Source organism: Panthera onca, chromosome B4 (assembly GCF_046562875.1).
Source record: "Panthera onca isolate mPanOnc1 chromosome B4, mPanOnc1 haplotype 2, whole genome shotgun sequence".
Classification (NCBI taxonomy): Eukaryota; Metazoa; Chordata; class Mammalia; order Carnivora; family Felidae; genus Panthera; species Panthera onca.
The window spans coordinates 97,902,182-98,046,360 of NC_138345.1; the positions used below are offsets into that span (position 1 = coordinate 97,902,182).

A 144,179-nucleotide genomic window follows, 5' to 3' on the forward strand; every position below is an offset into this window, starting at 1 on the left:
ATGAGATTTGGGAGTACTTTAAATATTTAAACCATGTAAGGGGGGAGTAATGGCATAATTGCTCTCCATCAGCACTATGCACAAGTTAAAAATAAGATAAACTTCTTGTCCTAAAAAAAAAAAAAAAAACATGTGTTTAAAATTGGCATATGTACTCAAACAAAAGAACAATGCACAGCCCCTAGCAAGTGGGCAAAAAGATTCAGGGTTGAATCATAACCCAAAAGACAATTGATGAAGCAGGGCTATGTAATCAGAAAGACCAAAGTAGTAAGGCAATTTAAAAAGATCACTCCAGTTTAGTTATGGCAAAATTGGAAAAGAGAACACTGTAATTTGGCCAAAAGTATCCAGGATCCAGGGACTAAGGGATAGAAAATAATTGGAAAAACTAAACAAACAGAAAAAGGAAGCCAAAATTCATGTCTTGGGTCACTGAATTCTACCTAAGGCAATGAGAAAAGTCATTAGAGAACTCACATTTATTAAGGAATTAACACATGCCTCCCACCATTCATATGCCATCTTACAAAAACCTAAAATACTTTAAATTATAAAGTTAGTAATTTTTATTTCCATTTTACACGTGATGAAATTGAGGTTGAGGGGGTAATTAGCAGTCATAAGGTTACAAATTATGCCTCTAGCAGATAGCTCAGATCTTACTCTGCACTTTTAACAGCAAATGCTAGTGGAAATGAGATACCTTAATATTACTTAAATTTGTATGGGGATTTTATATCAATTTTATATTTTATATTCATTATCTCATTCTTCCTTTAATGTAAAGATATGAGCTAGGTAGATCTGATATTGTTTCATTCTCTCAAATGGGCAGAGTAAGCATCAGAGAACACCACTGGTCTCCCGAAGACATAGAGGGGAGGACGGGTATATACTTTGCTCTTAGACCTGTTAGAATACAAGTCAAGTGCTTTTGCTTTTGCACAGAGTACAGTCATTGTGATAACTTTATTAGGACCGACTCTGGTAGTGGGACTGGAACAGATGATAGTATAATTAGAATTATAGTGGTATGAGAATTACAAAATGGTGCTAAAGAGCATATTACTGTTTGTAAACCATATTATTGTTTGTAAACAAGTACTGCCTCTCCTGGCTGCAGGATTTTGGTCAAATCACATACTCTCTCCTCTTTTTCACTTCCCTCATATATAAAAGGTATTGATAATAGTACCCCATGACTTACTTCCTAAAGTTTCTGTAAAAATGCACTGAGATATAAGTGCTCAATAATGGTATGTAATATTAGTAACAATAGCAATAGTAGTAGTAGTAGAAATGGTTATTCATAAGGTAAGAAAACTTTAGGAACATATAAGGAAAGAAATAAATCTAAAACGAGGTGGAGAAAATAGCCATAATGTTCCACTTTAATCTGTTTTGAGATATTTTGCCTGAGTGAATTAACAAAGTAAAAGGCATTTCCACTCTTGCATTTCACAACAGTGGTATATATCAATGTTTTTATATATTAACAATACAAACTAAGAAGGAAATTGATATTTACACTGAGATTATAAATGCTTCAAAAATAAACACAAAATGAGTATATTAATTTGTATTTTGTTCGTCTTTAGGTTTCAGGTAATTTTCAGACCCAACTACAAATACTTACCTTTATATTACATACGTAATAGTTATCCTGTTGAGTCAAAGATGGGACTTCAGATGTCCTATACAGTAGGACAGTATATTATTTGTTACATTCAATTTCATAATTTCAGTAGTCTAAAAAGGAAATAACATGATGATATCAAGACTCCTTGATATTCATAATTACTGTTTTACTGTCTACCAAATGCAGAGTAGCCATATTATTGCCATAGTCTCCTCCCTCATCTTTCTTATGCCATGGTTTTTTGAGAAATTTGTGCTTCTTTGTTGGCAACTCATTTGTGAAGCAAATACCTAATGACTTGGAGAGTATGACTTGGAATATGGCCCTGAAAAACAGAAAAAGATAATCCTTACCCTAATGGACTTATGGTCTATTTAGAAAGACAACCATTGCACAAGTTATAACAAATAAGTAATTTAGAGTTATAATTTCCATTATGTACTATCAAAAACACAGAACGCAGTAGAGCATATAGCAGTTTTACCTAACCTATTTTGGTGATCGATAAAGAACTTTCATAGGAATTGGCTGTTAACCTGAGCAATGAAATCTGAAAGAATAGTGGACATTATCTAGGTGAATAGGTACAAATAGACAAGATGGATACTGTTCCAAAGAGAAGGAACAGGATACATAAAAATCCACAGTTGGTAAAAATGCGTAACGTTGAAGAATTCATAGAAGGATCCTATTACTAATTCTCCAAGAACAAGCTTGTGGGTAGGCAATAAGTACAGGGTACCCAATCATACATAAATTTTGAGCCAGATTAAGAAGTTTGGACTTTTTTTCTATAGAAAGCTATACATATTGAAAGATTTTTAGAGTGATGTGGTGACATAAATTACTATACCTTTACGAATATTAATTGGAGCTATATGGGATGCAAGAAGTGATGGAGGAATGTGAATCAGAATGCCATTATAGTAGACAAAAGAGAGAGATGGGAAGGCAGAAATAGAAATGGTTTGGAGAAGTAGAGTTAGTTGGGGATGAAAGGTGTGAAGAAAAAGAAGACAACATCAAATTCTGTCTTTCTTGTTGAAACTATTGAGTGTATCAAAACAATAAATACAAAGACAGCATACTGGAGGAATAGGCTCAATGTAAGAAAGAAAAAACTGAGCTAACCATGTTCTGCTCTTTTTCCAAAAATCCATCAGATAATTTCTTCTCTTTATGGCAAAGAGTGATTGATAGGTTAAAAGGAGATTAAGAGTACTATTTTTGAAGAACTTCATGCATCTGGGAGCTTGAGGGAAAGGAAAGTAGCCCCAGCTTGATAGACATTTTCCTTTTTGAGTTTAAATTGTGTGATAGATGATAGATGATAGATAGATAGATAGATAGATAGATAGATAGATAGATAGATAACACATACATACATACATACATACATACATACATACATACTTACATAGACAGACACATTTGAAGCTCAAAAAAGAGTATTAGAAATATCTATTTTCAGTTTCTGGCAAGCCATGGCAATACCTATGGAGACAAGAAGTTGAAAGTAGAGTTGAGGAAGAAGGCATGAGGAAATCCAATATTTAAAAATTGTAGAGATCATTGGAAGGAATTGAAAAAGGAGGGAAAATACTTAGAGAAATAGGATGAAATTTGAAGAGAAGATACTGTTTTAATGAGTTTCACTTGTGCAGAAAGTGGTCACTGATTTGAGTGATCTAGATGTCATTGGTACCATCTGCCAGGGTTGTTTCAGCCTTACTGTAAGTGTGCAAATGAGAGATGCTGAAATAGAAACAAATATTTTTTTTTAATTTTTTTAACTTTTTTTTTAATTTATTCCTGAGAGAGAACATGAACGAGGGAGGGGCAGAGTGAGAGAGAAACACAGAATCCAAAGCAGGCTCCAGGCTCTGAGCTGTCAGCACAGAGCCTGACATGGGGCTCGAACTCACAAGCTGTGAGATCATGACCTGAGCCAAAGTCAGACGCTCAACCAACTGAGCCACTCAGGTGCCACTATTTATTTTGAGAGAGAGAGAGAAAGACAGACAGAGAGAAAGAGAGAGAGAGAGAGAGAGAGAGAGAGAGAGAGAGAGAGAGAGAATGAGTGGGGGAGGGGAAGAGAGTTAGGAGGACAGAGGATCTGAAGCAGGCTCTGTGCTGACAGCAGAGATCCTGATGCGGGGCTCAAACTCATAAACTGTGAGATCATGACCTGAGCTAAAGTCAGAGGCTTAATCGATTGTGCCATCCAGGTGCCCCGGAATTTTGCTGTTTTGATTTAAAAGAACCTAACTGCTTCTGCTTGCTTCAGCTTGCCTAGTCTATGATGGGGTGAGGCATGGAGGGACTCTGAGGAATTCAGAGCATTCAAAAGCTTGGCTGCTGGTGATAGCCATTCAAGACAGGGAGCCAGCATTGACTTTGCTGGGATGGCCCCCAAGCTGCTTCCTCGTGGTTTCATGAGCCAGATCACAAATGAACATTCTTCTGAAGGCCGGGGGAGATTCCAAGTATTCTGAAGCCTCCAAAACTATGTCCCTGAATGGGAAAGTAGACTTTCTGATAAAGAAGCTCTCCCATCAGTGACCAAGGTCAACCTCGAGGATACCTGGGCAGCAGGGAATGGCTTCCCCAGGGTACTCAGCACTTCCATAGGAGTGGAATTTTTTTAATATGTATAAATGCCCATGGGTTTGGATAGTGCAGTTGAAAAGTTGAGGATTCTAGGTGTAAAAGGAAGAAGAATGAAATCACCTAAAGGACAATTTAAAAATGGGTTTTACAATGGAAAGGTGACAATTCTCCAATATTGTGATAAGGAGGAAAGAATAGAAAAGGCAGGGGTGGTATTTCTACTGGTTTGTAGATTTGTAGTAGGAATTTGAAATAGTTCATTACTGATAGTTCCTCTTTTCTCTCTGAAGAGAAAGTTTGAGTTGCTGAGGACAGCAAGTGATGAGAGAAATGGGAAGTTTCACAAGCTGAAAAAATGCCTTAAGTAATTTAATTGATTGTACAAGTGGTGAAAAGGGTCATTGATGCTGCTGATTTTAAATGATTAATTTCATCTTTCTGTCTGATATTCTGATGCTTATCCATTGAGGCTCAGCAATTTGAGTACAGGCATTCAGAAAGCCAACATTACATTCTTCCTGGGTTTGGATTTCACTAGAGAAAGCCATATAGATGGGAGGGGAAAAGTCCTGATGAGATAATATGGTAGAAAAGAAAATATAAAGAGAACTGTTGGCGTAGTAATAACTGAGAGGGAAAATCAAAATATTGGAGATGGTGTTGGGGGAAGAGTAATGTTTGTCATGATCCAGAGTTCTAAGAACTGTGGTGTGACTACAGCAATAGGAGAAGTTGATGAAATGGAAGACTAATCTATCTGAATAAAGTGTCCCAAAGAACTAGAAGACCAGCATGCTGGACAATGTCTATCATGTAGCATAAATGATGAACAAACTTGGGATATAAATGAAGTGTAATCACAGGTGGATTGAATAATAACAACCACCCATTATGGAAGAGTCATGCTCTATAGTTAATTTATAACATTGAGCTCCATTTTATCCCTATATTAGTGATCATCTGTCTAACTTAATTGAATCCTTTTCCATCTGACCAAAGTTGCTTACATACAGTTTCTACTTAGTTAGATTTATGAAACAGAAAACAAGATTCTTAGAAATTGAAAACTGAAAATCTTAGAAGAAATCTAGTCTACCAATTTATTTTATGAAAGAGACCAGGAATGTTTAAAGGCTTGTTTATATTCACAGAAATAGTAGCAGAATCAGGGTAAACCAGTTCTTTCATTGTGCTTGTCATGTTTCCATCCCAAATGACTTAACAAGTGAAAAACAAATTTAACAGTAACAACAGTACCCTGCCTCTAAATAAAGACATGTGATATTTATAAGAAGGCACACTTTTCCCTATAAGTAGCATCATTAGAAAATGTAGACATTGTGACACTTCATTGTCAAGCTCTTAGGAATAAGATCAATATATGTAACTATGGAAATAACCTCAGAGAGAAGTAGATCAGAAAGTGTGGAAAAAAGAATGTGCAAAAGGAGGTAATGACCTTAGGTATCTAACTGTAAAGCAGTCATGAAAAAATCAATACCAAAGGCCCATAGATACCTGCATTTGCTCTTGATATTTAGTACGTATGATTTATAGGAAACTAGGGAAGTAAGAAATGAGACAACAGGTATGGAAAAATCATAGCATGTCAACAGCTAATGGAGTTTCCTTATTTCTGTATATTTAAAAGTTGGGGAATATGATATGCAAATTTAACTTAAAACTTTGACTAATGTAACATTCTCTTAGATATTTTATCTTCAGATTTTATTTCGTTACCTACCTTTGCTTTCTTTATCTTTGGGAAACAAGCAAAGAACGGGTTATAGGAAAGTTTTTCTTTTAACACAGAATAAAAATGCTTGTAAAAGCGGCAATAAGAAGAAAAATGGAATTTTGCCTGTTTAAACAGTATCTTCAGATAATGACATGTAAATAATATCAAAATAAATTATTTATTCAAGTAATTTGAAATATTATTGAAATGATACAGTGACTGCAAGATTTAAAACAAAAACATCCAAAATGAAACTCACTTATTTAAAATGAACTCACCTGTAAGAGTGAGGTATTTATTTTAGGCAACATATATAAAAGTCCTAGATTTAATGTTGATGAGTTTCAGAGAGAAATGGTCCCAGATTTTGTATTAAAAAGAATGTCAGCCAAGTAAAATATTTTGTTATAAAGGACAAAAAATATGGGGATGGCACAATTCTAACTATAAAATATTTATTACTTAATGTGATGATATGCTAAAATTACAACAATTTCCAACATACTATTAAAATGCTTTAAATGATCTCATTGATTGAAAATACTACCTACTGAATAGTCACTATCTTTCACTGACCTTGGTGCTGAGGGAACAAAATGAAGTAAACATTTTCTGAGTAATGTTCTTTGAGTTTTCTCAGCTAATTTATTTTCTCAAATAAGATAACCACAAAACTAAAAGTAAACAGTATATTAGACAGTAATGACATCCAATCCCATGGATTAATTTATTTACATTTTAGGAATATAAATATAATTAACATAATCAAAGTTGTTAATGTCATACAGATTAGGGTCATATACACATTATTCAAGATTCATAAATATTAGTCAAAATATAACTATTCTAGTCATGACTGACAGAGAGTACATATGGCTAACACACACACACACACGCACACACACACACGAAGTTTTAACCTCAGATTCAAAAGGAGTACAAGGTACATAGGATAACACTTCAGAAAATGGGGAAAAAATAGCACTGGAGAATGCAAACGAAATAGCTTTACAACCATCTCATTATAGGGGCGACTTAAAAATATAGGATAAAGGAAATGGGAAAAACTAAATGACTTTGTTGCAATCTTTCTGCTTGCCAAGAGCAAGTAATGATGACTCCCACCAGGGAAAGCTAAATTGAGAGTTGAGAAATAGCTTCAAATAGACATAAAAATGGAAGATACTATGTTTTTTAAACAAGGAAAAGTGCTTCCACTAGGCCATTTTATATAAAACATTTTCTATTTGTCCATTATATGCAACTCAATCATTATTACATAAGAAAGGAAACTAAGTCTTATATCCATCATATTCTTGCTGAAATGGAAAAAATAATACAAAAATTTAATGCTGTGAAAGGAGTAATTTTCCAGTTATACTAGACCTGAAATGAATCAATAAAGGAAGAAACGGAGCAGCAGTATGTGAACACAGGAGGAAAAGTTATGAATAAACTCATTAACCCAGAAAAGTGGTAAGAAGAGGAAGGAATGGGAATTACAGAGTTAGGCTCAGAGAGGGATTTTTTTTTCATTTGTATGGCAATCTGATGCCCTCAAGCAATAAAAGAAATCTGTAAAAGAGGTAGCTGACCAGTCATAGTCATAGTGCAAAGAGGTCTATTTCATCTGTCAAGAATGCCCAAAGATCATGGTTCTGGACAAATATAAAGTAACATATTAAACAAATAACCAATTGTGACGTTTCAGTGGACCCATGATTTATTCAGACTCCCTATGAAGACAGTATTCAAACAAGGAAAAGATTGATTATACACTTGCTGAGATCAAAATGGAAGACCACTTCAGTGTGATAACAAATTGCAATTGCAAAGGTCTAAGAAGAGTGCCTATATCTGAAACTTTTATATTTCTAGTTTACTGAAAACAGAACAATGAATATATATTTCCTTATGAATATAAATTTCTTCCAATATAATTTTTAAATGGAGATTCCTAATTAATTGAGTTCTTGCCTTACTAATATTGAAGATCAAGAGAGAAGCTCTGGCCACCATGGACTGGATTTAACCTCCTTATTGTAAACAACCTGAAAAATGGACAAAATGTGTGAAACATCTTCTTTCAGTCACTGGAATATTGGTGGAGCAGGACCATGATCACTGAAAGAAAAGAAATAAATGAAGTGAACTTTATGATTGCCCAGAATTCTGTCTGAATGCACTGAAGAACAGAGAGTGTCTCAGCAGACCATGCTATGTTGTTTAATTGAAAAGCCAGAAGTTGGATTTCATGGATGCTGAGGCAGCCGTAAATTTCAGTGCTGAACTCCAGAAAAGAGAGAGATGTATAGGAAAAAAGTTCCAGAAATTCCCATGCCTCATTCCTTTGAGTCTTTATTACTCTATCAGTCATGGGTATCCAAAGAAGGGGAACCAATAGGAAATAGATGATGATAGATGGATGGATGGATGGATAGATAGATGATGATGATAGATAATGATGATAGATTAGATAGATAGATAGATAGATAGATAGATAGATAGATGATAGATAGATATTTTAAGGAATTAGCTCATGTGATTCTTGGGGTTGGCAAGTCTGAAAACCATAGTGTAAGCTGTGGGCTGGAAACTATGGCAGAAATTGATGCTATAGTCTTCAGGCAGAGTTTCTTCTTTTCCAGAAGACTTTAGTTTTTGCTGTTAAGGCCTCCAATTAAATGGATGAGGCCCACCCACATTACCAGTTACACTTTCTTTTACTTAAAGTCAACTGCTTGTAGATATTACCTACATCTACAAAATTCTTTCAGAGAAAAATTTAAATTGGTGCCTGCTTAGATAACAATAGCTTAACCTGTTGACATATCAAACTAGTCATCACAACTATTTACATGTACATGCATGGGGTGAAACTCCATAAGGTTGATCAACCAGAGAGCTGTGGAACTGAACCAGAGCCCACACAAGTAAGTACTCAAATTCTAATCAACATGAGAGTCCTTATTGACCACTAGATATATTCAGTTAGAGAAGACAGAAAGACCACACCTTAGTAGTAGGACTAAATTGTTTACATATTAAAGGGTACCCAAGAGCTACCAAATAAATATTAAAAGCAAGTCTCAAAAGTAGCAAGTGGAGTCACTAGTAATTTAATTGCTTACAAATTTAAAGCCCAAAATTCTTTAAAAAAAGAAAACAAAGTCCAGACTCAGAGTCACAATCTTCAGCATATAATTTAAAAGAATGCTAGCTATAACAAGAAGCAGAAAAATGTGACAAGGGAAAAACTGTCAATAAAAACAAACCTAGAAAGGAGAAGGATAATAGAACTGACACCCAAAGACATTAAAATATCTATTGCTACATACAAGTATTTGAAGAAAAACATGAACAAGCAGAGTAAAAATCAAAAGGTATAAAGAGACCTAAATGGACTTTCTAAACATGGAAATTACAATATTTCATGTGAAAATTCACTGAATGGACTTGGCAGAGATTAGATAACAAAGAATGGAAGCTCACTAGACATGAAGATGTAGAAATAGAAAATATCCACAATGAAGCACAGTGAAAAAAAGACTGGATAAAAATGAACAGGGCCCCCGTGACCACTACAACAGTATCAGTGGTCTAATGCATATGTTACTTGGTATATTAGAAGGAAAATAGAAGGGGCAGTCATAGTTTGAGTTTTCAACACTCCTCTTGATTTTTGATTGATCAAGTAAACAGAAAATTGATAAAGCTATACAAGACTTAAAGCATAATAAAAAGAAAATAGATCTGATTGATATTTACAGGACATGTCATCCACTAACAATTGAATTTGCTGTTTTCAAACAGTTAAAAAGAAAAACTCAAATCGTTCAAAATATGTTCTTTGTAGGAATAAATTTGAAAAAAAATGAACCTAAAAGATATGGGGAAGTCCCCAAATATCTAAAAATTAAGTGACGCATTCTGAATGAAATTCCAAAAAGTATTAATTAATCCAAATAAAAGAGGAACAAGTATATATGGGACAAAAATTAAATAAATAGGAAAGTGGTAGGTAGATTACATATCAATTATGTCAACTATATTAAATAAAAATAGATGATATAATACAGGACAAAAATAGACTTCATAAAAAACAAGAGCCAAACACATGCTGTCTACTAGAAAATATGCTTTAAATATAAGAACACAGGTGGATTAAAAGGAAAAGTTTGAAACGTGATGTACCTTGTAGACCACCAAAAGCAGAAAAGTAGATCTTACCCCTTCCCCCTCCCATTAATTGCCTCCATTTGCAGAAAGTAATGAGAATCTCATTGCAATAAAAAGAAACATTCAGAAGGTGGAAGTGGAGCTGAGTCACAACCAAAAACCAGCATACCCTTATATTGTATAATGAGTGACATAGCAAAGAAAAGTCTGAGTGTACAGAACAGGAAGTGGCAAAGGGCAGTAATTTCCTCATGTTATGAAACAAAGATAAGGAAAAAAAACCTTTAAATTTGGAATAACAAGAAATGAAGATTTAAGAATAAATGGAAATAAGCAGAAAAAAAAATTAAAATTTTGGTATCATAAAAAACAAAACTTTGAAAAGTATACAGGTGTGCAAACTACTGTAGGTGAACCAATTTTCCAATCTTTCAAAGCATAGAAACTGACATCAAAAATAGAAGTGAATACATTTTAATTAGAATTGTTGTAACAGGGGAGCCTGGGTGGCTCAGTCGGTTGAGCGTCAGACTTCGGCTCAGGTCATGATCTCATGGTTGGTGGGTTCGCGCCCCGCGTCAGGCTCTGTGCTGACAGCTCAGGGCCTGGAGCCTGCTTTGGATTCTGTGTCTCCCTCTCTCTCTGCCCCTCTCCTGCTCATACTCAGTCTCTTGCTCAAAAATAAATAAAGATTACAAAAATTTAAAAAAAGAAAAAAGAATTGTTGTAACATCCATAGGAACTAAAGAAGAAAAAAATCGAAGGAGATAACTTCTGAGGATTGAGAATTGACATGAAAGAGGGATGATAAGAAATATTGTTATCTAATAACTTTATTTTTTTGTACTTTTATCATGGGCATTATGCCCATGTTCATACGACTGTATGAAGCAGATTTCTAGCTTTTTAAATCTAATACATTCACTTATAAAACAAGTCTTTATTGAGTTACTCTGTGCTAGACACTATTCCAGTCACTAGAGATAAAAAAATTAGGGAACAAAACAGATAGGATCTTTCATGTGATTTAATTCTCAGAGAGTATGTGATGTTTAGGTAGGCATATGTCAACTAGTAGGCATGTTTTTTTTTTCTTTTTTTTTTTTTTCAGGAGTAATGGGAAGGTACTATTTTTATTCTACATTAAGGAAGCAAAATTGGCTAACATTCTAAAGAAAAGAGACATGGCTAACTATGGATTTCTCAGTGGAGCCTTCTGATAACAAAATCTCTAAGAATTGTACTTAAGGATTCCTGATAATGGATCAGGGGAACTAAGAAACCCTACGTGGTAAAGTCACTCACCATACAGAGGAAGTTAAAATGACCAAATCTTCAATTATCATTTCCTGGAAAAATAAAATGTGAGACTAAAAGGGACTTAACAAGCTACTGCATCAATATAGAGCTGTGGAAACTGAGACACTACAAAATTACATGAACGACTTAATTGGCTATTATGAGACTTCAATCAAAAATCCACTGCATATGCCTCACAGACTTACTCTGTTTCCATCCTGTCATGGGTATAAAGTACAGCCTCTATTTAAAGCATTGGAGTGTCACTTTTCATTATATTTATCGTAAATGTGCCCAACAAATGACTAAGCAGAAGGTAAAGTCAATAAATACAGTGACATAAATAACTTGGAGTCAGGATCTTAAGGATCTATTCTTGTCTTCTTTACCAACATGTTTGATGTTCATTGGCAAGTCACTTAACCTTCTTGTACTTCAGTAAAAGTGAGGACAAAAGCAAATCCACAGACATAATGTGAGATTCTATGACTAATGGTGCTAACTAATTCAGAATGAGTCAATATCTGTGTGCATCTACCAAAGATAATAGGCATTATTAAAGAGTCCCACAGAGGGCCATAAATACCCTTCTTATACTAACAGTTTGAAATGATTCCTATTAGATATAGAAATATATACGTTTTATCTTTCCTGTAAAGTATACCTAGAGACAGGCTAGCCTATTGCCAAGTCATTTTCAACAGAGTTTCTCAGAGGTAAAAGTTTCTCTTAGTAAACATACAGAGTCCCTGTGGGCTCCTCCATCCAAACAAAAATGCTTCTTCTTCTACCCTGATCAATGTTTTCAGCAACTGGATGGAGTTGCCAATTTCACGGTAATTGTATAGGACATTTGGAAGGAAAATTCATTTTATATCAGTGATTAAATTAATCCGTCAGTTATGAGTCCCTAGGTTGTGTCCAACCCTGTGCATAAAAATATTATTACCAACATCATCATGAATGCCCCTGGGGATCCAACCCTCAGATAGTGGGATTTGGGAATCAGTGGACAAAAGTAAATAGAAAATTATACATGGATTCTATATTCTGTGACACCTTTTTGGAGATCATGTCTGCAGTAATGCAGACATAATGCTTTTCCTTTTTCCCCACTCTGTTCTGTTTACTGACTTACTCCTGCTTACAAGAAACATCTAAATAAACTATACAGAGCCAAGTTTTTGTCTCATGCTCTGCTTTAAGGAGAAAGCAAATTAAAAGAACTATGCACATGCATTGATTATCAGCCCTCTCAACCTGCCTAAGGATTTTGCTCAGAATATTTCTGAATCTTCCCCTTTTATTTCATCAGAATTTTTCTCTTATGGATTTAAGTATATATAACTATGTACCAATATACATGCCATATATTTATATAAATATATTTATATATTTATATATTTGTATATATATTTTATTTATTTTATATATTTTATTTATATTATATTTGTATAAATATATGACATATATTTATATCATACAGACATGGTGATACATTTCTCCTGCAACTATGACATTTTCCCCTGCTCTCCTTTTCTACAAATCACCTAAAATGACTTTCCTTTGCTCTGTATTACTACCGTCTCATTTTGCTTCTAAATCCACTCTAAACAGATTTTCCTCTCCACTAATCTATTCAAATTTCATTCTATCACCATGAGATCTGTATTGCCAAACTCAATGGTCAATAATTTTTCAACATCTTAGAACACCAGCATTTCACAGAGCTTATCACACTCCTTTTTGAAATTTTTCCCTCTTGGCCTCCAGGACAACCCACTTCCTGCATTTTTTTTTTTCTTTGTAACTTTTTACATTTACTCCCATTCAGGCTCTTTTTTCCAGATCCTATTCTTATTGTGTACTTTTAAAGTTTGGAACACTCCAAAGTGCAGTTTTTGGAAGTTCTCATTTGTCAATTACCTTACTTTGTTAGTAATCTACTCCTGTCCACTGTCTTTGAATATTATTTATATGTTGATATCTTGCAATATTTTCCCAGTCCCAACCTTGCCCTGAACTACTGCCACTTGGTTTTTAAACAGGCAGTGATACTTGATAATTGAGCTCCAGCCACATTGAGCTCCTTGGATGTATTTGAGCATACCATGCAAGCTTCCACCTTAGGACACGTATATTTCTTCTCTCTGCCTGTAATGCTCCACTTCTTACTCTCTTCATATTCAGGGAAGGTTTGCTTACCTTATATCTCTTTACATTATCACATCATCCAAGAGGACTCTCCCTTATCACACTCAAATACAATACCCAACCATTTCACTTCTATACCCCCCATTCTCATGTTCATTAATAAGATAAATGTGCTGTGCATATTTCAAGTGTAGCTCTCCTCCCTGACTGAAACCTTTGTAGAGTAGGAGGAACACCAATTTTGGATTCCTGTAATCCATAATTTTTGCCCTAAAACTCACCTGAGATATTATCTTAGACAAGTTACTTGGTTCAATCTCAGTGTAAAATGAAGACAGCAATATCTAACATGTTCAGACAGTATTTGACCTGATGTTTTAGTCATGATAGAAAATTCACAAAAAAAGTAAAAAACCTAAACCATCTAGTTAGATTTTGAGGGTAAAGTTATAATTTAATAATACCATTATTCAACATCTTGTACCATACATAAAGTTAGAACCAAGTCATATATTTAGAATTACTTTAGTAAAGGGATGCCTGGGCATCTCAGTCAGTTAAGGATCCAACTCTTGATTTCAGCTCAGGTCATGCTCTCACAGTTTGTGGGTCAAGCCCTTTGTCAGGCTCTGCACTGACAGTGTGTACCCTGCTTGGGGTTCTCTTTCTTTCTCTCTCTCTCAAAATAAGCAAACTTTTAAAAAAGAATTATTTTAGTAAATATACAGCTTAACAATTTCATTACTTAGTATTTTGCCCTTAGCTGAAAATTGGATTCGCCTCTTCTAAAACTGGGGGGTAAAAAAAAAAAAATTCACTGTGTTTGTTTTGAATCGTTGTCCTATTTTTTTTTAATTGAGGTATAATTGACATACAACATTATATTAATTTCAGGCATAATATGTAATGATTCAAAACTTGTATATATTATGAAAGGATCACCACAGCATGCCTAGTTAATATCCATCATCATACATAGTTACAGAATTTTTTTCATATTGTAAGAACTTTTATGATTTACTCTCAACAACTTTCAAATATGCAATACAGTATTATTAACTATAACCGCCATGCTGTGCCTTGCATCCCTATTATTTATTTTATAACTTGAAGTTTGTACCTTTTGACTCCTGTCACCCATTTTGCCCCCCATGCGCACCCTCACTACACTGCTTCTGGCAACCACCAATCTGTTCTCTGTAACTGCGACCTTGGCTTTTTTTTTTTTTTTTTTAACTCTCTATATAAGTGAAATCATACAGTTTGTGTCTTTGTCTGGCTTATTTCATTTAACATAATGCCCTCAGGTCTATCCAGATTATAGCAAGTGACAAGATTTCATTCTGTTTTTATGGCAGAATAATTTTCCATTGTGTGTATACCACATTTTCCTTGTCCATTTATTCAGTGGACGCTTAGCTTGTTTCTATGTCTTGACTATTGTAAATACTGCTGCAAAGAATATGAGGTGCATATGTTTTTTAAAATTAGTATTTTTGACTTCTTTGTATAAATAACCAGAAGTGGAATTCCTGGATCATATGGTAGTTATTTTTAATTTTTTGAAAAACCTTCATATTGTTTTCCATAGTACCTGCACCAATTCATATTCCCACCAGCTGTGCACGAGGGTTCCCTTTTTTCTACATCCTCTCCAACACTTGCTATTTTTTGTCTTTTTGATAAAAGTCATTAAAACAGGTGGGAGGTGATATCTCATTGTGGTTTTGATTTACATTTCTCTGATAATTAGTGATATTGAGAAGCTTTTCTTGTACCTATTAGCCATCTGAATATCTTCTTTGGAAAGTATCTATTTAGATCTTCTGCCCATTTTTAAATCAGATTTGTGTAGGTTTTTTTTTGTTTGTTATGGGTTTTATGAATTCTTATATATTTTGGATATTAACCCCTTATCAGATCTACATTGTGTAAATATTTTCTCCCATTCCATAGGTTGCCTTTTCATTTTGTTTATGGTTTCCTTTTCCATATAGAAGCTTTTTAGTTTTATGTATCCCACTTTTTTATTTTTGCTTTTTTAAAAATGTTTATTTATTGAGAGAAAGAGAGAGAGAGAGAGAGAGAGCAGAGGATGGGCAGAGACAGAGGGAGAGAGAATCCCAAGTGGGGGACAGGGGCTCGATTTCATGAATGGTGAGATCATGACCTGAGCTGACATCAAGAGTCTGAAGCTCAATGGACTGAGCCACCCAGGTGCCCCTGTTACCTTTGCTTTTGATATCAAACCTAAAAAATCATTGCCAAGGCCAATGTCAAGGAGCTTACACCTATGCTTTCTTCTAGGAGTTTTATGGTCATCCATTGTGTTGTTTTATATTTGAGTCATTCACCTTCAATTCTTCTGGTTTTTCTCCTTTAACAATTCCTCATTCTTTATTCATTCACTCAGTTAGTAACTTTTATTAATGAGGTAACTGCCACATGAAAGAGATTCAGTATTTTGGTTTCATATATAAAAATACTTCTTTTCTCTCATAAGTCTGATATTTTTTATATCAGAAACCTACAAAATTCCCAACTTGTATGTTTTTTTACCAGCCTAGTGTAGGCTTCAGAGAAGACTAAAATGATTCACAATTATCTAAAAATTAAGTATACAATATTTCAAAAGCACTGGAATAGAATGGTGATTTTATATTCTTTTTTTTCTTTTAACCCTGGCACATATATTTTAAAAATTGACTGCATTGTATTCAAGGTTGGTGATCCTGCCTACAGCATTATACAGATGTAAAAACATAGATGGCTAGAAAGGAAAAATAAAATTAACAAAGCAAGTGAAAACACATCTTTTTTTTTTTTTTTTTTTTTTTTTATGTGGAGGAATGCTGTTGTGGAACACGTACAAAGCTCCCAACATAATCATATCTTGAAGCCCCCATATATTTAGTATAGATCATTTTTTAAAAGGAAACCAGGGATAATTGTTTTAAGATATTGAAAATTCTGTACCAGCACTTCTCTTTCCACATAAGCCAAAATGTTCCACTGCTTCATTGAAATCCCACTATTTATCTTCTTTCTCATTTCCATTTATCCTAGCATCTTCTAAACATGCCTCATTCAAAATCCCCTTTTCAAATCTGGGTTTAGCTGTGGCTATTTCAGCCTGTGGTCCTACCCCTGTATTAAAAAGGGTTTTTCCCAGTAGTTCTGTAGTACAAAAAGCATGCCCTCAGTCATGACAGCCTCAGAACAGAGTTCTTGTTTTTGTGAGATGATAAAGCATCCTAGATAAAGCCAGTAATAGAGGTCTAGCATGTTTAGCAAATTTCTAATAAAATTTCCATTAATCAATGTCCTATCTCTGAACTTAATTTTGTAGATAGATAATTTAAAATTTTAAAATAAACAATTAAGATAATTGAAGTTGGATCTTATTTACCCAAACAGCTAAAACTTATTTTCTTCAAGTCCGTATATCCTTCAGACTACACATCAGAACTGAAAGTCAGATCACAAATGATAGCTAAAGTCAAGCTACAAAAAAAAAAAAAAAAAAAAAAAAAAAAAACCATTATATAAGAACATCAGAGATACAGATATTATATTACCCTCTTTACTGATTGAATAAAGAAAACACAGCCAACTTAAATTTTAGCATATCAGATACCCAACAATATCTTTCCAATAAATATTTAATTGCCTTTAGCAAAATCACACTTTTTCGTAGAAAAAGATGATTAGATAAAAATAAATCTTTTAATTGTAACCATCTTGTTTAAATTTCCTTATACTATTTAAATGCAAATATTATTATTTTGAAAATTTCAATTTCAATAATTATTTTAGTTATGAAAAACATTTTCTTCATTCAAATTAGCATCACCAGTAAATAACTCCTTTTATTCTGGAATATATCTGATTAGACTTAATTTTTAGTTTTCAATTTTCTCTCCAGTTTAATGATTAAAGTTCCTAACTTAACTAGATCTTTATTTAAAATGTATCAAAACAAAAAATGATATAAATCCCAACCCATAATTTCTAAGAATACAACTGCATCTAATAGCTATTTTATTCTATCTTTAATACAATCCCCCAAACACAATAGTTTTGTACACTTAAGGTTAAATTTTGACCAAATCTGGGCAGAAAACATACTTACATTTTTTGAAAAAATATTTTCAAGTCAGTAAACATATTTTCTCCTATCTAAATGGTATCACAATTCCCAACACCCTCTCCCATCCAGAAATCTATCAGAAAACAGTCAGTTTGAAGCTAGCTAATTTTCTCTATTTCACCAGACCCCTGGGTATCCAGCTCAGTTTCTATCTTGTGACTAAAAGATTACTGGTCCCTTCTTCAGAAATCATGTGTGAGTTAGAAAGGAAAGTGAAAAGAAGCCCTATTTTAAATACAAAGTACAAAAATAAAGAAATTCATCCATTACGTTGATATTCTTTTGATACTAGAATTTGCTGTTCATGCAATCTTACAAGCTTTTTCCTTTATTGCTAATAAATGCTCTTTGAAAGACAGTCTCTTCTTCACTCCTGTAGCTAAAACTGTTGAAACCATGTAATTTCTAATTGCATGAAAAATGTTATTTTAGAGCTTAAAACAATTAATCCTTATACACACATTATATTACCATTTCACAAGTCTAGCACAGTTTGGAAACACATACTCAACATCGCACATACTAATATCCTTTATATTTGTCATAATTAATACTAATAGTTTTATTCAATTACTATTTACTGAATGCTTACTGCATGTCTTAGATTTAATGCCTTAACATATATAAAGTAGATATTGTTTTTCCTATAAAACAATTGAAATCATTTACTGAAGAATGCACATATGTCTAAGTAAATATGTCCCAAGACTATTTTTCTGAAATCAGTGTGATGATTTTAGAGTATTGTTCTTTTCTAGAGACAAAATTCCCCACCGCATAAATTTAATTCTTTCTTAGAAAGAGAAAAATAAACATGACAATCCCATGAATATCCTGGCAATAGCTTTCTTCTTATCTTTTGGGTTATTTGCTAACCTAGTCACCTTCATCCTTGTTTTCAGTGTACAAAATGTGACTTTTTTCAGTTGAATTGTTACTGAAAATCTTGATTGCTAAATATGATTCTTTCCATTATTTTATGCCTATGTTTCCATTTGATTAGAGAATGTTGTCAGTGGCCGTGTGCAATGTAAGCGCTTTCTGCTGGTGGCTAAATGACTCTTGCTGCTAAATCCAATCTGTAAAGACTAGAAGAGGTGCCTACTTCCCCAAATGCATACACACCAATACAGAGCCACAAGAATCGTGATTAATGAAGGACACTACCAAAGGAAACTAATGAAGCTTGCTAAGAGAGTAGATGTTGAATTTTCTCACATTATATGCCTTAAAGTTATACAATTTTATATGTCAATTATATCTTGATAAAGCTAGGACAGGGGAGAGAACAAAAAAGCACAGAAAGGGAAAATGTGCTTTCTCTGCTTGAGTTGGGCATCTGTTTTCTCCTGTCCTCAGGCATTGGCTTCCCTGGTTCTCAGGCCTTTCAGTTTTGGACAAGAATTATACCACTGGCTTTCCTGAGCCTCCAGGTTACAGAAGGCACATAGTGGTACTTCTTAGCCTTCATAATCATGTGAGCCAATCCCTCATAATCTCTTTCAATATATCTATTTATATACTTTATTAGTTTTATTTCTCCAGAGAACCCTAATACAGATTTTGGCACTGGAGTGGTACTAGAAGAATAGAATTTCAAGGGCAAGCTCAGATTCAAAAGAAGCTATTTCCCAATTTTTCATCTTCTTCCCTACCCCACAACAGTACACACACATACACAAACAAATCACTTGAACTTTTTAGTCATTCTGAATTCTGTTTTACGTTACATTTTACAGAGAATGTTGCCCTGAATTAAAATATAAACATTTAATTTGTGGTGGTACCATAATTTCTCTTTCAAGTAATAGATGACTTATTTACCATTACTTCACACCTTCAGCTATAAAGTCATCCCTCATCTAGGAGCTGTGTGCAAAGCTCCTTTGATGTTACATAGGCAAAAGACTTCCTTTTTATTAAAACCCAGATTGTCTTAACATCAGTACAGCTTGAAGAAAGGAAACAGTGTCAGTTTTACCGGCTACCACAAGTTCTATTTTCTGATTCAATTGATGAGATACAAATCAAATGTTATAGTTCCAGTGTGGAATAGATGGATACATATAATTTCAGATCATGAAACATAATCACTTGTACATAGAGGAGTAATATTGCATATAGTATTGCCACACACTTTCAGTGGCATACAACAATAAGTATTTAATTAGTTCACTGGTGGATGCAAGCTGATCTCGGTTGCATTCAACTGGGGACAGCTTTGCTTCAAGCAATGTATTTCTCTGAGCATGGCTTCTCTCCTCACTGAGATTTAGTGTCATGTCTCTTCTATCTAATTTTTCTAGGGTCAAGCTTGAGGAAATAGTCGCTATCAGGGAGAACTCCCCTTATGGTGGTGACAGGGATGCAGGGGAGCAAGTGCAAATACACATGGTCTCTTAAGGGAATTGACACTTGTCACTTCTGTTTCCTAATATTGGCCAATACAAAATGCATGTCTGGTCCTAAAGACAAGCAGGAGGAACATATACTCTGCCCCATTTCCTGAAAGGAATACAAAGTCCCATGACAAAGGATATGAGAAAGAAGAGTGAAAAGTTGGGATCAGTTATTCAAACATACAGAGAAGTGGTGTGTAATGAGAAATTCCTGTACATCACTGCAGGAATGGAACATCGGAATCATTAGATTTGACTGGATTTTAAAATTTAAATTTATACCAAAAGTTACAGTAGACCTAAAACCACATTATAGATGTTCAGTTCTACTTTATATAATAAACTTTTAAGAAGTTTATACACAATTTGTATATACACAATTAACATGTGTGCTGAAATTTCATAGGAATAGGCACATTTATTTTTTATCAGTGTAAAGGGAAGCTATCAAGTGTTCAGAAACCCTAATAGTTTGGCAAGTCAATAAGGGTAACATGCTTAAACACATGTCTAAATTTATGTTTACAAATTTCTGTGAAAATATATTCATGTAATCTCCCCCACATCACCCAAATATTTAAACTGTTTTAATGTGAAAAAAATGCTTTAGTTCACATTTGCTTGTAGAAAATGATGTCCAGAAGTATAGGTTTCTCCCATATGGTTCAAATACAGTCCTCTACTTGAAATTGTACCATGATAACACCTGAACATTTATCACATAGAATCCTAATATTATGGCCTCACATGTCATGCTGGTTGAGATTGAAGTTTTATGACCCATTGAAACTTTATTGAGACATTTTTAAAAAAATGTTTTTAAAGCAGCAAAGGAGAATATTCGTTTCTATAGTTGAAAGGAGTATTTTAAATAGACTGCACACTATGATGCAGGGAGTTCACTAGAAGTGTAAACATAAAGCTTTCAAAATACCCATTTATCATATTCACTGGGCCTTTCTTTCTAACACCAGGATCATGTGATTTATATTAATTTCTTGACTGCTATATTTGGATCTGAGATGAAAAGTTTTAGCTGAAGTACCTCTTATCACCAGCAAAAAAATAAATAAATAAATAAATAAATAAATAAATAAATAAATAGCATTCATTCTCTTGACAATTACAATAGTTCATAATCTCATGAGTTCATATTTATTTTTTTCAGATCTTAGAAAGAAAAAAGTAATTTCAAAGCTTTACAAAGTTGGTTGTCAGAATTGATACCCAAATCCCCAAACATCCAGAGAATTTGACAAGTGACTACATCCTGGGATTCTCTAAGTTGATACAAATCTGGTGGTTTGGGTATTATGGTATTTTTCAGATGATTTAAACATGGGAAAATGGAAAATCATGCGAGGTATGTTAACAATTTTTGTGTAAAATTTATCAAGGAATTTTTACTGTCTACCCAAGACTAAATTACACATACAAATTCCAGGAGAAAATTGTCCAGGATTACAAAGACCACCTCAATTCTTTTTTAACCTTCTTTTTTTTCTAAAGTTTCGTCAGGGGTATAGAGTGAGAAGTGACTCATTAATTCATTTATTTATCATATGCTGTCAACCACTAAGCTGGACACTGATGATTTAAGAAGAAAAAGATATAATTTTTGCCCTCCAAGCATAGTGTTGCATACAAGGAAGTAAAGAGGAAATTATTACATTCTGACATGATAGATACTTTGGTAGTGTTTGAAAATGGCATGTTGGGAGGGTATTGAACACAGAGGAAGTCTCCATAGGGTATATGCCCTCATGGGCATTTGTCCTTGAATAAGTATTTTCAGCATTAATATTTCTTTTTCTTTTTTTTCTTTCTTTCTTTCTTTCTTTCTTTCTTTCTTTCTTTCTTTCTTTCTTTTTCTTTTCTTTCGAGTGGGAGAGAGGACCAGAAAGAAAGAATCTTAATCAGGCTCCATACTCAGGTATAGAGCCTGACACAGGGCTCTATTCCATGACCCTGGGATCATGACCTGAGCCAAAATCCAGATTTGCACACTCAACCGATTGAGCCACCCAGGCACACCCACCATTAGTTTTTATAATGAAAAGAATTCTGACTCTCCCTTTACTACCCAGGTTCAGTAAAACTTTGATTTGTGAGCATAGTTCGTTCCGGAAACATGTTTGTAATCCAAAGCACTCGTCTATCAAAGCAAATTTCAAGAACCATTAGCTCAGTTGTGATCATATGACATTCAGTGCAATATTAGTAGTATTGCAAGACCTCGCTTGTTTATCAAGTTAAAATGTATTAGAAATGTTTGCTTTTCTTGAGGAACACTCACAGACCAAGTTACTTGCAATCCAAAGTTTTACTGTTCTTTTGCCTATAATAACACAATAAGAGAATCACAGAGCAGGCCCCTAGAAATTGAATAACTCCATATCCACCATTAAAATGAAATTTCCTTGGGGCACCTGGGTGACTCAGTAGGTTAAGCATCCAACTTTGACTCAGGTTGATCGCAGTTCGTGGGTTTGAGCCATGCGTCTGGCTCTGTGCTAACATCTCAGAGCCTAGAGCCTGCTTTGAATTCTGTGTCTCCTTCTCTCTCTGCCCCTCCATCGCTCACACTCTGTCTCTCCCTCAAAAATAAATAAAAGTTTAAAAAAAAAAATTAAAATGAACTCTTTTCAAAAACATCCCTCAGGTTGTGACTGGGTCCTGGTAAGAGACATTTCTCAGTGGGACACCAGTCACTACAAAACCTTAGCTGCTCATCATGAATCAGGTATTTATTGATTTTCCTAATCACAAGCTGAGCAGTGTGCAGCCACGTTCCATTATCAGTTTGAGGTAAAATTCAACTTGAGAAAATCTGAAGTCCAAAGGAGGTTGGACATGGCACATATTAGGATTGAGGGAAAGAATCACAGAAAAAGAAGCCATGTTTTGTAGGGAAAGGTATTATCAAATGCCTCAAAACAATAAACTTTACTTTTCCAAGGGTAACCTGGATATAGTCACTGTTGTGTACCCAAAGTGCCTATCCTGAAGGTTAATCCTGAGACTCATGTGCCATCATAACGTGGGAAGACTAGCTGTTACCTAATGGTTGGTTGATTAAAATAATCTCATTCTACTAAGGAGTGGGCAGTGATTTGAAAGAGTGATTGGAATTTGTCTTCCTGAACATAATGCTTCTGTCAGAATGAGAATTTCTTGAAGTTACCAAAAGCTTTATTTACCATCCTATTTTTTACACATATCTTGTCAAAAAAATGAACTTCATAGAAAAATAAACGAGGCAATATACTGACACCCATGGGATTTACTGCTCTTAACATGTACCCTTTAGCCTAGGAGCAATTTTAGAATGGCTTATTGAAAACTTACAGTACTAGATAGTAGATGATACCTTAGGACATTAGGATGTTGCCCTATAGTACATGATATATCTTTTTTTTTTTTTTTGGTAAGTTTAATTTATTTAGTTGAGAGAGAGAGAGAGGGAGAGAGAGAGGAAGAACATAAGCAGGGAGAAGCAGAGAGAGAGGGAGAGAAAGAATCCCAAGCAGGCAGTGGAGAGCCCAATGCAGGGCTAGAACACATTAAGTGTGAGATCGTGACCTGAGCAGAAACCGAGTCAGACACTTAACTGACCAAGCCATCCAGGCACCCCACATGATATAGCTTTTTAACAGTGATCAACATATAGTGTTCTTTCTCTGGTAACCAGGATATGCTGATCTACAAAACAAGAGACCTATTTGAAAATAATCTAGCTTCCTAGTCCCATGCTTCGGGGTTCTACTGATTTGGAGGTCTTTATTTCTTAGAAAAGAATGCTCCTAGTCCTTATTCCACTAAATAAGAATTTGCATTGTCATCTGATCATTTAAGACTGTTTTTAATGTTTATTTATTTTTGAGAAGTTGGGGAGGGAGTGGGGCAGAGAGAGAGAGAGAGAGAATTCCAAGCAAGCTTTGTGCTGTCAGCACAGAGACCAACATGGGGCTCAGACTCACAAACTGGGAAATCATAACCTGAGATCATGACCTGAGATCATGACCTGAGTCGAAGTTGGATGCTTAACCTACTGAGTCACTCAGGCACCCTCACTTAAGACTTCTTATTGCTACTCTACTAGCAGCATAAGGATTGTGGCAAATAATCCCAATTGGTAAGGGGAAATAGGTTTGATGCTTAACAACGGAGGCAAAGAGATGGTTCCCTGTATCCCTGGGTCCCAGCAAATCCTCTGGAATACTTCATAGTATTGTTTAGTCTAGTGGTAAATTTAATGAAACACTACAGAAAAGGAATGTGTACAAGATCAGGATCACCAAAGGGTTAGAATCTCCAGGAATGAAAGTTTGAATCATTTCACCAAGAAAAGAACAGCATCCAGATGAGATGCTGACTGAGAATAAAGGGAACATGGAAGGGGTATTGTAAGAAGGAAATGATAAATAAAACCCATGGCCTTCTTACTAATTCAAAACAGAGGATATTGTATACTTACCATTTTTTCTTGTTCTGTCTCTTTCCTGTGAGTGTGCACGTGCACAAGTGTGTGCTTAATATTAACTGTCCTCTTCCCTAACTTACCCCTTCTATTTTATGTAAAGAGTTGGTAGTTAATGGTAAAATGTAATTTATAGTTTATGGGATATCAAAGTGAGATGGCTGAACTCAAAAAGAAAGAGCATCACCCAGAGATTGAAACAGCAACTAATGATACTTTGGGACTCTCAATATTGGAAGACAGTAGGCAGATTTTCATTTGTATATAGGATTAAATACATTATGTAGGAAACAGGCACGATTTTGTAGTTTGTTTGTTTGTTTGTTTGGACTTTTAAGTATGAGTAGGAACCCTGTTAAAAATTACATTAAGATCCAGAAGACTAGGAGTTGATAGTGAGATCCTCATTCTAACATCGGCATTTCAGACAATGCCAATACAGGGAAAAAATACAATTAAAGCAATGTATGTATAGAAGCAAGATCTAGTTTTCTCTTAAATCTATTTTGACCCTTTTTTTAATTTTTCAGTTTCAGAAATACAATATAGTATTTTTTTCTATCCAGAGAGTTTAATATAAAACTTTGTTATAAACACTTATGTAATGATTTCTTAGACTATATGAAGTTAAGAAACATAACAAAACTAATATAATTTTTTATAAATAGGCGTAAGACTTGTTAAATTTGGATATGATTGTTAATTATAAATAATTATAAATGTGCATGTGCACATTTATGTATTAGAATAACATTTGAATCAGCTGTTAATAATCCCTCAGAAGAATATTGCACACTTTTAAATCACAGGTGAACTGTAGGCTGTAAAAATGAAAATAGAAAAAGCTCAATTTTCCCTGGTGCCAAGGGGGAAAAGAGACCCCCCACCCCACCAACACATACATACCTTTTTCTTTTTTTTTTTTTTTTTTGATTTCAAGTTTTTATTTAAAAATTTTTTTAACATTTTTTATTATTTATTTTTGAGACAGAGAGAGACAGAGCATGAACAGGAGAGGGGCAGAGAGAGAGGGAGACACAGAATCTGAAACAGGCTCCAGGCTCTGAGCTGTCAGCACAGAGCCCGACATGGGGCTCGAACTCACGGACTGTGAGATCATGACCTGAGCTGAAGTAGGATGCTTAACCAACTGAGCCACCCAGGCGCCCCTCAAGTTTTTATTTAAATTCAAGTTAATATACATGGTAAAATTGGTTTCAGGTATAGAATTAGGACACACCTTTTTCCTAATGCATTTACTATAGAAAACATGTAATTGTGAATCCTTTTCCTGCCCTTTTGATATGTATAGATATTTTTTTAAAGGCTAAATAAGCCTTTTACCAGTTTTGCAACCCAGGAATATTTCCTGAGGACCCTGGAAACCATCTCTTTGAAATGTAATCAAAGAAGGCAGCACTCCAATTCCCAATTTTCTGAGGGCATGGAGGCCTACCTTCAGCTGGCACCTGACTCCAAGTCTCCAGCTTACCTCTTTGATCATAAAGATATAAGATTTTTTAAATACAGGCCATGAGCCAACACAGGTGTCTGCCCTAATTAACACATGGATTTATGAGGAACTACAGATGACCAAGGGCAATATCAGGTCCCTTACTTGAAGACTAGTTTGTCTATTGATTGATTATTTTAAGAATATGTAAGTAATGGGATGTATTTGCTTGGCTAAATAAGAGGTGATATTTCTTTCTCTACTTGCTGTTTCTTTAGTGAATGCCTGTGCTGTGCAGTGCATTCTGCTATAATTCCTATTCAATAATAAGACTTTTTTTTCTCTTTTACCTTTGTGGAGAGGTTTTCTGGGTTGGGAATTTTTATTTTTAATTATATTTTTCCAACAGTACCTGAAAGAGGCAATGCGAGGCAAGGATGGCTGGCATCTGTATCTGGGACTTCTCCCCAAACTTGTGTTAAAATCCATGGAGTAAAGTAGGAATATAAGTAGGACTGCTTTTTTTTTCTGCAATAAAAGGGTGAATTGATGAGAATAAACACAAGTCAAAGGCTTGCTTTGCCTGCTTTTTTTCCTGAAAGCCTAAACCTCAAATCATAAATGTACTTCATTAATACAAAAAGCCAATCCTAAATACGTCAACAATAATAAAAGGAAGATATGCAAGTCTACAAGAGCAATGATTAGAAGGTAATGCCAGCAGATTTAAATTTCTTGCCTTGGGCCTGCCTTGGGTATCCAGAGTAGCAAGACCATTCAAAGAATGATTCCAAGAAGATTTTTCTAAAATTTGTTGAACTGAGAGAAGAATGTAGCTAGATTTTTCTGAGTCCTTTGAAATTCTTTTTTATCCACTCCTGGAATTACACTATTCGAAACCAACATTATAAATGGAGTTGGCAAGTGGAAGAATCAAGAGAAGAAGGAATAGGAAGTCTTGCTGGAATAACAAAGATAGAAAAAAAAAAAAGAATGATATAGTAGTTATCCAAGAAAAAGATATATGGAGGTAAGGCAGTATAGGAACCACAAATTGCATAGGAAAAGGAACATAAGACCAATCTAACTGCAGAAATTGGAAAGGAAGGCAGGGTATGCAAGTGCCAGGAAGCCCCAGACTTAAAGTATCTGTTAATTATACCAGTGAAAAGTCCCCCAAAAATGTTCAGTTTCAAATGAATAATTCATATTGTGGAACATATCTGTGAAAATTCTTTTCTGGAAGTACTTCTCCATATTGTGCCTGCTCACATGCCAAGGTTTCACCCCTGTTTTGTCCTTGCTTGTCCCATTGCTAGCATTGCATACATCACACTGCATTAAAAAATAATAATAGACTTTTTTTAGAGGAGTTTTTAATATACAGAAAAAATGAGCTGAAAACATAGAGTTCTCTATGCCCCCTCTCTTCTTGCATAGTTTCCCCTATCATTATTATATTGCTTTATTGTTCCATTTTTATTATATTTTCTTAATTGCTCATTTGCTCATTAGTAGAAGCATTGTAACTTATTCATTGGTAAACAAAGATACTCGATAAATGCCAATTTTAAAATCAAACAATATAAATTGTGTAGTAAAATCATGTGTAACTTCTCAATGTAGTTTTTGATATCAGGGACTCATAATAAATGAAATCCATAGACTTCTTTCATTTAAAAAATGCAAGTGTATATATATATATATATATATATATATATATATATATATATACACACATATACATACATACATACATACATACATATATAATCTCCTGATCTCCAACTTTGAATATAAGGTTTAAAATAACAGGTTCTCTCAACTTCAGCTATTGACAATCTTTGTTGTGAGGGGCTGTCTGGTGCATTGTAGGATTTTAAGTAGCATTCCAACCTCTATTTACTAAATGTCAGGAGCAATTCGTTCCCCTACAATGACAATAAAAATGTCTCCAGACATTGCTGAATGTCTCTTTTGTGGCAAAATTGCTGGGGGTCGTGAATTTCCTAAGATAATTTCGCCAGACCACAGCTAAGAAGGTCTGCATTAGTATTAATTTCAAAATAATGCTAATTGGGGTCCATTTTGATCAATTATAAATGAAAGAGATGACAAAAGGACAACTTGATTATGCATAAAAATGAATTTATCAGAGGGGCACCTGGATGGCTCAGTTCATTAAGCACCTGACTCTTGATCTCGGCTCAGGTCATGATCTCTCAGTTTGTGGGATCGAGCCCCACATCAGGCTCTGAGCTGGCAGCACAGAGCCTGCTAGAGATTCTCTCTCTCTCTCTCTCTCTCTCTCTCCCTCTCTCTCTCTCTCTCTCTCCGCCCCTCTCACCTCTCAAAATAAATAAATAAACTTTAAAAAAATAGATTTGTCAGATATAAGAAATGCTGTTTGATTAAATGTCTAACATGCATTTACTGCAGTTTTTCTAGCATATATAAAACAAGTAATTATTCAGCAAAGTTCTTAGCTGGCAACCTGATGTAAAAATTTGACATTTGTTGCTTCCAGCCTTTCATTTCATTTACAAATTGGAATTTCAAGTTTATATTTTTAAATTATTCCTTGAGAAAATGCAATGACACTTATTAAATCAGTAATGGAAACCACTATAATACTAGCAACATAACTCATAAAGCTGTGTTCTAGTTGCCCAGGTATAGATCCACATTACTGAATGCCTCTAGAGTACATAAATCTACAAAGCGACACTGAGCAGGTCCCACTATTTGCAGGACACTGGGAGCTAAAGAAGTCCTAAAAAGTGAAGAGAAGACATGGTCTGTGTTTTCAAAAAAAAAAAAAAAATGTCCTTCAATATGCTGAGGACCAGAGTTTAAAGTTTAGTTCTGGATTAATTTACTTTCTAAGCAAAAACTGTGAGGTTGGTTTTAGTATTGAAGAAACTTACCTCTGAAAAGTAAGAAACACGTACTGCCTTGTTTTTGGTGAATGATAAAGCCATGATAAATATGGTACAGAGCATGACAATTGTATGGAGTTCCTAATAAATTATTACCAAACAAAATACTGTCTCTGTGTTAAGTGTAAGATATATACATGTTATAGGTTACTTCTTAGCTAGTAACAGATTTGGATATTTCTGTGTATTTATATGTGTACATTTTCAATTTTATTAGTGATGAAATTTCTGAAAATTTCCTTCCCTTGTGTCCTTGAGGCCAAAGATTTGTTTGTTTGTTTGTTTACCTGTGTATACCTCAGTGTGTCCAGCACAATGCTCATCTGGTTGATCTCCGTAAGTAGAGTTTAAGTGAGGTAAATTGAATTGAATTGCTTGAAAGTGAAACCTCCTTTTAGCACTGCTTATTCCCCTAGACTCGTGGAGGTAGCTGGAGCTGAAATGCAACAGCCAGCTATTTTTCATTACTATATACAACACCACTGCTAGGTTAGCACAAAGGAATAAAACGTCTTGACACAAAGAGTTAACGTGATTGCCAAGCTTAAAGCTGTTAGATCCAAGATAGATCTAAGATATCTGGCTCAATGCCAGAGCCTTTGGCTTCATAGCCTGCTGCCTTTCTTTTATGGATAATTATGATTTTTGATTGGAGCGTACATCCACTTTTACGTACTGGTTTGGCAACTGACATGTCAGGTGTGTGGTGACTCTTCAAATGAACTGACTTGGAGTTCTCACCCCACAAATTACAGTCCCAGAGAATAGTTTAAAAACTTCTCTTGGCTTGCCACCTTGTGGTGGATTTTTCAAAGTAACAAAACTCAGTCTTGAAAGAAATCATTGGCTTCCAACCTTGTTAAGAACAATAATTTCCATATGAAAAAATAGGTAAATTTGCAATGAGGTCAGTAAAGATCTAAAAATATCATCTGTAATTTAAAATCAGCATTTATGATGAACATTTTTTTCATTATTTCCGCAAATATCCCCACATTAAACTTGGGAAAAAATAAAGAAAATATTACCACAATCCCCCCAAAACATATGTGATATCATGAAATTAATTCAAAACCTTTCTCTGTTTCATTGGTTACTTTATGAAAAGTTTAAAATTAGATTTAGCTCCTGAGCAAATCTTAATGTAATAAGAAATTGCATATGAATTAAGACAACTTACAATTTACCATCAATTTTTAAAGTATGCAGTTATAATGAACTATATGATACGTGGTTGGATTATGAGCTAATTTGATTACTATTCAAATAGAATTTATTAGTTGCTAAATAGCATGATTTATTAGAGTGTTTGAAATGTGAATGTTCATATTTTTTTTGTCTTGATGACCATGGATCATCAGCTCTCTGGAAGTATATCTAGTATGTTCTAAAACTAAGTTAATTACTTGTCTTAGAACGGCTTTGAGTTTCCTCAGAAGAAATGAGATCATTTGACTGGGATGTATAATTAAAAGACCAAGATAATTGCTACAATCCAAAAACAAAACAGGAACACAGGTTAACCACAATGCCATCGATCATACTGATGGAAGAAGGTTGACAAATGATTGCTAACACTTCAAATTCATAAACCAGGTGATCTATTTGAAGACAGTGTTAGATAGTATCGGGTACTAAGAACTCTGCTTTATATGCACTAACCATTTTCACAAACTACCAAGATTGCTAAGATGAGAGTTTTTGATTCCACAGAACAAATTCAGAAATCCTGCTTCAAATGTATTTTCCACTTGAAGATGGCTAAATTCAAACCAAGTCTGAACGGAGTACTACTCTGATGTAGTTAGTGGCGGGCTCATTTATCCTCATCATTCCCAATTTAAGGAAACGTAGCACAGTGGGAGATCCCACACCTGGACCAAAATCGGTTGCTTTCATTTTTTATTGGTCAGGGAAATAACTCTTATTGAGATTTAAACTCAGATGAAAATTGTAACTGTTTCATCTTTCGGTTAGAAAACTACTTAGATATGATGCAGACCTCTTATGCAAAACTTAATTTAAGGGCAAAATACCCTAAGGAAACGGCATCAAAAAGGGCAGCCTCAGGTAATCTTATTCCCAATCCAGTTCTATTTAAACAACTCCTCATTGCCTTCATACTTATAGACACTCACAGGTTTTAACGTTCATCATGAATTCCGGACATTCTGTTTTGTGCCACTATCATACAAGATAGATTTTTATTACTTTATTTTTTAAATCATTTACCATGGTGTGGTCTTTATTCTGAGTAAGTGGTGAAAAAAGAATGCGAGAAAACACCTTCATTTCAATTACTATTTTTTTTTTCTTAATGAACATATGTCTTTAGGTCTAATCCAGCTATCTCACAGTTTGTGCTTTGATGACTTTATGAAATCTTTTCCATTATGCCTTTGAAGTGGCCCCATTTTCTTAATAGAAGAAATATATTTAAATTGTCTGAGAGCTATGTTTGCACTCCTTGCTTTCTGCCCTCGGATATCTGAAACTAGAAACTCTATCAAAAATAGTCTTAATTTACTTGCTAACATTCACTCTCTCGGTAGGAATAATTCTGATTAGTAGGGAAAGTGCTTTCTCATTGTCTTCTTTCACTGGCAAATAATACATTGCTCTTGCATCTTTCTTTGCTGAGCCTAGAGCCTTTAGATTCATTATCCAATTAATCCTCCTAACATTGCTGTAAAGTAAGAATGGGGAGTAAATTCTGAATCTACACGTAGGGAGATTAAATGACTTATATAATGTCACCAAATGGGTAAAAAGCAGAGTTGAGAAAACTGCTTAAGGCTTGCCTTTATTGCAATATCAGGTCATTATTTCTCATATTACAAGAACCTCTTCAGAGATAGCTGGTACTAGTTGTTGAGAGGTAAACAGGTTTCTTCATATTTAATTGTAACAATGTTCTCGAAAATGGCCTTTTGAAATAAGTGGGGATGTAAATGCATTTATATTGGCAGAACATAGTGCGTGGTATTTTAATGATATATGGAATAAAATCACTTGTTTTTCTGTTATGTGAACTAGTTAACATGCATTAATAAATTACAAAATTAACATTCACTAAGAAGTGATTGTTGAACCGAGTGTATTTTTTCTTTCTCCCTTTATTTATCATTAATAAATTAGTTTAATCCATCTCCTTTATCACATGAGGATAGTGAAGCTTATTTTCATTTTTATTTGATTATTTTAAATATGTATTTTTGATTTTTTTTTTATATTCCTACAAAAGCAATTCAAGGAGCACCATTTATTTTTAAACAAAACTTAGTTGAATTTGTAAAAAGCCAAAAAAAATCACATATTAAATATCTTACATGTTTCTCCATTTCCCACCTTTCCTTGTTGCCTAAGAAAACTGTGAAAATCATTACCTGCATGGTACGTGTGACTGTAGGTTCGACTATAATCCAAAAGTTGAAATGTCAGAAATCCCAGAAGCACAGAGTTCCCAACAGGACTTCAAGCCCAAGTATGCAGGCCAGGGAAGACAGGAGATTCAGATAACTGCACACTTGATCTTTAGGCTCTTTAGAAGAACACAGATTTGGATTCATTTGAGATTTTCTTTTTGTAAGTCAGTAGATAATAGATCTGAAGGAACCTTTTAAAATCCCTTTGAATTTCTCCTTTGCATAAAACAACTTTAGGAAAAATGAAAGCTGAAGGTCCAAGGTCACCTGAAATATGATCTGTGGTTCCCTGCTCACTCTGGTGGGTTGATGCCACCTTATGGAGCAAGAGGTTCACTACAATGCATGTTGCAATAGCCACTAAGACCTAAGTTCCAGGAGAAGCGCTCACAACTTAAATTTAGTCAATAGAAAACCATTATACTGCATACCTAAAAGGAATGGGATTAAATACTAAATTCTATTATAATACTTTTTTAAGAGTTAAAGCTCTTGGTTTTATATTGCGTATTAATCAGTTATAAGATTCACTTTCCATTGGCAGTATAAGAGTTGTGTTTAAAGCATATGTGCAGTCCTATTTCAAACATTCAGAAAAGATTAACTCTTATATTGTGTCTTCTTGTGTCTCCTTTCATTTTACCCTCCTTTCTTTGTTTCAAGTTATATGTATGTAGACTGATAAGTTACTCAAAAGTGGCTAGATGTAAACTCACCTATCTAAATTTAAAAATATAGTAATTGTGCTAATATTAAGACTAAGCAGAAAGATTAAGCCAGGAGACAGTAACCTTGCAGAATGCTCGTTGTGAGCTTGTGTGAGGATCATGAACACAGGGTAGGAACTTCTACTAAATCATTTTAGGAAATAAATAAAGAAGAACAAGGAAAATATCTGTAGCTTTTAGTAAAAGAAAAAAATGCTTTCAAAAAGTATGAAGCAATCAAGATGTGCGGGTCCCAGTGTCTGAATAGAAAAGGGAAGCTTAATGCAGAGAGACGCTGGGACCCAACACAGGCTTCAGAACATTGGATATAGGGTCTAGATAAGAGGTTACCTACAAGTGACTTCAGTGTTAACTTTAACACGTAATAGAATATTAAAAAAAAACAGTTTCTTGGACATATTAATTAAGTTGTAGGTTATTGAGCGCTCTAAAACCTGGAATTCTTCATTGATCTAAACTCGATGCTCAATGATTCTGAGACCTCTCTGATCAATCAGAATCACTTGGGCCTCTTTTATATGATGCTTTTCTGACCAATCCTATTACTAACTCTGAGCAGTAACTCTATTGGTGGAATTTGCCTAGATCCCTAGTTCCAGTGATTTGGATATATGTGATAAAATGAATTGTTATCACTGACCTTTGTCAGCTGAAAGCATTTCATGGCATTTCTTGACCATATTCCTGTGAATGGCTTTCTTAGTCCTGCTCTACTTATTAAAAGCACTTGTTAAAAAATATTCAGAGGAAACACCTGTGAGTCTGTTGTACTCAAAGTTGAGGCTCTCAGGAATAATTTACTTGTAGATACACATTCACGTTAATATCATTCTTCTATCTTCATTCTCAGTAGCTTCAAAGGGAGTGCAGCATGAATTGCCAGCAATATCCTCAATAACAGGTGAGCCATGCAGAATAGTACTGAGTATCGGGTGCTTTTCCTTTCCCCACTCTTGTGAGGCTATAGATGAATTCACCATTTTCTGTCTACTGTCAACAGGGTTTGAGGTTCAGATGAATATGATCTTTCTCAGTTCTTCCTATCATAGAATTCTGGTTAGTCTTTTCCATATTATTTTTCTTGGTCTTGCCATCCAGATCCTCATCTTTAATCGCTACAATCTGAGAAGCTAACTTACCTTCTTCATTACCATATCTCTTGCTATCTGAACATCATATTTCATTTTAGTCTCCTTTCTTCTCCAAATGAACGTTCACTATGAGCATTACTCTGTCCTTTCAGAGTACCCATTCTAGCATTATTTTTCTATGTGTGGAGTTGCGGAGGGGGTCGGTGATAGCATTATTTTGGTTTCTTAGTCAATGTGCTCACCATTATCAACTCAGATGATGAAGGGATCTTCAGGAAAGGACTCTCAGGCTAAATTCTCATCACAAAGAGAATTGTGGCTGTAAGCTGTCAGCACAAAAATAATTTGAAAAGACATCAGTACAAAATTATCTAATCTTAACTATGTATGCCTTTGTTTGCAGGCAAAATCTTTGAAGCCAGTTGCTGCAGCAGACCTCAAAGTATCAATTATTCTTGCCACTGCTTATGTATACTCGGGCCAGTAGCGATGATGTCTACAATGTCTACCCATTGTCCAACTTAGAATGTATATTATTTTTCTTAGTGGCTCCTTAACAAGGCATTGAAAACCATCTCCTTTAGGAGAATTTAGCTTGGGTATAAAAGGTGAATACTAACAGATAGCAGTGGGCGATCTTGCTGGAATATAAAGGCTCTTGTTTCCTTCCCCTGTGCATGTCCCATAGGAGAGTGTGGATGCTGCTGGAGAGTTGCAGAGAAAATCAAGTGGGAGAGGAATGAGGAAAGGGTGCAAGGTTCTCACAAAAGGACTGATAGTTGAGATCAGAGGTTGGCAAATTTTCTCTTTAGCCAGACGGTAAATATTTTAGGTTCCCAGAGCCATATGGTCTCTGCGTAACTACTTAAGTCTGCTGTTGTCACATGGAAACACCCACAGACAATATGTAAACACTGTGTGTTCCAATAAACTTTACCAAATCAGGCAGCAAGCCAGATTTGGCCTACAAGCCATGGTTTGCCAACCCCTGCATTAGATAATAATTAATAGTGATGAAATTATATTATGGAAAAAGAACAAAAGTCATGGGTTCCAGAATCGTCTCTGACACTAGCTGTCCAGGGAAAACGTCTTTCCTAATTAGCAAAATTTTCATATCTGTAAAATGAGAGGGTTAAACTTACCTTTTCTAAAGTTACTCTATGCTCTATAATTATATGAGTTTATACTGTGCTCATTTATCTTTAAGAAAAAGTTGATTGTATTATTTTTATAAAGACTAAATAAAAATCATTCAGAAAATCATGCTAATCATTTAAATTTTTTGAAATGGTTAATTTTTCTGGTTGGAAGAAAGGAAGGAAGCTCTTATTTCAAATATATGGACTGTTCTTAGTGTTTATTCTGTGTAATTCTTTAGAATTGGTCATGGCTCCCTTAAGTAATCCCAGCAGACAGTAGGACCCATAAAGCCCTAGGGAATACAGGACAGATGTAGTTAAAACTTTTTTTTTCCCCCTGACTGAATCCTATCTAATTTAGGAAAGAACAGCCATTATCTGCTTGTACCAAACCAGTCCTTTTGTTTCAACCCTCACTACTGACTTATTATTTCTGGGTCCCATTCCATGCATTTATTGACTCAAAAAGACCTTTTTTTTCTGGACTTATGAGAATTATAGTAGCTGTGTTTCTATCATTCCCAATCTTCATATCTCTGTAGGTACTTCATGGCATGTTTGGGTCAACTTCTTTGTATAAATAAAAAACATAATTGTTCAAAAATCGTCCAGAAACAAATGTGACCCTGCTCTGTCTTGTCCACCAGATCCAGCCTTGAAACCTCATTTATATGTTAACCTGACCCACAGAATGATCTGACCTCTCTGGTGGGTCTCACCATTCCCTTAACCCAATCTACAGCTTGAGTTTCACAAAACCAGAGCTATGTGTTTATTAATCCTATACTCAAATTGTTGATAACCACAGTGTCATGAGACAAAGACCTACCTGTTCAATAAAATGTAATACATACTTGTTTATTGTTAATTTTGTCAGGCATTAATTCTTTCTAGCTTCAAACCATCTCCTGGGGGTACTGAGAACTCTCACCAGTACTTGTGTTACAAGAGTGCAGTTAGTTATACTTGGTGGCATTCAATCTAGATAGTCTTCACAGAGGAACTACATCATGATTGAAAGATAAGTGATGCATCACTCAACAATCAGAGAAAAAGAATGTTGGTTAAGATAGATGGAATAGATTAAGCCACAGTGAGAAGGGATTAATGAGAACTGGGGGAAAAACAGCAAGCTCAGCATGTAAGGTATTGAGAAATATGACCTGAGGTCAAGATGAAAATGCAGGTTGAAAATGAATTATAAAACTCTTGAATGTTGTATTAAGGAATTTGGATATTTTTATCCCCAAGGGAAAAAAACAAAACAAAACAAAACACTGAACACTTTTGAGAAGAGGAATAATATAATCAGATTTAGAAAGTCAGCTTGGATGACATGGTTGAAAATGTGTTAGATGAGGAAAAAATCTGGAAGCAAAAAGGCTGGTTAGGAAGGTAACAGACTATGTCCCACAAAGAGGTATTGAATTTAATCAGGGGTGGTGAAAATGACAGAAGGCAAAGCTGAGACTTCCAATGTAGGGAGTGTGTGGATAACACCTAATGTTTCTGTTGTTTCTATATGGTGTTACTGAATACACCCTGCTCACAGAGATGGCTCTTTTAAAAAATGTTTTCACTATTCATTTATTGTTCAAATTGATGGCTAATAAGAACTGCATTAGGGGGCGCCTGGGTGGCGCAGTCGGTTAAGCGTCCGACTTCAGCCAGGTCACGATCTCGCGGTCCGTGAGTTCGAGCCCCGCGTCAGGCTCTGGGCTGATGGCTCGGAGCCTGGAGCCTGTTTCCGATTCTGTGTCTCCCTCTCTCTCTGCCCCTCCCCCGTTCATGCTCTGTCTCTCTCTGCCCCAAAAATAAATAAAAAATGTTAAAAAAAAAAAAAAAAAAAAAAAAAAGAACTGCATTAGGTTTACCATACTGTTAGAGCTTAGCCTCTATTGTCACCTTCTTTAATCATTTTCTAGCTTCTTTAACCTGATCCATTTTATTCTCAAGTGTTTTACTTTATTTTGAGACATTCTATAGTCAATTATATTCCTTCCTACTTCATAGATCACATGCTCATGTGTCACAGATTCTCATGGTAGGGGATTTTAAACACGCTTTGGGAGTTACCAGCAGTTGCTTTTGATCTTTGAAAGAATAGCTTCTATGGAATAATGGCTGTCCAAACGGTAGTTTATCAATAAGGAAATATGAGAAGTTAAGGCCAGTAAGGTAAAATACTTAATAGTGACAATAAGGAGAACGATAAGGTGGTATCTTGTTAGAAAGAATCAAAGAAAATATTTTGCCCTTATTTAAGGGAGCTATGATGTTTATATTTTTTAGTTTTTTGTTTTATTGTTTTTGCTTTTTTTGTTTATTTGTATGAGAAGAGAAACCAATAGAGAAAGAGAATAAATATTAATATGTAAAGTAACACCAAGAGATTGTCTTTTTAAAATGTGTATCAATAAATATTAATCAATAATTATAAAGAAGCCTCAGTAAATAATGCATAATAAATTAAGAAGTATCAATAAAGAAATAAATGTTTAAATATGGCCCAATATAAATAATTATATTCTACTATAAGAAAATATTATGGTGTCTAATTTAGTGGTTAGCATTTAGCAGATGCTCAATATGGATATGATGAATGAATTACATCAATAAAGAAACGATTTCCTTTCCTTAAAACAACCCTTGAGAGCATCCAGTGATCATAGTTAACCTTTTAAGAACAACCATTGTACTTTTTTTTTAATGTTTATTCACTTTGAGAGAGATAGAGAGTGCAGCGAGAGAGGGGGAAGGTTAGGGAGAGAAGGAGAGAGAGTATCCCAAGCAGGCTGTCAGCTCAGAGCCTGACGGGAGGCTTGATCTCACAAACTGCGAGATCATAACCTGAGTCAAAACCGAGAGTTGGACACTTAACTGACTGATCCACTCACAAGCCCCAAGAACCACCATTGTACTTATATTCTTATTTCAATCAGTTGGGTATACTTGCTTTTTATCTTCTTACATTTTTTCCTAAAACATCAGGAGATGCAACTTAATAAGTTCTAAAATCTTGCACTTCTTTATTTTTTTATTATAATTCCAGTATAATTAACATACAGTGCTATATTAGTTTCATGCATGCAATATAGCAATTCAAAAATTCTATACATTACTCAGTGCTCATTAGGATAAGTGTACTCCTCTGCACCTATTTCACCCATCCTGCACCAACCTCCCTTCCGGTAACCAACGGTTTGTTCTCTATAGTTAAGAGTCTGTTTCTTAGTTTGTTTTTCTCTCTCTTTTTTCCCTTTGCTCATTTGTTTTCTTTCTTAAATTCCACATATGAGTGAAAACGTATGGTATTTATCTTTCAGACTGACTTGTTTTCCCTGGCATAATACTGTCTAGTTCCATCCAGGTTGTTGAAAATGGCAAGATTTCATTATTTTTTTGTGGCTGAATAATATTTTATTGTATACATACACACTACATCTTCTTTATCCATTTGTCTATTGATGGACACTTGGGTTGCTTCTATTGTTTGACTATTGTAAATAATGCTGTCGAAAAAATAGGGGTGCATACATCCCTTTGAATTGGTGTTTTCTATTTTGGGGGTACATACCCAGTTCAATTCCCAGATCATAGAGTAGTTCTTTTTTTTATTTTTAAAGAAACCTCCACACTGTTTTCCACAGTGTCTGTACCAGTATGCATTCCCATCACCAGTGCACCAACAGTGCACAGAGGTTCTTTTTTTTTCCATGTCCTCACCAGCACTTGCTCTAGTTTGTGGTTTTTTAAATGTTTATTTATTTATTCATTTTGAGAGAGAGAGAGAGAGAGAGAGAGAGAGAGAGAGGCAGAGAGAGAGAGAGAGAGAAGGTGTGCACCAGCAGGGGAGGGGCAGAGAGAGAGGGACAGACAGAATCACAAGCATGTTCTATGCTGTCAGCAGGAAAGCCTGATGCAGGGCTTGATCTCACAAATTGAACCTCCTTGTCCAATAGGGATACAGACATGTAAACAAGTACATTTTAATATCCTGAGGTACGTGGAAAAATAGAATAAACAGAAGTAGCACATAGGAGTTGCTGATGATCTCTGTGGCAGTTGGAATCCTCCAAGAAGCAGAGGCTAAGATGGGATCTGGTGTGCAAAAAGTTTATTTGGAAACCACTTATGAAAGATACAGATAAAGATAGGAGGAGCAGGTGGAGAGAGGCTTCAGAGCACAATGCAGGTCTACATTTGTAAAAGGAGTGAAGAAAGTACCAATTAAGTAGGAAGGGCTTTACTGCTGCATAGTTCTAAGGAAGCATTGGCCATGCTGATGAGGAATCCCAAAGCAAGTTTCCCATTTGAGAAATCTCTCACCTGGCAGGATGAGGCTAGCACTAATGTGCTGCCATGCTTCATCATGTTGCAACCCAGGGGAAATAATAGTCTCAGCATTTCTACAATGATGGATCAAAGAACAGGAACTGAGCTGTTGATCAACCATGGCCATAGTATCGGATTCTCTTTAAAAAGAAATCTGAGTGGCCATTGTAGAGATCTAATTTTCCTTTCCTTCAGGGTTCTCATTGGCTTCTCTTCTTTAAAGAAAGTGTAGAAGGTGAGGTCAGAGAGATGAGCAGACCTCTGTCATTGCAGTTGATCTTAGGAATGAAGCTAATACTCTTCCTTTCCTTTTTCCAAAAGCTATTCTAAACTCCCTTCACCCTCTGCTGTCACTCCAGCATGTCCTGATGGATTATTTGGTGGTGTGACACAATCCCTCATCTCTGAAGGGTCTTACACCTTGAAAATCACACATTTCTCAGTGCAAGTTGTTGAATGTGTTCATTTTCTGTTAATTAGGTGAGGCAGTACCTTGAGGCACCCGAGTGGATCCCCCGCTTCCACATGTATTTTTGCCTGGTTTCATTGTGTGAAAACAGGCCTACCTCCTCCTGCTGATAAGGGTCAACCAACCTTGCCAACGTGGTGATTCCATTTTCCCAGACACAAGGAGTCCAAAGTGGCCTAGCAACTGTTCTAACTTACAATTCAATGCTTCTCTTGCTGTGTCACCTGTGTGCCCTGTTTGAGAATTAGGACTTCTCTCCTTCAGAGCTATAAATTTTGAGGATGGGGAACATCAGGTTCCCTAATGATCTAGGGAGTGATAATTGTAGGACTACTCTTACTTCCATCCAGTTTTAGTTTGTTCAGGCTGTTATAACAAAGTAAAACAGAATGAGTAGCTTATAAACAGCAGAAATTTATTGCTCACAGTTTGAAGATTAAAAGTCTGAGATCATAGTGAAGCCATATTCCAGTATGTAGACTTCTCATTTTATCCTCACATGGTGGAAAGGACTAGGGATCTCTCTGAATCCCTGTTTTATAAGGCACTAATTTCATTCATCGGGCTCTACCCTCATGACCTAAGCACCTCTCAATGGCCCCATCTCCTCATAACATCACAGTGGAAGTTTAAGATTTCAACTTATGAATTATGGTAGACACAAACGTTCAGACCATAGCACATCCTTTGATTCCAAGACCCCCATTTTCTTTTTATAGGGCCACCAAATACATTCAAATATTTATGATTGAGTACATGTCCTACCTCCTGAAGTCTGGCACCCCATCACACTGCTTCCGTGATAATGTTTCAGCTGTGCCGTTCCAGTAATCTATGAGACTGACTGCTTCTGGATGGGATGGTTGTGATAAGATCAGCAGACCCCATTATCACAGGTTGCAGGTCACACTTTTATACTTATTACACGTAAAGTGAGTCCTCTGGTCAGGTATTAGGTAGTGGGATCCCATGTCTGTGAATAAGGCATTCTGTAATGTCCCAAACTGTGTTGCTGGCTAAGGCTCAGTAGGCAGAAAAGGCACACTTCTACCTTAATAACTATCTATTCCTATCAGAGCAAACCACTGGCATTCTAAGATGGAAGTGGTAAAATTGTAACAGAGGCGTTGGTTTCTCACCTCATGGAAAAGTACCCAGTTGGGGGTTCAGCATTAGCACCTGTTGCAAACAGATTGGACATTCAATCATTTATGCCTTGATTGACTTTGGTGAGTGGGAGTCCATTACATTGAGCCTATGTATGGCCTCTTTATCAGCCACATCATTCATGTGCTCATGATACAAGATCCAGAGTGGCCTAGTATAAATGTTGGCTAAAGTCAACTGGTGAGTCATTGTGTCTACTTAGTTGCTCAGTGCTTATTTCCCTGTACTCAGCATCAGCTATCACCCTAACAGTGAATTTGCCCCGATCCCTGCAGTCCTTGATGGGTGATTAAGTCTTATGTTCTAAGATAGTTCCCATAGTTCAACACATTCATTCTTTTCCAATTTTATGTTCTGATCAAGCACCCTAAAAATCCAATCCCAGGAATATTTCTCTGGCTCTTGATGGTACATGCTAAATAATTCTTGTATATACTTTGATGTCTAGTTTCTTTGTTTTCTCATCAGTCCCAGCAGGTCCCAGGCTGGTATATGCTAAAGTTTGATAGTAGCTATTGGCTTAGCAACCAGGAGAGATGCAGCACTTGAGGGAACTTCTTTTGCCTTAGGATGGTTTTTCCTTCCACTAGATTATTTATCAAGTTCATCAATGGTGAAATCTTCAACAACTGGGCTACCACCTTGTACTAAGAACTATTTGTGCCCTCATATTCCACTCAGTATAGGCCTCCTTGCCATTCCCCAAACCCCATCCTACTGCCTGTTTTCTTGGGCCACTCCTGGCCCTTCCTGTATTTATTTGGGTCCAATGAAAAATGAGTGCTAAGATATAAGAAACTTATGGAGGCAAACATTTGTGAAGAATAAAGAGATGGGAGCTGGAGTAGGCAGAGAGAGTCTTTAGACCATGATGTGCATCTGAAAAAAAATATGAAAATAGAGAGGGAAATAAGAACTGGGTAAGAATAGCCTTATACTGTCGTATACTTATAAAAAAGTAAAAACCTCAGCCAGAATCCTGAAGTAAAAGTTGCCCATTAGAGAGATCCTGCATTGAGTAAGGATGGCCAAAACTGGTACTATGCTTAGTTATTGGCTGGGAGCTACCTGGGGAAACATGGTTTCTGTGAAAATGCAGCAGTGATTCCAAAGGGGCAGCAGCTGACTATCCTTCCATCCAAGTTCACCATATCAGTTTCCCTCATATATCTGAGTGATGTAGTTCTATGGCTGCTGCCTATATGTATATTCAGAAAATACTTCTTATTCAGATAGATATAACAAATTTGAAACATGACTCAGAGCTTTCAAATTGTACAATAAAAGTCTATTCTGAGAAAAGTAAATAATATACAAGGACACCTCATAGGGACCATTCACTAAATGCCATGAATTTAGGATCAGAAAAACAAAATTATTATCTTCTATAATATTCGTTGTGACTAAATAACATAATTCTCTTATAAGGTTGCTGAGTAAGAAGGGGAATGTTTTAATAGCGACAATATCACAAGGGCACAAAAGCATATAGAAAAATTTAAAACAATCTAAAATCTAAGATATTACTACCAAATAAAAAGATGCTCATAAATGGATTTTCAGGCAAGCTATCTCAAAAATATAATTCTCAAATTATCACTTAAAAAATCCCTTGGGGCACCTGGGTGGCTCCGTTGGGTAAACCACTGGCTCTTGATTTCTGCTCAGGTCATGATATTGCAGTTTGTGGTTTCATGGGTTTGAGCCCTGCATCGGGTTCCGTGCAGCACAGAGCCTCTTTGGGATTCTCTCTCTCCCTCTCTCTGCCCCTCTCCTGCTTGTGCATGCTCTCGCTCTCTTTCAAAATAAGTAAATAAATTTGTAAAAGTATAAACAAATGAACAAACAAATAAATAAAAATCCCTATTCATGACCAGTATTACAAGCAGCCTATCAGAGGCACTTCCAGAGTAAAGGGTCCTTTTAATGTTTGGAATGCAATGGCACCTTTTATTCTCAAAAGAACAGAGGTTCTGGCATCAGCGACATGTATGGGATCTAGTTATTTGAAAGAATGATGTAAACAAAAACAGCAATGGGATTATTCAATTGTTTAGAAACATGCCATGTACAGACAGTAAAACACTATTGACATCGCCAGTAATCAGTTGAGGTCAGAAAGTTCCTTGAAAACGAAATACCAGAGAGAAGATTTCATAACATAATTTTCACAAATTCTTTATGTAGATAAAAGTGGTTAGTTCTACTGAAAAAAAATGCATTCAGATTTCTTTAAAGTGGAATTTTTTCTAGTGCTGCAAGTAACAACGTTATAAATTTCAACATCTACTAAAGTACATCTTTATTTTCAAGTGGAGAGCACATTATATACTATGATTTATGAAGTTAAAGATAAAAGAACTGTTCTTTTATGAAAAGGTTTCCAATTTCATAGGAAAATTACTACTATTATAATTTATTTGCTAGAAGTAAGATTGCTGTCACAAGTTATTTGAGCACATTTGCCTTAAAGATGTTGTTGTTATCCTCTGGCATTTATAGAATATAAGATGTTCCTGTAACTAACACTTTTAAGATGTTAGCAGCACCAGCTATTAATTACTTTGCCTATAATGCGTGCATATAATTCAACTTCTGAAGAATGATGGGCCAGGAGAGAATTAATATTTATTGAGAGCTAACTTTAAGTCGGGAGCTGTGCTAAGCTTTTTATGTACAACTTCTTATAAATCTTTAGAGCTGCATGAAATAAGCATTATCCCTATTTTAAAAATAGGGAATCCGTGGCCCAGAGAGCCTGAGTAAGTGGATCAGGCCACATGTCTACTAAATGGCCAAGCTGGGCTTAAGGCCTCATTCATCATTATGCCACATCCTATGATGCAATTTAGCACCAGAACGCAAATATATTGTTACCCCAAAATACTAATTATAAAATACTACATCATCCTTCATAGATCAAGTATTAATTGATAACCAAATGCTTAAATATATACTAGACGATTCTGGGAGTATAAATAGGAGTATAAATAAATAGGAGTATAAATAGTATACAGCAGTGTCCTTATCTTTATGAACATACTCATCTCGTATATATCAATTCACAGTAGGAAAATTTTCAGAGTTGCTACTAATAAAACCTTTGGGCATATCCAAATGTGCAAGACTCTGCACACTCTCCAAAAATGGGTTTTACTGATCCTGCCATATGTGGTTATAGCTAAGTTTATGCCTGTAGACATGCACACGTTCCTTGATAATTATATGGAAGCAAGCTGTGCCTCAGTTGTTATATCAGCAACGAAGGAAAAGTCACTAACAGAGAAACCATAATGAATTATTATAGAAAGCTAGATAATATTCTACATTGATGTATTCACATACCTGCCATGTACCTGTCAAAATAATGTTAAAATGCTTTCATGTGCATTATTATATTGAGTGATATAGTACAAATCCTAATATCTTCATTGCAGATTGAAGTAATTTACCATTTCAAGCTTAATCTCTTGTTAACCCTATTCTGCATGACTCCATAGGTCATATTTCTGTAAATAAATAATATAAATGGCACTTTTAATTGCCCAACTATTCAACAGCTCATTTTGTTAAAAAATATAAAGTACAAGAAAGACCAAAACATGAAAGACATGTGACTTAATTTATTTTTGATAAAAATCAATGGAAAAATATGTGTCTTAAGTATGGTATATTTATTTTATGCATGATGAAAATAATAGTTTCATAGATACAAAATTGTATACCAATGAAGACTCCATCATCCTTCATCAGAACATTCAGTACAGTTTGATTTTAGTATCCCTCTCTCTCTTTTCTTCTGGGATACTGTTTCCTATTTTTTTTTAATTTACATCCAAATTAGTTAGTATATAGTGAAACAATTTCAGGAGTAGATTCCTTAATGCCCCTTACCACTGGTTCCTTTTATTAGCACCTTCAATCTCTATAGTTTCTACTTCTGTGGGTCAACATCATAAAGATTAGTTTGGTCCCTTAACAAGGATTTTCTTTCAAATGAAGAACATAGGGGCACCTGGGTAGCTCAGTCAGTTGAGTGTCTGACTGCGACTCAAGTCATGGTCTCACAGTTAGTGAGTTCAAGCCCCGTGTCAGGCTCTGTGATGATGGCTCAGAAACTGGAGACTGCTTCAGATTCTGTGTCTCCCTCTATGCCCATCCTCCATTCACATTCTGTCTCTCAAAAATAAGTAAACATTAAAAATAAATAAATAAATAAACAAATAAATAAATAAAATTTAGAACATACTAAAAGAATAAACACCTGATAGCAGAATTTCTCACCTTGGAGGACACAGATGTGCATATTGGCATCTGTCTTTGTCCTTTAAATTATATAGTTTATCTCTTAATATGCCTTTATATAAGGAGTTAAATATTACTATCTCCAGCTGGTTATTTATGATCTTTGTAAGTTACATTGTGACAATTCTTAAAATCAGTACATTTCATCTGTCAAATTTATATTAGATTTTCTTACAGTTAACCAAGAATACCTTTTTCCTGTACATCTTATGCTCAAGTTACCAAATTTTTCCCATGAAGAAGTAAACAAAAGGCAAACAAACAACTTTTATATCCAGCTCATGCCTACCACACCCTCTTGCATAAGCTTTGATCCTTTGATTAACAAAACAGATTATTTATGAAGACAAGACAGTTTTGGGATCTCATTTACTGGACTTAACTATTGATCATTTTGTTCTTTTTAAACATCACATCTCCTCTTCTAAACTTTTCCTCCAAATATATTGTATTCTCCAATTGTATTGTGTCATATTTCTTTTCCTTTCATGGATCTTTCATCTCTATTTCTGTTTAACCAATGCCTTGCTGGAAACAATTTATACCAGTTCAGAAGAGTTGTTTTAAAACTTTCCAAAATTTTGCAAGCCAGATGTTAAACGTAGTCATTATTAAAGGTTAATTTATATATACTTATAATTAAATAAATTATATTTGTGTAGTAAAGAATTTACTTGTTCAAAAAGATATCTGGTCTTTGCTCTTGGCTTCTGGAAGGTAACTATGCCCTTGGAATGTCACGTCTGGTAGGAGTGTCTTTGTTTGCCTTGGGGCAATGTGATTTAAAGTGGGGGCTCTGAGTCACAGCAATATGATTTTACTTGTATGTTCTGAGTCATGCCAACAATGTGATGTACAGTGGGGGCTTTGGATCACCCAGGTTGACCTCCCGGGGCCTGAAAACTAAGATCACTCCCTTCTTCAGTCAGCCATTTCCACTAGATAGAACTCCTATAAAGACTTTGGATATCAAGGCTGAGTAGAGCTTTCCTGTTTGACACTCTCCTTATGTGCTGTCATACACCAATGCTGAGAGAAGAAGGCTGTCCTGACTCCATGAGAAGAGGACAACTGAAAGGTCCACATATGTTATTCTTCTAGAGGCTGCCTTAATGCACTTCTTCCCTTAGCTGACTTAATCTGCATCTGCTTCCTGTAACAAACATAACTGTGGGTAAAGCAGCTTTTAGTGAGTTCTCTCTGTCTTGAAAATAATTGAACCTCCCAAATTTACAATTAGCGTCAGAAATAAAGGTGGCCTTTTGTGAATTCTTCCCTCTAACTTCTCAGTTAGATGTTTCAGCATTAAAAACAAATGTAATAAGTACTCACAATTCATCACTTCCTAATAATTTTACTGCATTTTTCTCTGTGGGTTACTTACATGCACTTTATCTGTACGTTTAAAATGTGCTACTGCATATCTTCTCCAAGCTCTATACTAAGTGTAAGTATGTGGGGAACTTGAAATTGGCCACGATGGGAGTATTTAAACCACGGAAATAAGCAACCCCCGTAAATTAAGTCTTGATCATTTGCTTTGTTTATTTTCTAGACTTACAAAAGCATTGGATAAAATGTTAATACTAAATTTAAAAGTGTGTATGGAGAGGGGCGCCTGAGTGGCTCAGTTGGTTAAGCGTCAGACTTCGGCTCAGGTCATGATCTCTTGCAGTTTGTGAGTTCAAGCCCCGCGTTGGGCTCTGTGCTGACAGCTCAGAGCCTGGACCCTGGTTCAGGTTCTGTGTCTCCTTCTCTCTCTGCCCCTCCCCCACTTGTGCTCTGTCTCTATCAAAAATAAATAAAATATTTTTTAAAAAGTGTATATGGAGAGCCATCACATTGCGAATAGCACAAAAAATGAGAAAACATTTTTACTATATTCAAAAATTACTTTCTGATTCATCAAAGAATTTTCACGTTATGGACACAAGTGAAGTTGTAAGATATGTCTCCATTGTTCTACTGTCAACTTACCAATTCAGGAGACTATCAACCAGCATTCATGTAGGAACTGTAACCGTTCATCAGTTGCTATCATGGATTAGCCATGGATACAAAGAGTTCAGCCAAAATCAATAAGAGCTTCTGTGAAAATTGAGAGACTATAAATAATTTCCAGTAATGAGTTTTGTATATCATATTATTATTTGAGAACTTTGCCACACATCCTTATTAGTAAAATTTAGAGTAATCTTTATACTTATAGACAAGCTTTTTTTTAATTTATTAAAGAGAGTCTGCTAAACATTTCCCAGTACATTAATGAGTTTAACTATTGCAATTCTCTAGAGTTCCCATTTGTACCCATTTATTTTCTCTTTGTATTTACTTTCTATCGGTAGTCTAATGGCTTTTACTAAGATTATCCTGTTGACCATTCCAAAAATTGGAATATCCAACTCTGGTTTCTTCTCTGAACTTTGGCACTTATATGACTCTCCACATTATTGTTACACAAGAACCTCAGTCAAAAGCTCAAAATCTGATCTTACAATTGCTAACTTACTATTGCTAACAACAAAACTGTTTCCCGAAATTGGTCTTCTTCCTATGTTCTCTACCTCAGTTAGTGACAACATCATCAAAAACCAACCGTATAGTTTGCATAGTACATAAGACTTTGTTCTAAATGGCTCCAGCCTCATCATCAGTGAGTCCTGCTGTGCTTCATTTTTGTAATTTAAGTTTCACAACAAAAAGCTATTTTTTACTTCTTTTTTATTCCCCATCCACTAGGTTCTCCAGCAACACTAATAGCTTTACCAAATCAACATTTCTTGAATATGTGCCTTCCTCCAGCCTTCCTTACTCTATAGATGCTTGGTCTGTGCCTTTGCTTAATGAAAGAAATCTCTCATTTATAACCAGTTTCTACAAAGCTTCAGTGACCTACCTAGAGCAACTGAATAACATTTGATCCTATCACTTACCTTCTCATGAATTCTTCAATGTCTCTTCATTCCCCATACTCTCTGAGAAGATGTAGTTCCTTATAATATACAAGATCTTGCCTGATATGGGTTGAACTTTATCACTTAGTGCAGACTGATTCATATTTTATGCTCCAGCCGTGCTAAATTGTTTCTAGTTCCTCCATAAATAATTCTGTCAGTACTATATTTCATGCGGCTGCTTCTTCTTCCTTCCATCCTCTTCTAATTTAACCTTCAAATTTTTCATGAAAGATCCTCTTCCTCCAGAATTGTTTGGGAGATCCCCATACAGAGAACCTTTGTTTCCATGGACCCTTGTACCCACCATTGTAGTGAATACCTGTGTACTTACACATTAAATTGTCATTATACCATTATGTCATTATCATTGCCACTATTGAATTTATGCTAAATGTATCCCTGTCCATAACTTCAATTTTTGAAGGTAAGAGTCTGAGTCCCTAAAGCTTATCCTAATCACTGGTTCAAAATAAGTGTTTAGTACCCTTTGCTAACTAAAGTGTTGAAAACATACTATTTTCTACTTCTCTTAAAACTATTATTGCTTGTTTTATATTGTTGGTTTTTTAGTTAATATGCCCATTTATTTGGGGGCCTACCTTAACACATGGACTAATGCAGATTTTTTTTCCTTGTGTGTTTTACAACATAATCCCTCATTTCCACTTTCCTTTCTCTTGCTAGCTTTTGTTTAGAATACACGATGCCTGCCATTTTGTAGTGATGAGCTGAAAAAAACTGTTATTAAATGTTTGTGATTGTTTCCTTTTTTAAATATCACATTTTAAAAAATATCAAAAAAGTTATATATTTAAGAGATTAAGGCATATTAATATATCACATAAAATTGTCAGTACACTGAAAAACTGTAGAGTCCTTGAACAATAATTGATATCTCTTATATCAAAATAAAATATTCATGTGTCTTAATCAGGGACTTAACATATTCAGGTAAAACCTTATAAATCATAGGGGTGCCTGGATGGCTCAGTTGGTTAAGTTACCAACACTAGCTCAGTCATGATCTTGCCATTGGTGGGTTTGAGCCCCGCATCGGGCTCTGTGCTGACAGCTCGGATCCTAGAGCCTGCTTCGATTCTGTATCTCCCTCTCTCTGCCTCTCCCCCACTCATGTTCCATCTCTCTCTCTCTCAAAAATAAATAAAAAATTAAAAAAAATTTAAGCCTTACAAATCACACTAAAACTTAAGTCCAGTAAACTTGAATTATTCCAATTTTTTAAGTCATGGACAATCTTAGATACTCTGCTTAAGAAGATTTGGTCTTAAAACACACACACACACACACACACACACACACACACACACACACACACCTGTGATTTTTTTTTTTTTTAGTTGCAAATCACTCACATAATTTCCTCTGATACTTCTCTTCCACATTCCTAGAATAGTTACTGTTGAATACTCCAGATTGCTGGGGAGGGTGGGGGGGAAACCTCACTGAGGTACAGTTTCCAAAGATAATATTTGAAATAAAATTTCAATCTTAGATGCCTGGGACCTTGAACCTACTTCTTCATACTAAAGTTTGGTGGGCACATCAGACCACATGGTTAAGCCTTCACTACTCAATAAACTTGCATAGCCATGCAAGCATTTTCTACAAAAGTTTACAAGTAATCATAATAATAAAAACATCATGATTTTAACGGCTAAGAATTTGAAAGAGTGGGGTGCCTGGGTGGCTAAGTAGTTTTACTATCCAACTCTTAATTTCGGCGCAGGCCATAATCTCACGGGTTGTGAGATTGGCCCTGCATTGGGTTATATGCACTGACAGTGCAGAACCTGCTTAGGATTCTCTGTCTCCCTCTCTCTCTCTCTGCCCCTCCCCTACTCTTTCTCTCAAAATAAATAAATAAACTTTAAAAAAAAAGAATTTGAAAGAGAAAGAAAATGAGGCAAAAAACATTTAAGAAGAGATAGATAATACAAACATTACCCAGGTAATCAACACAACAAAAGTGAAAAACTTATTACTAAAATTCAAATATGAATTATCACTGACTTTTTTAAAAAAATTAGATGCTCTTGGTCTAAAGTGATTTTAAAGATCATCTAGGATTTAACATAATGAATAATTTTAATTACACTACTGACTCAAAAATTAATTATATGCCTTATAAAAGGCCAGAGGTGTTACCAGCCTAATTTTATTGTTCCAGTTATTTATTGCTGAGAAATAAACCAACCCAAAACCTTCGTGGCATTACATGACTAACTTTATCATCCTCTAGACTTTATAGGTCAGGAATTTAGACAGGGAACAGAAGGGATAGCTTGTTTCTGATCTATAATGAATGGCTGACTGAAAAACTGGGGACAGGAATTATCTGTAGTGGAATCCACCTACGTGTCTGCTGGCTGCTGCTGTCTATCGGCTGGGATCTCATGTGAGGCTGAAGACCAGAACAACTGCATGTGTCCTCTTCCTGTGGTCACGACTTAATCACAGCATAGTGACGGGTCTCCAAGAGCAGGCACCTCTGGCTGACCAGGCAGACCTCACATCACCTTCAATGACGTGTTCTTGGTCACTTGCACCGTAGGCACAGGTCCTCACAGACTCCAAGGGAGACAACATCAGCCCCACCTCTCGTGGACAGAGTCTCAACATCCTATTGGGCGAAGAACATATGAGAAAGGAGATTAAGTTGCAACCATCTTGGAGAATACACTCTGCCCAATTTACTAACAAGGAGAGGGGAAGCAAGCAAGTAGTTTTTGCAGTAGATGCATACAGATAAAATGAACATTAGCTGGATTGTATTTTGCTTAAGACTACTGTTTTTAATCTGAGTTGAAACCAAGGTGAATTTGAGAGATCATTCCAAAGCGAAACACTTGAGTCTATAATAAATGAGAGGCAGTACTGTATAGTGGTGAAGGGCATGGACTGACTTCAGATTGTTGAGTTCTAGTCCTGATGCTAGCACTCACTAGTTGTGTGACCTCAGCTAAATTATCTTCCCTATGCCTCAATTTCTTCTTCTGAGGGGTTATGATAATGGCTGATAACTAATGGGCATCCAATACTTAATTTTGTATAGAATAGTGCCTAAAATGTCATAAGCATTATAATCTAGCAAATTTAAAACCTTACAATAACACCTCTAAATCCAGTCAGCAAACTACCTGAAAAATGCTTGTGTTTATAATATGATGCATGCACTAACTATTTACTTTCTGTGTGCAAATCACTTTCCAGTAGTGCAAACTGGGTATCCTGATTTAGAAAAGGTGTAATCAGAAGCCAATTCTACAGAAATCTCTCCAAAGTAGATATACTGTAGCTAATGAGTTAGCTAAAAACACTTCCAGGGATAGAAATAGTTAAACAGAGCACAGTTATGTCTAGTCTGATTCTCTGATAAAGTTCATAAGTATGCATGTGGAAGTTAGAGGGAGATCATCTATTTATTCTCCTCTAAGGTAGTGACAAGAATTCCTCTACTGGTGAATTTGCAATTAAAATATTCTCTATCCCAGGCCCAAATATTCAGCTTTATCTGCTGTCTGCACTCTGTCCATTACATAAACCTTGCAGAAATAAATGACATTCCTTTGTGCCACCATTCCTACCACATAAATTGTCATTTTAAATGGCAAGAGATTAAGAAACCTCTGAATAGTGAGTTTTCTGATATTTCCAGAGTAAATAAATTGCAGTGAGAAAAATTAATTCCTTTATCAAAGGGATGTTATCAATAATCTTGACTAAATGGAGAGCAATGCCATCCATGAAACTACACACAAACATTACATAATATGTTTAGGATTCAAAATCCTACCAACTAATATTTGGCACAAACATTTATTGTCAGAGGAGAAAGGAAGGGATTCATCTCAGTGATATATAAAAATGAAATTAAGGCAGAGTCACAGAAGAGAGAAGTATATTTTTTGAAAAATGTTGATCTTTATGGTCCCAAACATGCAAAGGCAAGCAAAAGAAGAGTAGTTTTTAACAAAAATATATGTGTGCTCAAAATACTCATTTCTTTAAGAAATAAATATATATTAGGGATTTACAATGAGTTAGGTATTCACACAACACTGAATACAATGGCAAACTAAAACTTATATGGCCTCTACCTTCATGGAGCACACAGTTCAGTGAGAAAGGCATTTAATAATCAAATAATCACATAAGTCATTACAGAACTGCAGATCTGGTAAAAATTACAAAGTAAATTGAATAGGAGGATTTGCTCCAGTGAGGGATGTTAGGAAACTAGGTAAAATTAACTTGGGAAATGGGATATGGGAGGCTGGGTTCCTCCAGCAGAGTGTAGGGCAGGCTTCAAACCCCAGGAGTGGAAGGAGTTGGGGGTGATGAGGACCTGGGATTGCCAGGGGACAGTGAGTTACCAGAGTGGAGAGGTGTGGGCCACTTCTTGCTGACAGGCAAGAAGGTGCAAGACTGTGCTGGTAGTTGCTATTTATATAATTTCCTAATGTAACTAAATTTATTTCTTTGATGATGGTGAACTCTACAGTGCAGTATTCCCCTAGAAATTGAAGTTCATAGTAAGGATTATTTTTTCTTCTCCTTAAAATAGTTGAAATTCTTTAAAGTGTTTTAAGCAAAACAGATTACATGGCAAGGCTTGGATTTTGAAAATTCTCCCTGCCCTTTAAGTATCAAGTAACAAGAGTAGATGTAAGGAAACCAGCAATGAGATTGTTACAATACATGAAGAAGTAAATTAAATTAATTTTTAGACATCTGAGATAGAAAGACATACACCAAGAATTATATTATCTTTCCCTAAGACGTTTTCCTAATGGTACTGTTATTTACCTAGGTACCAAAGAAGGCCAAGGTTATAAACTGGGCTCTTGTTCTCAATTTGCAATATCCAGTGGCTTCTTAAAGATCTCTTAAATCACCTATGTTCATGCCTTCATCCATTAATTACCTGATGTGTTCTTTCTTCTAATTTTGCATCTTCATACAAGAATGAAACTTGGGGAGGCAAGCGGGTTTTGCAAGACAGTTGGCCAATTCCTCAAATGACTTCGTATGATCAGATCTTTGTATGACATAACTTCTCACTAATAGTTCCAGATTTAGGATGAAATAATCTACCCAAAATTGTGTTACTACATCCAAAATAGAAAAATTACTGATGCAGATATGGGAAGTCAATGATGTTCCACATTAAGAGTGAACAGACATGAGGCAGTTTGGAGCTTTGATAGGAAATAAGTTTATTAGTCAAGAAATTGAAACAGAACTCAGTCTGGCTTATTTACCAAGAGGAATTTTGATATACTAGAAAAAACATAACTAGATGGACCTCAGACATGGCTCTAGTGAGGTTGTAAAATTATGTTTTCAAGAAATGACGTCTCTCCATTTCTTTCCTCTGTTTTCTGTTGGCTTTAATATGAGAAGGCTGTCCCCTGCAAAGTATCAAAGATAGCCAAAAGCAAATAATGTCTTGCATTTTATGATTTATTATACTCAGAGAAAAAGAGTATGTTTCTTTCCTGATAGTGCCATGGAAAATTCATGAGGCTAATTGTTCTTGACTTGGAATAGATCACACATACATCCTTGAATCAGTTACCATGAATCGAATAGCCAGACCTGCTAGCCCAACCAGGAATACATGAATTGAGAACGAAGGAGTAGTGGATACTCAGAGAAAAGTATTGAGAGTTGTTTTTATTGGCAAAAGGGAATTTAGAAAGGCAAAGCTAGCTTGAGTCCACTACAAAAAACAAAAAACAAAAAAACAAAATAAATAAATAAATAAATTCATTGATGGCAGACCAGTAACAGCTTTGCTCCCCCAGTAGAAAGGTAGCTAGATCATTTTGTGTTAGATCATGGAAATGAAATGGACAGTTAACTAATGTCCTTCTCTCTACCTAAGTTTCTCTACCTAAGAAATCCTCTTCTAATGCAGAGCTGTATTATAAAACAAAGGTAGATAATATAGCTCCTATATTTAACATACTCCAGTGATGTGTAAGTACTCTTTAGACAGAGTCTCAACATGAGCTTAGCCCAAAGTGTTGTCTAGCAAAGTGCATTTCGGTTTCACATAAATGTTGTTGTTTTGTTTTGTTTTGTTTTGTTCTCCTCTACTTGGTTAAACAACCTAAAGATTCATTTCAGTAATAACTATTAATTTCCAACCCAATGTAGTTATGTCAAACTTGAGATTTATGGGGGCTTAACAGTAAAAATGTTAGGAAACCTATTAAACGTTACTAAGTCTAGTAGCTAAGGAGAGAATTTCTCATGATAATAGCTTTCTCTAAACTCTGATGCTCCTTTTCCTTGGGATATAGCTTTAGGTCTAATTCTAAGCCAAGAGTACACAAGAGAACCTTCTGATCTAGTATTCTAAGGCTTTCACAAACACTCAGACACTCTTCACTTCCTCACCAAAAAATAAAATAGACCCAAGGAAATATTTAATGTTATTAGGCTTCCCCCTGTCAGGAATGAGCAGTAATGATTCATGCCAATCATTGTACCTCCCTTCCCCCTTATTAGTAACTAATGAACTTTTTTTTATCATTACTATTAACAATTCCGTCTTTTAGGAAACTTTCCAAAACCTCATTTATATAAGAAGAATTATGAGTGACCTAAATTTAAACAGAGCTCCTAGTTAGTCTTCTGTAAAAGAGCATATGTTTATGCTTATTTTTAGGTTTTATTTTATGCATATTTTTAGGTTTTAACTGCCTTTTAATCTATCTCTTGTACTATACTGTATGTCTTTCAGATAAAAGGCCCATTATTTTATTCCAAGAACCTTACAAAATATGAATTTAACACATTTGTTGGATGAATGAATGGATGATAGATGACAGACTGATGATATGGTGGATGCTGTTAGTGCCTTTTTGCCTTCATTTACAAGATATGCCACAATGCTTCCATTTCACACTGTTGAAAGTGTGGCCCAGATAACAATTCATAGCTACCGCTTCTTTTTAGAATTTTTGAGTTTTGTTCCCATGTCCTTCAAATCTCAGACATTGGCCAATGATTGACTGATTTGGAATAATTACCTCAAGGTATGACTAACTCTTTGGTGCAGTTTGTGCTACAGAACATCCCTCATGGATCGAACTGAAGGAAGTTTCTTAAGAGAGCCAAACCCATGCCTAGATTTCTCCCTGCCTTAACCTGCTTCCCTTACTTTCCTTTTTCTGAGAGAAATTGCAGAAGAAATTATTTGTATAAGAATTCCTCATGTCTGATTCTACTTCTAGAGACCCTATCCTTAGATAGATGAATAGATGAATGAATGAATGAATGAATGAATGAATGAATGAATAGGGGGTGATTGAATGAAGCAGTACGTTTGGGAGTTTATGTGAGTGTAAAAATCTATTCAGGCCAGGACTACAGACAGGAATGTATCATGAATACTGAAAGTGCAACTGGAGCTGAAAGATATGTGACAAAGTTTGGGGAACAAAGAAATGAAACACAGACATAAAATCATCCTGAGGCTATCCTCGAAGCTTGGGGGGAATCACGTTTAATATAGCCTAGACCCAAATAATAGCCGTAATTCAAAAACACACAGCTAAGTAGATCAGAGCTGGACAACATTGCCACAATACATGAGGCAGTAGAATCCAGGTAGATGGCTTAGGTACTAGGCTCAGGAATCTTGGAAATAGCCCATCCAGATTTAAATACAGTTTAAATTATTTTTTTCTGAAAGCAAGAAGCAATCTCAGCATGCATGATGCAACACTGCACCTTTTATATATGTGAACCTCATACACCCTTTCAGTATCACAACATTGATCTGTAAATTCCCATATAACCAATGAAATGATTGTTCAACAGACTGTCTAGCGCAAAGAAAGGATTTGTGTTATGAAATGAAAGGTAGACCTAATAATATTTAGGAAATATAAATGTCAAGAGAGGATAGTCCTAAAAGGTTATTTCATATATCTGGGTACTCTTTCCCCTGTAAAGAAAGATAATTCTCATTGTCTTTTGGATAAATTTCAGTAAGCTTTGATACTGCAGAAGGATATGAGAGCTAAGAAATACTGAACCGCAGAAGAAAGCCCAAAGGTCCAATGGCAGAAATACAATTCTAGTGGGAAATGTCACTCAGCGTGCAGTAGGTCAGATTTTTCCAAAACAAACTGATGAGATGAAGATCTGAATGCAGGAATTTGGGGGGATGTGTTCTCAGGAATACTTCCTCTAGAACAGATAAGAAACAGAATTGAGCAGATGGAGAAATTGAACTGCTGATACAATTTAGACGTAAGTCTCATGCAATCCCATAGGTGCTCTGAAACAGTAAGTGCTCTCAATGGAAATGTAACAAATAGAGAAAAGAGGTGGGAACTGCATACCCCAGTGTGGACCTATCATTGTATGTGGGCCTCTCCTGGAGAAGATGTATGACCTTGGCTGAGGCTGTTCCCAACTGCAGAAAGGGATTCAGCTATAATCCTCTGGATGTCTACATTCTAGTAGAAGGAGGATCTGGGCAGCACCCAACAATTTCCACTACATCTGATTGTGTGTGTGTGTGTGTGTGTGTGTGTGTGTGTGTGTGTGTGTGTGTGAAGTGCCTCTGTATTCCAGTGTCCTACCCTTCCCTGTTAAAAAGACAGATATATCTTTTTCTATGTGCCTGCTTCTGCAACACACATACACACGACCAAAACTTTCTCAAGGGAATAAAATCCAAGCAGTCTTTGTACAATAATGGTGTTGTTATTCTCACAGTTTTATCCCATAGGGACATTTACAACCTCCCTTAGTAAAATTCTAACTATAACTGAAGCAGCAGAGGAACATGTTTTCCACCAGATTGGTGTAATCCTTTTTCATCAGAAGCTATTAAGATTTGCCTAACTCAGTCTTGCATTTTGAACCTTGTTTGACTTTCAGCTAGAAATATCACACAATTTCAGAAGCAATCTCCATAAAGAATCAAAATAACGTCTTGTGACAAGCTAGCAGGTTCATGCAAAATCCCAGTTTTATACAGGGTCAAGAATAAATAAACTAAATTCCTCTTATTAAGGTTTTTGTGCAGAATGAATATGTTAAAATTATATAAAAACTTTTCCTACTGACTAGAGATTGAAAACCCCCAGGAAATGAATAATTTGATTTGTAAAACTTTATCAAAATACCCTAAGTGTTCACAACCTAACACTAGCTATAACCGAATTTCATTATTTTTACCTGCAATATGTGTCCCTAAAATTTAAACAGCTTACCAAAACTAAGTAACACTTGTGCCATCCACACTGTATAATCTCACTAGAAAATTATTTTCATACACTATTTCCAGGTTTGCACATTCCCTCCTCACAGAAGTTCTGGTGCAAAAAACTGAATTTTCTCTGAAGGCCACATTCTCTAAAGACAAATTACAGGTTTGTGGCATTGATTGTAGTGATAGTTTCACAGATGTATATTTACCTCCAAAATCATTAAACTGTGTACATTCAATATGTATAGCTTTTTGCATGTCTATCATTCCTCAATAAAAAAAAAAGTAAAGAAAGTATTAAGCCCCATGTAAGCAGAGAGTGTCTGGTTTTTGTTTTGTTTTGTTTTGTTTTGTTTTTGCCACTGCATTCCTAGCCATCTCCCCAAAACCCTTACCAAGTAGGACATAGGACAGTTTTTATCTGAAGATGTGAGCCCACCTGCAGGATGAGGGTTTAAACACATTAAAATAAATAAAACTCTCTGAACAGCACATAAAGCGTGAGGAAAGATTATTGGAACATGTCGATAAATATATTGACTATAATAAATATTCTCAAAATAACAGGAGAAGATATTCATAAGCCAAAACAGAGGCAATAAGTCATTCAATATCCAAGTAAAATATGAGTTATAGACATTACAATGATTGAAAAGAAGAACAGAAGATGTGATGCAGTGTAAGAAAGATTAGTAAGCAGGATGATCATTGTGAACCACTCTCCAAGAAGGCAAAAGAAAAAGATAAAAAGGAATATGATATAAAAATAAAGCTTATGAGATATGTAGAATAGAAGCAGAAAGTAGAGGCCAATTTACAGATAATGTGAGTTACTGAAGAAGAGAAAGAAAATAATTACAGACCCACATACATGCTTACATACATACACGTAGGAGGAGATAATATTTGAGAAAATTACAGTAAATTTCAGATAATTAAAACAAGATTAAAGACCTCAGGTTGAAATGACTCATAGAGTGCAACTTATTTAGTATAAAGGAAAACTAACATACACTTACAAACTTAAAATGAGGGGTGCCTGAGTGGCTCAGTCAATTGAGCCTGTGGCTTGATTTTGGCTTAGGTCATGATCTTACAGTTCATGGGATTGATCTTACAGTTCGCAGGATCGAGCCCGTGTCGGGCTCTGTGCTGACAGCTTCGAGCCTGCTTGGGATTTTCTCTCTCCCTCTCTCTACCCCTCCTCCACTTTCTAAATAAATTAAACATTAAAAAAATAAAATCTTAAAATGAAATGAAAGCTTCCAGAAAAGCTCTTACAGAGTAGTAAGACTCAGACTGGCTAGAATTCTCAATAGCAATACCAGATGTAAAAAAAAAAAAAAAGAGTAATAATTTTAAAGTGATTGATGGAAAATAACTTTGAACCTAGAATTATATATACAGCTAAATTTAATTTAAGTGGTAGGTATATGAGAGCCTAGAACATTATCCACTCAAAGACCCACTTTAAGAACAACACTCTTGGAGGAAAAAGAAAATCCAGGAAAATGCTGCCAAAAAAAAAAAAGAAAAGTAAAAATTAAGTAACTTTATAGGGCATATTGCTATTTAAATAGTCAAGTAACTACACACACACACACACACACGCACTCACAGTATGTTCAGAAAAATACAGAAATAGATTCCTAGACGAAAGAAACAAGGTGAGAGATGGGGAAAATGGAAGAACTGTAAAATCATGCTAAATGGCTATGAGGTTCTTCTGGGGAACATAGGCAGGTGGCAGGATAAGACACAAGATGACAGATATGAAGTGCCTTTTATGTCATGCTACACAATATTGCTTTTCACCTGAAGCCGTGGAAAGATGTAAGTAGAAAAGTATTGGATGTTGTAGATATTTTAAAATGATCATTCTTAGGGCGCCTGGGTGGCTCAGTCACTTAAGCATCTGACTCTTGATTTCGTCTCAGGTCATGATCTCGCAGGTCATTGCTCTCTCTCTCTCAAAATAAGTAAATAAACTTCTAATGAAATAAAATAAAATAAAATAATAAATGATTCAGTAATCAGGATGGGTTTGAGTTTTAGCATAAAAGGCTATAGTGATATTAGAATTAAGCCAATTTATTATGTTATATGATATTGTATCATGTCATTTTTTACATTGTAATATTATTTTATATATTATAGTTACATATATAATGCATATAGTTATATATTATTTTATATAGTATATATTATAGCTTTGTTGGTAATTGACATGGCCGAAATTAGAGCAAGGACAGTAAAAATGAGTAGGTGAGAGACTGGGAGACCAGTTAATTTAATAAATTGATGTATACAAAAGACAAAGCTGGGTTAACATTAGAGAAGGTGTGGGGGTAAATACATCGAGTTCTTATTGTGTACTTTGTGCTTACAATACCTGTGGAACATTCAAATTGACTGTTCAGTAAACTATCAGTTAAGTAAGGCTTATCACAGTGGTGCAGATGTTAACTGTATGTTTGCAAACATTAAGACAGAGTGGATAATTTTACTGAGACTGGTCGGTATGGAATGTGAAGCAGGAGGAGAAGAGGGTTACAGGTGGAGGCGCAGGGAATGTGTGCCTTCAGGATGGAGGCAGAGGTGAGCAGCTGGAGGATGGAACCTTGGGTATCACAACATCTATCCCCACTGAAAAGCAAACTTCGTGAGCTAGGAACTTTATCAGTTTTACTCTCTAGAATCTGGAACAATGCCTGGTACAATAGTTTCTCAATAAATCCATATGTTTGTCTAAGGACAAAATGAATGAAGTCAGAGCCCAAAAAGAAATTTTCAGAAATGCAGATTTTATTATAATAGATAAGTGAAAGATGCATTTTTTCCTCTTTCCATTTCAACCCTCTGTAATACACACCTTTATAATGCAGATACATAAGAAATGCATCTTTAATTTTCTCCTTTTCCTTTGATATTAGACAAGTCATTCTGAAAACAAAGGGACTATATTAGGGATATTGAATGTTGAGAAGTGGATTACTGATGGGGACATTCTTAGTTGGAAAGCAAAAAGGGAAACTAAAGCCTTCTACCTCACACCAGAGCTCATCAAATACAATTTTGGTTAAAAACCTTCTTTTGCACTAAACTAAGTTATTTGGTTAGTTTTATAATTCTCCCTCCCTGTGCAAATAAGAATATGGCATTTTCCTAAAGGGATGTAAACCACAGTTAAAACAAATCCTCTCTTATGGATTGACCTGGGGCGAATAATACAAAATCCTCTCTTATGGAATGACCTGGGGCGAATAATACGAAAATGACATTCTAAAGAATGTACTATAAATCTTTAGCCTATAAAGAAGCAGAAAATGTAAATAAGATTAGATATGCCAAGCAAACTAATAATTAGTCCCTTTTGAATTATTTTAGAACATTTCTTAATCTGCTAATGATAGTAGGAATTGTATACATATATGGTTTTTAAAAATAATAAAACCAATGATATCAGGGCATCAATTTTACTCAGTGGGATGAGAATCTTGTATTTTTTTTTTACTAAGATTTCAACTACATGTAAGCGATAACTGGCTCCCAGGTAAAGAAAATATGAATATTTAATATAGCATAGAAGTGGGCAATGTTTTTGTTCTTGTAAGTATATTAAACCAGTATTTCAAGACTACTATATTGTCTGTATAACTAATACAACATTTAATATTATTTAATGACCTAGCAATGTACTCATCTTAAATACAGAGCTGTTTTAAAAGGTTAATCTTTACCAATATTTTAGAAATTGTTACATGGATTATAACTGGGAGAGAAAGGCACAGCTTGTGTGTATATATATGTGTGTGTGTATATATATGTGTGTGTGTGTATATATGTGTGTGTATAAATATATATATGTATATGTGTGTGTGTGTGTATATATATGTATATATATATATATGCATTGAGGTTCTCAGCATTGCTTCAAGACACAACCAGAATGGTATAAATCTACAAAAGAGGTGGTAGGATAAGTTCAAATGAAGCTAACTACATATGTTAGTAAAACAGGAGCATTCAATCTAAATATTTATGGACAGAACTGATTTCTTCTCCTTTTGTGTACTCTCATATACGCATTTCTAGAATAGCTCATCAGTGTGTTAGACTGGGAGAAGAATCATATACTGAAAATATGATTGCAATACTTTACTGTCCTTCAGAGGACCTGTGAGAAAGCATGGAGCAAAGTATAATAATTATGCATTTAAAATGATTAAATACTAATCTGCAAACTTCACAAGTGATGAAATGGTGAAATAAATTGCTGGTACTTTAATCCAGACACATTTAGATTAACAGGATGTCTATAAGACAGTTTGATAAATGCCTTGTTCTTATGCAGTACAGTGCTGCCCAGAATTCAGGAGCCTTTGCCTCTGGCCCCCTGTTTATTAATTGGCTGGCATCTGCACACGTATTAGAACCATGCTTTGAAGTTAACAGAATCTTCTCATTCAGACACACAGGAAAATGTGGTTGGATAATTCAGAGTTTTAAAATTCTGTAAGAGTGGTATAGTGAAAGCAACGGTTATGCTGTAGATGTTAATGATAATTTTAAAATGAAAAATAATTTCCCTCTAACTGAAAGATGTGTCCTCTGCATCAGAGGCCGCTATCATATAAATACGATGGTTGAAACATTAAGTCACCTTTTCATTAAGTTGTATTTATTTTTTCTAAGTAAAAATATTGTATAAAATTTAGGTATTTCATATATTTTTAATTTTTTTAACGTTTATTTATTTTTGAGACAGAGAGAGACAGAGCATGAACGGGAGAGGGTCAGAAAGAGAGAGGGAGACACAGAATCTGAAACAGGCTCCAGGCTCTGAGCTGTCAGCACAGAGCCTGACGCGGGGCTTGAACTCACGAACCAGGAGATCATGACCTGAGCCAAAGTCGGACGCTTAATGGACTGAGCCACCCAGGCGCCCCTAGGTATTTCATATTTTAAGCAACATTCTGCTCTACACATCTTATCACTTAACATAGGATGAAAGATTTATATGTAATATAATAATATTTTCTTAACATTTCCTTTTTCAAGGTGACAAAAACTCTGCATTTCCATAAATTATTCTAAGACGCATAAACACCTTTAGTTTTTGTGCATTGTGGACAAATAATTAATAAATAATCTTAAATTATCAGAGGTTACCTGTGACAAAGTAAGGAAGACAATCTCCTTGGTTCAGAGGCCTAGTATATAGCCCTATTCCACAACCGCTTCATAGCAGTCAGTAAATAGACGTTAAATCTTGTTCTATTTCATTTTCCATATCCATAAAAACAGAGATCCCTGTACATTGCATGTAATGATTAACCCCAGTACTTTATTTATTGTGTTTATTAGTTTCCACCAAAGTGGAACAAAATATTGTTTTTAAACAAAGAGCTCTATATTTATTGTCTAGCTGAAAAGCATAATAATTCTCTCTTCAAAGAAAAAGAGAAAATTTCTCCTGAAATGACACAAGGAGATTGTGAGGAATAAGAAGCTACCTTAAGTGCTCTTTTTTCCCTAAGTGGAACAGGACCTGCTTCTCATCCCCACTTCTCACATCCCCGCAAGGAGAGATATGAGTGTTCTCTTCTCCGTGTTCCAGAAGAACCTTATCCTAAGGAATAAGATACAACTTATAAGTAAAATATCCCTTGCCTAACTTCTGTAAAACAATCTGCCTGAGGTTTTTAGAAATCCTCTCAAAATTACCTAAGTGGCATATCAGAACTAGTGGCAAAAAGATTCAAGCATTGTCTGTCACCTGAATGGATTAACGATGAAGGGGTCATACTGGTAGTCTTGGATCTTTTATATTAATGGTTGTCATTGAAGCTCATTAAAATTGTTATTTTTTTAATTATCCATAATTGATCATTTATCAATAATTATGATTTGGGAAACTTAATTTCTCTAAAATAATATAAGAAAATGAGATAATTACTCCAGAAAAGAAGACAGGTAGTCAATTTTCCAAATGTTGATACTAAAAGAATGATTTTCATTTGCATTAATTCTTTTTGCCAGTATTTTATCCTTAACCTCTCTTCTACACGTCAGCTACTGTGGGACAAATTGGGCTGAGCAGAAGCAATTATCAGACATATGACCTCTGCATATCAAGGTATTTTATGAATGTACTTGTTCCTTGGGAAAGGAAATACAGTCTGAACAAGGCCAAAAGTAAGGCTTTTGGGCATTTTCAGAATTGTGTATCTTCTGCGCTTACTACCTACAAAGGCTGTGGGTTTTGCTTTATTTTACTACTCTGCCCTCTCTTGTTTCTATTCCCACCCTTATCTCTCTGACTTTGTCTGATATCTGCAGTCCTCATTCTCTCAGGCTCCAGTCATGCATCCTTATTATTCAGCCTATAAGGATAAGCTAGGGTAGCTCGCCTCAGGCCTTTGAACTTTGAATGATATGTCCAGAAAGCTCTTTGCCTCTTACCATATTTCAGCAGCTAATTAACTCATTTTCAAGTCAGCTCAAATGTCACTTTCTCAAAGAAGCTACTCTGACAATACTATATAAACCATAACTTTCCAACCTACTGCTCCTGAGCCTCTTTATCCTACTCTACGTTTCCCTCCATAGCCCTCAGCACATCCTAGCTTACAGGAAATTTACTTTTGATTGTATTTATTGTTTATTATTTGTTGGATAAGGCTAGATTAGCTATTTAATATATCTACCTAATGTGTTCCAAGTTTCCAGGAAAGGGCCTGGCACATAATGAAAGCTCAAAAATACTTATTGAGTGAATTAATTAAATTGTAGACAGTTACCTAAACTATGTAGTTAAACTCAAAACTACGATATGAGTACATCTTAAAATAAGTCACAAAATGCCAAAATATTTAGAAAGTTTCAGTCAAATGTGATTGCAATTACCACTTGTTCCACTTGCTCATTTTGCAAACGAAGCATCCGACCTTGTGAGGTTAACTGATTACTGAGAATTACCAAGCATCTGACTTTTAGTCTGGGTATTCAGAAAGCCTCCAGTTTTCTGAAATACATGACCTAAATCACAGTCATGTGTATTCAATTGTCTGAAATAGAACAACCTAGCTTATCATAGCAGAATTTAACACATCTCTATCTAAATTGTTCTTACATACCTTATTTCTTTAGCCTTGAGTCCTGGAGTCCCTTTAAGTTTTGTTTTGTTGCTTTTTTTTTAACCTCATATTTTACATCCAGTAAAATCCAAGGCTGTTCTCCCTTAGATCCATGGCCACTGAGAGGTCTATTTATCATATGTGTGTACCCCAAATTCACCTCTTGGCTGAGTAGCAAAATTATATCCATTGAAGGTGTTTATATTAATTAAGGTTCTTTCAAGCATAAACAATAGAAACTGACATTTACCTAGTTGAAGTAAAACTAACAGGGTGTTACAATGGACTCTGAACAGAGTTTTGGCAGGATATACAAAGGACAGGAATAGCACAGCAGGTGCCACATAGAACTATAGCCTGAGGTGCTAGATGTGCAACTGGTTCTTCTGCCTTTAGCTTTATCCTCTATACTAGACTGTATAAAAGGAGGTGGAAGAAACTCTAGAGAGAATTCCTTTGGAGTGAGTTGCCAGAGTGATGTGCAGCTTTCACATTGTAGACGAATGAGAGGGGCTTAAAGGGGACCATTCAGAGATCTACATACAAGTTACCTCCAGGCTGAGGAACACAACGTCCTGTAACTGACTTACACCTGAGAGTCTGAGGCCAGCACTGTGCATGAAGCTGATTTGGGTTGGATGCAGGGGAAAGAGAATTCTATTGAGAGGTGCTGCATTTCCACTGAAGGAAGGCAAAGGTGCATGCTTCCGAGAAACCCAATCAGCAGCTGAGGAAGGGTGCCAAACTGGGATTAGTTCAAAAGGGTTTGTTCTAGAGAAACAGGCCAAGAGGGAGAAAGTTTAGGAAACAATGTAGTTTAGCTACTAAAGCTAGAAAGAGCCTTATACTTTTTGCTCTGCTATGGAATTAAATGTTACATAATAGATTTCACTCTTCATAATTTTAAATTCATTTACAAGTAGAATAATGATATACTTTAAAAGATTTTTAAGAAATTTTTGTTTCATATTAAAGCATAATATTACAGCTCTTTTGTGCATAATATAGACATTTAGATTATGAAGACTTTATAATATAATAACAAATTATTATAATTTTAAAAGCTCAAAAAACCCACAAGCAGAATAATGGGAAAAATGAGATGTTTTTGATAACATATCATTAAATAGAAGAAAATAAGACTCATAAAAATATCCTGTTTTCAGACCAATTTGTGGATATTTGTTATGTGATCATCATTCCTTTACATTTCACAATGTTGTGTTTGATAAGTTGCAGATATGTTCCTAGGACTTGATAGCACATGGATTTTTGCATTTCATCCCAAAAGATAACTTATATCAGATACAATAAAAAAGAAATAAATTGTGCACATTTGCTATCTTCTAATATTTCCATTAAATAATGGAGAAAGCCCAATTGTCCATTTCCCAAATGAAGAATTTGCATTTGTATATCACCAAATGAAAAGCATTTAGGTTATAAACCATGGAGTCAAATCGTGTCATCTCTTTGAAATCAGAGATAAGTTTGTGTCCACAGAACTTCACTATGAAATAAAAGTATTTGTTTCCCTGCCTGACCTTGGAGGAATTTGAAACAAAATGAAAGGAATCTCACAGGTTGAGAACTGAGAAACACCTATATTATCTTCAGTAGAAAATAAAAGGGTTTTTTAAAAAATAAACATCTTTAATTGATTGCTCACTGTTGGTTCTGAATATTAATCTCACCACATAGTTAACAGTTCTGCTTATTAATTAGAGAAAAATAAATATATGGTTCACATGTGTGGTATTTGTTACACTTTCTAACACAAACATATTTTTTATTCTAGGATTTATTCAGTGACATTTATTGGCAATACTGCTCTCATAAATACAACCTATCAGCCTATTTCTCATCTGTCTTCTCTCATATCTCAATGACTTCTATTTTTTTATTTTTCTCTTCTACTTTTATTCTTTTATGGCTAACTTATTTTTTAATTACTAATTTGGAAACTTCATTAACAAAGAGTTACAATAATACAGTGAACTCCCATGTATTCTTCACTTAGATTCACCCATTATTATTACTCTGACTTCTTTGTTCTTTATCCCTGATAAAACTAAATACAGGGGCGCCTGGGTGGCTCAGTCGGTTGAACGTCTGACTTCGGCCCAGGTCATGATCTCATAGTTTGTGAGTTCGAGCCCCACGTCGGGCTCTGTTGACAGCTCAGAGCCCGGAGCCTGCTTCAGATTCTGTGTCTCCCTCTCTCTCTGCTCCATCCCCACTCATGCTCTGTCTCTCTCTGTCTTAAAAATAAATAAAACATTTAAAAAAAAACTAAATACAAATATAGCAGTAAGTATTAGTGTGGAGGTTTTTTTAAGGAACCATTTGAAAAAACTGTTGCAAACTTCAGGGGTCTTCATTCCTAAATATTGGAGAATCTGTCTCACAGGAATAAAGATATCCTCCTTAAATTTATAGGCAACAACTGGGCTCCTACATAATGAATGCCAATATTGGACAAACATTTATGCCTAGATCCAAGCTATGGGGAAAGGTCTTTAACACTACGTTTACACAAAAGTAAACTTCTCAAAAGCATACATTCTGCCTCAGGTTCAGAGGAAAAAGACAAAGCAGAATCCAGCTGGGCAAGACCAATTTCTCTTTCCTAATTTTCCAGTTGTGTTAAGTCATGATTTAACCCCTTGGTAAAAAAAAAAAAAAAAAAAAATGCATGAAGGTGGAGAGCTTCCAAAAAGGTTACATAGGACACTCATGGAGCTACATGGATAAAAACACCAATAATATGAAAGAAGATTGTGTCTTAAAATGGATCATATATTAGCAGTGTTCTGCGTGTTTAACATACTGTGCTGAGTGGACTAGATATGTGAACACATCTTTCACTAAAAAAGAAATGCTACTCAGCTTTACTGTCATTTGTAAGAAAAGAAATGTAAATCAAAACTACACTGAGATACTACTTTTCACGTATTAGTTTGGCAAATATTAAAGATTTTGACAATATACTTTGTTGACACACCAGTGGAAACATAGTCATCATACATCACTAGTGGGAGTGCAAATTTTGGAAGAGAGTGTGGTACTATCTAGCAAAATTACATAGCATCTATCTTTTGGCCCAGTAGTGTCATTTCTAGAATTATATCCCAAAGGCACACTGGCAAAAACATCACCAACAACAAAAAAATACAAAAGCAACAAAGAAACCCCAGAAAGATATATTTACAATTTATAAGTCTGTTAATTACAGCATTATGTGTAATAGCAATAGACAAAAGTACAAGTGTCCATCACTGTGGTTAAATAAACTAAGTTATATTCAAAAATTCCTACAATGGAGTACTCTGCAGCTGAAACAGCAATGACACATGTGTCTCCATGTTGTTATGAAGTGATCTCCAAGATGCACTGTTAAGTAAAGAGGCAAGGAGGTGAAAAACTTATGCCCTATACTATGCTATAATTTATCAAAACAAATAATAACATAAAAGCAAAATAAACACCTATAGGTAAAAAGAGAAGAAATGGAAGAGGAATGAGAATAACTATGAGATTACTCTGAGTATACCTTGCTTTTATTTATTTTTTTTTAATTTTTTTTAATGTTTTTTCTTTGTTTTTGAGAGACAGAGAGAGAGAGAGAGACAGGAGAGGGGCAGAGAGACACAGGGAGATACAGAACTGGAAGCAGCCTCCAGGCTCCGTGCTGTCAGCACAAAGCCCTATGCAGGGCTCGAACTCATGAACTGTGAGATCATGACCTGAGCCAAAGTCAGGAGCTCAGATGACTGAGCCACCCAGGCGCCCCAACAGTATACCTTGCTTTTAGATGAAACTCTGTAAAGGAATACTTTTTATTTTATTATTTTATTTTATTTTATTTTATTTTATTTTATTTTATTTTATTTTATTTTATTTTATTTCCTTTTATTAATTTTACTTTAGAGAGACAGAGAGTATGTGTGTAAGCAGTGGAGGAGCAGAGAGAGAGGGAGAGAGAGATCTTAAGCAGGCTCCAGGCTCAGCGCAGAACCTGACACAGGGCTCTATCCCACGACCCTGGGATCATGACCTGAGCTGAAATTAAGAGTGAGACGTTTAATCGACTGAGCCACCTGGGTGCCCCTGTAAAGGAACATTTAAAATACGGAGAACAAACTGAGGGTTGCTGGAGGGGTATTGGGTGGGGGTATGGGCTAAATGGGTGATGGGCATTAAGGAAGGCACTTCTTGGGAAGAGCACTGGATGTTGTATGTAAGTGATGCTTCACTAAATTCTACTCCTCAAACTATTATTACACTATATGTTAACTAACTTGGATTTAAAGATAAATAGATGATGGATGATAGATATACAGATAGATAGATACATGATAGATGGATAGATGATAGATAGATAGATAGATAGATAGATAGATAGATAGATAGATAATAGAACAAAGTAATTTGCTGTAAATCACTCTGGGATATACACTAAGGACACAAGGAACTGGAAAAAAATTTTATCTGCTTATAGCAATCTTCTGTTAGCAATGCGGTTGTTAATGCCATTTCAAGAATTTGGTGAATATTGCGGAACAATGTAAATGACTAATTGTGTTGAGAAGTGTGATTTTCTGTGCAGAAGTGTGGAGGAACGGATGTAATATTAATAAGGTTAAGAAAATATCATTTAGGACTAAAGTTGAGTTGGCAATATTAGGAATTAGTAATATAAAACTCATGATATATTTATACCACCTAATATATACTGTATAGACAATAAACAGCAATGAACCCAGCAGTGGACACCAGTAGGGCTGAGACAAATACTGTTTTCCACAAAACATTCAAGTCCTCGGGAGTGTTTCAGTCTTGAATGGAAAACATACAACATGAGCTTCAGACATCTTTTCACACCAGAAAGCATGTAAGACAAATTGGTTGAACTAAGAGAAACTCGATAACCACTCTTCTGCCTAGTCTTTAGGATGCTAATACAATCAATTCTGAATTAACATCATTACTAAGCCTGCTGGGGTGGACTATATACAGTCAATGGGAAGGATTGGGAAAGATTCCTGCAAAGTTTGAAATCCATCCATGTTCTCAGGCAGCTTGATTTGATGGAATATGTTAACAATTAGATGGTGTTTTTAGGACAAAATCACTTCATCACTTCCCCATCACCTTTTGAAGAGAGATTTGGCAATAATGGAAATAGATTGCACGTATCTAGCATTTACTATATGCCAAAGAGTTTGAGGTGTTTTTCATATATGTACTAATTTAACACTCACACTGACCTTAGGATGTAAGTACTATTATTAGAGTCATCTACAGATGAATAAACCAAGGTGCAAACAGACTAAGTAGATTACTCTAGGTCATATAACTAAGTGGTGCATCCAGGCTCTAAATCCAAACAGTGTGAATTTAGAACCCACACATTTTTTAAGTTTTTTACTTTATTTCCAGTTAGTTAATATACACTTTTATAGGAGGTTCAGGTGTACAATATAGTAATTCAACAGTTCCATATCATCACACTGTGCCCATCACAAGTGCACTTTTCAATTTCTATCACCTATTTCACCCATCCCCTCTCTCTCCTTGCCTCAGGTAACCATCAGAATGTTCTCTATAAAAGTCTTGTTTCCTGTTTTTGACTCTAGCTCATTCATCTATTTTCCTTTGCTTGTTTGCTTTGTTTCTTATATTCCACATATGGATGAAATCATATGGTATTCGTCTTTCTTTGTCTGACTTACTTTGCTTAGCATCGTACTCTGTAGCTCCATCCACATCATTGAAAATGACGAGGTTTAACTCTTTTTTATGATGAATAATATTCCATTGTATTCGCATACCACATCATCTTTACTCATTCATCAATTAGTGGACACTTGGGCTGCTTCCATATCTTGGCTATTGTAAATAATGCTGCTATAAACATAGAGGTTCATATATCCCTTTGAAGTAGTGCTTTTGTATTCTTTTTATTTTTGGTTTCAAGTTTTTATTCAAATTCCAGTTAGTTAACATCCAGTGTAATATTAGTTTTAGGTGTAGAATTTAGTGATTCATCACTTACATACAACCCAGTACCCATCACAAGTGACCTCTGTAATACCCATCACCCATCTAGCCCATCTCCCACCCATCTCCCTCCATCAACCCTGTTTGCTCTCTATTATTAAGAGTCTCTTATCCCTATCTCTTCTTTATCCCTCTTTTTTCTTTTCCCCACTTTCCATATGTTCATCTGTTTTATTTCTTAAATTCCACATATAAGTGAAATCACATGGTGTTTGTCTTTCTTTGACTTATTTTGCTTAGCATATTGTCTCTAGCTCCATCCATTTCATTGCAAATGGCAAGATTTCATTTTTTTTCATTTTTTCATTCTTTTTTATGGCAGAGTAATATTCCATTATCTATCATATATAATATATATTCCATATATTTTATGTATATTATATATTCCGTATATTCATATATATTATATATTATATGTTATATGTTATATATGTATATATCCATTCATCAGTCGATGGACATTTGGGCCTTTTCCATAATTTGACTATTGTTGATAATGCTGCTATAAACATTGGAGTGCATGTATCCCTTTGAAATAGTATTTTTGTATTCTCTGAGTAAACAGTAATATGACCACTAGATGGTAAGGCAGTTCTATTTTTTACTTTTTGAGTAACCTCCACACTGTTTTCCACAGTGGCTGTGCCAGTTTGCATTCCCACTAAAAGTGCATGAGGGTTCCTTTTTCTCCAAATCTTCCCCAACACTTGTTGTTTCATGATTTTTGTTTGTTTTTTTTTTAGCCATTCTGACAGATGTGAGGTGATATTTCATTGTAGTTTTGATTTGCATTTCCCTGATGGTAAGTGTTGATGAACATCTTTTCATGTGTCTATTGGCCATCTGGATATCTTCTATGGAGAAATTTCTGTTTATGTCTTCTGCCCATTTTTTAATTGTGTTGGTTTTTTGTTTTGTTTTGTTTTGTTTTGTTTTGTTTTGTTTTGTTTTGTTTTGGTGTTGAGTTTTGGAAGTTCTTTATATATTTTGGACATTAGCCCTTTATTGGATATGTCATTTGAAAATATCTTCTCCCATTCAGTAGGATGCCTTTTAATTCTTTTTTGTTTGTTCCTTATGCTGTGCAGAAGCTTTTTATTTTGATAGAGTTCCAATAGTTTATTTTTGCTTTTATTTCCCTTGTCTCATGGAGACATATCTAGAAGGAAGTTGTTATGGCTGATGTCAAAGACATTACTGCCTGTGTTCTCCTCTAGGATTTTTATGGTTTCAAGTCTCCCATTTAGGCCTTTAATCCATTTTGAATTTATTTTTGTGTATGGTATGAGAAAGGGGTCCAACTTCATTTTTTTTTTTGCATGTTGTTGTGCAATTTTTCCAACACCATATGTCAAAGAGGCTGTCTTTTTCCCATTGGATATTCTTTACTACTTTGTTGAAGGTTAACTTACCATATAATTGTGGGTTCACTTCTGAACTTGCTATTCTGTTATAGTGATATATGTGTCTGTTGTTGTGCCAGTACCATACAGTTTTGATTACTACAGCTTTGCAAAATAACTTGAAGTCCAGAATTATAATGCCCCCAGTTTTGCTTTTCTTTTTCAAGATTGTTTGACTATTCAGGACCTTTTGTGGCCCAAATTTTAGGATTGTTTGTAGAACCCACACTCTTAGTCACCATGTTATATTGTCAGTCAGCATAGCTCAGTAATGCTTTATGAGGAACCATTGACATTATCACTGTTATATGAAATATCCATCACTGGGGAAACAATGTTCTGATCTATAAAAATGTTTTACCTAGGTTAAATGCTGCTACATTGACCCCTAACTGTGGGCCATTTACATGATCTCTCATCTTAAGTTTTATTACTTCATAAGGATGTTATAAACAGAAATAGATATAATAACTCCTCCCTTGGACACCTAGGTGGCTAAGCTGGATGAGCATCCAACCCTTGATTTTGGCTCAGGTCATGATCTCATGGTCATGGGATCAGGCCCTGTGTCGGGCTCCACACTGAGCATGGAGGCTGCTTGAGATTTTCTCTCTCTCTCTCTCTCTCTCAAAAATATAAATAAATAAATAAATAAATAAATAAATAAATAAATAAATAAACAAACAAACAAACAAATAAATAAATAAATAAATAAATAAATAGATAAAATAATTCCTCCCTTAAAATCTCAAATGTATTGAAACCAAAATGCAGGGGTCCCTGGGTGGCTCAGTTAGTTAATCATCCAGCTTTGGCTCAGGTCATGATCTCATGGTCCGTGAGTTTGAGCCCCATGTCAGGCTCTGTGCTGACAGTTCAGAACCTGGAACCTGCTTCAGATTCTGTGTCTCCCTCGCTCTCTGCCCCTCCCCTACTCGCACTGCATCTCTCTCTCAAAAAATAAACAAACATCCAAAAATATATATACAGTAGCATTACTTTATCACTTTTACTTCTCTCTTATCATCATTTTGATATTCAGTCATCTATTTATTCAGATTTTACTTTTTAGCGTACAGTGATATTGATAATGATGGTAATAAGGGTAATGAAATTATAAAAGGGAAAAGAGAAAGAGGAGAAGACAAAGGGAAAGAAAAGATAATAGCCATGCTTGTTATCTGTTACTCCTCCAAGAAACAAAATGTTTTGTTATAAGGCACCAAATAGAAGCTATAAGTGAGGAATCCAAATGTCAAATGTGAAATAATCATGTTTCTGTGGACCCTAGATAATTAGGCATGAAATTTACTTATTTTAATGGGAATAAGAACTTGTATATTGTTGCCTTTCTCCAGAGAGTCTGGAGACTCTGTTTATTGTTCCCAGTCCTGCACTGTGACTGAGGGAGTATACTTTGTCTGAAAAATCTCTCTGTGATGTTATAATGGTATCTAACAAGATAGCATTAGAGATTTTTTTCCAAAGTCTACTTCTGTGGCAGAAATATTTCTTAAGAATTGTCTTAGATGAGTTGTCAAATAATTTCTGTCTCAAACAGTTTTCTGCAGCTTAAGTTGGCCACCTTTTATAAATCTAATAAATGAATATTTATGGAATGATCTCTGCTTACTTTTGGAAATAAAGTTTGAGTGGATGAGTAAATCAGGTGAAAGATTTTCTAGCCCTTATATGTCCTTTGAGAGTAATTGGTTCAACTGTTTTCTAAAATGCATGTTTCATTTACATCCATTTTGATAATTACCTTTTTACTTCCCATGATATAGAAAACCAGTTTAATAGATACGGTCTAGTACTTATGTGACAGAATCCTAATTGTTCCCAGGAGTATACTGAAGCTTCAGGTTCTCTGAGTAACATTAATGCCACTTATCTTTGGAGTGCAGTATTCTTTATAAGAACAAGCATCTTCCAGAAGTTTCATTAATGGATTATGTATAGTAATAGTTTTACCTTTAAAATGGTAAGTGGGAATGAAAACTTTCAGCATATTTGGAAACCTCTCTGTTTCTAATGCACCTCAGTGATAAGATTATTATTTTCAATTGCCTAATATAAGACTCCATTAGAGTGTAAATGTATATTCTGTGATGCTGTGAACCTCTTCTTCAAATAATTGTTTCTGAAGTTTATCAGAGATATTTCCTATAACATATAGGCAACATCTGACATAGCAAATAGGAATTTGCTTGTTACCTGTAGCAGTTCATACAAAATGTGGCTTAGCTGTCCAGTCTACTCTGGGAACTGAGTTCTAGAGATTAGTTATTGATTACGGATTATCACATTCAGATGCCTATGCATAAATTTTTGCATGAAGATTTTCTTCAGCTAAGTACTTTATAATGAAAGGATTAATTGAGAACCATTGAACCATATCATAGAATAAAGGCATAATTTGAATGAAGAGTTCACTTAGCATAATTATATACAAACATATTAGAAATAATCTCCACTGTGGTTCTTATATTAACTTTCAAACCCTTTGCATTGCATAACTGAGGAAACAATCAGATGTCGCTGAGAAAAATGTTCCATTCATGTCTTTTTCTCCAGTGTCTTGATTTTGTGTTGTCTGCTGTAAGAATGTATTACAAATTGCATTGCATTTTTGGATTCTGCCTGTAATTGGTCAATGTTTAAAGCTTAGTGACAGTCTGAATTATTGCTATAGGTTTTACTTTCTCTCTTTCTATCACACAGATATAAAATAGATTATTTTCTCCTAAACCACCGCATACTCTATACTTACTTCCTATTTTGCTTTCTTTCTCTCTCTCTTTCTGTGACACTATGAAGAATTATGTAAACATCTGGCTTTCTTTGCAGCTCTTAAGTTGAATCTGACCTCCAAAATGTATGATGTGAATTCAAGGACTCAGTAATATTCCCTATAAGCAACATCAGCTAACTCCCTTATTACCAACTGCATCCACTCTCCACATTCTGGGACTTTGCAGTTTATTGTGTTAACACCTATCCTTTGTTGACATGAGAAGGGCACTGCCAAATTGATGTGATATGTCTCTGTCTTTAGAGGGGAAGGTGACAAAGGGAAGAATCCTTACTGATCTATAACAGACTAGTTCCTGTTCATTTACTTGAGGATAAATAAAAACTGCGGCTCGTTGAAGAAACCCACACTGTCCAATGGGGAAGATTTTGAAGTCACAGATTAGCTCCATAAATGAAGAAACTTATGGACCATCTGGTTTGCAATTTAAGGAGTTGCAAAGTATTGTCAACAGCAAGTGGCTTTAACTTGTAACCTAACAGGACAAGTGGATAAAGGCAAATCCCCTTTTAGGCTTATGTGCCTGCATTTGGGCAGCAAATTTGCACCATGTCAGAACGATGTATTCAGAAGAAAAATTCCAATCAATAGGAGTTAAAAATGCAAAAAAAGCTCAAAAAATGCAAATGGATATATAATAATGGATAGAACCATAAATACAAGTATCTCTGACATGAAAAATCATATATACAAATATTTTTTAATTGGAGTATTTCTCAAAAACTACTGAAATCTTGAATAGTGAGATGCTTAACATAAACACCTTGTAATCAGTACTTTCAAAGAAAGTAAATAACTTTTAAATAATAATACTGGTGTTTACTAATAAACTAATAAAATAAAATAAAATAAAATTAGTCTCAGGGTAGCTGAAAAGAATAAATCCTGCTGTTTTTAATAGGCAATACATGCAAATGAAATTAAAAGAAAACATTTTCATTTTAAAAATAATAAAACCTACTTTTTCTATTAGTAATCCTCTTATTGAAATTATTTATTTAGTAAGTATCTGAGTACCAACTATTTGCAATACTTGTAAGTGAATTTTTATTTTTATTTTTATTTATTTTTAATTTTTTTAACACTTATTTATTTTTGAGACAGAGAGAGACAGGGCATGAACAGGGGAGGGGCAGAGAGAGAGGGAGACACAGAATCTGAAACAGGCTCCAGGCTCTGAGCTGTCAGCACAGAGCCCGACGTGGGGCTCGAACTCACGGACCGTGAGATCATGACCTGAGCCGAAGTCGGACGCTTAACCGGCCGAGCCATCCAGGTGCCCCTGTAAGTGAATTTTTAGAATAATATGACATTTCCTCATTGAAATCCATTGCAATTTAAATACTTATTTAGTAACAAAAATATGTTCAATTTTATATGAAATTTTAAAATTGTTATTACAGCATTCTCAACTACCTAGCAACACATGAAAAATACTACTTCTCACCTGTTATATGGGAAATCCACTTCACCATTAGGTTAAGATTTTACCACAAGGTAAAACCAACTTAGTCTAATTCTTGATAGAATTGTTAGGAAAGAATACCAGTATGACACTGGGATTAGAATGAATATACTACTTTAGCACAATTGACCTATAATGGCCTATCCCTGAACAATTGGAGAGTGAATAGGAATAACAGCAAATACTATGACATAGAAAAAATACATGTACATATGTGACTTGCATCACAGCCCACCATCTTGTGTAGGTTGTTGGGATAAATACCATATGCGTTCTACAACTGAGATAGAAACGCAGAGTGATTACAAGCATATGCTGTTTAACCGGACTGCCTGATCAGAATCCAGATTCTACTACTTATTGCTACATGACCTGGAAAAAAATTACTAAACATTTCTATCCCCGGATTTCCTTATGCTTTAAATGGACATGATAGCATTGCTACATTGTTGGCTTTTTTCTAGGATCAACTATGTTAATATATTTAATGCATTTGGATCCTGGCACAAAGTTAATATCCAAGAAGGATCCATGCTAGAAAGGACTTGTATCAGTCAGTGTTCATTTTAAGAATATGCAGACTGGTTTCGATATTCGGGACACAAAAGAACTTACTACAAGAATTTAGACATTTACAAACTTGTTGCAAAGCCTGGGAATGTCACAAAGTCAGGTCATATCGTAGAAATTGTATTTGAGAGGTCAAGAGAGTGCTTCTGCCAGGAAGATTTCAGAAATGTTCAAGCACCCACCATGAAAATCACAGCTTACCAGCAGCGTTGCAGTTGGTGACTAAAAATCAAACGTAGAGTCTAGTTAGCCTTTACAGAACTCCCTTTCAGCTAAAGCCTGCCATTAGCATTAAGCATTATCTATTGCAATAAGTGTTATTTATTGCTATTGCTAGAGAGAGAAAGCCCTCTGTCACATTTTTGCCTTCTAAATCTTGTATGGGTGCAGGGCACTGGCAGAAGGTAAACTGCATGCAAAACAGTAAAGGCAAATGAGTATAAGAAAAGTAGTTACTTGTCTTCTAGCCCTTGTGACAGTGGGAAAGGCTTATAAGCAATAGATGAGAAGGATGCAGATTGTCAGATAAAAAATCTAGCCCAGGCCCTTATACTGCACTTTGTCAACTAATTTGAGAACTCTCCTGGAAAAAGAAAGCTCCAGTGTGAAAGAAACTCTACTTTTGTGAAATTTAAGGCCAAAATGGAGAAAAGAAAAATGACTTAATGGTGCTTTATGAACACACCATGTGCTTTATCTATCTTCATCTAAATCTTCCTTTCTAAAATGTAAAAATATTTGGATTTCTTCAGAGTAGATCTTTTATAGAGAGTCACTTCTGCTTCAAAATTCATACACTGAGATATTTGGACCTTCTGATTAAAAAAAATGACAACCAAAACATACAGAAGGTGCCTTTGATTCATGAAATCCCATTACACATCTTCAAAAGTAAAGTAGCTAGATCAAAGTGAAATGAATGGAAATGTTGAGAACTGCCTTACCCATTATCTTTTTAAAATAGCCATGAAATGAGTTCAAAATAAAAGATCGTACCGTAAAAGTATCGTTAAAACAAACAAACAAGAAGCCAACACTATGTAGATACTATTAGGAGGTTATTTGAAATACTCCTTTCTGAAAAGTCAAAGTCAGGACCTATTACAGGAGAATGAGTGGACCATTTAGTCCAGATCTCACATTTGCAAAGGACCTCAAATTTATGCCTGATGGTGTCTAATTGACAGAGTCAATGTAGCGTGTGTGTGTGTTTGTGTGTGTGTGTGTGTGTGTGTGTGTGTGTGTGTGTGTGTGAAAGAGAGAAATATGTACATTTCATCGTAGAAAATACAGTAAAACCTTGGGTTGTGAGTAACTTGTTCTGCGAGTGTTCTGCAAGATGAGCAAACATTTCTAATACATTTTAACTTGATAAACAAGCGATGTCTTGCAGTACGAGTAGTATGTGACACCGAATGTCACATGATCACAACTGAGCCAATGGTTCCTCTCTCTCCCTCTCTCTCTCTCTCTCTCTCTCTCTCTCTTGCTCGCTCTTGCTTGCTGCAGGATTGTGGGTAATCATCTCCCATGCTTGGGTGCTCTGTCTCAGGCCTTGGTGTTTGGCAAAAATCAGTGATTCTTGATTCTTCAGAACGTTGGAAGGTGCCCACAACTGGCACTAGTGTATTTTTTGTCACTTCAAAGCACCTTTGAAGCAAAGAAAAGTCCTTTGCTTTTCCATACAAGAGTAAGCTTAGGGATGCTTTGCTTCAGTCTAAGTCAGGCTGTCTGCAGATATAGACACTTTCTTCTGCTGCCTTATTGCCAGTTATAGTAAATATGGCATATGACAAGAGTTTATTAATACTGTACTGTGTCAACATCTGTACGAAAGTATACAATGGCCCCCATGCAGAAAAAGATTCCATTGAACTAACAGATAGCAGTGATTCCATTAACGACAGTGAAAGTCATCCTACACACTAACCCTCCGCTCTCTTGTCTCCTTCAAACCAGCCACAAATGTTTTCAAAGGTAAGCGCAGGTTAATTTGTTTATTTTTCTTTATATTTTGTATTGTATTACAGTATTGCAGTCATTTTTATGTGAATATTTTGGGGTTGTAGAACAAATTGTTCTAGTTTCCATTATTTCTCATGGGGAAATTTGCTTTGATATATAGGTGCTTTGGATTCCAAACATGTTTCCAGAACAATTTATGCTCACAAACCAACGTTTTACTTTATTTAATACATACCTCCATTTTTTTGTAATCCTAAGGTACAACATCCCAACATTTTCAAATGTTTATTTGATATTTGATCCTTCTCTTCCGTAAAATCCCCATTCATTCATTTTGCCCATTTTTATCAGATTTTCTTTTTATTTAAACTTTATATTAATTTAATTATATACATATTATAAATATTATATTTTTAGTTACATATCAACGTGTCATTAAACAAATATTTGTATATAGTATATGAAAGTGTTTTTAATTTATTCTTTTTAAGTTACATATGTGGCAAATAATTTCTCTGATATTCTCTGGCTTTTATTTTCACTTTCTTTTTGGTATCCTTTGATTAATAAAAATTCTTAATTTGGGGGTAGTAGAATTTATAAATATCTCCTTTATGATTAAGAAAGTCTATGTCATGTCTAAAATAACACATTTATTGACGCGCCTGGGTGGCTCAATCGGTTAAGCGGCTGTCTTCGGCTCAGGTCATGATCTCACGGCCGTGAGTTCAAGCCCCGCATCGGGCTCTGTGCTGACAGCTCAGAGCCTGGAGTCTGTTTCAGATTCTGTGTCTCCCTGTCTCTCTGACCCTCCCCCATTCATGCTCTGTCTCTCTCTGTCTCAAAAATAAATAAATGTTAAAAAAAAATTTAACAAAATAAAATAACACATTTATTAATACATTTCGGTGGATTAGTCACTTTTGCACAGTATCAATAGCCCAAACTCTCAGTGATCTTCAACAATAAACATTTATTTCTTCCACACATTATAAGTCAGCATCTGTGAGGAGATGATGCTTCCCTTTTCTATTTGTCTTCTCACTCCGGATACCTAAGGAAATAGAAGCCCTGATATGACACAGGTCGGTTTTGTGGCAGAGGGAATGCAGCAAGAAAGCTGGTGGAAATATGTTATGGTTTTTAAGGCTGGGATGTGGTGGTATGTGTATGCCCCATGCCATTGGTCAAAGCAATTTTCATAAACAAACACAGTGTCAGCGGGTTGGGGATGTACATTCATTGCACATAAGGTTTGCCAGCTCACAGATCAATAGGTAGGGATATGTAATCCTCTTACAGAAAGCAAGAATGCATATTTGGAAAGAATAACACACTATGTTAATTTATTTTTATCATATTTAAAATCAAAATTTACATATATAAACACACCCAAATATTTTTATAGGAAATGACTGGCACAAAATACACAAAGCTATTAACGTTTTTTTATGGGAAATTATTGATAGTTTTTCTACTTTTAATGTCCTATATATTACAGTTTCTTATAATGCATATATATTTTTATAAACTGAAAAATATAAATGCTATTTAAGCAGTGTCACTATTTAATAGATTTCAAGATATTTTTTATTAGAAATAATGCATTAAATTTTACATTTCATTGATCATCAAGAATTACTTTCACTGAAGGTAAATATTGACTCACCCTTTGGATCAATAAATCATGATCCATTCCTCAAGAGAAGTCAATATCTACTTTATTGTTTCTCTAGACTCCAAATGAAAACTTTGATGAATGTCTTTAAATCTTCTCTCAAGTTTCTGATGGAAGGTTCTTTAGCAACAACCATAGCTACTTAAAAGTTGTACAATTAATCATGAGATGATCCTCATATCTTGAAAAGAAGTGAACCAATAAGCACTAAAGAGATGAACTGCTGTTTTCTTCTTCAGTCACATATTAACATATAAAAAATTAGCTAATACAACAGAAAGAAATAACGCTTCTAAAAGTTTTTGTTACATGAGTCTTCAATATTCTAATGATTTCCTGAAATCTAATGGCCAGAACTTATTCCAACATTATATTTATTTTTATCTTATTTGATTAATGTAGCTACCAAGAGTTTGTCTGTGATGATAAAGCATGGGATAAAAGTAAACATTTTTAATCTATTTACCTCTTTTGATTTCAGACATGTTCAAGTGGATAAAGGGCACACACGCACATGCACACACAGGCACACACACAGAAAATTTACAGTGGGTAGAATCACTTTTTCTAGGAACAGTGTTATAATATCCACAGATCTTACTGACTAAAATATTTTTAAAACAGAAATTCAAGTCTATGATGATTATTTTGATATTTATGCTTTCAGTATTGGCCATTATATTTGTTAAAGTATAGTTTAAGGTTGCTTGTGAGAGAAATTACTAAAAAGCATCTTAATTTAATTTCTCTTTAAAGATATTGACTACCACATTATTAGTCACTGTTGAACATGTGTTTCATAAATAATTCCATGAAACACAATAATGCTTCTATTTTGTAGTATTTTAAAATTCTATTGCTTGTTTTAAAGTTGTTCATTTGCACAAGTTTTAAAATTCTTTATTTAGATCATTTTTACCCTATTTCTTCCTTTTGTTTAAGAAGAGAAAAATTAGTTCTGTTGCAGTGACCTATGGTTGACTTTGTAACCAGTAGATCAGGAAGGCCATTGAATATAAGAATTAGAATATGGATTCACATGAGAATACGTTACTGACAGTTCAGAGAGTCAGTCATGTTGAGAATGTCTAATATGTCAGTATAACCCTATAACACAAAACATATGCCAGGTTAGACCTTGACTTTAGACTTTACTCTTTGTGGTGCTTCTCTGCATGACATGCCTATACTTTTCTGAGGTCACTCCTACTGATGTTTTTTGGATTTAGCTTAAACATAGCTCTTCTAGAATCCCTTGGCTGACAAATTCCCTTCCTCAATATATGTCAGCTGCCTTCTTTCTTAGGTCTTTCTTTCTTTCTTTCTTTCTTCCTTCTTTTCTTTTTTTAGGGGGAGAGAGAGAGAAAACCTTAAGCAGGCTTCACGCTCAGCACAGAGGACTCAATCCTACAATCCTGGGATCATGATCTGAGTTGATATCAAGAATCAGATGCTCAACCGACTGAGCCACTCAGGTGCCCCTCTTTTTTCTTTTTTTAAGATTTTATTTTTAAATAATCTCTACACCCAACAAGGGGCTTGAATTTACAATCCTGAGATCAAGAGTTGTTTGCTTTCCTGCTGAGCCATCCAGGTGCCCCTCTTCCTAGGTGTTTCTATGAATTCACTTAACCCCTGCCACTTTTATTTAACATTTTCCACACATTATAACTGACACTTGACTAATTGTTAACTTTTCTACTAGTCTATAAAAATGAGAGGTTCCTGAAGAATATAACTATAATAATATTTGTCTTTCCATCTAAAATATTTAATACTTTACCATTAACACAGTTAGCTATCAGCAAATGATTATTGAATGTTTACTGAATAAGTTAAGTTACATTTCAAGGTTAAGAGGCAGTATTGCTTAGGGGTTATGTACACAGACAATCCAGGCTGCTGGTTTGATCCCAACTATGCTACTACTTAGTCTTATAATCTTGAGTTAGTTGTTTAATCTTTGTTTTAGTTTCCTCATGTATACAATAAAATTTCTATTATGAGGAAGTTGTAAAGATTACATGATTTAACATGTGTAAAGCATTTAAATCACTGCATGGGACATAATAAGCTTTACATTCTAATGTATATGAATCCATTAACTGTAGTTATGCTAAATTTTTTACAATCCAAAAGGATAAGGTAAACTTGCAAATATTCCAATTCAATCCAAATATGGGACACAAAACAACCATGTTGGCATGTAGATTCAACATTTTTACTCTTTTTCCAGATGGTTTCCTGCCTGGCTCACACTTACCAAGTTATGGTAATTACTCAATTGAAAATATACAATTCATTAATCAGTTTATTTGGAAAATACATATAGAATGCCTAATTGCTCCAGTCACCATTATATACCTTGAGAATAGAAAGATAAATAAAACAGATAAATTTCATGCTTTAATAAAATTTACATTCTAGTAGAAAGAGATAGTCAATAGAAATAAAATACATAAATGCTTAAGAAATGCCAGATAGCGGTAAGTGCTATGTAGAGAATTAAAGTATAATGAGATAGAGTTCATCTAGTGGCTGCTGTAGTTTGAGATGTAAGGGATGGAATCTGATACTTACATTGACATTTATCAGAGATCTGAATGCCAAGAAGGAGCCAGTCTTGAGAAAGGTAAATAGAAGTATATTTTACACAGACAGAATAATGTTCACAAATACCTAGAGACGGGAACAATCTTGCCATAATCAAAAAATAATAATTACAGTAATTTTAGGACAAAATATGTGAAGGAGAAAGTGATTCCAGTAGAGCTTTGAACATATACCAGGAACCAGTACATGTATGGACTTTAAGTCTACAAAGATTTTAAAAATCATTCTAAGTGATACAAACAATAATTTTTAAGTAATCAGCATGTGCTGATTTAACTTTCAGACCATTATTGAGGTCATTCTGTGGACAATGGAAGGAGAAGACAAGAAAGAAAGTAGGAAAATTAATAAACTATTACCATGATCTTGCCAAGAAAGCATGATGCCTTGGATTAGGATAATAATAGTGGGAATGGTAAGAAGTTCAAGGACATATACTGAAAGTGGGTCTACATGACTTACTCATAGAATAAATAAGACAGTAAAAACCTGTAATATTTTAATAAGTTAGACTCATGATTTTTTATTTAAGCTATAGGGTGGACTATGTTATTCCTACTGAAATGGAGGGCTGAGGCAGAAGAAGGTTTGAGAACTAAAGGTAAGAATTCCCTTCTGGTAACACAAAATTTGAGATACATAGTTCACATTCAAGTGAAAATGATATAGATTAGGTAGACTATGAGTCTGGAGTTCTCATAACCTCGGGCTTAATTTGTGAATCAGATTCAGGCTTAATATTCCAATTTGGGAGTCGTCAGTGTATTAATTCAGAGCCTATGCTGTAGCTCCTTTATTCAGTTATAAATGATGTAATTAACATCTAATATGCTTCAAACCTTCATTCTAATCTCATATAAAATACTGACTTGTTGGTATCTATCAGAGTTAATGTAATGCCAAACATTGCTCTTCTTTTATAATTCAGTACTTTATATCAAAGCAGGCATACTTCAATTTCAGATATTTTTTCACTATGACATTTTATCAATAGTCATCTGGCAACTAGGCTTTTCCAGATATAAGAAGGAAATAGATAATTCTAAAGTTACCTGTGACAGATACTGTATTGAATTGATTAATGAGCTCATCCTGCTTTTCAGTTCACCATGAGCTTCAATTCATCATCATGAATTGCCATTAAGATTACTAAAAATTTTACAGAAGAATGTTTATATGCAAGCTCAATGATCAACTCTAGTCTTGCAGGTGTATAATTTGGAGTATGATGTCACTCTACTGAGAAAATACCTAATTTAGCTTTAACATATTCTCAAAATTAGATAGTAAGATAGTTAACTCTCATTTTCTCATTAGAGTTCCAAATAAACATGCACTTTCTCCAAATCCAGAAATAAGAAAATGGCCTATATCAATATAATTTTAAGTTGCTGATTTGCAATAAAAATAAGACTGGCATTTTAGCTAATTACATTTTACTCCATATATTATTCATTTAGCAATTATTGCCATGATCTTCAGATTCTTGAGGAAGAAATATGTTTGGAAAGAATTGGAAAGGAGGAGGTATTTTGAAATTGGAAATTTTAAAAAATGGAGGAGGGGGCTGGGGCTTTGCAGTGGCTTAAAATAAGTAGAGATGACTTTAAATGATGATTTATTTCTGAGGAAGATTTCTGGAAGAACAGTTGCATGCTGCATGAGGGTGCAGAGGAAAGCCAGAAAACTGAATAAGTTATAGTTAAAGAGAAAAAAAAAAAAAAGGAGAAAACAAAAGGAGGCTGAAGACCTTTCCTCAGTCCTCTCTGTGTTTTGCGCTATGAATAATTTTTATATACAAAATCATTGGGCTTTGAAATGTGTTTGGAAGAATTACATAAAGTGCATTATGTCATCTCATCTATTAAGCTCACCTCCACTCCCCACTTGAGTAGCAAGTGTGGGATTTGTCTATGTCAGGAGGGGCAAAATGAACGATGTTTTTGAGGCATGTAGTTTGACTGCATCCCTACATTTGACTTAAAAAATAAGGATGCTATTTATGAATTAAATGCAGTGTAAAAGTGAATATTTTCATTGTGTCAGCCTTAACATTGTCACTTTTCAGCAACTTGGGATTTCTGCGATATGTGCCCTGCCAGACTCTTTATGAAAATTCCATAATTTCAAACAAGAACAGCATACTCACACTACGCTGTATACTGGGCAGTCATATTTAGGTTTAAAAAGATCTCTATTTTTACGCTCCTGATTCTGTTCCTGATGGTGCAGTTTAAAACGCTACAATCTTAGAGAGAAATACTTCCTTTTTTAATATGTGTCTTCCTTTAGAGAAATACCCTTTTTTATTATGGCATCACCCTGCACATGGGAAACTAAATCTGTTTGCTTCGTGAGAACAAAGGTGGGGATGGCAAGGGGTATAAAAATTAACCGCTAGTTTCTAAGCAGTAGCACTAATACCCCAGTGAAGCTCACACTGTTTAATCTTTTGGCAACTGAATAGACAGTTGCCAGCAACTGATCCTCATGTTTCCTGACATCCCATTTCTGTCTCTGTTCCTATCACCTACCACTGCGAATTTATAATTGCTAACAAAGAATTGCACTACATTTGCCAGATTTAAATGGATTTCATGGCACACTGATGCAATTATGTACCCTTTCTTCAAAGACTGAGAGTGTCAGCTCCACAAGGCACCACATGGCAACAGATGGCAGTGTTTGACTGACTGGTCTACTGACTCAGTGAGGAGTGTCATTCTGCTCTCAGACACTTCTGCTTCGACCAGGGAACTTAACTTACAATGGGAAAGAGAGAAAGGACTTTTCATTCTGCCCATTTAGTCACCTACTAAAGCTGCCACCAGTCACACAATCCTTTTGGGTCTAGTGCAGATTGACGACATACATCACTGATTGTGGCACGTCACACTAAATGCTCCTTCTTACCTCACTTCCTTAATTTATAACTTGAGTTGCTAGGACTTCAAGGTCCTCTTTATAGGCACCAAGTTCTGGTTGTTCAGTCCTCGAGGTTAAGGAGTCCTGCAGGTCTTGTCTGAAAAGAACCAGTAAAGCAGAGAGTTCAAGCAATTATCTACTGTCCACAGGATGTAAAATACAAGGTACTACATTAACTGAAACATTTTAAGAGCTAAATGTGTACAGAGAAGCCTATAACATGCCTTGTTCAATTATATGTACGTGAAAACTCAGAAGCAGGGCCAGAGACCAGTGCTTGGGAAAACTCGCCAAAGCTAGTTTCCTGATTGCTCTTCTCTTAGGCAGTGTCATTTCCTTGTTCATTATTTCAGGGTTCAGCAGAGCCACAAATTAAAGTGTTATTACTTGCATACATTACTCTCAAGTTGACTTTGATGTTAAGCTGGGACTCCTCATGTTGGTATCATTGACTGAAAAAAGGTCAAATTACTTCCGTGGTCAAATCCATCCCCGCAGAAGTAACACAAAATAGAAGTACCACTCACCGTGTGCTAGGCACAGGCATCCTTGCTGCAGCAGTGGTCCTGATTGTAGATCACCAACTTGCTTGGAAATATGTACAGAGAAATCCCCCTATTTCACTTTATTTTCAACCTTGGAAATGTAGCTCTGTAGAATAAGTTTAGTAAATAGCTTATTTGTATTAGTAGGAAATAAGCTGTGTCTTACAGACAAGTATAGGTTTAAAAAGACCTATTAACATATCTGTGCAAATAAGGAACACCCCAAACTTAAATTGTTTTTACTTTTCTTCTGCTCTAAATAAAAATATCCTCGTCTTCTCAGCTATTAACCATTACCAGAGGTTGCAGTGATGCATGAAAGTAGCTTTAATTCATGAAATTTAACATACATCTGAGATCACAGAAGTTCTCCATAAGAAAACAAAGCAAAAGAGAAAAAGAATAGTTTTTTTTTTCTTGATCTGTCTTCTAGAGACTGCTATGCCACATGATAGATAGTATTCAGTCATTTGGTGAATTGAACTCCTGCAACAAAAACTGAGAATTCATAATACTAATACTATTTCTTTTTTTTTTTTTCAGTTTATTTTGAGAGAGAGGGAGAGCAGAAGAAGAGTAGAGAGAGAGGGAGAGAGAATCCCAAGCTGACTCCACACTGTAAGCACAAAGCCCCATGTGGGACTCGAATCCACAAACCCTGAGATCATGACCTAAGCTGAAACCAAGATTCAGATGCTTAACTGACTGAGCCACCCAGGTGCCCCAGTACCAATACTATTTCTTTTTTCTTTTTTTTTTTTAATGTTTTATTTATTTTTGAGATTGTGCAAGTGGGGGAGGGGGGGAACAGAGGATCTGAAGTGGTCTCTGCGCTGATAGCAGAGAGCCCGATGTGGGTCTTGAACCCACAAACTACAAGATCATGACCTGAGCCGAAGTCGGACACTCAACTGACTGAACCACCCAGGTGCAATACTATTTCTTAATGGAATACTATTATATTTCTTTTTTAATTTTTTTTTTTTTTAACGTTTATTTATTTTTGAGACAGAGAGAGACAGAGCATGAACAGGGGAGGGGCAGAGAGAGAGGGAGACACAGAATCAGAAGCAGGCTCCAGGCTCTGAGCCATCAGCCCAGAGCCCGACGCGGGGCTCAAACTCACAGGCCGCAAGAATGTGACCCGGGCTTTAGTCGGATGCTTAACCGACTGAGCCACCCAGGCGCCCCTACTATTATATTTCTTAATGGAACTTACTTAACATTTAAAATCCAACGGGGTAGTAATAACCAAGGAAATGACCATGTAGCCACTGCTTCAAAGATTCTTTGTGCGGTGTTAGCTCTCTTTTCTTTGTTTCCTGATGAGATATTAAGCAGCTTGCACAATATTTTTCATTGTTTCCCACCTCTCCTTTTTTCCATCTTGATCATGCCTGTGTAAAGGAAAAGTCCTTTTCAGCACTTTCTCTACCAAAAGATCAAATCCAGAGTAAATAAAACTTTATTTTCACATCTAATTTAATTCAAAGCTTCTCTGATCCATTTTTAACCCCAACTCAGGTCTGTCCCATGCCTATAGATTTCATATTTAAGAGCCTTGAAACTGTCAAGTAATCCATGTGCCAGTAATTAACTAAAAACCATCAAATTAAGTTAATATCAAAGGAAAGTTTTTCAATATGCACTGAGTTTTATTAAATCCAGTATATGTCACTTTTATTCTATAGTCAGTTTTGGCAAATGTATATAACTTACGTATTATAGAGTATTTTGAACTTTGAACTTTTATTTTTGTATAATCAAAATACTCAGACATTCAAAAGGATACAATAGGATGCCTACATCTCCCTCCCACCATCTATTTAATTCAAATCCAAAGTTACTTTTACAAAAGTAAAAACTATAAACAATTCTTTCACATCTTTTCAGAAAAAAAAAGTATGTTACTATAATATATACATGCATTTCTTATAAATTGTGTTTTTACAAATATAATAATATAAACATTGCTCTACACCTTATTTTTCTCTTAAATTTTTCCATACCAACGTATTCAGATCTCCTTAGTTCTGTTTAAGAGCTGCATAATTATTTCATTAATCATAATTATTTATTAAATAGGTTTTCTGTTTATTCTCACCTTTTTTGGTTATATTTATTTTTAGCAGCTTTAGATACATAGAAAAATGAGCAGAAAGCACACAGAGTTCCCATATATCTCATTCCCTCCCTCCAGTTTTCTCTACTGATGCTATCTTGCATTATTGTGGTATATTTGTTACAATTCATGGGCCAAGACTGGTACATTGTCATTAACAAAAGTCCATAATTTATACTAGTGTTCACTGTTAGTGTATTGTACATTTATGGGTTTTAACAAATGTATAATGACATGTCTTAACCATTGAGTATCTTACACAATAGTTTAATTGCACTAAGAATCTCCCATTATCTCTTAGTTATTCCTGCCTCTCTCACCTTGAACCCCTGACCCACTACTGGTCATTTTACTGTTTCCATAGTTTTCCCTTTTCCAGAATCTCATGTAGCTAGAATCATATAATTTATAGCCTTTTAAGATTAACTTATCTCACTTGGAAATATGCATTTAAGGTTCTCCCATGTCTTTTCATGGCTTGATAGCTCATTTCTTTTCATCATAGAATAATATTCTATTGTCTGGATGTACCTCCATTTGTTTATCCACTCACTTACTGAAGGGTATCTTGGTTGCTTCCAAGTTTTAGCAATTATGAAGAAAGCTGCTATGAATATTTGTGTTCAGTTTCTTGTGTGATATAAATATTCAGCTCATTTGGGTAAATCCAAGGGAGTGTGATTGCTGGATCCTTTTGTAAGACTATGTTTAGTTGTGAATGAAACATCCAACCTTTCAAAGTGGCTGAACCATTTTGCATTCCCACCAGCAATAAGAGTTCTAGTTATTACATATCATTGCCAATATTTAGTGTTGTCAGTATTGTGAATTTTGGTCTTTCTAACAGATGTGCATTGGTGTCTCATTGTTATTTTAATTTATACCTGACAACATATGATGTTGAACATTTTTCATATGCTTGTTTGCCATCTGTATATCTTCTTTGGCAAAATATCTTGTCCACATATAGCCTATTTTTAATTAGGTTATATTTTTTTGTTGTGTTTTAAGAGTTCTTTGTGTATTTTGGATTATAGCCCTTTATCAGATAACCACTTCCCAAAGATTTCCTCCAAATCTGTGGCTCGTCTTTTTCATTCTCTTAACAGTGTCTTTAACAGTGCAGAAGATTTTTTTTATTTTTAACAATGTCCAATTGTTATGGAGTGAATATACCCCCTCTCAAATTCCTAAGCTGAAGTCCTAATCCTCAGTACCTCAAAATGTAACCATATTAGGAGACAGGGTCTTGGCAGAGGTAGTTACATTAAAATGACCTTATTATAGTGGAGCCTAATCCAATATGTCTAGGGTCCTTGTAGGAAAAGACAATTTATACACACGTGTGGAAAGAGAAGACGCTGTGAAGATCCTGGTAGAATAAAGCTATCTACAAACCAAGGACAGAAGTCTGGAATAAATCCTCCCTTCACAGCCTTTAGAAGGGACTAAATCTATCAACACCTTGATTTCAGACTTCTAGCCTCCAGACTCTGAGTAAATAGATTTCTATTGTTTAAGTTACTCAGTCTGTGATACCTTTTTACAGCAGCCCTAGAAAACTAATACACCAATTTATCCTTTTTTTTTTCTTTCATGGATCATATATTTGGTGTTCTAAGAAGTTTTTGCCAAACCCAAGGTCAGCTAGAATGTCCCTTGGTTTATTTTTTTCCTATCAAAATAATGGTATAATCTCTTTCCTTTTGTTTTGTTCTGTGTGTTTTGTTTTCAGTTGGGGATATATACTTTTACAAGAATATCATTAGAATAAATTATTAGCATTTCCCTGATGAGTGACGTTGAGCATTTTTTCAGGTGTCTGTAGGCTGTCTGGATGTCTTCTGTGGAGAAATGTCTGTTCATGTCTTCTGCCCATTTTGAATTGGATTATTTGGTTTTTGGGTATTGAGTTGTATTAGTTCTTTATATATTTTTGATACTAACCTTTTATTGGATATGTCATTTGCAAATATCTTCTTTCATTCGGTAGGTTGCCTTTAGTTTTGTTCGTTGTTTCCTTCACTGTGCAGAAGCTTTTTATTTTGATGTAGTCCCAATAGTTGAGTTTTGCTTTTATTTCCCTTGCTTCAGGAGATATGTCTACAAAAATGTTGTTATGGGCAATGTGAGAGAGATTACTGTCTGTGCTCTCTTCAGGATTTTTATGGTTTCAGATCTCACATTTAGGTCTTTCATCCACTTTGAATTTATTTTTGTGTGTGGTGAAAGAAAATGGTCCAGTTTCACTCTTCTACATGTTGCAGTCCAGTTTCACAACACCATTTGTTGAAGGGACTGTCTTTTTCCCATTATATATTTATTCCTTCTTTGTCAAATATTAGTTGACCATATAATTGTGGGTTTATTTCTAGGTTTTCTATTCTATTCCACTGATCTATGTGTATATTTTTATTTAAGTACCATATTGTTTTAATTATTACCGCTCTGTAATATAAGTTGAAATTTAGAATTGTGATAGCTCCAGTTTTGTTTATGTGTTTAATATTCAGTCATAAAAAAGAATGAAATCTTGCCATTTGCAACAACATGGATAGAGCTAAAGAGTATAATACTGAGTGAACTAAGTCAGTCAGAAGAAGACAAATACCGATTATCAGAGGGGAGGTAGATGGGACGATGGGGGAGATAGGGGATGGGGATTAAAAAGCACATTTATCATGAAGAAAAAGAAAGTAAAGGGGCGCCTGGGTGGCGCAGTCGGTTAAGCGTCCGACTTCAGCCAGGTCACGATCTCGCGGTCCGTGAGTTCGAGCCCCGCGTCAGGCTCTGGGCTGATGGCTCGGAGCCTGGAGCCTGTTTCCGATTCTGTGTCTCCCTCTCTCTCTGCCCCTCCCCCGTTCATGCTCTGTCTCTCTCTGTCCCAAAAATAAATAAAAAACGTTGAAAAAAAAAAAAAAAAGAAAAAGAAAGTAAAATAAAATAAAATGAAAAAGAATTACCTATAAAAAAGAAAAAAAGAATAAATTCTTAGCAATGAAATTACCATTTCAAAGGATATGTAGTTTTTGCCAAATATTTGCCAAATATTCTGTCAAAAGATTGTAATAATTTAGCATCCTAACAATAGTTGAGGTGCTGTTTTTATCTTACTTAAGTTAGAGTATTTTCAAATGTAATAGTCGTTGTCAATCTCACAGATAAAAGTGTGTCTTGTTGGGGTTCTTTTTTTATTCCTTATGTATGAATGAATTTAAGAATTTAAAAAATACTTATGGGTAATTAAAATTTCTTTTTATGAAGTGTCTGCTTAACTCTTCTATTTTTATTACACTTTCAGAATTGTTTTATTATATTCTTCCCTGATTTACACTTCACTAAAACTTGAAAGAAAAATCTAATTATGACTAACTATAATTATCCTCTCAAAATATCCTATGTGCTTTTAAAATAATGTGTATTCTCTATATTTGAATAAAATGTTCCATATATGTAAATTAGATCAAGAATAATATTTCCATGGTTCTAATATTATTTAGTTTTACTTATAAATTTCACATTTTTGGAAAGAAATTTACTAACATTTCCTCCATGGTAGTAGACGTAGAAGTGTTTCTTTTGAAGTCCCTTTCGGGAGAGCAGCTAAAAGTTGGCGTTGTTTGCTAGAAGATGTCTTTATTTAATCCTTAGTTTCATCAGGTTTATACTTCTAGGTCGACAGTTATTTTCTTTCAGAAATTTGAAGACTTTATTCTCCACAGCAAATGCTTTGTCATGGCCTTTGAGTTTGAGGTGACACCAGACACACCGGTTTTATGAGTTCTGAGCACAGACCCATGTATAGGTGCTTTTGAACTTACACAGTACCAATTTTTTTTTTTTACCTGTGTGACAAAGACTGTGAAGGTTTTTTTGTTGTTTTATTTACTTATTTATTTTGTATTTGTTTTTAATCCTTCTTTTACATATATATTGTTTTCATTTTTTAAAGTTTGTTTATTTTTGAGAGACAGAGAGAGTGAGTGGGGGAGGGGCAGGGAGAGAGGGAGAGAGAGAATCCCAAGCGGGCTCTGCCCTGTCAGCTTGGAGTCGATGCAGGGTTCGAATTCATAAACTGTGAGATCATGACCAGAGCAGAAACCAAGAATCCTATGCTTCACCGACTGGGCCACCCAGGCCCCCCTTATATATATATATTTTTTAAATGTTTATTTTATTTTTGAGAGAGAGAGAGAAAACACAAAAGCAGGGGAAGGGCATAGACAGAGGAAGACAGAGATTCCAAGCAGCTTCCACACTGTCAGTGCAGAGCCTGACGTGGGGCTCCATCTCATGAACACGTGAGATCATGACCTGAGCCTAGATGCTAAACTGACTATGCCACCCCGGGGCCCCATAGGTTTTTAACACTTCATCTAATTGTGTTGCAGCTGCACGCACACTGGTCTGTTTTCTGTCTCTATAAACCTGCGTTTTCTGGACACGTCATGTAAAGTGATCACACAATATGTAGTCTTTTGCATGTGACTACTTTCATTTGCCAGACTGTTCTTGGGATTCTTTCAGGCTGTCACATGAATCATTATTTTGTTCCTTTTTGTTGCTGAATAATATTCTATTGTATGGACATATATCTTTTTGGTATCCATTCCCCAGTTGACGGACATTTGGATTATTTACTTTTGTTATAACAGTGTCATGTTTCTATGGACATTTAAATTTGTGTCAGTATATACTTTTGTTTCTTTTGAGTAGAGTTCTAGGAATTAAATTGCTGGGTTGAATGAAGTTTACATTTAACATTTCAAATTAAAGTAAAAATATATTTTGCAAAATAATGGCATAATTTCACATTTCCACCAACAATGTAGGAGAATTTCAGTTTTTCATATTGTCAGTGACACTTGGGAGAAACATGCCCAGTGTGCCAACCTATGTGTAATGTTAATCTTAGGAAGAGAGGAGAGGGGGGAAAGGACTATAAAATTTATTATAAAAACAATGGCTGAAAACTCCCAAATTCAGTGAAACAGTAATCTGCAAATCCAAGAAGCTTAGACTTCCCTAATCATCATAAAAGCAAAGAGGTTATAATCAAACTATTGAAAACCAGACATAGAAAAATGTAAAAACAGCAAAAAAAAATTATTCATCATATACATGGGAAAAGTGATAAGCAGGTAGCTTCTTGTCAGAAACAATGGAGATCAGAAAGCAGCCGAATGAAATATGCAAAATGCTGAAAACAAAATACTGTGAACCAAAATTCGTACGTGTAACAAAACCATTCTTTAAAAATAAAGAATGTTTACAGGACACCTGGGTGGCTCATTTGGTTAAACATCCGACTTTGGACATCGGCTTAGGTCATGATCTCATGGTTCCTGATTTCAAGTCCTGCGTCAGGCTCTGTGCTGACAGGTCAGAGCCAGGAGCCTGCTTAGCATTCTGTGTCTCTTGCTCTCTCTTCCCTTCTCCCACTCGCACTCTGCCTGTCTCTGTCTCTCAAAATTGAATAAACGTTTAAAAATTTTTTTAAATAAGAATGTTTGATTTAAATCATCATGGCTTATACAGAGAAAGACAGATACCATATGGTTTCACTCTTATGTGGATCCTGAGAAAGGTAACAGAAACCCATGGGGGAGGGGAAGGAAAAAAAAAAAAAAAAAAAAAAGAGGCTAGAGTGGGAGAGAGCCAAAGCATAAGAGACTGTTAAAAACTGAGAACAAACTGAGGGTTGATGAGGGGTGGGAGGGAGGGCAGGGTGGGTGATGGGTATTGAGGAGGGCACCTTTTGGGATGAGCACTGGGTGTTGTATGGAAACCAATTTGACAGTAAATTTCATATATTAAAAAATAAAAAAAATTAAAAAAAATCATCATGGCTTAAAAGTATTTGCACATAAATATTTAATCTAACCATGTATTTCACTGATTCTAAGATGCTCATTTATTTAATGTTCTTATATCTCAGAAATCAATAAATATGTTGTAATCAATGGCATCTTAATATCAATGGTAGTCAGTGAGCAGTTGTTTCATAGTAGTTCATCATTTGACAAAAAGTAAAATCATTTTCTACTCATAGTGGAGTGATTGGATAACCACTGTCCCTTAGGATTTATTATGGGCAATTTGAAGAGAGATAGTCATAATAATGATAATGCAGACAATATGTTTACATTAAAACATCTTAAAAAACATTTAAGATAAAAATATGGGTTAAATATTAATGAGCTTAAGAAAAATACAGTAAATATAATAAAATTTCCATAAAAACAATCAACTGCTAATAGAAATAGAAATAAATGAGAAAGTGTCCATTGAAAAGAAAAGCTCAAGAAATGAAATTCTCAGTTATAAATTTAGTAAGACTTGTATAGATAGGGCTTATATGGGTGAAAACTGTAAAATTTCTCTGAAAGATATAAAAATTGATTTTTAATAGAGAGACATGGCTTTTTCCTGCAGAAGAAAACTCAATCTTGTAAAGATGTAAGTTCCTCCAAAACTAAACAATAAAATGAACCAACATATCTACCGTACCAATGGCACTGTTTTCCTTGGAAGAATGTATTTTCAAATTCTGTGGGAAAAATAAATGAGAAAAGATACAAAAATCCTCAAAAATAAGGGCAACACTACTGTAATTAAATTAAATGGAAATATGCAGCAAGAATAAATAAGCAAGTTCTTTCAAAGTTCTTTGTGGTATTATCCTGCCTGAATAAAAAGCAAATGTCAGGGCACCTGACACTTAGTAGCTCACTTAGTTGAATGTCTGACTCTCGATTTCGGCTAAGGTCATGATCGCGGGGTCCTGGTATTGAGCCCTGCCTTAGGCTCCATGCTGAGATTCTCTCCTTCTGTCCCTTGGCCCCTCTCCCTCACTCATGTTCTCTCTCTCTCTCTCTCTCTTGATCTCTCTCAAAAAATTTAAAAAGTGTCAAATATGCACAAGGAAAATAAATTATGAATATTGATTAACCCAAATGATACAAGTCTTATGTTTTGTATATTTTGTTATGTTTGTGTGTATTAAGAGAAACTTTTAAAATATGAAACATTCCCACTTACAACAGCCTTGCAGAATACACAACTCAGAAAAAGAGCCTTGCTGTTTGACATTACTTTAAGCTCAAATAATGCACTTGTTTCAAGGCTATAGTCTCAAGTCTGCAGTTAAGATACATAAAGAGATGGTTTAACTCTCTGACCTGTACCATGAAGTCCCATGCTGGAGACAGTTCAACTGGGTCTCTGCTGTTAAACTCCTAAAGGAAGAATCCTTGTATGAAGTAATTCCATAACCAGGACTAAAGTGTGAGTGTCTTCTCTTGAAGCTATTATAACCTTCTTGCAGTATGTTAGACTTTAATTATATAATTAAGTAAACACTGTATGATATATTTTAATTGTTCTTCATAGCCAGAGAACCACTTCTTCTGCTACTGGTAAAAAATTACTTTGACCATCCATCATGCATATTAAATGAACAAAATAGCTCTGAAATTAACAGAAGTTTTTCTGGACATCTTGTATACAATGGAGGCATATTTAAAATCTTTGGGATTATGATTAATTGATAACTGATGTTAAGACAATGGATTGGCCACTTTGAAAATAAAGCTGGATTCCCAGTTCCCTGCTGTTCCAATAAATTTCATATTCATAAAAATGACAGTAATAATATGAGAACACCACAAGAAAATCTTGAACATGTTTATATCAACAGATAGTAAAAACTCCAAAATGAAACCAGAAACAATATAACTGAGAGCCAATATATTTGAGAATCTAAACTGAAAGACTTTGATTAGCACAGAAAATAAAAGAAATAAAACTAAAATTCCAAAAACAAAGGAGTAATATAGTTGCGACATACATATAAGTATCAAAGAAAATATTAAAATCCTTATATGCAGAGTTTTCAGAAATGAATTAGGAATTTAATTTAGAAATGACAAAAATGGGGAAAGGATAAGATAGGAAACTTCAAAATCAATTGGTTAACAAATATCAAAAGATTTATTCTGGCTAATATTCAAAAAAAAGCAAGTAAAATTTATAGAAAATTAAATTAGCAATATAATCTTAATAGTATGTATTTTGACAGCTTACCTCAAAATATAAGCTGCACATACTTTTTAAATTTGTGACCTAGCCCTAGGAGCATATTCTTAAGCAGAGTAATCATATTAGTATAAAAAGATATATGTCATACAGTACAGTTTCTTAAAAAGTTAGAAAGACACTAATGCGCACAAAGAACTGATTAAAGAAATTATGATGTAAAGATACAATGGATACTATGAAACCATTTAAAATAGTGCCTATGCAGAAATTTAAAATCCTACTGGAAAAGAAAATTTAAAAACTGTTTTCTTAAAGGAATTAATGAAAAATTGGCTTTCCGTTTGTTATCTGATAACACTGCAATAAAAAAAAGGACTAAGAAGTAAAGTTCCCTCAGGACATGTTTGCCTTTTAATTTCCAACAAGAGCAATGATAACTTGACAGAAAATCTAGCATCAAAGATATTTAAACCACACACGCTCACGTATGCATACACATCCCCCCCCCCACCCCACATAGTTCATATATGCATGAATTTCTCCAAAGATTCTGACTTACTAGTTACTCACTAGCTCAGGTCTTCTGTGTGTAGCCTGTATATCAGCTTGGTTTTCCCTGTCCTGGGACTTCTAAAAACAACTTGACTTGCAGAAGATCCTCCCCCACTCCACCCAGGCTTTAGAGACAGTCTGTATTTCTTCTCTCTGTAAAGTCCTGCAGGCTCATTTCTTCCAGTAATTTTCTATAGCTCCTGCATCCCACATGATCCTCCTACTTTCCCCCCTAATGTCAGACAGGATGTAAAATACAGCCTCTCTGTTCTGTTTAAATTACAACAAGCATTTTGTGAATGTAGTAACTTTACTCAAGTCTTAAAGTTTTATGCAAAGGGGCCAGTTTCTTCAGCGTTTGTACCCTAATGTATCTCTGACTCCCCACTCTTCTCTATAGAGTTAAAAACTTCCTCTCATGCAGAGTGGTTTTTCTTCCTTCCTTGACATCTGAGAGAAAATTGTTATCCATTCCCCAAATAGACTCACCTACTACCAAAAACATGCTCTTCCTGAAATGAGTTTCTCCGTAAGAGCAATCACTGTGCCAGATGCAGTGTTTTCCAACTTTTTATTCCCGGCAATAGGTGACTCCAGCTCAGGAAGTCATAATACCATGGTTTGCTTATACTAGAGATGGCAGATATTGTGGACCTGCTATTCTGAAATTAGAAACACTCCCTGTCCCTTTGCCTTCCTCATGTAGGTGGAAAAGTAAATACTACCTTCCTGAAACGTTCATGCAGTTAGAGATGACCATATGGCCAGTTTTCACTCTGAGGTGAAAATATAAGTAGGCAGGCGGAGCTTCAACCTGGAAAAGCTACTTAATGGGATGGAAACACATTAGCCATTAGCTCTTTCACTCTTATTCCTGCTTGAAAAGCAAATGCGATAGCTTGAAGTATAGCATCAACCCTGATTCTGCAAAGATGAAAGCCTCACACAAATAATGGCAGGCCAGGACAACAGAATGATCTAAGTTCCAGGTGTCATTGCTGAACTACCCATACATTCCCAGGACTAACTTCATTCTCAGCTCTAACTGAGCTGACTTCTTAATGAAGGAAACAAACAGATACTTGCAGTGTAAGTCTCTCTAGGCCTTGCAGGTACAGGTTTCCATAAATATATGATGCTCATGGTATGAGGTTTAAGATTTATAAAGCAATTCCTAGTTTCTTTTACTTCATAGTTAAACTGGATGCTCCATTTATGGATGTTTATTTTATTCAATTAATTTTCTCTTCATATCCCTAACACTCGCAGTCTTATTTCCACCAGTTTGCCTTAGTTACCTGTTTTATTACCAATTGTTACCATGTAAAAGTATTAATAAGCATATTAGTAATGTAAAGTCATATGTTATAATTACATAATGATCAATTTCATTTTCATTTCAGAATGTAATGAACTGCACTGACCTGTAGAATCTCATAAAACTGTTCCCAATAGTTAGCATACTGTGTGTTATTTATTCCTTGAAGTAGAATTGTAATAAAAGAAAAAATAAATCAAAGCCTAGTTTGCTATAAGATTCTGATAACATTTATACATGTAACTTCTCAAAAATCCCAGAAATATGAATTATAACAAGGAGGGGCCAAAATCACAATGGAAAATCAGGCCTCCTTTCACCTCTAGTTTAAAAAAAAAGTAATCAACAAAACACAAAACACATAAATGCACACAACAACCTATGATGAATTAGGTCAGATGTGCAATGTGTCAACATCAGGAATTTTATCTCCTTTCCGTGTGTTATAATGGTTCATTTCTTAAAACTGACATTAGAAAATCATCTTTAGAAAAAGAAGTCAACACAAAACTCATTTTTCTGAAATATATTTATCAGAAAAAAAAGCCAATATACCCTCAGAATTAATCACCCCAGTACACACTGAAATTGGGGAGCTGAAGTGCATCATTGTGTCATGAAGTGCTTTGCTTTAGTGTAACTAGCACAAACGTTACTACAGAATAAAGCCTTAACTTTCTAAATCTTTAATACTTTAGGAACTTTTGCTTGTTTTTTTTTTTCTGAAATACATTTTAGTTGTTGCTACATTAGCTGAATCCTTAGGTTTCTTCCTTCTTATACTAAAGTTCCCCCAAGTATATATGTGGTGAGATATAGAGATGGAAGTTTGCATGACAGATAGTAAATTAGTTTTACTTTTCCAATCTCATTTTTTTTCTGTTTAAAGCAGATAATACACATAAAAGTATATTCCTGCAGTGTATTGCAGGACTCTAAGAAGAATTAACATGACTCTTGGATGGTATATTGTGTACATAAAATGAGAACAAGAAACAGTGGTCTCTGCCAATGGAATATGGAGCCTAGAGAAGCGGTTGGTTTATTGGATAGTATTTTGATTTATACTCTTGTGTATTTTTCTTTCTCAGTAATGCCTTTAGTTGTGTGTTCCTTTTGCATTTAAATGAGATTTTGAAGTGATGCTCCCTTATCCAATGAAAGGGAATAACCAAAAACATAACAAAAATAGTGTTAATCTCTTGGTCTTAAGGTCCAAAATAGTCTTGAAAACACACTCACCTTTCCAGACTGTTGTTTATTAAGGGGTGGATATTTTTTCTTCCCTGGGATCAGGTACTGTTTGGGATTCCAAGTTTGGCTTAGCAAGCAAAAGCAAATATTCAACAAATCATAGCATAAAGTATATATTATAACCCAGAGCTTCCCAAAACTGTAGCAACAGCACAATTATATTTCAAAAATGGGTCATAAATATGCCTGGGAATGTTTTTGGCTGTACACGCTTTAGAGTGATAAATGAATAGTTCTACAAATTTACTTTTAAACCCATTAAAAAATTCCCAGCATGAAAATAATTTTAAAAGTTTTTTTTTTTAATGTGGCAATTCACTTTCCAACCACCAAAAAGTAACTGGTATCTCACTTACCTTCCACCTGTAAATAATCACTAAATTGGACAAACTATGAAACTAGTGCATTCTTTTAATGCACTGACCAATAAGCAAAGCAGTACTGTGATTCATTTTTTTTCTAAACTGGGTACTTGCAATGCACACGTAGCTTTAACTTGACCAGTGGTAAAACGTGTGATAGAATATACCCTTTATATGATGTGCTGAGGTCTTCCTCTGCAAAACTCATAAATATTGGTTACCCATAAAAAAATCAAACAAATCCCAACTGAGAGACCTTCTACAAAATAACTGATCAGTACTCCTCAGGGTCACTGAAAACAGGAGCCTGAAAAACTGTTACAGGGTAGAAGCATCTAAGGTGATATGGTGATTAAATGCAAAGTAGTATCTTAGATAAGATCTTGTATCAGAAAAAAGGATATTAAGGGAAAACTAATGAATCTGAAAAAAGCATAGACAGTAGCTGATAGTAATAGATCAATGTTGGTTCATTAGTTACGACAAATGCCATATACTAATGTAAGATGTTAATAATAGAGGAAACTGGGTTATGGGATATAGGGGAACTCTCAACACTATCACTGCAACTTTTCTGTAAGTCTAAAACTATCCAAAAAATGAAAATTAAAAAAAATAAATAAAAATGAATATGCAGAAAGTGCAGTGACTGGCCATGCTACAGACAAAATAAGTTGCACCATGGCTGAAATTAATGAGAACAGAGAATGGACCAAAATGCAATTGTACCTTCCTTAAGTTACCTCCCCAACCCTGTCCTGGAATTAGGTGGCCTTTGGAGGAAAGAGAAAGAGAAATGGGAGAGAATCATATTAATTGTAAAAGTCACTATTTTAAACCAGAAGCATCTAATTTACTTTGATTGGCAAGATTGTGATTTTTACTACTAAAGCAATGGGGAATTCACGTTTAATTCACTTATGGGTGATAAAATAAGGCTTATCTTGGGTTTTGTGGACAGCCATAAATTTGAAAATGTATCCTTTCTGCCCAGATATCAAAGGAAAAATTAATGAAGAGTGCAAAAATGGAAAGTGGAAAAAGTACTACACACACACACACACACACACACACACACACAGTGGAATACTACTTGGTGATGAAAAACAATGAAATCTTGCCACTTGCAACAATATGGGTGGAACTGGAGGGTATTATGCTAAGTGAAATCAGTCAAAGAAAGACGTATCATATGGTTTCATACATATTTGGAACTTGAGAAACTTAAACAGATGAACATAGGGGAAAGGAAGGAAAAATAAGATAAAAACAGAGAGGGAAGCAAATCATAAGAGACTCTTAAATACAGAGAACAAACTGAGGGTTGATGAGCTTAGCGGGTGGGTTAAATGGGTGATGGGCATTAAGGAGGGTATGTGGGATGAGCCCTGGGTGTTATATGTAAGTGATGAATCACTGGGTTCTACTCCTGAAGCCACGGCTACACTATATGTTAACTAACTTGATAATTTAAATAAATAAATAAATAAATAAATAAATAAATAAATAAATTTTAAAAGTAAGTCTGGCTTGTTCAAAGAACTCCAACCAGAACAGTGTCACTTGAAGAGAGAAAGCAGGGGAGAGTAAAGTGATAACTTTAGAGAAATGATGGGGCTAGATACTGCAGGGTCCTGAAGGGCAAACAAAGTAAGAATTTTAGCTTTTACTCCTAGACAGAAAGCCACTGGGAAGATTCCTCCAGAGGAGTGATATGATTTAACATTTTGACATGATAATTTATCCTAGAAATGATTTGGAATCATTAAGGAAATATATGAAGAAAACAAAGAAACAACTATGGAGAGTTTCTCGAGTACATAGAATATAAGCAGTGGATATATTTAACTACGTGCATCCGGAGATGTATAATATGTCATTTCCAGTCATCATTTCTAGGAAATAGATCTTTCATCCTTCTCTAACTATGTTAGCTATCACCTTTCACTAAGTAAGCATTTACATTTCATCATTGCAAATAATGCTACTAATAATTAGATTCTTCTTTAGAGGGTGTTTAGTTACACCAACACATATGAGGATTATACTAAAGGAAATTGGTGAAAAATATTAAGTATATATTAGGGGTTGAGGTCATACCCACATGAAATCATCACTATAAATACATAAAAATCCTCTGATACAATAGGGAGACAGAAGTACATAGTAGATGGATCTTTGGGCAGATAAGGAATATATGACTACCCATTCTGAACTACAAGTCTGACATTGGGTTCTAGTTCCTATTTACTTTATAAAGTCCATTCCCAATTGAAGTGATAAAATCTTCAGGCAAGGCAATTCAAGGCAGAGCATCTCTACAGGCTGTTGCACAATGAAGTCCCATGGAAAGCTCTCATTCTCATTCTCTCTCTTTTAATGGCCAGAAACCCAGAGCTTGCACTATTAAACATGTGAGACTGGCTGGTATAACAATAAGCAGGTCAATGAAGAATGAGCTATTCCCAATAAGTATTCATGTGATCTCTCTCTTCTCATACATTTCTACATGTCAAGAAAATTAGAGGAAAGAGGGAGAAGAAATATAACCCAGACTTACATGAGCAACAAGCCATTGGCTTTATTTTATTTTATTTTATTTTTTGCTTCCTTCCTATCCCAGGGTTAAATTGTATACTATGGAGAATATTGAAGGAATCATTGAAATTCAAATTCAAGACATAATTTTAAGTGAAAGGGTTTATTAAAAATACAATGAAATGATGGAATGTATTCTAATAAAAACATTTATGTAGCACATTAAAGTTTTGTTTTATATTCTGTATTTAATATTTACCACAATATTATGAACAAGGTATAGCTGTATCAAATTTTAGATGAAGTTATTACCACTCTGTGAAGAGATTTGTCTAAAATTGTCCCCTTACATAAGAAGGCTCCAACTGTCATTTATTCCCTGAAATTAAATGTATTTCCATTAGTCTGTGTTGCCTTTCCAGCTTTATTTATTTGTTTATTTATTTATTTATTCATTTATTAAATGTTTATTTCTTTTTGACAGAGAGAGAGAGAGAGAGCGGGCGTGGGGTGCGGAGGGGCAGGGAGAGGGAGACAGGGGATTCGAAGCAGGCTCTGTGCTGAGGGCAGAGAGCCTGATGCAGGACTCAAACTCACAAACAGTGTGATCATGACCTGAGCTGAAGTTGAACACTTAACCAACTGAGCCACTCAGGCACCTCCCCAGCTATATTTAGAGATGATAAATTTAAGTTAATAAGTTTAGCTTAACGTTTTCAGTTGTCACCATAATAACAAGCCCCAACCTCAACATTTTACTAGGCTGTCTCCCTGAAGTTCCTAAGACAGTCAGAAAGGTTGATTTCCTTGATACTTTCTCCACAGAGAACAACACTTTTTTTAAATTTATTTATTTAAATTCAGTTAGTTAACACACTGTATAATATTGGTTTTAAGAGTGAACCCAGTGATTCATCACTTATATATGAGCATCCAGTGCTCATCCCAACAAGGCTTTTCGATTTATGTTGTTCCTTGCTTCAATCTTTTAAAACTGAACATTGGTAACTTGATATGAGAATCAATGATCAGGAGATAGAGAACTAGACGAATCTTCTCTTGAAAGTTTATACCCATAAACTTAGAAAGGTTTCAGAGAGTTGACATGTATATTTCCCTGTGGATCAATTTTTAACTGGCAGAGAAAATTATTTTCTTTTAAATATTGAGTCAAGTCATGACAGGCTAAGGCAATAATGCCTAAGATCAGAGTCCCATTTTCACAAATTATTTCATTTTAAAAAAATTCTCAAAGAGAGCAGTTGTTTTTTTAATTGTTTGTTTGGGCTTAAACTGCAAAATTTATTTCTCACAGCTCGGAGGCTGAGAAGTCCAAGATCAGGGCGCTGGCAGATCTAATGTCTAACGAGGGATCCCTCCCTGGTTTGCAAGTAAGAGAGCTGGGAGAGGAGGCAAGCTTTCTTTTTTTACAAGGGCACTAATTCCATTGAGGAGGGCTCCACCTTCATGACCCAATTACCAAAGGCCCACCTCCTAATACCATCATATGAAAGGTTAGGAATTTAACATATGAATTTTTTGTGAGAGGACACATTCAACCCATAACACATACTTAATTCGAGGTCATACAGCTGCATATATTGAAACTGGGAGGAAAAAATACTTCTTGGATGTTTCTTTTTTTTTAAATTTTTTTAAGTTTATTTATTTATTTTGAGAGAGAGAAAGAGAAAGAGCGGGGGATAAGCATACAGAGAGGGAGAGAGGGAATCCCAGAAAGTTCTGCACTCTCGGCACAGAGCTCAACTCGGGGCTCCAACTCACAAACCATGAGATCATGACCTGAGCCGAAACCAAGAGTCGGATGCCTACCTAAGTGAGCCACCCAGGTGTCCCCCTTCTTGGATGTTTACTATTTTTTAAAAGACTTTTATATTTCCCTCAGGACACTAATAGCAATCCAAAGGTATTTCTACAATAATCAAATACTTTTTTTTGAAGGAAAAAAATATATATAGGAAGGAAAAAATATATATGTATGTATTTTATATGTTCAGAATTCTTTCAGATGCCTTGTAGTAATCCTTAAGGACTTATTAACTTTTCTTGGCTAAATAAGTTATCTATCTATAAGTATTAAATACAAATATTCTTATTTGTACAAAAAAATCTTATACAAATATAATTATTCTTATGTCTTTATTGCTTATATGATTAGGAATATAAAAATAACATGTTAAATTTGAGATATTTTGAAAGTATGGAAAATAATAAAAAATGTTATCACATAACATATCACATAACATATAGAGATAGCTATCTTTAAAAAACCCATATTAATATGTTCCTCTTATCCTTCTTTAAAAAAATTTTTTTTAACATTTATTTATTTTTGAGAGACAGAGCGAGACAGAACATGAGCATGGGAGGGCAGAGAGAGAGGGAGACACAGAATCGGAAGCAGGCTCCAGGCTCTGAGCTGTCAGCACAGAGCCCTACACAGGGCTTGAACTCAGAAATCACTAGATCATGGCCTAGGCTGAATTCAGACACTTAACTGAGTCACCCAGGCGCCTGGTCGTCCCACCCTTTTTTAACGCAGTTTTTACATGATTGACATAACACAGCACAGAGAAAGATGAGGCCCAATTGACTGAGTACTCTACTGCCTAAAAGGCAAGACAACTTGCTAAGTGCTTCACATACATTGTATCAACATCCTATGAGCCAGGTATTTTATGCTCAATTTACATATGGAAAAACAGAGGATTTGTGAGTTTAAAAAAACTGAGAGCAGTTTTCAAAACAGAAGTAAAACACTAAAATTTGGAGCGGGAGTTGAAGGGTGATAAAATACTTAAAGGTTAATAAAATACCTGTTAACATTTTCAGTAAGTAAGCAACCAATGGACTATACAGTCTGACATGTACTTATTTGATAAAGTACTTTATGCCTAAAAAATAAAATTTCTCCTTTTCTCATAAACATAAAGTTGAATGGTTATCTTTTTTGGACTTTGGCCTGATTTGAAAAGAAAAAAAAAAAAGACATGTATTTTAACACTCCTTTAACCCAAGTATTTACTATTCAGTGTTCCCCATATATATTCAACTTTTTCAGATATGTTACTTGTACTACAACTTTGAAACAGAAGTTAATTTCTCATCTCTCAAACAATTATATCTACATTATTCAAAATGAATAAAATAAGGCAAATAGATATCTTTGATATACCTATGGTCACAGAGCAATATAGAGGCAATAATATCAATGACACCTATACATACTTCACACATCCTGCCTGCCTGATTCATGTTAGAGTACAAAAATAAGAGAAGGAAGTTGAAAAATTAATTCCAGATAGTTTTAATTATTCATTTATTCATGCATTTAGCACTTATATTTTAACTATAAGGTATGTTCCAGGTATTTTCATTAGGTACTGAAGATACGGCAGTTACTAAGACAAAATGTCTGACTTATTGGTACTTATATTCTAATGAGAGTGATAAGATACAAATATATAAACAAGCAAATAGTATAGTTGCAGATAGAAATTGGATGTATAAAGAAATCAAGTAAGATGGGGTTCCTGGGTGGCTCAGTCGATTGAGCGTCCCACTTCGGCTCAGGTCATGATCTCACAGGTTGTGAGTTTGAGCCCCACATCAGGTTCTGTGCTGACAGCTCAGAGCCTGGATCTGCTTTGGATTCTGTGTCTCCCTCTCTCTCTTTCCCTCCCCTGCTCTCTCTCTCTCTCTCTCTCTCGCTCTCTCTCTCTCTCTCTCTCAAAAGAAAATAAACGTTAAAAAATATTTAAAAAAATAAATTAAGATGAAGTGAGAGCCAAGTGAGGATACAGAGTATGATGAGGAGGTTATTTTCAGTAAGTTCATTGGAGAAGTCCTCTCTGATGAGATAGTTGAGAAGAAACCTATATATTGAGAGAAAAGGGAACCGTGTAAAGATGTGGGTGAAAAGTATTTCACACTGAGTGAATAAACAATCTGAGATAAGGATGAGCTTGTCAAGGAAGAGCAAAAAGGCCAGTATGGATGGAGCATAGTGGGTAAAGACAGAGAAGATAGGGTTGGAAAGGGAGCCAATGATCAGATTCTATAGGACATTGTAGGCATAAATAAAGAGTTGAAATTTGTCACTTACTATTAAGGAAAAATATTTGAATTTTAAGAGTGAGTATGTGTGTGTGTGCGCGCGAACCTGCATGTGTGTGTGTGTGTGTGTGCCTACATTAGATCAAATGAACTGTAAAGAGGAAAGAGTGTTAGCAGAGACACTCGTTAGGGGACTGTTGCCACAAATGAGGTGGAACATGATGGTGACATGGTCATGATGGTGACATATTCATGATGGTAGTAATAGTTAAGGAAGTGAAGAGTGATATGATTTGGGATGTATTTTTTTTAAACCCACAGAATCCCAAAAGATGGATACAGATGTAATTAATAAAGAGAAATCAAGATTAAGTCCTAAATTTTTATTTTGGCTATCTGGTTGAACAGTGGTAAACGAGCTAGGGTAAGAAAAATGGAAAGGCAGTTCTCTGAGAAAAGTGGGGGGGAGATCAAAATTGTTGCTTTAGACATTTAGAGATGTTTGAGGTACCTAATAGACAACCAAATGGGGATGTAATGCAAGCAGGCAGACATTCAACTCCAGAACTCAGTATAGTTGAGTGGAACTCAAGATCTAATTTGGGAATTGTTTTACCAAAAGAGAAATCAGAGTCTTACTCAAAGTCTTTTAAACACATACATGAGAGTTGAATATATGCTTAAATATATAAGTTTGAGGTAATTAGAGAGGAAAAATACAACTCCTGCTTGGAACTCTCTTGAGTTTAAAAAAAAAAATTAAAAGGTTTAATAAATTCCAGAACAGTGTCAGAATAAGTGTGCATGTGTTTATGTGTTCACTAAATATGGGGGAGCTGTTTCATCCAACTATCTTTGGGACACATTTTATTTCTTCTGATAGTAATTGATATTTTTCTATTTATAATATATTGACATTATTTTATTTTACTGTTGTGCTTCCTTATACCTCAGTGCTTCAAGTAGCACTGAATTTTACCACAAATTTTAAAAGATGTTTTATAGACACATTACTATTTTATAGACATAAGTTTGTTTATCCACTGAGGGTCAATACAAAAAATCTAGATCCTTTGATACATGCCCATATATTTTTAATGAAATAATGTGAATATAAATTCAACAAACTTGTTTGTGTAGGAAAAGCTAGTAGCTTTTCTCCCAAACATTCCACCTTTTTTTCCATTAGATTGAAAACGTGTTAGAAAGATTGCTAAAGATTAAGGAAGAGAATTTAAGTAAGACAGATTTTTCACCTGTGGATGTGATAGGGAATGACTCCATTCAATCCCAATAAGACACATTCCTCTCAATAGGACAGAATCAAACTCCATGGGAAAAAAATTATGGTTCTGATGCCCATATTAAGAAAACATTATACTGGGTGTTTTCCGCAATTTGAACAAAACATTTGTCAAATATTTTTCTCAGAAAAATTCACAACTGAACATGTATATAAAGATACTACTTTGTGTATACTCCAGTAATTTAAGATATGTGCTGTTCTATCATTTAAACCAACGTATATAGGGGTTTATCTCATATGAAGACTACTGTTTATTGGGTAATTGTTAGCAGACAATCAATCTTTATTTAGAAAGCTGTTTTTATTCACATCACATCTTAAAGGCTGTGGAATAAAAGGCATAAAAATACCAATGACAGATAAAACAGAGAAAATTGCTCTGAACAAACTCTTCTAGAATTGTGTGGTGCATATAAATTATGAAAACACTAAAACTTGATCAAAAAGGAAGGTCTTTAACTTTCATTTAAATGCATGAACAGATGTGGCAGACCTAATGTCAATGGATAAATGGCCCTAAAATGTGGAATATAAGAACGAGATCTCTGAATGTTTTTAAACTCATGCCAGGCATGGTTGGATTTCTCCAGCAATAAATGAGTCAAAGACCTAGGGTGTATGTAGGGCAGTTTTTTGTCAAGGTTTGTAGGGCTTTGGCCACCAAAGGCCTTTGCTAGGTCTATGAAAAGAAGGATTGTCACTTGAAAACTAATTTGATTCTTCTCAGTCACCTGTGCATATGAAGACAAGTTGAGCTTCAGTTCAAAAATGAATACCATGTAAGTCTATTTGGAATTATGCCTCTAATTCATTCTTATAAGTTCTATTCCTATAGATAAAACACTATAAAAATGTGTAAGTCTATTAACTCAACAGTTCCTTTGGTTTGATCCAAGTGTGTGTTTATGTTTGTGTGTGTGTACATACTGTATTTCTGGTAAAATTTTAAGGTTTGGCCAATCTAATAATGTGTTGTAGGTACACAAGAAGCTTGAATTCTATGGAAACATATGGTGGCCAGTCTCCAAAGTTTGAAATACTGTATTTTAAAAGACAATTTGAAGCTTTATAAACTTTAAGAGCAGATGATAGTTATATTTTGTAGGACAACATATTAATTGTGTCTTTTAAGTCATTGATTATACAATCTTGAAGGTGGATAACAACTGGAAATCATACAGTCTTATAGCTTACAAAGTACTTTTATTTAAATAACCTCAGTTCACTTTATCTGTCATTCTTTGAGGTTTTTATTGCAGCCCAAACAAAGCCTATGGATTTTACTCCTATGTATTTACCATAATTGTTTCCTTTCCTTCATCTTTAATTCTGTTGTATTAGTTTATGAATTTTTGATCTTTCACCTGGGCTACAATAATCTGTGAGTAACCTTGCTGCCCATAGTTTTGCAACATTCCATTTCATCCTCCACACTGATGCCAGAAAGACTTTCTAATATCAAATCTCTGGAAAAGCCCTTCAGTGATCACATAACTTTTTTTCCCAACCTCCCCTCCATCCCATCCCCAGCTTCAAACCACTGCTTCCCCCACTAGCTATATGGAATAACTTAACAGATAATGAATATAATATATTATTTCATGCCTTCATATTATTTTTTTAATGTTTATTCATTTTGGGGAGACACAGAGTGTGAGTGGGGGAGGGGCAGAGAGACGAGGAGACACAGAATCTGAAGCAGGCTCCAGGTTCCAAGCTGTCAGCAGAGACCGATGCTGGGCTTGAACTCAGGAACAGTGAGATCATGACCTGAGCCTAAGTCAGACGTGTAACCAACTGAGCCACCCAGGCACCCCTCATGCCTTCATATTCTTAATTATGCTTTTCTCTCCACCTAAATGTTCCTAACTCCACCTATATCTACTAACAAACAACATTCCTCTTCCAAGCCTTATTAAAGAGTCAAATTCCCACAAAAATTTCCCTTCCCTGCAAATAAAACTAACCACTGTATTTCGGGTATACCTTACTGAATTCTGTGCACATTTTTAGCATAGCTCTCATATTTATGTTTATCTCTCTACCTCCACTAAGTAGCTCCTTGAAAGAGCAAGTGGACTCCTTTATCATTGTACCTCAAGTTCCAAACACAAAAGAAAAAATCTTCAATATTTATTGAATATAAGTGATTGAAAATCAAGAGTGTTTGAGTTCAGGGTGCCTGGGTGGTTCAGTTGGTTAAGCATCCGACTTCGGCTAGGTCATGAGCTCATGGTTCATGAGTTCGAGCCCCGAGCAGGGCTCTGTGCTGACAGCTCAGAGCCTGGAGCCTGCTTCGGATTCTGTGTCTCCCTCTCTCTCTGCCCCTCCCCCACTCGTGCTCTGTCTCTCTCTCTCAAAAAATGAATAAACATTAAAGAAAAGAGTTCAAAGACTAGTATGTCTCTTACATCACTATACAAATATGTTTACTGAATAGTTAATGTCCAACATCAATTTACATTTTATTTTTCTGTCACAATTCCTTATGAGGAAAGCACTATTTTAATGTCCATTCTACAGACCATATAACTAACTCTGAGGTGTTAAGAGAACCACCTACGGTCACACAAATAGTAAGCGGCCCAGGGTGTAACTTCAGACACGCTGGATTTAATCGCCATGTGTGCTTTCATAACAAAAGTGAATATGGGAAAAGTTATAAATGAATGATACCGGAGCATAGATGTAAGGAATTTGCTATTTTGAATACTTAATTCAAGGAATTACCGGTGTCAATTCGGAAACCGACATTTCCCCCACCTGTCTCCCATTTCTCATCTTCTTCCATGTTGTCATCCCCCCCTCCACCACCCAACCTACATTATACAATGATATTTGTATAGGATTATAATGGACTCTGTGCAGGAAAAAGTAGGTTTAAAAAAATGAGTTAATTTTTGTCAATTTGCAAACTGCCTAATTTAACTGAATTAACAGCCTGAAACTATTCACCTGACTTATCTCCCCTGCACCACCAAGCGTAAAAAGGTACAGTGCCAAAAGATGGACTATCTCAAGGGTAGGAAGAGAAGTTTATTTTTTCTTAGTTCATCTTGATATTGAGGGGTTTTTTTTTTTCATTTTTAATCCTGTGTTGTAACTTGTTTATGTATGTAGGATTTATGGGAGCAAGTATTTGGGGCTAAAAAAAAAAAAAAAAAAGCTGACTTGTTATTTTCTTTGAACTCCCAAGGAAACATTAACAAAAACCAGAGGTAAGCATATGAAAATATATCTGCAAAAACACCCTCCTGGGTTAAAAATAAAGGGAACGGGCAGGCAAACAAAAGAAACACTATGAAACAAATTAGCTTCAGGAGCCTGAGGCCTGATCTAGAGAAAAATGACAACAGTACCTATGTTTGACCAGAAGAGAATTTCACTGCACAGAACTATGTCAAGGGCAGATGCCACTCGCATGTTTTAAGAGAAAGCTTTTTATAAAGCCAACAAATTCATTTATATATGAATGCTTGCGATTTTGTGTAGGATTCAGACAGGCTACTTCCCAGAGAACAACAGTTGACATAAAATACACTAAATCTACTTTGTCAAAGTTTATTCCTTCGATTTATTTCCTCTTTGTTTCTTGTCATTAATATCTAACCCTCAATATATCAGGAAAATTGTCACCATTATTTGCCATCTGGGTCCAGTGGGCCTGTTAAAAAATAGTTTTGCCATTTAATAAATAACTCACTGAAATAAGACTAAAGAGAGAGTGGAAAACAACTATGTTAGAAATCTTTAAATAAATGTAACCATTAAAAGACTTTTTGCAACAAGTAAATTTTGGTACAAAAACTTCATAAAAGATGAAAAATATGTCACACCTCCTTTTAGCAAAATAATTTCTTCTGAAAAACTTTGCCCAATAAAGGTCTTCCTAGCTAATTACTAGCTAAATGCAATTACCGTATGCCCCTTTTTTCTTGGAAATATATTGTTCACTTACAGATTCTAGAAAATTCATCTAGATACTGTCATCTGCAGACTCATTGTCTCATTGTCTGAGATTCCACTTACATGAGCCATTTCATATCCATGATCCATTTCACCATCATTAGACTACTGCTGTCTATCCCTTTGAATTTATCTTCTAATTCATCCAATAATTGTAAAACATCTTCCTCTGTCAATTTTCTTCTCTACACCATTAAGGACAGAAAATGAAGATTCCTGAATTCTCAATTGTGTTCAGTAAGAGCTAAAAGCAGATCATAGAGGTGTTATCTCCAGCCTTCTTTTACACCTTCTTGAAAGATGATGCAGTATTTTGGGACACAGAATAGTAAAAGAGAGAGACAATAATTAGTTTGCTGATATTCTATCCTTGTAACAGAAGGATAGCAGAAAACAAACTTTCTTGAAGGGCTATATTAAATAGTTTAGGCTTAGGAGTTATGTGGTCTTCACTGCAACTTCTCAATTCTGCCATTGAAGAAAAAGCAGCCATGGACAATACAGAAATTAAATGTAGCTGTGTCCCCGAACAACTTTATTCACAAAAAGAAGTAATAATCTTGATTTTGCCCATGTTTACCTCTATGTGACCAGACGATTTCATCATTCTTCTGTTTTCTTATTGTTTTTGCCTTTTAAAAATAATTGATAATTATTGATGAAACAGTTATTCTAATAATGAAATAGAAAAATGTTTCAAGAATATAGAAAAAAATAAGATCACCAAGGTCCTATTAATGTAGCTTAGATTTAGAGATATGTCCAGTGAATCCATAAGATAGAATTAACTTTATTCTATTTTAAATAATTAAATTTTCACTTCATTCTTTGAGTTCTCAGAAAAATACCGGTTATGAAGCAACAATTTTACTAATAGTAGGTAATACTCAAAGACAAACTTTAATTCTAAACCTTGGTGCAGTAGATCGTGATGATATATTAAGTATTAAGGGTCTTTTATGAGGGTGCCTGGGGGGCTCAGTCAGTTAAGCAACTGACTCTTGATTTTGGCTCAGTTCATGATCTCATGGTTGTGAGATCGAGCCCCGCATGAGGAGCTCTCTCGCTTTCTCTTTCTCTCTCTCTCTCTCTCTCTCTCTCTCTCTCTCAAAAAACTATACATGTCATTGCATTAAATGACAACGATGGGACTTATCTATGTTTGTATTTTTCTGTAAGATACAACATCTAGTCAAGTAAGAACCACACAGGTCAGAAAGTGAGAAAAATGTTTGAGGGCTATGTTAAGGATGTATTCACAACTGACTAAAATTTAACAGCAATGGGGGCTGGCTACAAAAAGAAAATGAGTGGCAAAAGTAGATGTTGATGTTCATAAGGAGTGAAATTTGGTAAAGTTAGAGTAAGATAATGTAAGAATGATATTTTAGGAAATATTTAAAAAGCGAGGCTAGAAAGCAGCTAATAACCTCTGAGAATGGGGACAAATCAAGGATCAAAAATTCCTTTGAGAATTGAAAATCGAAGAGCAGTTTCAGATGAATGAAAGAAAAGAAGAGGTAATACAACATGAGGTTAAGTCCAGAAAGGTTATTAGGATACTTTAATAAAAAAAAAATCGTAATTAATCTGTGAAAGATTCTGAGATACCCTCATGTTAGTGCCTAAATTTGCTCTTACTTTTACGTTTACCAAGATTTTCACAAGAAAATTAATCTCTCACTTGGTGGCAAGTGCCAGATGCCTGTCTATGGAACACAAGAAGTAAAAGCATCCCACCCACCAGGTTAACAGCTTGACTTAAGAAAATATGAGACAGCTCTTGATGGGAGAAGACAAACAAAAACAAACCTAATGGACATTAGTCAAATTAGGGGGAAAAAGTATATTCAATTAATTACACGAAAACTTCTTTGTAACTTGAATGCAAAGAACTATGGCAAAAGAAAGAAAATAAGAAAGATAGAAAGAAAATTTTGCACTGAGAAATTTAAAACCAATTTCGTAAAACCTCTAATACTTCTTAGACAGTAAGACCTTTTATATGAAGATTTTATTCTTAAAACCCTCAAAATACATTTCTAAATTTAGTTTATGATCTCTCTGTGTAGTGCATGGTTTGATAATCCAAAAAATGTTCCTTTTGAAGCAAAAGCTTCAAACAATCGAAATTAAAAAATTAAAAAAATTAAACAGTACCTTGTGTAAATGTGTAGAGCTTCACTTTATTAGTGATAAATAATATCCATATTTTAGCAGCTATGGATAAGCAGAGTGCTTAAGCAATTGTATATGTCATTGGCCATTGGTAAATGCTACCTTGGCAGTAAGATTTTGATGTAATACATATTAATGCTAACTCTAAAGTGTCTTTACAAAATACATTTATTGTGTAACAAAGAGAAAATTAGGATTCACAAGCCCTGACGTCCTAATTCTGCCACCAATTAGTTGGACAATTTATTTAACATCTCTGGCCTTTATTTCTTTACAGACATGAAGATATAAGTTGAGTTTCTTCCTTTTTCTATTGGGCTGATTAAGGAAAAAAATGCCACGGATTTTTCTTGGTGAGTTCTATGTTCAGCTGTTTCTGTTTACTCTGCTGTGCACTAGCAACCAAAAGGCATGTTTTACTAATCAAGACAGGTTGAAGGCATGTTTTACTAATCAGGACAGGTCCAATCAGGACAGGTCAAGGTTACATGTCATGTTACAATCTTGGGGGTTATATTTCTAAAAAGTATTGTGCTTGGCAAAACCGGAATTAGCAAGATCAAGCTCTCCTAAAGTATATGGACTAGTAGTGGAGGAAAAGGCATCAATAGTACTGTCATTAAATATATTTAGAAACTAATGTAATAGAAGTTCCAGAAGGCATCTGTGTCCAAAAGAAACCTGAGTTGTCAGCATTGTAAACTCACTCTGGTAGATGAGCTTTCTTCAGAATCATCTTCATTTTTTTTCTTTTGAGAGAGAGAGAGAAAGAGAGCAGGGGAGGGGCAGAGAGAGAGGGAGACAGAATCTAAAGCAGGATCCATGCTCTGAGCTGTCAGCACAGAGCCTGATGCAGGGCTTGAACCCACGGACTGAGAGATCATGACCTGAGCGGATGTCAGAAGCTTAATTGACGGAGCCACCCAGGTGCCCTTCATCTTCATTTTTTTTTAATGTTTTATTTATTTATTGAGAAAGAGAGGGAGAGAAGGAGAAGGATCAGGGGAGGAGCAGAGAGAGAATCCCAAGCACGATGCTGGGCTCCATCTCAGGAACCCTAAGATCATGACCTGAGCTGAAACCAAGTGTCTGACCCTTAACCGACTGAGCCACCCAGGTGCCCAGAATCATCTTCATTTTAAAGCAACATTGCTACAGCACCCTGATCTGCTAAGATAATTTTTTTTTACCATAATTAAGGCTTTCATTAGACAAACCATGTCTTTAAAAGTATTTTTATTAGATTAAAATTGAATGTCTTTGAACTTGTGTACATCATTGTTTTGTTGTTTTTTTTTTTTTTTCAAAATTTTCTGCTATGTAATTGTTCCAGATTAAAAGAGACTACAAAGACATGACAAGTAAATGCAACATCTAGTCCTGGCTTGGCTTCCAGGAAAAAAATAAAAACTCTAGAAAGGACATTATTAGGATATTTGGCAATATTTGAATATGGATTGTATTTTAAACAATAGTATTAGTCAATTCTTAAACTAGTCAAAATCCTAAATTTGATCATTGTAATGTGATTGATAAGAGAATGTCGACAACCTTATGGCATAGGCACACTGAAATATTTAGAGGTAATAGGGCATGATATCTGTAACCCACTATCCAATAGATTAGGAAAAAACAATAATTCAGATTAGTTTGTGATAAGGAAATTCCAGAGGGGGAGGGAGAGATGAAGAGAGGAAGAAAGAGTGTAGAAGTGGCAAAATGTTAAGTAAATTTGGGTGAAGAGGAGATATATATAAGCTATTTCTAATATTCTTACTATTCTGTAAGTTTGAAATTTATTTAAAACAGGGGTTTTTAAAAGTCTCTGTTAATTGTTGCCACATCCACATTGCCTAATCAGAAATTATTTTCTGTGTTCAGGTTTATATTTTTCTGGGCCCTTCTTTGCGTCCAATTGTAAGGTATACACATATCCTTCTCTGCACTACCATGCACACTCTCTCACACAGGGAGGATCCAGCAACAATTATTATATTGTCTTACGAAACAGATTATAACCTACAAGCAATGCCATAAATACTTTTAAAATGTTTTTTAAAACATATTTCTGTACATACAAATGTATGAAAATCATTCCAGAGAGCCTCTAGAGCACTTCTGTAGATCAAACTGGTCTCAACAATTGATATATAGAAAGATCAACTGTTTAAAAAAGACTATATTATGCTAAGTGCTAAAAATTTTATTCATATACTACACTACTTACTAACTATAGTTAGCAGGATTACAGTGTCTTTCTCTTTAGAAGATCATAAGCCAGAGTTTGTTATAAACGCCAAAATTCACTAAGTCACCTTGATTTCACAGTTGAGTAGGGCAGATTAAAATCGTAAATTTATTTTAGACATTGCAATTTTAGCATGACACCCTTATCTAATATCAAGTTGTGGTGTCTCAGAATCTCATGCAAGGCATGATAATCAGTTTTTAAATGCAAATCCTGAAAAATGGATTTCGGCAGAGGATGAATTTGAAACTTCAAGCTGGCCATGCCTGGGAGGACGTGTGAGTGCTTACTGTTGACTTATGGCACACATACATTTCTTTTGGCAAACTATTGACAAGAAGGCATAATACTACATAGCTTATTTCTGACATAAATCATGGTCCAATGAAACTAAGAAGAAGACCGTATGGCCAAATGTTCCCTCCCTCTCTAATTTGCTATTCACTTATTTTTAAATACCTGGGTAAGTAAAGAAAAAAAATAAGTTTTAATGAATATTTTATAAGTAAAAGTGAATTTCATAGGAGTCAAAATCGTTACACAAATTAAATTTTTCAACTAAAATAAACATCTACAAATAACACCTTCGGATATTAGGCAAGATAATTACAACACTCAGCTAGTGTTCAGTAGATGAATAATTTTCCAAACCCTGAAGGTGCTTCAAGATGCCCTAGGTAGTAGAGCAGGTTAGTTTGTAATAAGAAAACCCTTAGTCATCCAGTTGAGGACCTAACACTTGAGTTTTGTAGGCCAATATATATACATATTGACCCATAACTTGAAAAACCTATTTTCTTAGATTACTCAATTCACAGAAATTTAGTTTTAGAAAAACATTCAGAAAACATGAGCCCACCTATCTTTTTTTTTTTTTTTTTTTTTACAAATGTGAATTCACCTTCTTGCCCAAAGTCACTTGATAGATTAGTAGCAGAAATAATAAATTAGTAGCAACCCCTGTCTTTTGGCTACCAAAACTATCCATGATGCACTCTACTATCTCACTTTTCTATTTCATGTGAACACATACACAGAAAAATGTGTGACTATTAAAAAATAGTTGTTTTATGGATTTTCAACCTTTCATAAAAACCATTAGATAACAATTTAAAGCATGTTCCTCTTTGAAAGAGTTGATTTTCTCAGTGCATGTATTACAACTGAATGGGGAGAAAATAAAGACAATTAAACTTTCACAGTAAATTCCTTATACTTACCTTAATTTGTGTACTAAATATTTTAAACCTATATGATGTACATATTGTTTGAAGATCACTTACTTATGAAGAATTAATCCCCATCACTTGCTTTATATTGAAAAAATGGCTTGGATAATGGAGAATATCTATTTTATTTCATTTAATTTTTATACCAAAGGCTTAAATATCTTCAACCCTATTGACTGCAATAGAACTAAGGAGTTCCTTCTAACTTCTTTTTGTGGCATATCATTGATTTAACATAAAGACTTCAGTACATTTCAGTGAGAAGTAAGGCAATCTAGTTAAATGAAACAAATAGAAGAGAGGAAATAAGGTGATGATGAACATCAATGCAAATTTTCGATGTCACAAAAGTGTTGCTGTTCTAAAAGTAAATTTGATAAAATACGGACAGAAAATTTAAACCTAGCCATTGTCCTGATTATCTGAATTTCAGTTAATATGATGGTCTGCTTGTGATATATTTTGAAGTATATTTTATTGATGACCCTCTTCATTAAATAAACTGAGGACTTCAGTTCCAGCTCTCACAATATAAGGAGGACTTAAGGAGCAGAGAAACAATCTTTTATTCTCTCCCATCAAAATCAAATATGCAAAGGTTCTCATGATAATTTGGCCAGAACAAATTACATGGGAGACAATCACCATGAAGAACAATTGTCCACTATCAAGCCCTTTTAATTCCTTGCTACTCAAAGTGGTCCATGAACCAGCAGCATCAAAGTATGTTAGAAATGCAGAAACCCAGGCCCTACGTGAGACATACTGAACTATAATCTGCATTTTTAAAAGATCTCTGAATGGTTTGTATGAACATGAAAGTTTAAGAAGTATTGCTTTAAAACAGACTTGCAGAAGGCATGAGAGAAAAGGAGTCAGTTTTACATGACTCCTTTATTTTAGGAGTCAGTTTTACATGACTCCTTTTACATGACTCCTTATTTAACATCTGTATTTTCTTAACTAGACATATCACAAAAAAATAATAATATAGTATTATATACTTTTGTTAGATACTTTGTGAAAATTTTTATATTCACTCTCATGTTTAAATCTCACAACAAACCTATGTGATGAGAACTGTCACCAACATTTTGGAATGAGAAAACAGATTTACATAAATAGATAGGACAAGTTCACACAGATAGTAACTGGTAGGAAGCAATCTGACTCAAGAGCTTGTGCACTTAATCATTACATTTTATGGATTAACATATGGCTACATGCAGATTCTGACCTATCAAAATATGGTACCAATTTTTGAGTGGAGAACATATAAATTGCATGATAGCTGTAGTAGAAGAATAAATTCTATTTAAAAAATTTTATCATGCATGAATCTTAAATGGCCTAAGCTTTCAAAATCTTTTATATCTGCCAATTTGTGATTTTTAAGATGATAAAATACACAATCAAAAAATTTGGATGGGTACAAGCACTGATAAATTACTCCTAAACCAAATAAGGTTAATTGGTACTTAACCTTCATATGAAGTGAGATAAAAAGAATGATTTATAAAACTATTTGAGAGTGTTCTAATAATCATATACATTATGAAAGATACATGTCTATATTTTCCTTTATTCTGGAAAAGAAATTAAAGAATCAGAAAGGTACATATTTTAAAGTTTTTCTTTCTTTAGTTACAGCTATTTTTGGATATATTATAAAGATTCAAGAGGCTGCTCTATTTAGTGGTGGTGGCAGGGACCAAAAAACTAGCAAAAAGTGAAGTACATACTACAGTATTTTTATTATGGTATATTCTAGTCCATAGTTAATATGATTAAAATAGCTCACATTTACTGAATGCTTGCTTACATGTAAGGCACTGTCACAAGAGGATTTTTTTTTTTTTTACGCTATCATTTAACCTTAACCATGAAATAGAGACTAGCTTTATTCAGATAAATACAGAACGGCTAAATGTTGGATCTAGGATTTAAACTCCGGTAGATTGGATCTAATTCTCACATTCATGCTGCATAATTTTAGGGAAAGCTTCCTTTATTTCCCAGTATGCTTAACATATTTCAGGTTTCCTCCCTCTTTAATAGAGACTGGACGTGTAAATTTCTCTTTGCATTATTTTAGAGATGTATATGATAATCTACTTATAATCACTCTGCTTTAATGGACTTATAAGTGAGATAAACGCTTTAGGTTCATGGGATCAATATATATGAATTATGTCTTTAGTACCTAGTTCTTATTTTTAAGACTGAAAGGCAAATTATATTGTAATTTGTTTCCTTGCACCATCTAGTGGATTTAAATGAAAAATGCGGTAGTTAACTAGAAATAATTAAAAGTCAATTATATAAGTGAAATTTTCAAACGTATTCGGAGAACTGTTCCTAAAATCATATTTTGGATCCTACCAAAAGGCGCACGTCATTATTTGCCATTTTCATGAGGGAATCAATTAGGCATGTGTGGTGAATTCATTAGGGAATGTTTAAATCTACAAATAATATAACAGAAAACAGAAGCATCCTTGCAATCCATTTACATTAGAAATAAGGAAAGTCCGACAGGTTTAGCTCTCCGAACCAAACGAAATCGTAAACTGCGAGGCTTCCCAGGGACCTGCGCGCGGAGGGAGAAGTCTACCGCGAGTCTGCGCGGGACCAGTGCGCAGGCGTTCTGAGGGGCGGAAGTTAGGAGGCGGGGCTAAGCCCGGACCTGGGAGCGGAAGAGGCCGGGGTTGCTGGCTGAAGCGCCGAGACCGTTTGGCGGTGAGTCCGGGGCCAGCCTGAGCTCAAAGTCCCAGACCCCAGGAGACGCCAGAAGAAACCGAAGGACTTGAGGTTCGGGAGCAGTCGCCGCTGGCCGCTGCTCTGCCTCCGCCCCCGCGGACGCCTCCGCCCCCGCCGCCTGAGGACGCGGCCCTGACAGGCCTCTAGGCCTAGGCGCGGCCCGAGGAGCCCGACGTGTTGCTGCCGGTGCTGCTGTGAGTAATACGAGCGCCCTCTCCACAGTCGTTTACAGATTAAAATGGAGGAAATTTCGTTGGCTAACCTGGATACTAACAAGCTAGAGGCCATCGCTCAGGAGATATACGTAGACCTAATAGAGGATTCTTGTTTGGGCTTCTGCTTTGAGGTGCATCGGGCAGTCAAGTGTGGCTACTTCTACCTGGAGTTCGCAGAAACTGGTAGCGTGAAGGATTTTGGCATTCAGCCTGTGGAAGATAAAGGAGCGTGCCGCCTTCCGCTTTGCTCCCTTCCCGGAGAATCTGGGAATGGGCCTGATCAGCAGCTGCAACGCTCACCCCCAGAATTCCAGTAGCTGCAACATGAGAGAGTCAGAGGGTGACCAGGACAATAACATAGACCGGTCCTGTGGTTTGGAGAAGTTAGGTATCTAAGTAGAAAAAGAAAAAAAATAAAATAAATAAGACAAAAGTCCCAATTCCCATTGAAGATCCTAGCCTTTAAAAACCCAAAGTGGAGAATTTAGGAATTCGGATCCTTTTATAAGTATATTACCTGGAATCAGCTTTGAAACCCTGGGCAGGAGGAGCTGTGCATCCTGTGCACCGTACCGTGCAGGTCGAGCTCTACACCAGGAAGTGCACAAGTGTACTGTGTCCAGCGCACAGGTGAGCAGCTGTGTACCCAGCATATAAATCCTTTGGTTCCTCAGCCTTGCCGTCTGCCTGATGTCAAGGGCTTTCTCGGTAACTGACAGTTTGGACATAGCTGATGGTCAGGCCTTAATCACTGGGCCTCAGTGGGACTGCTCCTGTGATCTCTGAGCCTCTGATTTGGACTTCTCCAAGACAAGTGAAAGTCAGGTATGAGATCTGGATGTTAACAGTTCCAATTTGGGGAAACCAAGAAAAAGAATTACAACTGAATCTGGTAGGGGAAGCTCTGTGATCTTGGCTCCAACAAGAAGAAAAGGTCAAAGCTACCAGTTTCCCAAAGGTCCAGCATTTACAGTGACTTGAACAGACTTGGGGACAAGGGCTAACCTTTTGCTGAACAGAGCCCTTTGTCTTGCACCCCACCCGGTGGCATAGGCTTGGTAAATGGACAACTTGGTTATCCGGGCAGGCTGAGGATTTAGTTACGATTCCTTGAAGAGGTAGCAGGGGCCTCTGCAACTATGCACGATCTCTTAAACTGCAAGATTCATACCTGGATATATGATGCTGTGAACAACAGTTTGGTGGGGCAGTCATTTTCCTACTCTGAGTTACTATAGTGTTACCTAGCCAGTCCGTGTGTCTGACTTGGTCATTATGCCAGGTCACTACCTGCCTCTCATGCCAGAGGCAGGCCTGAATTACTGAAAAGTATAATGGCCATGCAGGAGACTGTGATTTGAAAGCTGAGCCCAGAGGGGACCTCTTCCAGCTACCTTCAGTGTTAATGGGTTAGTACTAGGAGCCAAGGAGCAAGACTGGGTTGTCTCTCATCTGACTGCAGTATCCTATTGAATGCCCCTGTTCCTTGGGTTGGTCAGTCAAAGCTCTGTTACGGTGACCATCTAGACTGTCCCCACCTCTGTCCCTCATGAGGGGCAGCCCCTTCCATTCAGTCCCATTTGGACATTCTTGACAACAAGAGCTGTCCTTTTGTTGTCAGAAGTCAGGGAATGGGATAGGCAAGGATGGGAAATGTGAGCCACATATCAAAACTACCCTCCACTTTACTCCCTGATCGAGGGTTTATGAAGTGTAGAGGGGTGAGAGCCCCAAAGTGAGCGGGAACGGTGCTGCTTTATTTGAAATGTTTTCTTACCTCATTCTGTGCCCCAGTAAGGGGCCCAGCCTCATCTGTCTGGCTTGGCCCCATGTTCCTACTGTCCCCTGCTCCACTGCCTATCTGGTGCAGCTCACGACTCCAGGTGCTGCCTGCCACCCTGCTTTCACACTGACCAGTTTCAATTCATCTCTCTTGATGCTCCTGCTTCTGAAGCCTGCCCAGTTTCCCTTTCCTTGGCTTGTTTTAAGTTTTCCTTTTCTTCTTCTTCTTCTTCTTCTTCTTCTTCTTCTTCTTCTCCTTCTTCTCCTTTTTTCTTCCAGGAGATCCAGAGAAGAATTTTTCTGAGGGGTTCCTCTGTTCAGATTAAAATGGGGAGAGAACATAATTTTTTGTATATGAAAGGCAGTGTCATGCCTAAGCATTTTCCTATAGGACTGCCTTGCTAGATGCCTTCCTGCTGTGTCTTACTTCATAAGGAGTTACATCTTCCCACCTCCACTTGGATACTGCCTCTTAGGACCTAAGCAGAAGACCAGTAAAGACTGACTGACACACATGAGGATGGAGTGGGTCCTGATCTGTTTTCTCTAAACCTTGCTGTGCATGTATCCTTATCCCAGAAGGAACTGTTTGGACTGTATGGACTGATTTGTGTTACATATAGACATTAAGGGAACCATAGTAATAGGGCTGGCTTCAAGACTGTCTATTATTGCATTCTCCCCCTGGAATTGTTCTGGTCAGGGTTAAGGTGTAGTTACAGATTGGTCTTCAAGAATTGTAATAACTTTTTAGAAAGTTAAACTTCAGCAAGAGCTAAGATAATTTTGGGTTATCTGCCCTTGATTTTATAGACATCTCCTTCTAAGGGGATACATAGGGAAAGGAGGATCTAAGTAAAACTCTGGCCTATTCCCAAATAACGTCTGAGAAACAGGCTGAAGGTAGGGTCATCGTCCACTCTTCCTTCAGGGAGGGAGCTCTGATTGTGATATTACTGTTTGCTTTCTGGTCTTTCTCTTGGTTAGAGGAGGAAGAAGTGGAAAGTAATTTTGAAAAATCATTGGTTCATATTACCTCCCTCTTGGTTATTGTTTTTGTTTTTTGCCCTCCCGTTATTAGGGCAGTAGCCCTAGGCCTCTCCTGGTTGGGTATGAAGTGGGCTAGGTCCAACAGGTGCCCTGAGGGGACAAGCTAACTCCTTTCTTTTCTGTGGAGTGAATGCTCCCTACCATATAGTTGACCGTGGTTAGGAACTCTCCCTTTCCCTACCTATCTTCCCTCTAACAGCAGAATTCCTATCCCTCCTTCCTTCCTCAATTAAGTATATTGATCACCCTGTAATTCTATTATGTATCTGAGTGTGTGTGTGTGTATGGGGGGAAGGGGTTCTTTACAAATTTTTGTGGTTTGTGGCTTTTTCTTCCATACATTAGTTCCCACCACCGCATGTCCAGGGGCCATTGCCTGGCATTATCGCATGCTGGGATCATTGGGGAAGTGTAGTGAAGCTCACCACTGTCCTTTGTTTTGGAGATTATTATTTTTGCATAAGTAGTCCATCCTATACAGATTGCTAACTGTGTATTCCCCTTGCCCCTATGGCTGCTGGTGTAAATAAACTGCATCTCCCCATTGGTAAACAGTACTAATAAAATTTTAAAAAATGACTTTATTTAGACTGTATGTTCATCTTTTAAGATTATACAAGTAAAATAAATGTTGAATTGCTGTTGAACCTTTATCATTTTCTCCTGAATGGGAGTTTTATCAAAGTAGAGGAACTTTGTCCAACTTTATTTCTCCATCTAGTCCTACACATTTAGCCTTCTGCAACATCCAGTGTAAGAAACGAAGTAGGTGGTAAAATAAATACAATCCAAGCCTGTCACTAAATGAGTCCAATATGAAAGTCAGTTCTCTTTGAGTGGAACTCAAGATACCATAATATATACATTTTATCACCTTTTCAAGCTCATACCCTTGCTCTCAAAAGACACATGATTCATAGCAGAAAATGAGTTGGCCTTTCTAAAGGTAATTTTTTTCCCAATACTTTTCATTATTTTTTTTACCCCAACTCTTTAGGTCTTTCAGTTTGTTTTTAAAGTAATTCTGAGAATTTTTATTCCTTTCAGTTCCTAATCCAGAGGTGGAGCACTTCTCTTAGAAATTATACATATTGCTTAGTGCTGTTCAAACTTGTTGGCTAAATGTTCTAGTTCATTAAAAAAAAAAAGTCCCAAATTGGAAGTAATATTTAGACGAGTAAAAATTATGATAGAAATGGGGCCAGCAGAAAAATAATCTCAGCACAATACCTCAGGGATGTTATGGACCTGTACCATGGTATTGAGTCACCTAACATTTAAATGTAGCTGCAACAAATACTTGTGGATTTTATTTTGTATGTTTAGATTTAAATTAAATGTATTTGGTGCTAACCTAATTTTCTGAAATGAGGATTTGCAAGATCTCAATGCTTACTGGATCCATTTGATTTCAGGACTTTTAAATTCTTCCTTTTCATGTTTTCTAACTAATGATCTTCATATTTAAAAAGAAAAAAAAAAGCATACCTTTTAACTCCCTGGATACTGCATTTTAACTACAGCATGTACCTTGAGGTCAGGAACCTAATTAATGGTTACTTGATGTTGACAAAGATAAAGACCCTGAAAATAAAGTATGCTCTGTAGTTAAGTATTCAGGAAGAGCTTTATTTGCACACAGTAATAATTAGTAATAATTTAGTATTGGTCATAATAACTCATTAGGACCCATCTGAGTTACTTTGAAGTGTTATATATATATTTTTAATGTTTATCTTTGAGAGAGAAAGAGCGTGAGCAGAGGAGGATCAGAGAGAGGGAGACACAGAATCTGAAGCAGGCTCCAGGCTCTGAGCTGTCAACCCAGAGCCCAACGAGGGGCTTGAATTCATGGACCATGAGATCATGACCTGAGCTGAAGTTGGATGCTTAACTGACTGAGCCACCCAGGTGCCCCTTATGTGTTATAATTTTTTAAAAAGGGGGTACCTGGGCGGCTCATTCAGTTGAGCATCTGACTTTGGCTCAGGTCATGACCTTGTGGTTCATGAGTTCAAGCCCCGCGCTGGGCTCATTGCTGTCCACACAGACTCCACTTTGGATCCTCTGTCCCCCTCTCTCTCTGCCCCTCCTCTGCTTGTGCATTCTCTCTCTCTCTCAAAAAAGAAAAACATTTTAAAAAGTATAAAATTAGTATATTAATGTGCTAAAATAAAAGCCCAGCACTTATACTTTATTAAACACCTTTTCATGTTAGTCCTCAAAATAGTTACCTTGGTTAGTGCTGGTTCTCAGATCAGTTAGAGTAACATCAGACTTTAGAAGTTTCACTCTGCTGTGGAGGATGCAAGCTGTTTAATTCTCATTCATGTTCCAAATAATGCCCATGATGCTTAGGAGGATAACGTTTGTTACAAGTGATGCACTTGTTAAAAAATATTGCAGATAAACCTATAAATCCTTGTGTGGCTTTTCTCTTTCCATATTTTTCAAAATGTTTTTCAAAAATTTTCAATCATATATTACTTGAGTCTTGCTGGAAAAATGTGTGCTGAAAAGGAAATAGTACATTCATTTTAGAGATGAGAAAATATGTTTAAAACAGTGATTTACTCATATTTCAAAAAAAATACAGAAGCAATAGAAGCAAAAGTAGAATTCTGGTGCTAGGCTAGTGCTCTTTGTTGAAACAATGAATTTTTAAACTAATAAATGAATGGAGTAAAGGGCAAAATGACAGTTAAAGTAGAATTAAAAAATTGAGATGCTAGTGAAAACTTAAAGGCAATGAATCTGAAAACATTGAAAAAATGGAAAATCTATTAAAAATATAACTCCAAGGAACTTTTATCTTTTTAACAAATGAATACATCTAGAAGTTAAGAAAACTAATCTCATCTCTACCCAGATACATAAACACTAGCTACTTAGAATTTTATAGACAATACGACAAAAAAACATGATTATAAGCTAAGTGTATTGTGAAGATAGATGAAAAAAAATGAAGATGTTAGCAAACCAACTCCTTTAAAATATCAAAAATAAACATTATCAACAAGTAAGGTTAATACCAGGAAAGAAAGATTTTTACTCAGAAAATCATTGAAGAAAAACCATGTGAAAATTTTGGTAGATACAGAAAAATAGTTTCAAAATTAAATACCAATTATTAATTTAAAAATGCTTATTAGTCACTTAGAAACAAAGGCTAAAAAAGTTTCATACAATGATAAAGTATGTATTAAAAATCTACAGTTGCTTTGCTTAACCGTGAATACTTGGAAGTATTCTCTTTAAAAGCAGGAATGGAAAAAAAAATTCTCATTCTCAAATGATATCAACATGGGTAATTTTATAGAATCTATTAACATACCATTGGAAATAATGGTAGAATACTGTAGAGTTGCTGGATATAAAATCAATATCCAAAATCAGAATAATAGAAATTTTAAAACTTAACATTTACAATATGATGCAAAAAAAATATAATGGTCTTATGAATTAATATGACAAGAGAGGTATACAGTTTTATGAAGAAGATGATAAAATTTTCTTCTGGCATATCGAAGTAAACCCAAATACATGGAGAGTAATAGGGTGTTCATAGATTGGAAGTTCATTATCATCACTCCAAATATATGAATTGAAAGTAATCTTGATTAAAATCCAAGTAGATATTTTTGTGTAATTTGACAAACTAATTTTAACTTTTAGATGAAAAGCAAGGTGCAAGAATAGACAAGATCTTTTTAACAAATTGTCTTACATAGTGTGGTTTTGGTGCAGAAAAAGACAGAATAAAGATCTCAGAATTAAACGGAAAAACACACGCACATTTATATTATTCTGATGTATGACTAAATCCAAATCCTAATGTACAATAATTAGTGGATTATAAACTAATATATTGTTCTGGAATTACCCATAAAACCATGCAAAAATTTATGTATAAAACCATATAAAAATTATCATGTAGATTTAAGACTTACTGTGGAAAAGTAAAACATCAAACCTTTGTAGAGACATATAGGAGCGTATGTATATAATTATAGGAAGATTTCTAAAGTAAACCACCAAAATAAAAGATAGACATATTGGACCGTTTTCATAAATGTAAAGCTTTCTGTGCCTTGTCATACTAGAAACACAAATGCTATGGCATGCTACTAGAAGTGCCGTAGTTCTTATCACTGGTAAATTGTTAGGAAAATAGTTACACGATTTACAAATGAACAAAGTAAAAGAGCATCTCATTTGAAGAAATTCAAATGGCAAAAGAGATGTGAAAAGTTTACTTAGATCCAGAGAAATGCAAACTAAAAACATGAAATACCAGTTTATACCACTCAGTGTGGTTAAAATAAAAAAAGGTTGATATCGTCTGAGAGTCATATAGAGCAATTAAAACTCTTATACATTTCTGGTGGGCTGTAAATTGATATATTTTTGAAAAGCAGTTTGGAAATACTGCAGTTGATAAGCATAACCATACTCCAATTGTCAACCTCTTGTACCATTATTTCTAATAGGAAAAAGTTGAAAGCTATATAAATTCCCATTTAAAAATAGTCAGTAGGAGCACCTGGCTGGCTCAGTCAGTTAAGCATCAGACTCTTGATTTCAGTTCAGGTCATGATCTCACAGTTTGTGAGTTCGAGTCCCACGTTAGGCTCTATGCTGACAGTGCAGAGCTGGCTTGGGATTCTCTCCCTCTCACTCTCTGCCCCTTCCCCGCTCACACACAGGTGCTCTCTCTCAAAATAAATAAACATTTAAATAAATAAAAAAATAGAAATAGTCACTATACAGAAATGAAGATAGCCAGGGCTATACAAATACTTAGTAAAACATATATTCTTATAATTTGTTACCTTTTGTTTGAAGCTTAACAATGTGCAAACCAATGCTATATATTGCTTAGGGATATATACATATGTAATAAAAAGTATACCCAAATGCTAAACTGGACTTCTACTTCCATGTGTATATGATCTAGATGTTGGAAAAAGACATCTTGATGCAAAACATCTGAATGCTGAATAAATTGCAACAAAGATACTACAAGGGCTTGCTATCCTGCCGATAAAGTAAGGGAAACACACCAGCTTTCCCTCATCAATACACACACACTCAAAAGCACAAACCAGAGATACAAGGAAAAACAGAAGGTGGTGCTGCACTGAGGAACATACAAATACCAGAAACTTTCAGATGAGAATGGAGATTATGCCTTTATCATCAAAAATTGAGACCATTACGCTGCACATAAATACAAGGCACCTGACATACTCTTTTCACCCTTACTGAAAGGATGGGCAGAGTGAAAGAGACAGAGACCTTCCTGACTACAGAGCAAACAGATAAGAAAGTCTCTGCCATGGCCTGAGCTGAAATTAAAAAATAAAAATATCATCATCATCATCATCATCATCATTTCCTTTGGGAATATGTACTCATATCTTTGCTTTCACATAGTTACCTACCCTGCTACTCAGAGAACAGTCCACCTGAAAATTACATAGTATATGTCTAAGATGATACACCTCTTGACCATGTGATAGAATTTGGGTCCCTCAACATTCTCACAAAATATAAGCTCGCAATGAAAGAAACATCTATTTCTTTAAAGATTTCAGAGACTGGGGCCTGTTTTGGATTCTGTGTCTCGCTCTCTCTCTGCCCCCTCCCCTGCTCATACTCTGTCTCTCTCTCTCTCAAAAAAATACATAAAACATTAAAAAAATAAAGTAAAAAAATAAAGATTTCCCTTATAGTTATCATATTCTGCATTTAATAATGCTGCTTACAAGAAAGGAGTTCTGATTCTGTAGATTATTATTTCTGCTAAGTCTCTACAAATGTAGTACTACTTTCCAGTAAATAAAATTATTAAACACAGAATATAAAGGCTATGAATTAGACCCTTAAGTCAGTGGATGGAATTACAAACATGAACAAGAGGGAATAATGATGATGCAGTTATGAAAATGAAATGAATAGAACTTTTCAAAATGAAAAGAATGCCAGTAAAATAAAAAATTCGATGTATACGGTAAAATCTCAGTTTAATCAAACTGGAAAAAAGAGATAAAGGAAAGAATCAGCACGAAGCACAGTCTGTTGGTGATGTCACTGTGCTTGCTTATTTAGACAGCAGAGGTGTGTTTGTGTTTGCCTCCTCGTCTCCCATTTATAAGCCCTCAGGCCACTTTATTTTGTTTTTTCTTCGCTGCACTTTCACCTTTACCATTATAATTATACAGTTTAATTATATATTACATTATAATGATAAAAGTGAAAGTGCAGCAAAGAAACAAGGTGGTGGCACTGAAAGTGCAGATGTGATCAGAAGATGGCTGAACAGGGCGCCTGGGTGGCTCAGTCGGTTAAGCGTCCGACTTCGGCTCAGGTCACGATCTCACGGTCTGTGAGTTCGAGCCCCGCGTCGAGCTCTGGGCTGATGGCTCAGAGCCTGGAGCCTCCTTCCGATTCTGTGTCTCCCTCTCTCTCTGCCCCTCCCCCGTTCATGCTCTGTCTCTCTCTGTCTCAAAAATAAATAATAAAACGTTAAAAAAAAAAATTAATAAAAAAAAAGAAGATGGCTGACCATGGGAATGGTGATACTGCCCACTTTCTCAAGACCCAAGGTAATGCAGCCAGAGGAACTTAATGAAGGCAAAATTATCAATGTAAATGAGAAAATGTGACAAAAAGAATAAAGATGTTTCAGAGGAAGTGAAACTACTAGTATACTTGACATTAAGGGACATCAGATATATTTCAAAATATTGAGGGCACAGGGGGCAAAATGTGTGGTAGGTGGAATTCTAAAGATGGTCTTGAGATTTTTGTTACCTGGTTATTCAACCAAACAGTAAGCTAAATACTATCGTGAAGGGATTTTGCAGATGTAAGTCAAGTGCCAAGTCAGTTGACCTGGAGATTATTTGACTGGACTTGACCCAGTCAAGTGAGGACTTTAAAAGCAAAGTGTTCTCCATTTCGTGGTAGAAGACATCAGAGAGATTTGTGTGGGAAGGATTCAATGAACCATTGCCGGCATTGAAGATGAAAGGGGGGCATGTGACAAGGAATGCAGGTGCGTCTTGCAGCTGAGTGGCCTTTCTGATAGCTAGCAAGGAAAGGAGTATCCATCTGACCAAAACCCACAGAAAATGAAATATGCCAACAATCTGAATGAGCTTGGAAGCTGATCCTTTCCCAAAGCCTTCAGATAAGAGCCTAGCCCAGCTGGCACTTCGTCTTTGGCTCCCGAGACCCCTCTGCCAAGCATGCCCTGACTTCTGACCCGGAGAACAGTGAGACAAGTGAGGACTGTTTTAAGCAGCTAGATTTGTGGTAAGTAATTACACAGCATTAAAAACTAATACAGCTGTAACTGATCCAAACTGAGGAAGGATTATGATAACTTTCCAAGACTTAGAAATATCCTCATCCCAAATCATGACTTATTTATGAGAATAAGGTAAGCACTGTTAAAACTAATCTTGATGTATTTTAATACAAATGAAAATTATTTTCAGTGTTTCTAATATTTATATTTACAGCGTAATAAATAAATACTGGTTTTATGATTTTTTTACTTCCTCATACATTTGCTCACTGAAAATAAAAGAGTTTTTAGGGGTGCATGGGTAGCTCAGCCAGTTAAGTGTCCAACTTCGGCTCAGGTCATGATATCTCAGTTCGTGAGTTTGAGCCCTGCATGGGGCTTTGTGCTGACAACTCAGAGCCTGGAGCCTGCTTCAGATTCTGTGTCTCCCTCTCTCTCCATTCCTTTCCCGCTTGCACTCTCTCTCTCAAAACTAAACATTAATTTTTTTTAATTAAAAAAAATAAAAGCTTTTAATATTTTCACAAAAAATTTTTTAAAGTGATTAGATGACCTTAATTCTTCCCCTTTGTTAAGATTACTTTGCACTGTTTCAGCTTGCATGATCAATTTTACTGTCCATACAACCTGCAAAGATAATGCTGCCTGTATTACTATCACTTATTTTATTAAAATATTTCAGAGATGTTAATACTGTATCTTTTCTAAAATATATTCCAAATTCAAAAAATTAGCAGCCAAGAAATCACACATCAACCTTTGATAGCGTAGGTAGGTTAGCCTAAAACGCAAATGGTATGGGTCCCCCTAGATAGCTCTAAGACTGACTGAAGAAAAAGAAGGAAAACAGTTGGTAGCAAAAGGGGAGAAAGAAAAATATAGGCTAAAGGGAATGGGGAGTATTTAAACAAGAATCCTTGGGAGGAGGAAGGTACTATCTGCATTAATGAAAAATCTCAAAGTGAATTGCGTAAGAAAATGCAAAGTATAAGAAGAGAAAAGTTGCTGGGCATTGCACTCAGATGTTTGTCTCTTGATACTCTATTAGTAGTGAATTTGGGAAGGGAACTCATTCTTTATGAACTCTGACTTTCTCTTTCTATTATTAGATATAGCAATAGTACTTCACAGTTATAAAAACTATGTAAGTTTTAGCCTAGTTGGGATAATGGGTAGTGCAGGAATAAATTAAGGCTTTCCTGAGAAAGTGATATTTAAACTGAAAACCTAGAGTTAGAGTTACCTAGGATAAATTTGTCAGAGTAGATGAAGAGTAAATTGGGAATGGATTGTTGGAGGGGGATGGAGATGGAACAAAGGAGTTGGAACCTGTGTGTTAGAGAGAGAGCCGTGTGTTAGAGAAAGAGAACCATTCAAATGGAAAGCTTAAAGCTCCAGGAAAATTATCATGTTATGATTCTTGTAGATGGGGGGAAAAATCTGTTAATTGATATAAAACCACGTATCCCTTCCATTTCTATCAGGAGCATCTTTCAGGATGCTCTTGAAAGCAAATGTCATTAGATGGTGATCTTTAATATTGGCATAAATCCCTTACTTGGATTTTATCAGGTAAATAGATAAATCATAATTAGGAATATAATTTCATAGAACTCTAAGCAAACAAACTCGTTAATATAACACCTTACACCTGCAAGGTTAATCTTACATCTGCAAGATTCGAGTGCTGCTTTAAATACATAATGGCCTCTCTACTTTTAATGTGTTTTTGTCTCCTAAACTTACTCTTCTCCCACTGGATTCTCCCCAGTCTCCCAGCCCTTTCTGTTTTCAGACACATGCACCCATGCATGCCCATATGCCTGTGCACACACAAGATGTAACTAAACCAAGCCCCAGTTCAGAGTAACGTTAGCTAATCTGCTTTTGCTCTTGCTGCTGTATGAATTATTACCATTTAGGGCTTACTTGCAGAACAACTACTTTTACTGTTTCAAGGAATATTAGTGTTGGCTTCTGAAGTACTTCCCTTCCAGCTAAATTTTCTTTTCCAATTGAAAGTGCTTGTGTTATGTCTGCTTAATATTGGATTCAACAATGATGCAACAATTGATTTAGACTTTGTGTAATAGATTGGGGGAAAAAAACCCAAACAATAAGCTCAGTTGGGACTCTGCAACAAACTCTGTGACCCCAAACAGACAAGTTTTTTCACTGATAAATTGATAGGCTTAAATGAAGTGATTTCTTGGTTCCATTCCACTTCTAACATTCTGTGATTCCATGAGCTAAACTGTTTAGTCCAACTCATAAAGCATGGAAGGTCCAGATTCAAATATCTTTATCCTTAATTTTTCCATATATCCCAAATTACTCCATCAGCTAATCCACTGTACATTTTTTACTATATGCCAATGCAAGGCATACCTTTGTTTCTAACTTCTGATCAGTTTCATACTATTATCAAATATTACTTTCTGTGTAAATTTACCACTTGCTTTAAAGACTTACTGTCACCACCCCCATTATCGTTTGGACTTCAAATCTATTTTTTAAAAATCTCTGTTACTCTGTGGGCCTTAACTAGGTAATGATATAATTTATTGCCCAAAACATAATACTTTCGAAAGGACAAGGAGGCACCATCAATAACACCTAAATAACCGTTGTAAACCAAGACTCTCCCAAGAAAACCAGGATGTAGGGTCACTCTAGTAATAACCCTTTGGGCCCTGTTAAGACAGGAGGTCTGATAAATATTTTATACATCCACACGATAAAGCAGCTTAATTATCTTTTTCAATCTGAACCTAATAAATGCCCCTAATATACCACTTTCTGCCTCTAGTGCTCCCTTGGAACTATCTCATAGCTTTCCCAAGTAGTAAAAATTGTAACTGTTATAGACCAGTTGACACTATTATCATGCAGGGTGAGGTAGACTGTACTATAGATTATCTTTCTTCCTGTTAATAATGAATAACCTATAATAAGTACTAGATAAACCAATTGGAGTCTTTATTCTTTTATATATTCTACACTATTGGAATATTATTTGAATAGAGGTGGTTTTATTAATCTATTCTTGCATCCTTCTGTCATTACACAGAAGAGTTATTACAGCTAATGTTAATAAGTCGGCATCTGATATTTAGGGATCTTGGTTGTTGACTTTTATTTCCATCACAGGGAAAACTTATCAATAATATGTGGTATGTGAACAACAGATTGTGACAGCCCCCTCTTTGGAGCACTCCCCTGCCTACTCTACCTCCCACCACCTCGGTCTCAAATCTCTATGCAAATCACTCTCACCTCTCCCATTACTAATGGAGAGGAGCAGAGTAAGACAGTCCTTGTAAGCAGGGACCATTTACCCTAATATAGCTCCTTATGAGGTATAGAATTGTCTATTAGAATGTAAGTTTCATGAGAACTTACTTATATTTATACTTATACTGCCCAACACAGTGTCTGGCACATTATAGATGTTCAATAAATATTGCTAGAATAATGACAGAAGTAAATGTGTAATGAATGGAATAATGTTCTGTTATATAATTCAAGAATAAAACAATGGATTCATTTTGTTCTTAGCAAAGGATGAACAAAATTCTCTTACCATTATTTCAATTATGAAATCAATCTTCTTTCTAGATATTTGTATATTCCAGGTTTTCATTTATCTTTTTTAAAAATGTAACATCACACACTTTTAAGCAAATTCAATTTTTCTAAGAATCAAGAATTTTAAAATTATCTTTTAGAAATGTAGCAAACTACTATTTGTCCTTTGCCTAGTACATTGTTAATCCAAACAGTGAAATGGGAAGTTTTTATGTTTGGTTGCAAAAGGCAAATAAGATAAATTAATATTCATCTCATAGCTTCCATTTCCTATGAAGCACCTTGGCAATTAAAATTTGATGAGTTTATTTTCTCTTTTTTGCGGGACAGCATGAATGAGATCATCACAACCTGCGTAAGAAGCTAAAATGTTAGGTTTCGAGGGTGGACTATTATATGATGATTTAGTCACAAATTTTACATTTTAGTTTTACATAGAAAAACAAACTTACGATCAGGTAGCTTATTACAGCAAAAGAAAAGTTTATAACAAAACATACAATACCACAACAAAAGTAGCCAACAAATCTTAGCTACAATTAAATTTAACCACTATAACAGAGAAAACTCCTAGCTTTAAGACATTTCTCCATTTGCCTGCAGTGCTCATATATTCCATCATTTATTTTTACTGTTGTGCTTGCTAAAATTAAAATCATTCTAAGGTTTTATTAACCCTGGCATATTTGTTCTTGCCATGATGGAAACTGAACTCAATTTTAAATTTTGATTAACTTCTTTTAATAACCAAACAATAGTTTCCAAATAGTGGCCAAATCCTCTATCTATTTAGAGCCTCAGATAATTTCATGTGTGGATAAATGTCATGTTTGAATACAATTTTTTAAACAAGTACTTTTCAAAAGAATTCACCATTGGAAACATCATTTTTAGATTTGTGAACAAAGACAAATTGTTAAGAAAATAACAACTAGATTTTAAATCATTTAAGCTATAATTTTAAATGTCACCCACTTTTCCCCAGTGATTTTTTTTCTTTGTTTTTAACTCTGTGGCTTTGCTACAGGTCAACCAATTACTCAACAGTTCAACTAGAGAATCAGTGAAGTGGCTTCTGAGCATCATTTAATGGAAAGAGCCTTTGATCTAAAAATAATTCAAGTGCAATCTCACAGAAGGACCAAATCAATGTACTAGATTATTTTAAAGTAATTGGAATTTATTTTGAACTAATTTGTGATTTGAGTTAAAGCCCCAGACTTGAAAACAAGATGATAGTACCAGTTCTGCCAAAGAAGAGCCGTGTGATCATTGATAAATCATCTTGAAACTCATGTTTTCTCACATTTAAAAGAGGAATAATAGTTTCTACCATTGTACTTGCACAGTGATGTTGTCAGAATTAAATAAAGTCATGGCTATGTCAGGGTTTTTTAAATATCAGTGTATTTTATTCTTACTTGCCTCAGATCAGTCAATGCATATGAATATTGCAACTGCATACCCAATGTTCACTAATGTAAGAGAGATCTAGTGGAACGTTTGTGAGTTGCCCTCTATTTAATGTCTTGTTATCTGTCATTGAATTTTTAATTCTCTTCAAAGGATACATATTAATTATGTATTCTAGAAGGAAAAAGAAGTTACTTCTCTGCAGTGTGCTATCTCTTTGTTTATTTGGTAATTTAAACATGTATCCAAGTATCGCAGTAATTTCACAGAAAGATGCTCTAACCAAAAAAAAAAAAAAATCTTTCACAGTAGTTGATGATGCATTTTGCTCTTAAAATATTTTTAAGTGTATGTAAATGTGTGAGTATAATTATAATCTTTACTGTGTCACATGTGAAGGAGAGCACAGCTTATGTAAAAGAGAGCTTACCCAAGAATTACACCTTTACCTTAAGTGCTTTGCTTATTCTAAAGGCCTATTTATTACATTGTTGTTACAAGATTGCCAATGTCTGCACTAAATATTGCACTAAATACTAAATGTCAGCAAAATATAACAATTTGACTTCTTCTATCATAATTCTTTGCCCATTATATATATCTTTTAATCATGGAAAAAATACAATTACATAACTTATGTAGCTTCCTCCTTCTGTCTTTGCTCTCTTTTTTCTCTGTGGACATCAGCTGTGAAATGCTTGCCTGTATCAGTAATTCATCCCATTATGACTTAGCAATATGAGAAGTGAGTGGTCCGTCATGAGCAAAATATATAAATGTACAAACCATGTTTTGAAGAACTAAAACATTTTTTCTACATATACAGTCCAATTAATTCAGTTAAATATTGTACATTTATTGTAAATCTTTGTAATAGCAAATATTACAATTATGAAATACTCCTAAGGCAAGATATCTCTCAAAAACAGGTTTCATTTTCTTAGTCCTGTACTCTTGTGAGGGAAATCAGTAAACTCAGTTGAACCTTCTAGGCTAAGGTTTAAATCAAGGAAAACCTTAGGATATAAATATCATGGGGTTAGAGCATCTCATTTAACATTATACACTGAATACATATATTTTTCTGTTTTATCATGATGTTTGCTACAGAATCATTCATTTTGAAAATAATTTCCTGTTCCATCATCTCTTATTTAATAAAATAAGTCATCCTTTCTGCTTCCAGTCTTAATAGGCTTTTTTCCAGTTGTCAGAATTGTTTTTGGGTTGGTGTGAGATACTTGTTTGTAAATGCATTAAGAAGTAAAAAAGGTTTTGGTATAGCTGTTTATTTAAGACTTATGGCCTACCCAGCATAATTAGAATTGGTAACTATTGGTAAATATACTTTTGATGCTGCAAATATCTCTGCCCAAATAAACAATGTTAACTTCTCAGTTTGAGTCACCAACATCAGTATTTCCAAGAATATGTCACGGTGACTGTTGATCCGGGGGTTCTAGGTAAAAGTTAATATATATGCCATCTTAATAGGTATTGCGTGTCTCTCTGTGTGGGCAGTCTCATAACCTCCAGTTATATCTCTATTAGACTATAGGATAATCATCTCATCCCTTGAGACTTCTCTCACAGATCCCAGGATGAATATTTGTATGCTAAGCCATTACAAATGTACTTTCCAAATTTGGGGAAAACCATCTGGCTCTTTTTACCAGATGTGATTTGTAGACAAATGGATAAAAACTGTATCTGTATGTAATAGAGATTGTATTTAAGTTGAATGGTTCTAAATTAGTGCAGCTTTAAGATGCATGAACACTCTGCCATTACCATCAGTAGTAAGCACAGGTGGTCCAAGTTGCTAATCCCTTGGTAAAATTTTAGATCTTATAATGTCTTTTGACACTCAGTCGACTTGAAATGAATTTCTCAGTTGAGTCACCTCTATAAATTTAACTAAAGCACTGGGGTTATTGTCTACAAATATGAAAGAAGAAAAGAACATTTAACAGACTCTCACTTAATAATTTTCTCATGAGCTTGTTCAAAACCAAGTTGAGTCTTTAGAAAAACTGTACTATGCAGTGGCAAAGTGTAAGGATTTAAAAATTATAGAAATCTGGATTTTAAACCCAGCTTTATGACCAATAATCTTGCCATTTTGCATGTTAGATAACTTTTCTGAGCCTAGGTTTTTTTTTCATGTGCAATGGGGTTTTAAAAACAACTGTTTATGTTTATTATAAAGATTAAAAATTACATACACACAAACACATGCACGCAAATATGATTAGTGTATAATGACTTCATTAAAACAACATTATCTGTCCTCTGCAACAGCAAAACTATCTACTCGCTGATTTCCTCACCTTATCCTCACTTTATCTGCCCTATAAACTGCCAGAGTCCCCTGCCTGTAGCAGAGACCCTTGTTTGAGTTTGAGATACCTTATTTATGTTTGGAAATTTAGTACAGCATAGCCATCAAGGTTATTCTAGGGGATATGTCATGAAGAAATACTACTTTTATGGGCTGAATTGTGTCCCTTCAATATTTGTATATTGAAGTTCTAACCCCAGTACCTCAGAATGTGATTGTATTTGGAGACAGGATCTTTAAAGAGATAATTAAGGTAAAATGAGATCATATGGGTGGGCCCTAATCCAATATGACTGGTATCCTTATAAGAAGAGGAGATTAGGACAGGGACTCACAGACAAAAGGACTACCATGTAAGGACACAGAAAGAAGATGGCCATCTGCTGCTAAGGAGAGAAGCCTCCAAGAACTCAAACCTGCTGACACTTTGAACTTGGACTTCTAGCTTCCAAAACTGTAAAATAAATGTCTGTTGTGTAAGCCACTCTGTTGTATTTTGTTATGGTAGTCTCCGCAAAGTAATACAACTATATGTTGAAGCCAAGAGATTTGGTTTAAAGTTGATGACCTATCATCTGAAATGAGGGCGGATTCTCAGTACATACAGCCTGGTACTTATAATTCACATTAATCCTGCCAGATTCTCACAGAATTATGACCAATGCTCACTGATGACGCTGAAAAATAAAAGTACGTAAAAATTGTTAAGAAAAATTTTGCCATATTTTATGCCAACATTTGACAGCTGCAATACAAGCAGCAGACCCAGAAACAGAACTCAGGACACCAGATGGATCCCACATCACAGGATAAAGGAATACAAGCACATGGCAAGAGTAGGGGTGAAATTGAGAAGCATCAAAATGGGAGACAAAAATGGATGTCAAGTATTTTATTTGTAGTTTTTCAATGAACTTTTTAGTCCTAATAGCCCAGAGAGCACGATTACATATAATTACAGTTTACATTGAAGATGGATTATTATATGACATAAAACTTGAGTTAGTCAAAGAGTATGTCTGTAGAGTGGGTAATTGGGGACACTGAAGTTATTAAAATGTATCTGCAGCCAATTTGGCAATTATTTGATTTAGGAATCAATCCAGAATATATTTAGAAATAAATGATCCTAATAATTTTACATAGATGAACAGCCTGATGAAATGAAGTTATCAAATACTGGCATTATTTGCCGTTCAGGAAAAGCTAGAAATGGCTTTTTTAATGAGCGGTATGTTTGGAAAAACACAAGGTCTCTGAAGCCAAGTAAACAGCATGAGGCTATTGGGTACAATAAAATATAAACAAAAAAGCAAGGCTAATCATGAACAAATTTTTGAATTAAGAAGTTTTCTCATTTTAAATGCTCAAGCTGTCTTTCCTCTTCTGCCATTTGGTAACGTTTGACTGCCATTCACCAATGCCCAGTGCCCAAATGTTGTTCAGTTTTCATACATGCTGTTTTTCATTTATTCATTCAACAAGTGGTTTTTGAGCCCTTTCTTTGTGTCAGTCACTCTTACAGTTCTAAGTTCTAGAGGTTTTTAAATAGCACAGAAAGAATCTCTAAGAGGATAGAGCGAAACTGGATTTCTTGGTAAGACTAGAACATGCTAGACCCATGTCCACCTCAGAGCCTTTATATTCACTGGTGTCTCCATTCGGACCACTCTCTCCTCACATCCTCACATCTCATTTTTCATTTTCCAGGCCTTTCCCCACATTGTTTTAGAATACTCCAATGGGTAAGGATGCAAGAGGCCTTAGGACCATACAATCAAGTCTCACAGGAGAAAAGGATGAGTTTCATGGCTGGAATTAAGGCTTAAGGATTTAGAGGACCCTATGAAATAAAACTGATCTCAGCAAAACCAGCTGATCCCTACTCTCCATTTCTGCTATTTATTATAACCCTAACCCTAGCCCCTAGCCCCTAACCCCTAACCCCTAACCCTAACTTCCCCAGTTGTCCTTCCACTACGGCAGGTGTTACTGAAGGCCTTAAGAGTATGGACTCTGATATAAAAGTGTTGGACTCAACTAGATATATGATCTTTGATCAGTTTTTTTTTTTTTTTTTTAATCTCCCTGTACATCAGTTTTTCACATCTGTAGGATTTGGAAAGATCTTAAAATCCTTGTAGGGTTGTTTTGATAATTGAATGAGCTGGTGTATGAAATAATCTTCCTAGTGTCTGGCTACATATGTCCATGTTATTATTGTTAAGTGTTATTTCATGTCTCTTCTCTTTTGCTCCCCTTGTATTTTTGATTCATTAGCAGCCACTTCTGCTTCACGGGTTTTACTTGGTAACTTCTCCCTACATTTTCAGCCTTCTGCTTACCCCCATATTAACCTATGTCCCTTTATTTATTCCTCAAAAAAGTGGTCTTGATTTAATCAGCACTGCCCATGTTTGGCCAAACTTTAATGAGAACAAGCCAATCTTAGTTTCCCCAGTCTCCTACTGGCCCCATGACAGCTGTGACTCAGCAACAAAGAAACACATCCTCCATCATCAAAGGTACTTTTAGGCACTGAGACCCTAATAGGCTCCTCTCCAAGGTATCCACCACTCATGAATGACACATGTTATCAGAAGTCTAAATACAGTTTACAAGTGCTGGCTCCTATTAGAGAAGACTGTGGAGATGTTGGAGATACTCTTGAAAAGAATATCAGAAAACTAAGGAAGGAAAAAAGAAGTAAATAGTAAATGAGATTGAAATAAAACAAAACAGGAAGTCTGATTTTTTTTTTCCTCCCAGAAAAAGTAAGTTGTTTCCACAGCTGGAGGCTAAAAACAGCTGCATTATCTATAGCCCATTAAATGGAGATCAGTCATTAATATTTTACTCATGTACACACTTCATTTTGATGCAATTTTCCTGTATAACCAGCCAGAATCATTTGCAGGATATTTAACAAAAATGATGGAAATACTCAGCTGCATCTGTTCATCATTTGGCTAACCATATTTTTGCATAAATTTAACATGGGCGTAAGCCACCACCATTATTTTTCTCATCCTTTTACTTCGCTGTTCAAATCTGCATGCCAAAATTTATTATTATTCAGGTATCCAATCACATTACCATCCCGCAATCAAGTCAAAAGCAGCAAAGCAAAATTGAGAAGATGCCGTTCTCTACAACCGCAGGCACATACCCTACTTCCCTGAGACAACAACCAGGGGTTGTTGCAATGACAAACAGCTTTAATAATGAAAATAGACTCTCGGTTTTACCTACACAGATGCGGGTTAATTTTCTTCCTTATTAGAATCCTCACCAGCTCGCCTCCTGCGCCCTGCCCCCAGTTAGAGGAACGAGTTGGCAAACACAACAACAGTTCTGTTCATTCTCAGTTTAATATACAATTTCTCTTATACACAAAGGGGTGAAATGGTTTCTAAAAACATTGGCTGGTAATGATGACAGTGGAATCTAATTCCCGCAGGTGCTCACTTCATACTTATCTCTCCGCTGGAGAGTGTAATAAGGTTGTCAGGATTATTGAAGTTGACAGAGCACCAAGCTCAGATTAATTACATCATAGAATTCAGAAGGAATTAGAAAAAGCAACAACACTGCTCCTAGCAAATGCATGTATTTTTTTATAGCTCTCTAAGGACTCTCAGTATAATATAATACAAGTGAGTGAAGGGTGACTAAGTATAATTGATTTGGAGGTTTTGTGATACAGATTTTGAAAGATTAATTATGCTGAGAGTAAGAAATTACCACCACAATTCCAAAGAAGATACTCAGAGTGGAATATCCTAAATTAGGGAAGAGTAATTGAAGGGTAAATGAAGGGTACAATTATATATGAGTCTCCTACCAAGTTCCAGAAAATTCACACTCATTGCAATATTTAATTCTTACAAACAAGGAAAATAGGTATTGTCCTTTAAAAATGGAAACTGAAGCTGAAATAAGAAACTTCCCCCAAATCTCATATCTAGCGAGCGGTCAAGCAGCATTTGAATTTCATACACAGATTTCAATCTTTTTGCTCGTTAACATAGGTAATATCAAAGTTTTGCTCTTGAAAAATTGCCATGTTAGAATGAAGAAAAATTTACATAGGAAAAAACTCATATGATAATAAATAAATGCATATGGAAATCCTTCTTTAAACAGTGCTAAGGACTTATATATTTATTTGATTAAAATATAAGAAGCTGTGAGAATTCAGTGAGTCACTTATCATTAGCTTTTAAAATCTAAAACATTTTTTAAATTATACAGGGCAGCCTACACCACCACACTCATCAAAAACTAGATACATACCACCACTGCTGGTTGTAAATCTAAAATACGCTAGGATAAAGAATAAAACATAATGAAAAACTCTGAACTCTAAGGAGCTGCTCACACACTCCAGACAGCTTACTTAGGAGACAGGTGGCCAAATGGTCATTATCAGTACCTATGCAAAGTCTCCAGGGGATGTAAAAAAAAGCTCGAAATTTATTAGAGATAGAAACTGCTATGGAATTTCCTCTCTTCTGTTTCCCAATTCTAGGGGTACAGAGAGGAAGGAGGCTTTTTCCTCTACATCTCAAAAAAGTGAAGGCTCCTTCTAAGACTACTTATAGGATTTGGAGTTGTTCCGCCATAGAAGAGACACAACTGAGCTGCAGAAACTTGTAGGGAAAGAATGAACGTGTTCTTGAGAAAATACTCCTAAATATGTGTTTAGAAGGGAAGAAAGAACAGGAGTCTGACCTTCTCTAGAAAAGTTCTCAACTCAAAACCTGGCTGAATGAACCTGTAATGCAAGACATGGAAAGAGAGTGGAAAGGCAAAATGTTAGCACACCTGAACTTCCCCTGTTTCATGGGACAAAGGATTTGTAAGTTTTCCAGTGGCCTAAAAGGAAACTCTAGACAGTGTCCAAGAATGTTGCTTCCCAGGGCAAGGGAACCTTCAAGCTAGGGCATGAGGGTGATGTGAGGTCTCCTAGAAAATAAGTCCCCCACAAAAACAAAAAGTGTTGGGGTTTAAAAAGCTGCTAATATGTTGTGGGAAATATGTCAAATATGGCCACCTGCAAAACTGAGGGAGAACCACAATAAGAAATTACTGGGATAGGGATGAGAGAAGAGACATTTGGAATAAACAGAGAGAACTAACAGACTAAATTCTATCCCTCTACCCCCACTCCTTCCTCTCTGCTAGGCCTATAGCATATGGTTAGGCCTCAACTGCTGGAAAGGGAAAGCTTTAAATTGAGTGCAAAACTATTGATTTAGGTTGGATCAGATATTTTACTATCTGAAAGTGACTTAAATTATAGTATATCCCTGAAAGGCCACCCAAGAGCAGAAAGGGGACTTTAGGAGAGTGTGATTAAGACAATGGGAAGACAAAATAAAGCTGTGTCTACCAGCCCATTGCATAAATTGGTTACATATGCA

At 35.3% G+C, this 144,179-nt stretch overlaps 1 protein-coding gene across 1 annotated transcript; it reads left to right on the forward strand.

The window, feature by feature from the left end:
- Window positions 1-120,949: 120,949 nt before the first annotated feature.
- On the forward strand, window positions 120,950-124,675 carry ATXN7L3B (ataxin 7 like 3B). The gene has a single exon (XM_060656965.3). It carries the CDS (start codon window positions 121,288-121,290, stop codon window positions 121,579-121,581), a length of 294 nt encoding a protein of 97 aa, XP_060512948.1. The 5' UTR covers window positions 120,950-121,287; the 3' UTR covers window positions 121,582-124,675.
- The last annotated feature ends 19,504 nt before the right edge of the window (window positions 124,676-144,179 follow it).

Bases quoted from the DNA above. Each gene is read 5' to 3' on its own strand.
- ATXN7L3B (XM_060656965.3), top strand. From the start codon at position 121,288: ATGGAGGAAATTTCGTTGGCTAACCTGGATACTAACAAGCTAGAGGCC.